A 125070-nucleotide genomic window follows, 5' to 3' on the forward strand; every position below is an offset into this window, starting at 1 on the left:
CAGTATAAAAGAGGTTGTAAATGCATGCTGAGTTAAGCATAACAAACAGAAAAGGGAATGGAAAGAATTTCCTCTAGGGTAAAATTCCTTGAAGTTGAAATAATCCTGATAGATACTGCTTGTTAGTTGGCAGAGAGGGTTACAACTTGGCTTCTGAACATTTTTTTATTTTTTTTTTGCTAAAGATGGGAGGATATGGAGAGGCTCAATCTTTTGAGTCTTTTCAACACAGGCAGTTAAAACATTAATTTTATTAAACTGATGGATCTCCATAATTCTTGGATTAAGACTCATGATAAGCACCTGTACGCTGGGAGCTCCTTTGCCCTGAACTGCACTACTTATTTGTTTTCTAATCCCGTTGCTCTAGAAAACTACATCACTGATCTCTTTGATAAGTCACTTGCACTCAGTTTTGGTTTACTGAGGGGTTACTGCTGTTTTCATTTTGGTTTATTTTCTCTCATCTCAGTGCTGAAGGCTGTTCAGGGACTGACTTCACTAAGAACCAGAATTTTCTGCTAACCTGTATGTGGAGCACATGCTGAGATTGAAGCTATTTTGTTTGATTTTCCTAATATCCTTGTTTAGCCTAAATACCTTTGTTTCCGTTCTGATACACATAGACAACTTGCTCTGTCAGACCTCATTTTTCTGATACTAATCCAGCCAGGTTTTAAACAAAATGAACATTTAGCTTCCTTTTGTACAGTACTGTGGCTGGGGAACAGAAGGCCTTTCTCTATACTTGATCTATTTATGTGTTTTTTGTTATGGCTAATAAGAATTTAAGCAGCGTTCTACACAATCTTGTCCATGGCAAATAAAATGGCATTAAAGCTTTGTCTCTACTGGAAATACAGGGCAGTTGTGCCTTCACGTTGACTATAGTATTGTGGCGATTCTCTTTCTGGTGTTTTCTGCAGATGAGCTACCAGACCAATCACAGTTTTATTCTGTGGTTCTTGAGGGAGTAACTCTAAGCATAAAAGCAGAATGAAATTGTTCTTCAGTGTTTATTCTTTCTAGGTTGTATTTTTAACATTCCTTTGCAGTGTCGGTACTGCACAATTTCGTGTTATTCAGGTTGAATTAGTTATTTCCACTTTGTATCAAGGTCATTAGTGAAAATATGAGGGGAAAACTGATGCTAAGGTTGATCTTAGGCTTCATCTAATAAATTTGCTTAGTTGTAAGGATGCTTTCTTAATTCCAGGTTGTACCAACAGCAGCGCTTTTTTCTTGTATGTCATTGATGAGTTGATCTGGGGAATCTTTCTATTAGGTAGATCTGTGGCTCTCCATGGTGCTTGTGGGAACCCAGCTGAAGAAATAGCTCCTGGTGAGTTCTTAAATAGGTCGAGTATGGCTTGTGTAGTGACTGTATAGTATATTAAAATACAGTGGTAGCAGTATGGAAGGCTGCCTCACATCAACGGTAGTTGTAGAAAGTAATCCATGAAAAAAGGCTTCAAAAATCAATGAGGAATTGTTAAGTCTTTTGAAAGATGTGATTTGACCCATCACTGTTTATTTAAAACATACTTTCAGCTTTGACATATAGATATATTCCAAATTAATGCCGTGTTGTTATGGTTTTGATGCAGAATACTCCTTTAAGTGCAAAGTGGTGTGGGCTTGGTTAGTGCAAGAATTAGGTTTTCATATGCAGTATAGCTTCCAGTATTGTGTAGGTCTTAGTATATTTGCATCATCTGATATTGAACCTGCAGAAAATGGCAATATTGAATCCTGATTTCTTATGATGCGTTTTGCAAACTACTCATTTTGTTTTACCTTTGCTGAACCTAATTCTACCAGCTGATAGCAGAATGGGTAACCATTTGTCTCTGTCTGATGTGTGCTCTGAAACCTTTACCTATTTAAAAAAAAATAAATGTTTGAAAGCTCTATAAGTACTTGCTCACTTTGCAGTGGTCTGCTTTTCCACATGTGAAAATACATCGGAATATGGAACCCAGTAACGTGTACTTGGCAAAGGGTATAAAGTGATGTTGTCAAACTGAAAAGCCATAAATCTGCAGCTTTTGAAAGGTGCTAGCTTTAGTCACAAAGTGTGTTTCACCTGAAAATTTAAACAGTCTGCCTAGAATTTCCATATCTGTGAAATGTGAGCTTCCTTCCTCTAAAGTGTGTTCTTTCGTGCAGTCCAACTCATCTTTTGATTGTGTCAAGGCTGGCATAATTGCTAATATCCAGGACAAAGCAGACTTCCTTGGAACCTAATGTCAAACCAAGTTCTGCAGGTGGCCAGCTCACAAATGAGACAGAGTTGCTGCTCTTTGTAAGTAAGTGTGTCTTATAAAACCTTCAAAACTAAAGTTATTCTGAACAAGTCAATGAAAGTCTATAGACATCTGGAAAGCCATAAATTATGCTGAAAGCTGTATTACAGGGAGCAACGAGTTTTATTTTCTTTTAAGGGTTTTGACTTCGATTCTTAAGTCTGTTACTTATGATTTCAATTCATAAGTAGGTTTAAAAAGTCTGTTTGTTGGCATTTTATTTTCAGAGCAGGACTGAGCTTTTGAAATTAATCTCCTGATCTTCCTGCTAACCGATATTTTGTTTGCACAATAGATTAGTTTCAGAGAATGTCAATTATATTCCTTTGTAATGAAACTAACCCAAGTGAAATGTTGACCTTAGCATAAACTGCATTTCTAATTCTGAATGCTTTACAGTGTGACCGAGTAATTGAGAAATGGAACTTAAAAACAACATGGCTGAAGGTGACATGCTTTACGAAAATTTAAGATGACAGTGTGAGAAGAAAACAAATCACAAAAAGAAACAAATTTTACAGAGTAAATACTTCTAAGTACTCATTCTCTAACTCTTCGTTTTGGCCAGCTCACTAAAACCAAGTTATCTAAGACATGGTTACTCAGTGGGAGAAGTACTTAAAATGCACCAAACCCCACACTACTAAGGAAGTGCGATTGAGAACTGTTGTACTGGAGACTTAAAAGCATTACATCAGCAGCACCTACTTTGCCCTTTAGGTTTTTTTTGAGTTTTCTAAGGTTCAGCTCGAGGTAGAAAAAAAACATGTATCACTTGGGCTGTCTCCCCATCTATTCTTCCTTTTCTTCTCATGAAAGCAATATGACTGTCGTTTAAGTTCTTAACGGAAAGATCACAGGTTACTATCTTGTAATGGTTACTTTTTTTCAGTGTTACATAGCTTTTACTTGCTGTAATAGTTTGACTCACAGATCCGATCAAATACCAGTGCTTTGGTTACATACACTAAAATAAACACTCAGCTTCCTATATTTGCTTTGTATTTTTCTGTCACTTTACTGATTTTTTAAAATTTTTTTGGTGAAGTTAAACTAGATTTCAGTAAAATTACAACTAATTGCATGTAGCCCAGCTGATTTATAGCAATAATATAAAAATTCTTGTAGTTGAGTTGACCACACTAAAAGTTTGCAGTTATGAGATGTTATGAAACCTAAAACCTGACCTTCTAATAAAATGCTTATGGCCTTCAACCTTTTTGGCAATAAATTAAAAAAAAAAATCTATTTAGAAGGCTTTTTTTTTTTCCCCTTGAACTGTAATAATGTAATTTCTGCTCTAATACTTTCCTCCTCCCACAGACAGTCTTTCATTTTACAGTAAAACTTCTCATGCTCTGTCTCCCACACTCCTCTACTGACTTGCTATTACCCACTTGTGGAACCGAAAAAATCACTTCTCTTCTTTGTTTAAAAAGCGTAGGCCTGTGGTACAACAGCGTAACTCCCTTAAGCCCTGGGTGTTTTACTGTGCCCACAGGGGCACAGCGTGGAGTTTGTCTCTCCGGAGGCTGGAGGCAGCACGTACCGCCTGGTGGCAGACAGCTGACTGACTGCCCGCCTGTACCTTCTGGCTCTTGGGAATTCATAGAATCATAGAATGGCCTAAGCTGGAAGGGACCTTAGAGATCATTTTAATCCAGCCTCCCTGCTGCCAGGGATGCCACCTCTTGACTAGATCAGGCAACACATGGGGACCAAACGGGAATCGAACCCGTGACCTTAGTGTTGTTTACGCTGTGCTCAACTGATTGAGCTAATGGGCCCCCTGGGAAGTGTGTGCCCAGATTTGCTTCCTGCCTGCAAGGTTTCACATTTGCTGCTGCCAAGAGGATATGCTCTCAGCCCCCAAATAGGCTAACAGCACAGGTTGCCCCTTGACTACTAGTAAATTTTGAAAATTACTTTTCCAGCTATGTGTATGGGGGCTTGTACGGTGTGTAATGATCTCAGTAGAGTGCGGAGTTTTTGTTTTAGTGTAAAATTCTTTTTCCTTTGGTAGGATATCCTTTTAATAAAGGAGTAGGTGGTAATATGATTTCTTTTTTTTTCCTAAATTTATGGATGATGTTCTGTCCTTTCAAGCTAGTCAGACTTTAAATGATTTTCTGTCTCATCAGTTAGAGGAAGTAAAACCACTGTAAGATGTTCCAATAATCAGAAAATCCATATATGGTTCACAATGATGATGGTGATTTTAAATGCCTAAATACTTTTCAGGGTACAGATCTAGTCTTTATTTTTTTTCTATTTGATGTCCATAGGATAAAGGGTGCTAATCACATGGATGAAATATTAAAATAAATAAATGGTCTGCGGTCTAGTCGAGAGGTGCCATCCCTGCCCATGACAGGGAGGTTGGATTAAATGATCTCTAAGGTCCCTTCCAATCTAGGCCGTTCTATGATTCTGTGATTCAGGTATGATGGTGATGAAAGTCTCAAGCTCTGTATGTCATCAATATTTTGAATAATTTGATCAAAGGGTTTTGTAGAATCAGGAGAGGAGTTAATTTTTTTTTTGTTAACATCTTGCTTGGTACGCACAGTTAATATGTATACTCTGAAGGTTATTCATAAGTTGAAGGATAACCCTGGTACCTTTGACAGTTTCCTTGTTCTCTCACTTTTTTTTTTCCCCCCACTCTCTCCTATGTGACTACTGTAGCCACTGGTATGTTTTAATTTTTTTATGATCAGAGATGAACAATTTGTAAAACTCACAAACTACTACCACATGGAGAAGGTAAGTTCGTAAAGATGCCTTTACCTTATTAGAAGAGTCGATAATCATGTTTAAGAGGTAACAAGCTGTATGGTTATGCTTTCTGGGAAGTTAATAAATTAACAGCAGTTTCTCTCCACAAACTGGTGGGCCGTAAAACAGGTCTTCATTTATTGAGCTCTCCATGTCTATATACATGATATAAAAAGTGGATATTTGTTGCCTTCAAGATGCCCTTAAATGGAGGGAGAGTGAGGAGACCAACTGAATGGAAACACATATGGAATATGAAAATATTTATTAAGAATAACCTCCATGTATATAAAATTCTCTGGATTTTTCTGTTAGATTAAAAAAATAGTTCATCTCTTAGAAAAATCACTTCAGGTTTCATTGTTAGATATTAAACGCTATGTCAGATGAGTCGAAATGATGCATTTTTTCTTATGTTGGAAGAATCCTTTAAACTCTTTCCTGACTGTTCATTGACTAGTACAGTTGGAAGGTGAGATAAAGTACATATTTTGTGATCAGTGATGTTTTGAGTAGAATATTTGAGAATTTGGGCTCTATATTAAGCAAAATTCAAGCTTGATTTGTATGTCTTTGCATATTTTTTCAAGACTTTTTTCATTATTTTATTGGGAGCCGTTTATGGTGAAGTGATGACCTATTTGTATAGTTCACAAGTGAATAACTAGTCTGAATGGCCTAACCTTATGGCCTTAAGAGAACAAAAAAGATGTGTCTGCAACTATCTTTTGTAATTGTGCGATACATGAGAAAAATTAAAAACTTGCCAAGTGAGCCTCTTTTTGTACAGAGCTATCACTGCTCTGCTTAGCTGCTACAGACTCTTTTCAGCTGTCACTTTCAGTACAAAAGAGACAAAGTCTGTGGCTGAATTTACTTTCACTATCCTAATCTGATTTTTATCTAAAGCCAAGTCTGATGTCTGCAAGGTTATCAACTGTTTGTCCCATCAGAGTGATAAGGTCTAGAATCCTGACTTTTCTGTGTTTTCTGAGTTCATTGTCAGTTTTTAAAGTATCTTTGTTTCACTATTTTTCTCTTGTGGTGGAGGATAAAACTATTGTCAAACACAAATATTCTGTTGTTCTTGTACTCCAAAATATATTAGATGGTCTTCTGTGTTTTTTTTCTTTTTGTCTATACATCCTAGAAGTATGCTACCTTGAAAATACTTCTGTTTCCAGCAAAAAGCAGTGGTGTACCTCTATTTTTCTTATAAGTATGAGCTGCTTAGAAATCCTACAGCTGATAATCATGACTGAAACAAAAGTACTAAACCATTTGTGGTAAGGGGTGAGAAGGGCTAGGTGACATTTAGGATATTTGTAATACTTGCAAATAGTGTATATTACAAGTGTATAGTTCTCAAGCATTTTTTTTTTTTTCAGTCCTACTCAGTTCTGATGTGTTGTTTTCTTGTCAAGACAGTCTCAGTGATAGGAATTTCTTGGCTAGAGTCTTCTAATAGAAAGAAAGAAAACAAAACAGTAATGCTCTTAAGTTGGGGAACAGGGAATTCTTTGCCAGATTGGAGAGGAGTGAGTGAATGGAGTATGTATCTGTGCATGCCTGTGCACACATCTGAAATGTAGAAAGAGAAATAAAATGTAACTGTGAATGTTTAATTATCTGTTCCACACATGCAAAAGCAGCAAAACTTTCTCAGATCTGAAGTAGAGCACTGGTTTGGTTTTGTTCTTTTGGTTATCTTGGTTTTATAAGTCAGTAGAAATAGGCTGTTCTTGGTCTATCCTTCCTGTTTATGGTTTAGAATTTTTTTTTTTTGATTGCTAGATGTTGATTCTTAGGGGAAACACTACACTGCTTCACTGCTGGGTTTCATTACTCTTTTATACCATTGCAGTTTTAAGGATGCTACCTACAGTATATTCCATTCTAAACGAGTTTAAGTTTTTATACTAGTGCATTATTGAGACAAAACTGTGGTGGCACACACAGGCGCAAAATGCCTTGTAAATCAGCATTCTACTTCAACCTTCTTCCTACTAGCAATTGAAGTTTTATAATAGACGGGTTTGTCTTCATTTAGTTTTACTTCAATGGTTGAGATAAAGAATGTGTTTCTAGAACTCTGGCAACCTTGATAGTTTGTTTCAGGTCAGGTTAAGTTCCTTTTCGCTAGTGAATGTTTTTAACAAGGCCAAAAGGCTCTGTTAGCAGCAACACTGAGGATCAAGGTTCTGAGTGAATGAGGGAGACTTACTTTTAAGGCAGAAGATGCATCGTGACATGGTGCCAAAATCATGGAGCTTGGCTCAACCTATGCTAGCTGGCAGAATGCACGAAGCTGGAGAGCCTTGCTGTCTTTTTCAAGTAGCACTTTCTATGAAATGTTTGAGTATAAAAAGTGGCAAGAATGTTGATGTCCTTTTAAGTCCCAGTTAAGGTAGATAACGCTCATTAATTTGTATTCTCTTCTATGTATGGACTAAGAGAATGAACCTTAAATTAGAGCTATTATTGGATTGGCAGGCCGGCACGTTTAGGCATGAACCACATGAACTATGCCATGTTTGGAGTAAGTTACTGAAGCTTCATCTGCAAGTATGAGTTAAAAAAATTAAACAAAAGATTTTGTACAATCAAAATTCCATGCTTTCTTTTTAAACAGAAGAGAAAGAATACATCTGTCAAACATAAATAAGAAAAGAAAAAGGAATCAAAATAAGGTAATCCTGACCAGAAACTAAGTTTTAGTTTTAAGCTTCTTCAGTATTCTTCTGTTTTGCCATTTGGTAAAAACAAAAGGCTGGGAAACATCAGCAGAGGTGCTAATTGTAATTGTCTGTATTAAAAATGCTTGTGAATGAGCCTTCTCTGCAGCTATTATCAGGGAGTTGGGTGTGGAAGTGGAGAGGAACAAAAACAAACAAACAAACCCAAACAGGCCAAACCAACAATTTCCCCTGCTCCTCCAACAGGTAACATCAATTATTTAGTCACAGTTCACAGAAACACTGGATGAGTGAAAGAGTAGTGAGCAAATCTTTCTTTTCTTAGGTTAGGCAAACAATAGACCCTACGCTGTAGTGTAAGTATGTAAATAGTGGGCTCTAGTTGCAATGCAAATACAAAAAGTACTAAAAATGTTTCCTTAGTCAAAGTAATTAAAGAATTTGTTTATCATTGTGTAAAATATATAAAGATCTATTATCTCATGCCAACCTTCAAAAGATGTTTATTCAAATAAAAAATACTGTGTAAAATTTACGCTTTCATGGGCTTACTTACATCCAGTGTAACAACCTGCATAATAGGTGAAATCATAGTGCTTTTTCTCTACTACAAACTCTCTTGGACTTCACTGAAACTAGAATCAACACGTACCCGAAATGTAACAGCAAATCCTGTTGATCTGTGTTTATGGATTAGTAGTGTTTGAGGTGCTGCAAGTTTTGGACTTGCACGTTTGTCCCTCTGGACCTGAAAGAGGGATAGTGTTCTTGTCACAGTGTGTTGTAGTGTACTTATCAGCTCAGATCTCTCACAATTATTTTCTATTGTGTATTTACCTTATGTATTCCTTTTTGCTTTGTGTTGTGTGGGTGTTTAATCTAGATTGTTCCCCTCTAGTACTGCAGCATGTAATTGAGTGCTGACTATAAAAAGCAATGGTAGTAAATTATGAGACTCATTCTTGGAATGAATTTAATGACCAATTATGCTATTTTTGTCTCTGTTGAAGGGAAATGGGAGACATTCAAATGCGATTGTGGGCATTGTCAGTCTTTCCAGTGTTTCAGAGTTAAGGTTGAAAAAGGACTGTACAGAATTTTGTGTAGTATTTTCAATCAAATGCATGAGTTCACTGTGTATGTAAAGCACTATGAGGTCCTAATTGTGTTGAATGAAGAGGTGGTCAAATTTCTAAATTTGGCAAACCAGTTTCTTTAAATTACTGGATATTCCAAAGTGAGCTGCATGGTACATTAAGTATCTTGATATATGTTCAATGTGCAATTTTATCCCCACAGTTCAAGAGGAATCGGGGAGTACCAGTACGATGGGCAGAAGGCCTGCTCCTTAGAGGAAATGACCTGCCAGAAGAGACAGGCAGAACTAGGCTTGTTGACTCTGACAAAGAAGCCGCTACTGGATGACCTAAGAGTATCCTATAGCTGCCTGAAGGGGTAGTTACAAATATGGTAGAGCAGAATTTTCTTCAGTGGCACCAGATTAGCCACGAGCTGTGATACTGTATGTTCAGGTTAGACATGAGGAAGAATGTTAGTGGAGACCATTACGGCCCTAGAACAGGCTGCCTGGAGAAGCTGTTGAATTTTCTATCTTTGGAGGGCTTGAAGACTCAGCATGACAGAGCCATTCCTGACCTTTTCTGGTGTTGATGACACCCCTGCATGACTTCTAAAAGTCTCTCTCAGCCACTCTAAAACTTAAAGGAGTTAGGTTTTTGCTCATCCTCTATCCCCATTTTCTTTTATTATCTCATTCTGACGTGACTGAGGCTCATGTTTATTTGAAAGAGCAAACAGTGCTATCCAAAGGTATATCCTATGCAGAGTGAGACATCTGCAAATGATATTCATAAAACTTTAGTCTTTTTGAGAGAAAATAATAGTATAAAATATCCCTTTCACTGACAGTGTTTGAAAACATCCTACTCTTCACTCTTGAAGAAAGCTGGGAAAAATGTTTGGGTTTTCCATAGTATGTAAAAACTTGCTTTCCAGTTGAAACAATAGCAGAAAGTATTTTTTCACCCCAGCGAAAAGGTAATGATGAAATATTATACAGGCCTATGGGGACAATATTTTAAAAAAATGGTCTTATTTCCATGAATAGCATTCACAACACTGTAATTTATTTGAGTTTATTTAATCCTTTTATGATCTGTGAACAAGAGAATCTTTGCTTGTTTTAAGCAGTTGCTCACAATCAGCTGCCACGTTCCTCTTACCTGCAGTTGGAAATTGTCAGGTGCTAGCTCATCCTCTTTTTGATTTCTGTATTTAGTACCTTCGTTCTGGGCTGGTAACTCATCTTTATCCTTAATATTTTCAGCATTTACACATTTACTGTTTAACAAGCTTTCTTTTTGTGTGTGTGTTTAGGCAGTATCAAAAGCACTGCAAATGAGTTATTTCTGTACTCTTTAAATGCAGGGAAATTTTTGTTTTAGGGTGTAGCATTCAACTTTGCTGTGGTTATACCAAGCCACTTTTAAGCTGTTTACCTCTTCATTTCTCCAATGAAGTGTGGCATAGATCAAAGTAAAAAAAATAGGAATGTGAGGACTAAATGCTGAGCTACTCCTGGCAGAGAACAGAAAAGCAGCAAAGTCAGAATAGATCTGAAGGTGACTACACTATCTCCTTTGTGTTATCTACTGTATTTTCTATAACTTGTGAACCATAAGTGGTATTTTGTAGTGCCAGAATTTCATGTTGTTTCTGTGGTCTTGATTATTACATGCTTTCGCTGTGTGGTCAAGATGAGGTGTTGCAAAGGGAGAAAAAAAATGCCTAGAGCTGAATGTTATTTCATAGAAGAAAAATAAAGAAAAGGGGGAAAGAAGGTGGCTCTCACATTATGTGCATGAATAGCAGTTTGTGAAGTGGCACACTGAAAATACAAATTATAAAGATTTAGCTTTTTTTTTTATTACCTTTTATTAAAAATAATTACATTCCATATTAATTACCAATTTACTGTAGGTAAAAAGACATCTAGCAAAACGGTGGGCAGTGTGGGGTGTTCTGTTTTCTGACAGAATCATTCTGGTCTTATGTGTGAACCCTTACCTGGTGGAAAAGGAAGTTCAAAAGGCAGAGCTATCTCTGGCTTACACTTTCTGTTTTCATAATGAAGATTCTTTACTTGAGGTGATACTCAAAATGTGGTTACACTCTTGCAAGTAACAGCAGGGTTAGTTGATTTTTCATATTCAGACTAATGATATAGTTACTTTTGAGTGTATATAAGAAAATTGTGGTGACCTAAGGATACACCTATTTGCACTGCCACTTACATTAGGGAGTGAACCAATAGTATATATTGCACTGTCCACCTTAGCAAGTGCCCTTCATTATCTCGGAGAGGATCATCCAGAGTTACAGATTGCTCAGTATGTTCCATAAACAGTTCTTCTCATCAGTAGACCTCAGACTTAAACAGACAAAAGCTGAATGGATATTGCTTTTCAGATTAGTACTGCTGTGTAATTAATTGCCCTTAATTAGCAAAGTTTCCTTTAAGTACCTAGACTGCAGTGATGTAATTTGTTTTCCCAGATAACTGATCACATAACAGGACAGTTCAGAGTGGCATGGAAAGCTGCTTTTAACAAACTCCAAGTAATTGCATATTTCATTGAAAGTGTTTTTACTGAAACAGTGGTGACCTGATGACCCTCAAATTTTCTTGGGCCCACCCAGTCCTTCCAGGTGGTTCCTTGTTGCTTTAAGACACGTGGTGGGTGTTTGGGCAGTGTGCTTTCTGGTAGTTGAGCACTGTTCCCTGTGCTACACTCAGCTGTGTTCAGAATTTGGACATGCATCCGCTGGGGAGGCACCTCTCCTTTGCTGCGTGCACAGGCACTGATGTGCAGAACTAGGAACACTGTTTACTGTGATGGTGAAGTATCTGCAAGCCGACCTGTAGCTGGTGATGTTAGTCCAGCCTGGATCAAGTAAGGTATCCCTTCCACAGAGAGGCAAATTTGACTTTGTGGTAGTATTTTTATATTTTATATAATTTTATGTTGTGACAGTTCTTGTGATAGATGTGCTCTGATATGTGATAGCGATAAAATTCTCAATTTCCTTGTAAAGCAAGTGGTATGTATAGCCTGCTGCATGATTAGTGCTCTCATCTGCTTGACTTCTAAAAGAAGTTGAATTTTCCACACATTGCCACTGGCCATGGGAGGATTATAGCTCTTAGAGAGATTAAGGTAATTCTCACTTTGGATGTTGCTATTTTTGAAACTCTCAAACGAACCTGCAAACTTAGGTGCCAGGAATCCTGAACCAATACAAATTATTTTTCTATGTACTTGTGGTTTGGTACAGCAGTTCAGAATACAGAGTCCAAAAAAAATCTGTAAATGTGGAATTCCAGTTTGAGTTTCAAATAGACATAGTAACATTGCAACCAGCATTTGTATTAAAAAACCCCGCCTTCTCAAGTAAGGGAGAACATTCACTGGGGTTTTTTTGTAGTCAAAGGTGGCTGGAACATTGATTTTTACGTATTTATCTTAAAATTAAAAAGGAGTTTATGGATTTAGAAGGAAAACTCAGTTCACAAGTCAGCACATAGAAGAACTGTGGTGTCCAAAGCCGGGGATTTTTCAAGTTTTAAAGCAAAGATACTGCCTTATATAGCTTGCATTCACGGCCTTGAAAAAAACACTTTTGAGTGTTAACAGCAGGAAGTGTACAGAAAAAGGAAAGAGAGCAGGTAGACTTCGGGGAGAACTGGAATGCAATACAAACCAAATGAATGCCTGATCTGGAATATCTGTTATTTTCTTGAGTCCAGGCTTTTATCACTTTCTAAATGTTGGTGCCTTTTGTTTTTCTGTTTCTCATTACACAGAGCTAAGGGGAAAAAAAAATACATTGTTGACCTTGTTTATGGCTTGTTTATTGTATATCTTTGTTTTGTGTCATACTGAAGTATGCTGCTACTTCCTTAACCTTATTGTTTTCTATTTCTCTATCTGTATTTCGAAAAGAAGCAGTATGTTTTCTCTCCAAAATGAAGAATTACGATAAATTTCATATATGAAACACCTGCACAGTAGGAAGAGAAACAGAACTTTTCAGCTCTCACTGTTTTATGGAAAAATTTCTGTTGCCTTTCCTTCCTGTAAACAAAAGGAGTTACTTAGTGGGAAATAGGCTGTTTACAGGATATTTTATGTATGAAAGGAAGGAAAAGTGCCTTTACAGAGATCAGCCTATTGTGTTGGCAATATTGGAAGTAATGTGGAGTTAAATTAAGTTTAGTGTCTGGAGGGGAAGTAAACAGCAAAATACATGTAACCCCTTCAGTCTTTGACCCTGGCAAGTGCTAGATGCCCCTCTAGTTTCTGAAATAAAAGCAGGAGTTAGGACATGGAGTGCTTTGTTGGTCCCAAATCCTGTATGTAGGTCATTGTCAGAACTTGATCAGATATAGGCTATGCTTCAAAATAAAAGCTAAGAGCTTACAGAATGTTGCTTTTAGTTTAAAACAAGCTCTTTTAATACTTGTACTTATGATTATTGGTTCAAGTTACTTTTGCACATCTGTCTTCCAGCTGGCTGTCTTTGAAATACAGTTGTCTTTGCTAGAGAAATGCCATAATTGGATTTTTCTTGAAAGTAATGTCTTCAAATGTACATGCAGAGTGTACATATTTTCAAAGTTCTACTTCATCTGTGAAATATTAGCTATAAATTTGGCGTGAATCAGGATATTTTATTCTTGCCTGTGTTATAAAATTAATCTCTGAATAGCTATTTGATTTTGATTTACCTTCACCAGCAAAAACTTGAGCACCAGTAAGAAATGTGGATTGGATATTTAACTGTAAATTTTGCTAAAACATTGTAGAATAATGTGGCTTTCTTGAAACATCAGGAATATACACATATACATACACACACACACATATATATATATACGTATATGCACACACACTGGTAGGACAGACAGTAGCTGTGCCAATAAAACTGAACAGGATAGAGAAAAATGTGTACAATATTACTTGTCACTAGCTGTATCTATTTCATCTGCAGTCCTTTCGCTGTAGTCACACTTTAAAATAGAAAGCTATTGTAGCAGTTTTTGTCATTTATTTTACTCCATGTATTACAAGCAGTTAATACTTGAATACTGAGAAAAGGTAGTTGAAAGCATTGAAATGAAAGTAAAAAAACTTGCTCACTTTATAGATACTGAACTCTACTTTTAATTTCAAAAGTATACTTAAATATAAAAAGCCTGAACATCAGTGTTCCCTGTTGCCAGAAATGATTAATTTTTTTTCCTCCATGATGGATCCAGTTCCTTACACAGAATTCCTCACGTCTGGATATTTCAGGCTAATTTGATAAAGAAGACTCAAGTGTGTGCATGTGTGTATGTAAATGGCAACTGCGAGTGGTCTATCTTTTGGCATGTCTTGGTGCTTAGAGCATGTGTCCTGTCTTTGTCCTTAGAGAAGAAACAGAAAGATTCCTTTGCTGCCTGCATTTGGTTTTGTGATCTTCTAGACCTGTCTGCTTTCTCTCTCTTTTTTTTAAAAATTCTTTCTTCATTCTAGGTAGAATGTTAGCAATGGGGCTAATGCAGTCATGAGTGAGACTTTATCCCTATAGGTGTAGAGGAAAGCATAAGGTTTCTTAGAAGTTTGGAGTCTTTAAGAAACAAATGTCAATCATATCCTACAATCCAGACCAAATGCCTCAAGAAGACATGAGCTAGTTCTTGTGGCGTACTGTGGAATTTATTTTGTGTGACATTGAACTTAACATTGAACACAGGTTTTGTTTTGTTTTTTTTTCAATGAGAATGGGATCTCAGATACAATTACGTTCTTGTCCTCAATATTTTTTACTAAAGAAACTGTTAGATTTGTATTTCATATGTAAGAAATTGTTTCCTTATATATCCTGTAAATGTAAGAAATCCAGCTTCTCTGCGTATGTATGAATCAGACTTGCTTAGTAGACTTGCTAGGTTTTTGTTTCCTTTCAGTGAAAGTTCTCCTATTTTCCCTCAGATAGCCCAGCAGGAATATGGCTCCTATACCACAAGTTCAGGGTATGTCAGGCTTACTTTTGTAGATTGACTGTGGCAAGTTGTTATTCTGGACACACTGAACTTGCTGTGAAGCTTATCTCTGCAGTGGCCATCTGTACGGTGCTTTGGAGCACTAGGAAGCCTGCTTGCAACTAGGCTCTCCTGGCTAGGATGCTGCCTGGCTGCCTGTTCTTTTTGGAATCAGTTTCTTCTGCATAGCCATAACATTTTGGGTTGATAAAGAAAACTTGCCTGGAGAAATATCAGATGTCTGGTACTGATATTATTATCTCTTTCCATTTTTCCTATGATAACAGGGTAGGAATAGAAAATACTAAAAGATTGGACTTAAGAAAAAACAAAGATTCATGCAGAAAATCCATGTTTTTGTAGGTAAAATGCAGTGTATGGCAGGCAGCAGTTATGAATTCCTGCCAGGCATTCAGACCAAACAGGAGTACTAAAGGATCGGCCTTCCTAATCAACTCTAGATATTATTTCAACTATGTTTCATATAACTTCTTATGTGAACTCTTTGCCTTGTTATTGGCCAAGCTGGCTTTCTCAGTGACGTTCCCTTGCAGAGGCAAGGCTCTAATTTTCCATTCCAGAGGATGTTTAGAAAGAGACAAGATTGACAAACAAGCAAACAAAATGCATGAGATGTCCAGGAAAAAGAGATGTATGATAATCTTCTTAAGCACAGGAGTCTTATGACGTCAAATGCTGTTTTAAAGTACATTTAAGAAAATAGGCGTAGTTAGTCCTGATTTCTAATTTAGAATTTGTTACTCCATGTGAATTTAAAGGAACATACATTAGTCTAAGTTTTGAGTATTTTTTTTTTCATTTGTAGATCTTCATGAATGTAGGGGCAAGATGTTATGAAGAAAATTCAGAATGCTGCTGAAATAATAAATTATGTTTAAATCAATCATTTTTTAAAATTCCTTTTTTTCCCCTCTTATTCTATATTCTACATAAGAACGTTGAATTAAAAATAAATAAATTAATAGGTAGCCAAAGCCTAATGTTTTGCCATTTGGCTGCCTCACAAAGGAGGTACATAATCCTTCAAATCCTACTTTACCCTGTGGATCAATTGATTCCACTTTCTACTCCCATAAATAGACAATCTGGAAATTGTCTTTGAAACAGATTTTGAAGCTTGCTCTTCTAGTGATTTGCAATATATGAAGACATATTAATTTATTTTTTTTGCTCCCAGCGATAATCTAGGTGAGAAAACAAATCTGTCCTGCTGGACTTCCTTGCAGTCTTCAGCTGTTCATTTTACTATATGCAAGGATTGTTTAGAATTTGGATGCTCTTCATTCTTATGGATATTCTTATTCTTTTAGATGTTATTCCTGTGTTCTCAAGTTCTTTCTTCCTGGAATTCATGAATAAAAAAGTTAAAATGTTCGTCTCTGACTTTAGTTTCAGCTTTTTCTTGAGTGAGGTTTGTGTTTGAAATTTGTGTTCATCAGATATAATTTTTAGGTGAGGAATGCGATTTTTCTTTTTAATATTAATTTTTAAATTTTGTCTTCTGTTGGCAAACATGTTAGTTATCTAATGATTTGGTCAACACTATGCTGATATAGTTTAGGTTTCTTTAGTTCTCATGTAAAAGCTGCACTGGTGAAAGTGTTTTATAAACTCTAGGTCCTAAATATTCCCAGAGGTTTTGCCTGCTGGGAGTATAGTGATAAAAGCAGACTTAAGTGACTACTTAGTTTTGGCTGGGCCTAAAGTGAGGATAATAGCAAACTGTTCTGCATTCCATCTCTACGGGCCTTTTGCTTATGTTACTGGTGTCTACAATACCTAGAGTTGCAGTTGATGTAGGATTTTGAGGCTTTGTTTTCTCTTCCATTGTATGCACAATTCTGTAAAATACTTAATAGAATTATTTTTATCCCTATGGTGGTGATTTAGTAGAGGAAATAACACTGGTTCCTGCTGTGTGTATTCTCTTTTTCCTTTCTTTCAGTATGAATATAACATTGTGTATTTTCAAGCTAGATTTTACTATCTCAGGCCATGCTAAAATGAACTTCCTTTAAAACTGTGTTAGTGCAGATATAATAGAGAAAGCCAAATCACCTTACTGGTTAATGATAGTTTTATGTTCTATATCTCTGTATGTTGATCACAGATCTATCCAAAATACTTCTACTTTACATATACTTTTATTTTATTTCTGAATGAAGTAAATGTAAAAATGTAAAATGTAAAGTTTGCAGTGAGTCATGCCACAGATTCTTATACAATGTTTCTAAACTTTTTTCGATGAACTGACTACTGTCTTCCCTTTAAGTGTTTTATGGAACTTAATTCGTTTTTCTCATACTTGTAACTGAAAATATAACAAAAAGCAATTAGCTTAATAATATGGTTCTAGGAATAGCTGTGGACCCTTTAAAGCAAAGTTGTAATGAAACAGTCTGATAGTTCAGCAGCTGCTGGTTCATGACCTCTTCCCCTAGCAAAGCTGCTTTTTCTAGTTATTTCCAGGAACTTACACAGATAACAGCTTTAAATTCTCTGTTGCAACACATACACTTGGTATGTGTTCCCCTATGCTGAATTTTAAAGCCATTGAGTCGTTCTTGATATTTTATTTGCATGTATAAATTAGTAGATTCTAATTTTATACAAATGTTCATTTAATGTTATTAGTTTTACTTATGCCGTAGTATCACAGGTGGACATTTTTGCTTAAAAATAACAAACCTCCAACCTTTTTCATTGGACTTGCAGGTATCTCAATTTTACTGATATCAGGAAAAAAAAGTGACTCCAGTTGACATCCTTTGGAGTTCTTCTAGCCAAAGGTAAGCATGATTGCTAACCAGGGACAAATGTATTTTTAGTGTGTTTGTAGTGTTGCTCTGCCTTTTAGATGAAATAGCAGCTGTGCTAATTTGTCTTGATGTTTGACATCTCAAAAACTGAATTTCTTTGCGATATCTGAAGCATTTTAACAAACTCCTAAGAGAATCATTTGTATGACCCAGCATACAAGTGAAGTTTAGTCGTTTTTGAAATCTGTAACTTGGCAGATTGCCTCTCATTAATATTGAAGCGTATGGTACAATCACTTTGAGGCAGTGCTTATACAGCTGTTGTACAGAAGGATGATTGCATTCTTTAATGCATTGGAAAAGCCAAAAGTAAAATCATAACTTTGGTGATTTGGAAATTCTTACCTTAGCGCTTTTCCAGAAGGAAGAATAATATGACCTGAAATAGACACTAGTATAAGACACTGAACGTCCTTTGTAAAGGCTTATTAGACTGTTTGTAGAAAATCCTGAATCTACAGTTGCCAAAAATCATGACGTCTTGATATTTTCTGCAACCGAATTAAGAGGTGCAGTCATCTTCTCGTAGCTCCTAATTCTGCAAACTCCTTTTTCTAGTCCAAGTGGATTGCTTTATAGTTCTAGCATATGGCACAGGTTTAGAAATGCTTCATGTTGGCTGCATACAATCTGTCCTCTAATGACAGTGTGCTCCCTGCAGCACAGTGAAGAACTGAATAATTTTTGGGGGGATGAGCACCTTCCTGTCTGTGTGTGTATGCATGCTTACCCTAAATAAAACATGCTTTTAGGGATTTATAGATAAATTGTTCACCTTCAACAACATGCAAATGTTTGAGAAGTATTTGAATACAAACTTGAAAAACTTGATTGGATTAGTTCACGCTATTTTCATGGCACGGGCTCACCAAGATTACTGTAATCTAGAGAGAAATCTGCCATATAAATAATTCTTCACTTAGTATACCTAGTAATCTGATATATGTGTATACTGTAAATATGTACTGTAACTGCTTTTGTTTGACGGCTAGAGAGTCGTATTGATAATGATAAAAAGTGGAAAATAAATAGTGTGAGACTTGAGTAAGAGTTTCATAATTCTGCTTAGTTGCTGTGGTCCAGATCAAAAACTTTCTTTTGCAAGCTGTTTGAAGAAAACCATCTTAAAAGAAAAGCAATGATATATTTGCAAAAATAGCAATATCTGTTTCGCATATTAGAAGGTGAGAGAGATAATAGCAAGAAGGAGAAGTAGTAGTGGGAAGTTCCTTTTACAGAGAAGAAACAGAATAGTACAGGGCCACATTATGTCTTCTGGCTCATTCGGTGTTCCTGGGACAGTCTTAATGTCAAACATTTGTACTAAAAATTAAAGGTAAGAGTTAATAAGTGTTTGTAGATATAAGGCTACACTTTGATATAACTCAGGGTTTCACAATTTTACAGCTGCTGTAGGAGAAAGTAGGAAAGGAAAATGCTGAAAACTTGTTTAAGAGAAGATCTCAAAATTTTCCCACTTTCATATTACCTCTGAAGTTACCCTTTTGTGAGTATCATAGGAAGAAGGGCCATACTCATGTTGCTTCTTTCAGAGTAGTTCGCAGATTTGGGGAGGGGTGTGTGGGAAAACCGAGTCCCTTCTACCTCCTCACTTTCTAGATTAATAATATGAGACTATGATCAATACAGAATCAAATAGTTAAAAGCAGACACAGAGAAATTTTAGATAATCTTCTAGGCTAGGCTGTTAATTTTTGTAGTAGTCACTTTTTCTCTTTTTCTACACAAAGCAGAAAAAGAAGGCATTATATACCTTTATACACAGAAAAATAATTAAGTGTTCTAAGAAACTAGTTTAGTTTTTTTCCCTGATTATCGTTATATGTGAAATGCTGAGGTTTGTAAGAGTAGACACATAATTTGTTTGTATAAAATGTATCATTATAAATAGTTTAGTTTTACAAGTTATGCTTCATATTCTTATTGTATTCACTCTAGATGCTTCATTTCTCGTCTTTTCAAGCACCATACTTATGCAGTGACTACAGTTCTTCACTAGTCTATATTCTTTTACACAGGAAGAGTGTAGAAGAATATATAGCAGTGAAGCTGATTAGAAACTTCTGTTCTCTGACAAAAAACTTTGCATGATCTTTTTCTTCTAAAATATTCCAATTTTAGGGCAGGGAAAAAAAACTAGAATCTCTTTTTCATATTTTTTTTTCACATGGAACTGTCTCAAAATACTGTTTATATGCTCAACACTGAGCTGTGTTTGCCTAGGAGACAAACTAAGTTTGTAAAAGCTGGTGTTCAAGCATCTAATGTCCCTGCTGGTCGCCTGCTTTTCTGACTAGGCTGCATCTGGTGTGAGGCAATAGTTTTTGGGGGTTGTTTTTTTTCCTGACTGAGACAGGTATAGTCATGCAGTTCCCATAACAGCTATTTACACCATAGGTGAAATATCTGACTAGGAAAGCCAGCCAAACGTGGGATATGGAGCAGAGAGAGGGCAGAATTTCTAACAACAGCTGCTGTCAAGTACCCATGCCTGTTGAAGATAGAGGACAGAGCTGTCCGTCCAGGGTATTCCAGATGCAGGCTTGAAGACAATTTGTGCTTTGTACTTTGTAATACTCACAGTGCAATTGCAGTTTGTACTTTTTGTTTTCCCTCCAGTGTACTAGTTTGTCTGTATCATATTGTGGGCACCAGTAAATCTTTAAACTTTTGTTTCCAACTGCAGAAAAGGAGCTGGAGATTTGGATCAACAGCAAGTTGAACGTGAGCCAGCAATGTGTCTGTGTGGCAAACAAGGAAAAGCATTGCCAGTAAATTGCGGGAGGTGGTCCTGCCCCTCAGTGCTGCTGAGGCCACACCTGGAATACTGGGTCCAGTTGTGGGTTTTCTAGTACAAGAGAGAGGTGGACATATTCAAGACCACCCAGTGTAGGCCACAAAGAAGGCTAAGGGACAAGAACATCGTTCAGATATGGAAAGACTGAGTGACCTGGGACTATTTGGCCTAGAGAAGGCTCGGGGCATCTCATCAATGTATATGTACTTGAAGGGAGGCTGTAAAGAGGCTGAACCAAGTTCTTTTCAGCGGTGCCAAGTGACAGGATTTGGCAAGGGGCATAATTTGAAAAACATGAGATTCCATTTGAACGAAAGAAAGGACTAATGTGAGAATGGTTGGGTACTGGAAGAGACTTCCAGGAGAGGTTGTGGTTTCTCCATCTTTGAAGATATTTATAATTTGACTGGATGTGATGATAAGCAGGCAATCTCTCTGATCCAGCTTGAGCAGGGGCGATTGGGCTAGATAATCTCCAATGGTCCCTTTCAGCCTCAGCTATTCAGCGATTCTGAGAAAATACATATGGAAAGGTGGGGAAATGGTGTGTATTTTCTAAGCAGAGAAAACCCAGAAAATATTGATAAGTTTCATGACTTAAAAAGATTAAGTCAAGGTGACTTGCAGCTCACTCTTGATAAAGTTGTAGGGGAAATACTCAGGTTGTTTTATTCCTTGATTATTCAGCTTAGGTGGCAGGGTAATAGACAGCAGATTTTTATTTTTTTTTTCCCAAGCTCAGTTCATCAGCCAGGAAAGGTTTAATGAGGTTTTGGAAGCATTTTTCAGGGTCAAAATGGATTGCCTTAAAAAGAACAATCTGTGCTTTGAATTTTGTCGAACTGGCTATGCTGTAGTATTTTTACCCTATTTATGGAATGCCTGAAGTTTTTGTTTTCAGTAAATTTAAGTCTTAAAATATAGATAATTTGATCTGGATGACCTCTTGTTATATTTGATCTTCTTTGTCACATTGACTCCTATCTAAAAAATGCAGACAGCTTAAAATAATCTCTTGCAGGCTGACCTGGTCTGGTTATTAACCCAGCACACTCTGAGCCCTGACTATTTACAGAGATGAGGGGGAGGGGACAGGAGGTAAGGAAGCATCTAGTTTCAAAAATAGAAATCTCTCAAGTTCTCTGTTTATCTTCATCAGTCCTCTAAAAATTTATTTGTTTGCTATGAACAGCACTTTGTAGTTCTTACCTGTTAGACAGGTTGCAGATTTTTCTTTGTCTTGCCATCTCACTCGTCATTTAGCTTGAATTGCTGCCTCATCAAATTCCTTATGAATGGAGCATGTGCTCTGTCACACACGGCAGCCTGGGCATGGTGGGGAGAAGGAGGAACACAAATTTTTTCCCAATTCTTCCACTTCATCTAGTGTCCACTGGTATGGATTTTCTGTTTCATCTTACTGCAAATGGGAGAAAGTGGTATGAATGGAAAGGAATCATACTCCTTTTTTTAAAAAAAAAAAATCAGATTTTTTCCCTGCAATTTTTTGATATTTCTGTCCTCTTCAAGATCAGTGACATTAACTGCTCTAGACAGCCTCAGGAAGGGCAGAGGTACATGCCAGCAAGTGCTGAGGATCAAAGTCCGCTGCAACAACAAAGTTTTCTCAAAAACATAATCTAAATTTATAAACATTTTTTGAAGTGGTTATTTCTAGGAGGGGCAGGAACACATGCTTCCATTTCACATGCTTTTTGTTAAGCATATATACTGACTGTCTTCTTAGAAGAAAGGGGGAGATCAGCCCTTTCTGTATGTGACATCCATTCTTTTGTCATTTGTCTCTTGGAGATTATAGAAAAGTGATCTTCATTATTGTTAATGATGATGACGATTATGTTTGGGTGACTGACAAATTAGATAGACTGTCTGCTTGTGCTTTGCCTTTCTTTATTTTTCAGTTAGCTCCAAAGCACCATTCACAGGTATTTACTTCTTAGTTAATGATGACTGCTCCTCTAAGATCATGTTTAGAAGCCAGGTACAAAGAATGTGACTTTGATTTTTTTTTTTTTTCTTGTCTCTTCTTTTCATCTTTCCCTGAAGTAAGATTTATTTATTTTTTTTTAAGAAGAGAACATTTAGAAATGTCTTCTTGCTCATTTTAAAATTTAGAGTACACCTTTGATTTCTTTGGTTTTTTTTTCCTGTTTTGCTCTCTTTGGCAAGTGTTTTTTTTAGAATTTTGAAGGTCAAACTGGGCTGTAGGTTCAAAACTATTTTCTAAGGAGCAGATAAACTGATGTCATAGTCTAGCCCTTTTGCTTTACATATGCTAATTACTAGATTACATTTGGCAGTTGTAGCTTTGTCTGAGGAGGAGGAAGAATGTGGATTATATGACAGCTGTATGCATTTCAGCCAACTTGGTCTCGCGGGCAGCCAGTATTTATGGTAGTTTTTAGATTTAGAGCAGTAATCTTGGGTCTCTCTTACTTTGCATTTGATATATTTCGACTCTGAAATAGTGTTCTTAAACTACACAGTAGAAATAAGTGTTTTAAATACTTTGTTTTTCTTGAATGGGTTAGATTTTAAGTTACTCAAGTGTGATGTTGCTGGATGAGATAGGAAGGAAAACTTGTTCTGTCATAAGTTTATTACCACTATAATGAATTGTTTGGATTGACATTTTGTATCAAGGTAATGAAGTGATGTTTCTAAAAAGTTTAAATGAAGGCAACTTTTTGATTTAAGCTTGCTTTTTTTTTTTTTTCCTTCTTTTTGGGGCTTAGCAGACTGTTTCTTTAAAGAACTGTGAAAATATAAAAACTGATAGATTGAAATTATATTGTAGTTGACAGTTCTGGTCTGTGAAATAAGGTGGATTTGTCTTGAACCTCCATGTTTATATTACTTTGCACTTGTATTTTGCTTTGTTATTAAGCTCACACAGGAAACTAAAATAGAATTCTCCATTGTGTGAGGTGTAGGTGTCTAATTATGAGGTGTTGTATGCGTGGCTTCTAGAACTGTGTACTAAAGTAATTATATCATTGTTGGAAGCTTCAGATTTCCTGGTTTGACAAAAATGAACTAAAGCACAATTTGAAACCAGATACATTTGTGACAGAGGAACAACATGACAGTTGCCAGTAGAACAGCTGCAAGTCTACAGAAAGTGTAGGGCCTATCAGAGTTATACCTGTGGCTGTATTGCTGAAGGAAAAATTAGAAACTTGGAGGGTATTTTGGTCACACTCTAATGAGGGATATATTTTATAACTCTTTGTGGAGATATAGTTTGTTGGTTTCTAAACTTTTGCCAGAAATATATCAGTCCCTCATACTAACCCCACTAGTGTTGGCCATAAGCTCGGTGGATGGGTGTTGAAGGGCTGGTGAATTCTATTGGGACATGCTTTCTACTGTGACATTGCCCACCTGCTTCCTTTTCTGGAGATTTCTCCTTGTCTTTCCTTCCCTTTGTTTCACCCACTAATGCAATATTCTTACCTGTCCTTTGCCCTTTCTCTAAAATAATGAAATAATTGTCCAACAGCTTTTTTTCCTTGTGCTTCAGCTAAGCTGCAATGCTTTGTCCACGTGCTGCATATAGTTGCAGAAGAGAACTGAGCTCAGCTGACGCATGCAAACCTCTTGGCCCTAATGGTGCGTGCATTTGTATGTATTTTAGGCATATCTGTTGATATGCTTCCTAACCTGAGGAATCAAGCAATCCAATCTCGCTCTGGTCGTGGAGAGAAGGAAGACTGCAAAACTGATTTGTTTTGGGTGTTTTATAGGCTTAGGGAGAAACACTGGTAAGGAAATCGTAGTTTTATGTAGAATTAATTGATAGTGCTTAATTTGTCTAGTCCATTTATAAATTGATTTCTCTATCAGTTCTATTTATAATTAATATACTTTGTTGTTCCTCTTTTTTGGATTCTTCTCCCAACTCCATGCTTGTAACTTAGGTTTTCTTACTGAGAAGTTTTTTGCTTGATTGGTTTTTTTTTTCCCTTTACTGACTTTTAGGTGTCAGCTTTGACTGGAATATACCTACTATCTTCTCTCAACCCCTCGTAACCTTGCTGATTTGTATGCAGACAGCAACCTCCTTTATTTTGACTATAGTGTTATCACCTTGGTTCTCTGTCCTTTTTATGTGGTACATTTCCTTTAAGGTGGGCATACAGCTTAGTGAAGATTTTACTAAAAGAGTTTTTTACGTGAGTATTCTTCTCTAAGTTAGCAGAATTAGATCTAAGCACAGTGTAAACAGATGTTTCTCTGTTTATATTTACATTATGGAATGTTGTAAACTGACCTTGTTTCATAGCATGGAAGGAGGCCTTACTAGTATCCCATGCCTCGTGTAAAGGCTATCTGTATAAGGGATTGGGGATGAGTGCTTTGTTGAATCACTTTTAATTCTTTTGCTCCCTTACAAAGGCAGAATAGAAGTGTCTGTATGTGCTCTATGGATGAATCTTTGCAGCCTATCATTTACGCTTAATTTATTCTGGAACATACTTGCTACCTTCTTTATTCAACTGTTGTGAAATCTGTTTATTAATAGAATCAGAAGACATTTGGTTTTGATACTGATTCATGTCTTAAAAAAAAAAAATCTTTCAGTTGACCACATATGTGGTCTGTCAAGTGGTATTCCTTTCTTCTCTGGAAGCAAACATTTCCAGTAAAGTACTGCCTACATGACCATTGCCCAGACCCAGCGTGTTCTTCCGTTATTAGATGTTGATGATAGCTAGAACTGGGAAGAATTTTTTTTTTTTCCTATTACATGAAAACTTTGGTTTCTATGTGTTTGTGTATTTGATGAGGATGAAGTGGAGATCTGCAAACTTCTCTCTAAATGCCTCCCCACTTTAGAGTAGCCAGTTGCTTGGTGCTTCTGGTATTTCACTGGGGTGTTGATTACTGAGGTTCTGTTGTGTAGACTTCTTGCAATAAGATTTAATTTACTTCTCTGTATTAAACAACGAAGTGAGAACTTATTTCCTACTGGAATCTGAATGATAGTAGGAATACATAGTTGTGACTATTACTGAGAAAAGAAGCTGTAGTACAGACAGACTGTACTCATTTGTTTAATTAATAAAATAATATTGTTTTTTTTCCTAAAAACAGAAGCCAAGGCCTTCACCACTCCTCCACCCCTACCAAAAAAAAAAATCTCAAGCAGTAAAACTCAACACAAATCCCACCACCAAAAAGCAAGCTCAAATTCAGTTCCTTCTCAGAGTATTTCAGTGTAGGAAGATGTTTACTGCGTTGTCCTTTGTAACTGCTCTAGATAATTTTTTCTGTATTTGTACTTCACTTCTACAGTTTTCCACAAAGCTGCTTTTCTCCACTAGATGCATAATGTATACTCTTGCCCTGGTCACTTCACACAGTCACTGGGGTTCTATAGAGTTCAATAGAAATAATGCCTGTCTTGTTTAGCTTAAGCACAATATGCTACTATAGCAGTTCTACACAACTTTTTTTTTATGTGCAAAGGAGATTGCATGGTGTATTGAATTCTGTCTCTTTTTACTGTAGAGTCATTGCGTGTAGGAACAGTTAGTTGTATATCAGTAAATTGCATTCAGTTTTTTGCGTGTTTGTTTAATAACATCCGTTTTTCTAACTTAGAAATGTTGATGCTGGTGCCTATTTTAAAAATTAGGTTTATTAACATTTATTAAAATATTTATTTATTTAGTATTTATTAAAATATTCATTCAAATTATACCTTGCCTGAGCACGAAATATGGAAAGAACTGTTGAATTAAGATGACTCATTTGGTTATTTTTTTCAGCTTTTAGTTGCTTTTATCTAACTAGAAAGAAAGTTCTAATAATGCTTTAAGACAATATTAGGCTACTGATGCATTTTTTAGAAGTTAACTAACTTATTCTATTTTCTTAAGTGGTTGGAAGAGAATTAGATGAACTCATTGCTTTACCTCTAGGTCATTTGAGAGATGGCTGACAAAGCACATGGCCTTACGGCAACCTCAATGTTAGCTGCTTGTACAGACTTGGGAGGAAACCATGCTTCTGGAGAAAACACAGCAGTAAAGAACTATTCCCTTCTAAAATTCTCCCTTGAGTGGTTCTTGCATACAAGATGATCACCTCTTCCATGCAGCTGCTACTAGGCTGAGTCCATTCAAACAGGAGAGATGCTTTTATATGAAATTAGGATGGTGAGATGCAAATGGGGAAGGGTCAGGGTTTTACCTAAGATATGTGACTATAGATTTGGTTTTAGTTTTCTGCAAATACTAACAAATTGGTCTGCTACCTCTTATTATGACTAATTCTGGGGCATTTGTCAGCATGGAATAATACATGACTTAGTTTCAAATATTCAATCCACGCTGATTATTAGAATGGAAGAACTGATTGACTCATGAGTTGATAGGACTTTCTATCTTTTCATGAAGAGTTATATTAGTAAGCAGAGAGATTCCCCACAGTCATTTAATTGGTGGAAGCCTTGTTTTGACTGGAACACTAGGTCTGTTTTTGAAGTGAAACACAAATTTCCAGGAAGATGTGACAAAATAATGTAATATTCCCATTTCAAGATGAGTTTCTGCATTCGTCAAGTACTTTGATCAAGAACAGTTATTTCAGTTGTTCTCTTGATACAGGTGTTAATTTTTTTCTTCATATATGTTACATTGGTTCTAATTATTTTATTGCTTTGGTGTACAACTTTATGGTTTTTAAATAGTAACCTTGGTGTGTAAAACTGAAAGATTCATCGAATGCTTTCAAGTAGCTTTAATCAGTTTCTGAAGTATTTAATTATTATTATTTTTTAAACAAATGTTAAATATTTATATTTCCTCTAAAAATAATAGCTGAAAAATGAAATAGATTAAAATAATAACGATTCTAGTTTAAACAATATATGGTATAGTACCATAGGACTACTGTGCAGTGTTTTCCACATTAATGTCTCAGTTTATCTATGCTAAAAATGTGTCATCTGTGATGTTTAAATGTGTCATCTGTGATGTTTAAGATGTTATTTGTGTCTACTCATTTTCTCACTAAGCATATCAGTTTTTGTAATTGAGAGAGGGCTGCAGACAAGAGTATTCTCTGAGGGGCTTTGTTCCTTGGAATTGTCTCTAGGCTACTGTTTGAAGTATATCTATTTACTGACTTTATGGACCCATTGCAGTATGTATTTGTTTTGCCTTGGTTTTGACTTTAGTGTAACGCATGGTATTAACTGTTGAGCATAGGTACAGAGTCTTCGTGTGCAAAGGAAAAGAGGTAACATTTTAATAGTCATACAGCATAGCAGACATAAAGTCTCATAGCTTCCTTAGTCTCTTGGAAAGAAGGATAAAAGAAAATAAGGTAACTAATAATGTTGTACAGCATCTCATCTGACAGTCTTGAATACCACAAGAATGCATCTTGCTAGAACAGAAAGGACTGATCAATGATACTTCAGGAAGATAGTAGCAAGAAGGAAAAAAATGTTGAGATAAAGGAAGCAGCAGTAGAGGAACAGTAATGACATCAAAGAGGACAAAGCATTCAGTGAGAAAATTAATAGTAAACCTGCAGAGTGAAATAGAATGTGAACTTAGTATTTTTAGATAAAAAGACTAAAACAGAGACATGCTTTTAAAGTCAGCTGAACTTAAATGCTCTATGGAAAAGCTGGACTTCTGTCAAGGTAGTAGACCTTGGAAAGGACAAAGGAAAAGATATTTATAAAAGAGAAAAGATATGGGCTTGAGGGAAGACAATGATATAGGATGTTTATTTTGGTTTCAGGATGTTACAGGAGTCTGAGCTTGCCAGGCTTTATCAAGATTACTTCTTGGTAACAGATGATTTTGAACAACGGTTTGGATTCTGATTTTTCCAGGGTGGTTTTAGGCATTAGTGAGCAGAAACCACTTGATTTGGGTGGAAGATAGAAAGAAGATAGTGTGGATATTAGGAAAAAACTTCTTCACTGAAAGGGTGGTGAAGCACTGGAATGGGTTGCCCAGGAAGGTGGTGGAGTCACAATCCCTGGACGTTTAGAAAACGGCTGGATGTGGTACTTCAGGACACGGTTTAGTGTTAGGGTGGTGTAGGGCTGTAGGTTGAACTTGATGATCTTAAGGTCCTTTCCAACCTTTATGATTCTATGGATGTGTAGGGGCTTTTGACTGGTGACTAGTAAAGCTGCTAGCTTTTGCCATCCCTGTAATTGTCTGCAAATTAAATAAATGCTTGTTGACAACCATTGCTATCATACCTTTGACTGGCATCTCAATCATTCCAAGTAGCTATGCCTGAATAACTGTTACCTGTGAACATTCTCATTCCGGACCAGGGTGTCATGGTCCTAACGTATGTAAACTATCTGATTTGTGCTCCTTGGAGGGAGTATAGTGTAAGTATGGATTGAAAAGGAAAGTATTGCATGAATTGGATGTGATTTGGTGAATACATGGTTCCTAGCATATGGAAATAGAGAAAAAACTTAAAGAATCACACACGATCCTCAATATGTGAGATAAAGATGAGAGGCTAAAAGACTCCTACGCTGAAAGGAAAACACTGGAATAATTACAGATAGGAGCTACATTGTAAGAGGCAAAGAATTCTGGTATATGTGGCAAACGTGGTATGCAGATGCACACCATCACGTTTACAGAACTTTAACAAATCCTTAGAATGGAAGAAAAAAAACTTATACGTGCTATTTGTTTTTTAAATATAAATTTGCATAATGAAATCTTCCTAGTGAAATGTGAACAACCTAGTTAATGATGTGATGAAAGGCAGTTATATGCTGAAACAGCGATTTGTGAGACTTTGACATTGTTTTTTTTTTTCGCTCAAGAGTTGGCAAGTAGAAAATATAAGTGGAGTAGAAAATATAAGTGGATTCTCCAGTAAGACTAATAAGGAAAGTAAGACTGAAACTGTGCTATTTTCTTTTAAGCAAAATGACGTGGTTTCTTACAACGTAGTTTTATCAAGTGTCTCCCACATCCCCATTCTCAGAGCAGCCTGCCATGATTTGCTTATTTAAATTTGTGTCACTGCCAATGCAGGCCTCATGCAGTCAAGCCTCTGAAGTGCTTGTAGCCTTATAAGTTTTCCGAGTATGGCTTTAGATGATTACTTAGGAAGTTTGCACCTCTCCATTGTAGCCCAGATTGCTGCCTAAGCTTTTTATTATTATTTTATTTTATTCTCTAGCTAAGGGGAAAAAAAAACAAGTCTCATGTAAAATCAAAACTGTTGACCAGAAATTTAGTATGCTTTTTCAGAAAGTTATTTATCCTCTAGGAAGAAGTGTTTTTCCTCCTAGATAGCAGAGTCTTAAATATGTTCTAGACTTCATAAAATCTCTGTTTGGTTCAATTTAAGCCTATAAAACAGTATTTAGAGTAGTTAAAGAACAAGATGAGAGGAAATTTGGGATTGTATTTAAAGATGGTACTGAAATTTTGCATATACTAATTTTGCTATACAATTATTAACATAGACTTACAGACTAATGAGAGTATGGATGTATTTGTAGCAAAAATGATTTTGTTTGCTTTATGCATGCACCATAATGTGTGTCCATATTGAAGAATGAAGCCTTGAACATGCAAAAAAATTTGCTCTGATGTGGTTTGACTGGAAGAAGTTCAAACAACAGAACCATACACTCGGATAGAAACAAAGGTTTTTAAATAAGAGTCTAGGTAAATTTGGGGTTGATTTTTTGTTTTGTTGTTTTAAACTGAAAAATAATTAATCAAAACTGATGGTTAGTAAGTCCCTGATTATTTTGATTTTTATCATCTTTTCCAATAGAAAGGACTGATCATACTTTATTCAAGCCACTAGAAATTCACATGAACTTTATTGTATGGATATTTTAGGGCATCTTTAACTTCCTTGGTTGCTTATTTGTTTTTTGTTTGATTATTTTTTTCTATTTTCATGTATGTTTATTTGTTTAAAAATGCAGAAAATCTAGCTGAGCAGATTGAATAGAAAATCCTTTAAAATCACACACATTATAAATTGCCCTAGATAAGGATACTTTTTTTTTTTTTAAAAGGGTCATACATGATGTTGACATCAATAACTGAGTCCTTATGTAAGGAATTTATAATTTGTTGACAAATATAGAGTTCAGTTTAGGGCAAAATGTTTCTCTAGATTTTAAAGAAAATAGGATTTATTTGATGATGTCCTTAATGAATCTTGGGGGAGAATGTGTAGATTTTACTCATAAAGTAGGTGAGTATGCATTGGAAAGGAGAAGGAATGCCAGTTACTTAGGTTATATGTCAGATGTATAGTTCCTCTTGTAATCAGAGCTTCCTAAGAGTTAGAAACTTAGCAGATGCAATTGTTCCTTTCTAAATTGAGATTTTGAAATAAATTTGTATTTTCTATAATGCAAATATACTGCAAAAAAAAAAGAGATGTACACTGACACCATGTTAAAACGAGTTCCAGAAATGTGCAGTCTGTATGAGTGATAAACAGTTTGTTGGCTGACCAGAAACTTTTGCTAAATCAAGACCAATAATGAAATTCAGAAGCAGATTCTTTACAATACCTGCCCTGCGTTGCTATGCCTGTGTGTGAACACTTTGGATCGGTTAATTATACCCTTCTATTTGAACGTTTTCATTTACATAAAGAGCAGAACTTGATAAATCAAATATAAAATTCAGTGTCTGAATTATTGGATGGGGTGTTATGTAATCAGAATTATAAAATCAGAAGTTAAAACAAAATTGGCCCTATAAAAGCAACCATTCCAGATGAATGTGAATTTATAATTAACATTCTCCATGCTTACCAACTGTGGACCACAGTTACATTTTTTTCATACTTCCTAATAGTATTATTTCTTATTAGCATGTTCAGAGAGTTATTGGAAAGTAAATTCGTATTTCAGTAAGTCATCTTAAAGCAAGACTTCTTTTTCCATTTTTGTTTTGCCTTTTAGGCCCTTATCATGAAATAGTAAAGTTGGGAAGATGATGGCACCTGTGTGATGCCTTGTAGGTATTGTCTCATGTGTCACCCCATACAAGACTTCTTTCAGCATCTGAAGGAGATAAGACTGAGAATTGAGAGGGGAAAGAGGCAAAGAAATAAGATTCCTGTATTATTAACATTTTTATGGTTGTAGCTTTTTTTTTAAGGCTAGTTCACTCCATAGTTGTCACTCTAAGAATTAAGAAAGGCTTATAGACATTTTATTTAATGTCTCTAACAGGAAGGAATACAACACTGAATCTGCATACCTTAACTGCAGTCGTGATATTGACTTGGGAAATGCATATATATGACAAGAAGTCTTCTTTTCAATTTTGGAAAATGAAGTCTTTCTGATCTGGCTCAGAATTTTTGAAAGATGTGTTTCCACACTGTAATTTTCAAGGCAGTTATTTTCTTTGTGTTTAAATTAAAATATATAGCATATTTTCTCAGCAGAACAATTCCAGAAAGTTCTCTGACATGTGCTTAGCAAACAAAATTATAGAGCAATGGCTTAGCTGTCTTATTGGGGTTTTTTGTTTGTTTTTTTTGGTGTTTTTTTAAGGGGGGGAGTGGAAGGAAGTGTTCCATGCAGTTCATATAAAACTTTAACCAAAATTATTTTCTGTTACAACTCTTTTAACTCTCATTGATAACAAATGTTTTAGATTAACAGCAATTTGATTCTACATAAGATATCGAATGATCACTGAACAGATGGCAGTGATTTTGTATTGCCATGAAGTCGTGCTGAGTTTGGGTGGACTACTGAAAAACGAAGAACGATATTCTGTTAGCAGCTCTCTCACTCCAGATACTGTTCTTCTGTTTATGCCTAGAATTCTGTGAAAACGTTTCATTCATCAAAAAAGTGTGACTCTACAAACATGTAGAAAAACTGCCCTATAGGTTGGCTGTCTTGGAGAGCTGCTTGTCTGCCTGGCCTGTATTGTGCAGTGCCAGGTGGTCCAGGCTCAATTGCATGTACTTGGAAATGCCATATTGGCACAAGTTACCAAGTTACTTGGTAACTACCAAGATATTTAATGTATTTTGCTAATATTATGAAATCTACCTTCCAAATTTACATTGTTAAAATTAAGAACAAAATTGGTTTTACGTAGTAAGACAGTACAGATTAAGTGTATTATAGTCACTGTAGATTTCAGCGTGTCTTCTTTCTCTGTGGAATTTTCGCTTTCTTGATTCTTAGGAAAAAAAGGCAGAAAAAAAGTGTATTGTCTGTTCTCAAAAAAAAAAAAAAACCAACAAAAAAGCTTCCTGAAAAGATCTTGGTATGCAGTCATGTGAAATAATACTTCAGAATTTTAAAGTGGTGCAGAAGTACATGACAAGTTGCTTGCTGACATCTGAAATTGCAGAACCTCATCAGTTTGAAACATTCAGAAAACTGGCCAGTGATATTATCAGATGATGCTTCCTCACAGTTCATGCTAGGAAGTAAAGAACCAAGGTCAAACTGAAACAGTTTCCACAAAAAATAATGAAGATAAGGGATAATGTTTCCTTTTTCTGTAAAACATTTTATCTTGATCAACCACTTCTTTCATTACTACTAAAAATAATCTAGGACTATGACATCAGAGCCATTCTACTGCCAAATGACATGGCATAAAACTTATTTCCTGTTTTACTTTCTTGAAAGCATAAGAAACAGAAGCAAAGCTAGTGCTTCTATTTTTCCATAAAATCTGCCTCTGTACTCCCTTTTTACTGAATAGTTTACATCTCTTCCATACTAGAATGTTGTGAGTCTTTTAATACTCCATCTGTTGTCATAGGCAATGTTCAGTATTTCTTTATTAATTAGTGGGAAAGCATATCCTTCAGGTTTTTTTTCATTATTGTTAACTTTTATGATGGGTGAGGTTATTCAAATTCTCCTTTGCTTTAACAATGAGGTGGATTTAACCTCTTTTTTTTTTTGTCCTAGAAATGAACTAACTTGAACTTCTAAAACTACATTTATCCACTTACTGTTCTCTTGTTGTCTAGAGATTACAAAGTTTCTTTAGAAACTGAACTGCAGCAGCTTCTGAAAGAATGTGAATGTGAATGAGCATTTGGTGGTTACAGACTATTTTCATCTATCCTGTAGGAATGTGACTGGTCAAGGTGGCACAAAACCAGGACTTTTAACAGAAGTCACACTCTGGAAAAAAAAATTGAGAAACACCGTGTTTGTTATTGTAAATACTTGCTTGGTGAGAACTAAGTAGTAGTGCTATGAAGCTGTAGACAACGTGGCCACCCGACTGGCTAGCTGAGGTGCTTTTAACTCAAACTGTGTTGTTCAGTGCCAGGTGGTGTTTGGAAATGTGAGGTGAATGCAATCAGTGTAGCAGAAGAAGGGAAGGGAATCAGCGCATTGCCATCAGTTCATTGGGAAACTGTACAATGTTGGAGGAGTCACTGGATGCTGCTGCATATATGCAGACTGGTTCTATAGTGCATTTGCAGTTCACCTAGTCACATGAGAGGGGATAGGAGCTGGAGGATGACCCTCTGGTGTTACAGGCCTACCTACCTATAGTTCTCTGGAGCATCACCAAAATAGTGTTTTTTCTGGAATAATATTTTTCCCCAAAGAAGCTGCAACGATTAACTTTGTATGAGCATTTCTGATGGATGCAGAAATTTGAGTTCTGTCATAGGCAAACGAGCATTAGATAGCGTTATTACAGAAAAATTCACAAAGAACAGGAATGTGTCTGCTGTTGGGTGAAAGATGAGGACATTGCTTAAAACATAGATTTCGTTTAGCGCAGTTTCTCAAATGTTTTTAATCATTGCTGTTTTCTCTCATATCAATGTACGACAGGAAATGGGATAAAATAGAATGTGTAATACAATAGTGTAATTTTGTATTACTGAGCACTAATGTTACATCCAGATGTTCTGTGGTACCCCAAGTTTTATGCAGTTGGAGGACCTTTGGGAGATTATCAGTAAAATAAATAGTGTACATATGCATTAAATACAAAAATATTGAGCCCACAAGGTGTGCTGCACATAAGTATATGGAGGCCTGAAAGATAACATACACATTTCTCATGAACATAAGCAGAACAAAAGTTCAACCCTATTTCTCAGTCATCCTTTACATCAATACAGTTTATTCTGTTGAATCTGCTTTGGAATGTCTATTTCCATTGAACACTACAGTCTTATTGATGGCAATTTGTCAAAACAGAAGACTTTTTGAAATGGAATAGGGAGGTTTTTTCCCCTCAAACTCAAGCTGTTGTGTCCCAATGGTTAAAATCCATGCACCCTCTTTGGTTATCTCTTTCACCAGCAGATGTGGTGGGTGTGCCCTTTACTTTGGGGAGGCTTCCTCTTTCTACTTCAAAAAATACAGTGCCCTTATGAGTCATACAGAGTATGTCCCATGATGCATTGGAGAGTATTTCTGGTGGAAGTAGCATTAATATCATCCTAGTGCTAAGTGTGTTGTTGTTTGGAGGAATTTGGTGATCTTTGGACATGAATGCCCACTCTATGGGTTTGTGAGCTCATACCATGGAATCATACCATGGACTACATAAAAGTAGTCTGATCTCTCCAGTGGGAACATGGCAGACTTAATCTCTGCTCCTGCCTGAAGCAATATTTTACTATGAAATACAGCTGTAATAGAAACATATAAAAACTTTCTTGTTCTGGCTAAAAATGGCTTCATACATTTCAAAAGCTCTCTTGAGTACTGTGTCAGAATTTGAAACCTGCTTTGTGGAACAGGCAGCCTTGGCTGTTTAATCGTTTTATTGCTTTAATTTTTCACTGAGTGGATGAAGAGCTTTATTTTGGGCCTCACTGTGGTAGACACAGAATTGTCCTTAGAAATTTTTGTGGCGTATTGATTCTGAAAAGTCAAAGCTTGCAGTCATCTCTCTTACTGAACAATTTCTCCTCTTCCAGTACTTGACTTCTTCAACTTTAGTGCAGCATCCAAATTTCTACCTGTGAATGTGAAATAACAGTCAAAATCTTAGCTTAGCTTTCCTATCAAACTTTAAATTTAAAAAAAGCATTTCTTCAGATACCCCGGGTGGCATCAACTCCAATACTCTTACAATTTTTCAGATTGATGAAAAACAATTGTGAGCAGTATGTGAAAACAGCCACACACCCATATTCCCAAGAAATTTTGTGATAATTTCTTTAGAAAGTACAATAATAACTCATTCAGTCGGAAATTTATCTAAACGTTTTTTTTCTGTTAAAAATCACCCTCTGTTCTTTTAAACATTTTAAATGTTTGTAGATTGGTAACTACAGATAATGATATTATTTAATTACTAATTTTTCTATCATATGGTTACATCTGTAGCAATTTTTTATATGTACTGTGAGGGTAAAAATTCTCACAGTGTTACTTTCTTTTAAAATGAAATGGACAAGACATTTCTTAATATTCTGTGGGTTTTTCTTCCCGTCATAGAATCATAGAATGGCCTAGGCTGGGAGGGACCCTAGAGATCATCTAGTCCAACCTCCCTGTCATGGGCAGGGATGCCTCGCAACTAGATCAGGCTACTCAAGGCTCCATCCAACTTGGCCTTGAACACCTCCAGGGAGGGGGCAGCCACAACATCTCTGGGCAATTTATTCCAAAGTCTTACCACCCTCGTACTGAAGAACTTCTTCCTAAGATCCAGTCTAAATCTCTTCTCCTTCAACTTAAACCCATTTCCCCTTGTCCTATCGCTGGACACTCTTGTTAAAAGTCCTTCCCCAGCTGTCCTGTAGGTTCCCTTCCCCCATTCTCTGTGCCTGCTTTTGGGTAGAGTATTTATTCCACTGGAATTTCAGTAACAATTTTTTGAACTGAGCTAAAATTATAACAAAAAAGATAAATTCTGATGTGACTAATTCTAAGAGAAGGCAGAATATGTTCTTCTCATTGTTTCAAAATAATGTAATACACTTCAATTTTTTCTTCTGCCTCGCCGAGTTACTTTTTCTTTCCACCAATTTTATAAGAACTACACAAAAAACTCATTAACAACTTGAAGATAAAAAGTTTGGTTTGAAATGAAATGCATGTAGTGTGTTCCTTTTTCAATATACACTGAATATTCTCCTTTCTATATAATCTCCTGCTAGTTGGTTTACAGATGCCAATTTCCTTTTTTGAATATTATCCCAGAGCACACAATTTGTTGTCAAAAGCTCATTTTCATGGGACAGGTTATTCAGCTACTACTGAGTTTCCTTTTGGATTATGCAAATGATTGCTTAGAGTTTGTACATGGTAGTCCTTTTGCCTGTGTTTAAATGATGTGAATGGGGTGCCCAAGTCCTGTCTTTATCGTTCTAAGCTTTGCCTCTGAAAGTGACTTGATACACTTGTTTACCAATTGGATTATCATTGTATTTAGCATCCCATGCAATGGGGTCATCATATATGGATCCTGGTAGAACAGGACAAAGAAGTAGTCCCTGCCTTGGGAATTATACAATTTAAATGAGAATACATGCCTTCAGGCAGGAAGAGGCAATCCAAGAGTCAGTGGATATATGAGAATTTCTCAGCCTGTACATAGTACTGTTTCTGCTGAGGGTTCAGAGATTGTCTGATTTGCTTGAGAAGACCATTGAAAGTGATATTTTTGTTGTTTTCAAGTGGAACTTGATTCAATGCAGTGTTTCAGTTAGTGTAAATGAAAATGAATCATCTTTACTGTTGCAGAATAATTCACTCTCTGTCTAATCTGAACTCTTACTGAATAAGTTCCGCTAGCTGAGGAAAGTACACATCATGCAATTGGATTTTTACTCCTTACTTTGTAAGCTCTTGAACTACCTGAATATTCAAAATATCATATGAAGTGAACTTGTGTTTATCTGCAGACCGATATTCTTGGTATGAGTCTTGTTTATGACATATTCCATGCTGAAGACTCTTCATTCTCAAAGATGAAACTGAAGTTTAAAGTCACTGTTATCAGTATTTTAAGGATAAATTTGTTTACAAGGAAACTGTAATTACTCTAAAATGTTGGAGGCACAGATATAAGTACACCTAAATACATTAAGGTAGGGAAATGTCTTAGAGTCATCCAGACTGCCAAGCTTCTTTCTCCCCTGGAGAGATAGTGTGCATGCATGTAAATTGTGTTCTAGATGGTGTTTTGGTCTCCGTGTAGAAAACAGATTATTTAATGCTCAATAAGTAGGGTTCTTTTTTGTTATCCTGCCCTCTGACACCTAGATTCATGAATAGAAAGAATGAAAGGATTCTCTTTATTCAAAATTTTCACTGATACAGGAACTTGACTCACAGGCACATACATTCTATTTGAAATTAGCACAGGCTGCTGAAAAAATGGTATTCATTAATAATAATCTGTGAGGAGTGTGGTGCCTTTTTTTTTTTTTTTGTTCTTCCCCCCTTCTCCTCTCTCTCTCATTGCATAATAAGTGGTTAGTGCTTGCAGATCTTTTTTCAACTTTTCCCTGGAAAAATTCCTTAGTGTAAGAATTTCATGTTAAGATGTTTACTTTCTACCTCATTAATTGCATTACATTGTAGTCTTTACTGTATTTTGTTAAGTTCTGTAATTTTACTTAAAAATAACTCAATTGGAGGCATAAAAATGGAAGATTCTCAGTGTATGTGTCAGTGGTAGTTTAGCTATTGAATTCGACATAATTGTGATTTCACTCTGCTGCTTTACATCATTCAACCTGAACAAGATATAACTTCAATTGCAGTTTCGTAGTTAAATTCCACATAGGCTTCATAATTGAACTTTTTATAATAGAGGTGTAAAAAATAGGAAGATAGCCAGTGTGTTCTGGAAATCTAATTAGCTTTAATGCATCTCTGTGTCAAAGCTTGTGCTAATGGAACAATAGAATATTGATAGTAATATTCTAACAAAATACAGTACTAAAACGCTCAGTCTCAAATTTATCTAAACATTTTTCAGTAACAGAAGGTGGTTTCTAACAAAGTTTAATATTAGTGACAGTAATTCTATAGTCAGTAATTGCTCTATATAAAACATTGATATCCTGTGAGAGAGAATCTAGATTGCCTGATGAGAAACTTAAGCAGGTTTTGGTTTTGTGGTGTTGTTTTTTTTTTAATGAAACAAAGCATTAATTGAGATACAATATGTAGAGGCAACTATTCAGGGAAAAGAATAGAATATATACTAAAGACAATGTGCTGGAACTTTGTGATAGATATTCTTTGATATAATGTTGTAGCAAAGAAAATATGTGTATTTTAGTTTTTTTTAATAAATGGCTGTAATATATTTAAAGAAAAAAAAATCATGACAAACAAAACCCAGCTAATACTAGTGAATTTAGTGTTTAATAGTTGGAAGGTGTGACTTATTAAGTTATTTTCTCTGAAAAAGCCAAGATGAAGGTTGGGCGATCTTCACTGTAACACAAAACCAAGTCTGACAGTTTTGAGGGATCTGGGTTTTTTTGTTAGATCTTACACAATTATTCTGGTAGATGATGATGATGTTTTTTGCAAATTGTGAATGAAAAGGGCAGTTATGATTGGAGATCTTTATTTCTAAAAAGTAAACTATCTTTCATTCAACAATACCAAACAGCTGTGGAATTCAAAGCTTTGTTCTAAAGATCCATTGCTTCAAAATTACACATCACATCTCCGTCTCGATTTTTACACGTATCTGCCATGTTGTTGATTAAGGGAACCACATTTGAAGAACAGAGTATGATTTTTAAAAAATATTTTATTATTTTTTTCTTACCTCAAATCTTGCACCTGTCCCAAATAGTGCAGTTCCACTATTTTGATAAGAAATATGATGGTTTTACACCAGCACTGAGATTCTTATAGGCTGTTGTCACAGCTTCTTTTCTCCAACTCCCAAATCAGCTAAATTTGTTGTGTGATTGTTGGTGTAGATTCTGTAGATATGTTTCTATAACTATAGCATTTGAACAAAGAATTATTTTCAGTTTCTACTCTTGCGTTTTTCTCACAAGGAAAGACTGCAAATGTGAAGAAATACAGCATGACTAAGGAAGTGCGCAGCAAATATTCACTGCACAGCAACTTATATGCGTTTTCATTAGTCAGATGAGGAGCTTCCCATCTTCTGCCTCTTGTCTGTGTCTGCATATTAATCAAGTATGTGAAATATGCATACGAGAAGTAACCATTTATACTCTAGCACTTACAGCTTTAATTGTAAATTTGATGTATAATAGTTCGAACCATTTTTTTTCATGAGCTGTGCTCATAATTTGTTCATTGTATTATTTCCAATCCATTTTCCACAGCTGCAATCTGAATAAGTGGCTCAATTATAGTTAGTTTTATTCTTTAATATCCACTGTGCGTCATGAAAAATTTTGAAAGAAATATTCTGTTTAAAGACAATTATGCTTAAATATCATGGCTTTCTAAAGATATTTGCATGAAAACAAATGCACGAAGAACTAATTTTCCTCTTCCATACTCTTATCTGGAGTAATAATTCTCCTGCTGACATCGTAATCAACTGTTGTATGATATGTCAGAACAGTTAAGGGTGACCAGAGTTTCCTGGCTTGAACACACAAATAAGTAGCATGGCCTGAAACCCAGCCATAGCCCTTGTTTTGCTTCTCAAAATTTGATAGTTCTGTTTTAGGAATCATTAAAAAAAAAAATTATGTGAATAGATATCCTGAAAATATGTAAATTGAAGAACACTTGCTGATATAGTCTGCTTTTAAAAATATCCATACTGAAACAAGTTCAGGCTTATATTAAAAAACTTATTTGTACAATTTTCTTTTTTTTTCCCAGAAATTTTTTTTTTTTTCCAGTGGCAATCTTGATCCTAGGAAATTATACCTTTTGACATATTTGTTCAGTAGGTCTTCTGGTTCAGAACTTGTCAAAATACAGACAGCTTACAAACCACGTTTATTTCTCCTTTGCACTGTTCTTTTCCATTGCACTTAGAAGTATGGTCCTGAAGGCAGAATTTTCTCGCAAACCTTAGATGCCCATAATGCTGCCATTGCGTAACTGCTGCTCTGCTGTACTGGTGAAACATATCACGCTACCACCCCACTACGTGCTTGTTTGAAGAGTGGAAACTTAACCAGAAAGAGCACACAGAAGTTGCTGTGTGGAATCAATTGAATGCAAATGAAATGTCTGATCTTCAGCTTTTGGCATATTATTCCTGTCTATACTCCTATTTTATCAAATTGCACTTCCCATTTTTTAAGATTAGCAGAGCTTGAAAGTCACAGTTTATAGAATTGTCATCCTGATAAATCGTAGAGATTAATGCTTTCATCCAAATTATGCATTCTTTTTAGGATGATAACATTACATAATAATAGGGGCAGATTTCCAAAGTCTTGATCAACAAAATGATCCCAGAAAGGCTTCTTAAATAATTCATTTCCGTCTATCAAGGCTGACACGAGGCAGCATTACTGAACAGCCTCCTTTTGACAGGATAGTCCAGTAGTACAGTTCTTATTCATTGCTTGGCTACTGGCACAGGAACATTTGTGGGCATGTATCCAGGTCCCCAGGAAACTTGGAATCATTCCATGTTAAAGAACTGTAACTGTGGCTAACAAACCAGCTGCTGTATTGAGCTCAGAAGCAAGTCTTTGTAGCTGTGTGGAAGGAACTTCAGTTATTTGCATAACATCCAGCAGCCTTAGTGGGAAGGGTTGGCAGGAGCACGACAGCAGGCTTGGCATCCACCTTTTCTTTCCTGACCATGTCTGTCAATGATTCCATTCTTAAAGGCTAAGATAAGATGAAAAGAGAGTGAAGAACTTTACCAAAAGGACTGTACAGGTCCGAAGAGACGGGTACTTGTGATTATATTGACAGCCTTCTTTGTGGAAGTAACAGTTTGTTAAATTCAGCAAACAAAATCAGTTTGTAATAAATAATACCAAAATCTATAGGGGAATGTTTGTGAAATTCTTGCTATGGAGAGAGAAAACTGGGTTGATAATAAATGGGGGTAGCATGCATTTGCTGTTCTTTTCTTCTGCCTCCCATCCCATTATCCCAAATTTAATTTCAGTTTGGTTTATGTTCCTTGTGCAGTTCACTACTTTTGCAAAAATGCTTATGACAGAAAAAAGGTTAACACGAGGGAAGAATGGAATGGAGTTTTTGCAGGATAGCCTTTAGTAACCTTGTATGGCTTTTCCTATTTTGTAAGAGATCCATTTTTTATTTTAAAAATGGATATAGTAACATTCTATGAATGAGTTTTATGCAGGAAAAGGTAATAAGGCTAGAAGATGTGATTGACCATAATTTCAAAGAAAATTTATTTAGTTTTCAATAAGAATATCTTGATATGTCAAATAAACCTTTCTGTATTCCCACTATTTTCTTGGCAGAAACAGAAAAGACTTCTGGAATAGTCTTGTTTTCCTTCAATATTTTTATCTGGCAATGTTTCTCACACTTCTGTGGTTTTATAAAGAATACTCTTAAGAGATGATAAAAAAGTTGTCATCTGTTCGTGTTAATGAGTATCCCACAAAAGTTTTCTTGTGTTTCACCTTTGTAATATTACTCGTGCCCCCAAAATACTAAGCATATTGATGTACCTGAGAGCAGCCCTGTGGAGAAGGACTTTGGGGTGTTGGTGGATGAAAATTTCAGCGTGAGCCACCAGTGCCCGCTTGTAGCCCAGAGGCCATTGGCATCAAAACAAGTGTGACCAGCAGATCGAGGGAAATGATTCTGCCTCTTGGCTCTGCTCTGGTGAGACCTCACATGGAGAACTGCATCCAGCTCTGGGGTCACCAACACAAGAAGGACATGAACCTGTTGGAGCAGGTCCAGAGGAGGGTCACAAATTATCAGAGGCTGGAGTGCCTCTTCTACCAAGACAGGCTGCGAGAACTGAAGTTACTCTCCCTGGAGAGGGGAACGCTCCGGAGAGACCGTCTTGCAGCCTTCCAGTACTTAAAGGGAGGGGGCTTATGAGAAAGATGGGAACAAACTTTTTAGTAGAGCTTGTTGCAATAGAACAAGGGGTAATGATTTCAAACTGAGAGTAGATTTAGATTGGATATTAGGCCGAAATTCTTTTCTGTAAGGAACCGAAAACTTTAAGTGGCACCATTGGCCATAAGAGAGGAATTCTGAGGAATTTGTATGTAGTGAAAGTATGCTGTACCAGTCATGTAGAAGCCGTGTCTAACTTGTGTTTATTATTATTAATCCATTATGGTGGAAGAGTCCTAAAGTTTGCTGTTTCAAACGCAACTTTGTGTTGATTTCTGACAAGCAGAAAAAGTAATTTGAGAGATTTTACTTTATAATATTCCTACCCCCAACTTTGGTGTTGTTGTTGAGTATTTTTATGGCATTAAGTGTAGAGAAAAAACACACTCGCCTGAGCATCTCTTAATAGCTCATATCTTCACTGAAGTAAGGGGAGAATTCATATTCCAGGCTAATTCAACCTGACATTTTTTTTAACTATTGTATATTCTGCTTATTTGTGACATTTTAAAAGATCATGTTGGCATTTTTTTTTGTTCAAGGAACAAATCTTAAAAGGAAGTACATAACGTTCTGTCTTTTTTCTTATTTTAGCCTAGTTTTATGCAGTGGTTTAAAGGATTGTCTCCACCTGCAAATGAATATTTACAGCATGAGGCATTTTCGTTCTTAAGGCCAGTAAAGCTACTGAAAAATATTTTTATATCCTAATAATTATAATTTTGCAATAAATGTAAGACTTACCAATAGGGCTACTATGTTTTCTTGTTTGTGCAAGAGAACAAATGTGTTCCTTAGTACAGTAACTGAGTTAACAGCCTAGGTTTCCAACCAGAGGAATACACTGTAAGAGAAACAACTATAACTGTTTTACTCCAGATAAAAGGCATGTAAGTAAATCTCGTGTTGGGGAGGAGAGAGAGGTCAACACAACAAAATACATTTATTCACTGAATTAATCGTAGTGGAGAGATTACTTACCTTTAAAGTGTTCTTTTAAATGGGACAAAACACTTTGTCTAAGATCCTATCTGTTTCATATATTTTACTTGCATTTTCTACCAGTCTTGACCTAGTAACTCCTGTGTGTATTAGGCAATTTCAAACAAATTTGAAAAAGGTGTCTCGGAGGTGGCTGTATTCATAGAATCATAGAACGATTTGGATTGGAAGGGACCTTAAAGATCATCCAGTTCCAACCTCCCTGCCATGGCAGAGACACCTCCCACTAGATCAGGTTGCTCAAGGCTCCATCCAGCCTGGCCTTGAACACTGCCATCGATGGAGCATCCACAACTTCCCTGGGCAACCTGTTCCAGTAGCTTGTCACACTCAGGGTAAAGAGCTTCTCCTTTATATCTAGTCTAAATCTATGCTCTTCCAGCTCCCACCCACTACCCTTTCTCCTATCACTACAGGCCTTTGTGAAAAGCCCCTTCCCAGCCTTCTTGTAAGCCCTCTTCAGGTTCTTTCATGTTATGTAAAAACACCCAGTGATTAGACAGAGAATAAGCATCCAAATTGCTGTCAGCATTGAAGGAAATGCAGAGAGAATTGTATGTGGCTATTCTGCTTGGCAGAACCTGGTCTGATGTGTAGTCTGTGTGTACTGGTTAGCCCATGAGAGAGATGCAGGTTCAGACTGCTCACAGCCTGTGGGCATTGTATGGGAAACTGGGATTTGTTGCATTTGTTGGATTTAAAGGAGGCAGAGTATAGGAAACCATAGAAAGCAACTCCCCTTAGTTCCAGTTTCATGGGGTGTTGTGAATGTACAAGCAACATTGGAACCTGACTGTTATTGACTATAAGCATTTTAATATACTTTTTTTTCCCCCTTTTTTTTTATGAACAGATAAAAGAAGTTTGTCTGGATTAATACTGAACGGAATGCATCTGAACTGAAGGAAATCTTTTCAGATTGTTCTTCTGACAGAAGTTGTACAGAAATGTTACACTGAAGTTTCTACTTGCCCTTCTGCGAAGACTTTAACTGTATTTTTATATTGCAGTTTATTAGCCTATAAAAGACAATGTAACAACAAAAGTAATAGCGATTTGATGCAATAGTAGCAGTTCCCCCTCCTACTGACTGGACATGAGTGATCAAAGGTCTTTGCAAGAAGATAAGCACAAAGCTGGCAGAACTTCCTCGAAGTTCAGGGAGGCTTCAAGAAGCATGCAATCTGATGATTATTTTGCTAGAAAACTTAAAGCTTTGAATGGTAGTATGGGTCCTCCTGTTTCTTCAAATGCATCTAGCAAAACTGAAAATAATCAAACAAATGGTACACCGGCTGTGCCTAAGATGGGTGTTCGAGCAAGGGTATCTGAATGGCCTCCTAAAAAGGATTGCTCTAAAGAGCTGAGTAAAGCTGCTTGGGAAAACAGACCTCCGACCGGTTATGAAAGCATTGGCTCAGTACTTCCAAATGGACAAAACGACCAAAGTGATGGACAGCAAGAAGAGCTAGAATTGGAATTTACAGAGGGAAAATATTCGATTGGAGATCTTTTTGTTCATTCCCCTCAAAGGGGCCTTCACCCCATAAGGCAAAGAAGCAACAGTGATGTGACAATAAGTGATATTGATGCTGAAGATGTGTTAGACCAGAATGCTGTTAACCCAAATACTGGCGCAGCTCTGCATAGAGAATATGGCAGTACCTCTTCAATTGACAGACAAGGCTTGTCTGGAGAAAATTTTTTTGCTATGCTAAGAGGATACAGAGTGGAAAATATTGAACATAAAACCCTCGCTCCTTTTGGATTTTCTGAGTTTTTCCACTGTGACCCTACAGTTTCTCCAAGTCTACATGCTGCTGCACAGATCTCTAGGGGAGAATTTGTCAGGATTTCTGGCTTGGATTATATGGATAGTGCCCTGCTTATTGGTCGAGATAGGGAGAAATCTTTCAAGAGGAGACTAAAATCAGAAGCAGTAGAAACATCTCTATTTAGAAAATTGCGAACAGTTAAAAGTGAGCATGAAACTTTTAAGTTTTCGTCTGAGCTGGATGATAGACTCGACAGAAATGTCCGTTCTTGGAACTGTCAGAAATGTTTTGCACATTATGATGTTCAGAGCGTTTTGTTTAACATAAATGAAGCAATGGCTACCAGAGTAAATGTAGGAAAAAGAAAAAATATAACCACTGGGGCTTCAGCTGCATCTCAAACTCAGATGCCAGCAGGCCAAACAGGAAACTGTGAGTCTCCTTTGGGAAGCAAAGAGGACCTCAATTCAAAAGAGAATTTAGATGCTGATGAGGGTGATGGGAAAAGCAATGATTTAGTATTGAGTTGCCCTTACTTCAGGAACGAAACTGGTGGGGAAGGAGATAGACGGATTGCACTTTCTAGGGCAAATTCAGCATCTTTTTCTTCGGGTGAAAGTTGTTCTTTTGAGTCCTCTCTGAGTTCCCATTGCACAAATGCTGGTGTTTCAGTACTGGAAGTACCGAGAGAAAACCAGTCCATTCACAGAGAGAAAGTGAAGCGTTACATCATAGAACACATTGATCTTGGAGCATATTATTACCGCAAGTTCTTCTATGGAAAAGGTAAATTCTTCTAATGCAAGTGTTCTGAGATATTCATGCTTTAGATTTAAGTTGCTTAGTAAAGCTTATTTTTTCCCTCCTTCTTCTTTATAGAGAGACGTAAGTATTATAGAGGATCCTGAAACTCTTTACTAAAATTAAGCCTGTTATTCTTGCTCTCTCTAAGGGATATTCAGCAACCTGTGGGCTATGCATAAAGTTATGCAGTAGTTCACCAAGTGTGGGATCAATTAAAGTAGTACATAAACTAACTTCTCTGAACCAAACTTTCTCAGTGGGCAGGAAGAAAGGATGGCATTTATATATAGAAAATGCATGGTAAATATTGATACCCATCATCTGTTCCTAAAAGGTACTTCTAAAAAAGATGGGTTTATTATTGAGGCTTCTGACTCCTTTCTAGGTTCTGCTGTCTTCAGCTGTCTCCTGGGGCCTTTCATGCTGTATGTACATATACATACTCCCTTAAACAGAGAGCTTCTGACGTTGTTTAGTTTTTTAGCTTAAAGACGGTTGTTTTATACCTTTCTCCTAGACTTTTATCCTCTTCTTTTAGTATATGTTCACACTCTGAGGTGACAGGATGCTCTTCTCAGCAGAGTAATTATCTTGGCTTGAATTGTTACTCAGATTAACTGTTTCCACTTAGTGATCTACTTTGGCTGTCTGTATTGGTTAATGCATTATGCAATGTGTGTGAAATCTCTGTTTTTGTGGGGAGACATCCAAAATACTTGTCTCTGACCATTCCGTATTATGAACTACAGCTCAATATTTTTGCTGTGATTAAAAGAAAAAAAATCTGTTTCTGTCCTCAAAAGACTATTTGTTGCTGCCCAAGTCTTCTTGCTGCCTTCTAACTTAATCTGAACATCAGGAAATAAGCACTATACTGTACTCCTTTGTCCCATAACCCTATACAAGGGACTCGAAAGAGAATACGGTACAGTGCTTGTTCACAATAGGCACCTAGAACATACTGACTGTGAAAGGTGAGGAAGAGAAGAATCTGGATCTGTCATGGAAGAGGAAGAAAAGAGACCTAAGCAAGGAATGGGCAGTAAATTCAGAGGTTCAAAATGGTTTTTAAGCTAGGCTGATTATAAAGGATAAAAAAATGTTGAGGGGAGTCAGACTGGAAGAGAATGAAGGGAAACTTGTGACAAAAGGTTAGGAGTTTTGAGAGGCAGAGAGGAGGAAGGACTGGCACAGCTGGAAACAAAAGGAAGGTTGTCAGTGGACAAAGGTGCTAGCAGGATAAGGAGAGGAGTGGAAAAAGGACAAAGATTAAGCCAAATGAGAGAAGACTTATTTGTGAGATGCTTTTACTGTGGATGAGTCATGTTTTTTGTGAAGAGAAATCTTGTCAGAGAAATTAAAAAAAGAAATGTAAGGAGTACTCAAAAGCACTTGAAATAATATACTATAAACAGACCTAATGACCCCTTTTTCAAAGTTGATGTGAATGCAATTAGTTTTAATTAACCTCTGTTGTGGTTTTGTGTATATATGATCTCTTGACCAAGAGTAAAGTATGTTTATATTGATACAGTATTGAAAAGTTAAGTAATTGTATCTGAGAGTTTTATCCCATGTAGTGTAAGACTAGGAAACTTGAATTGTTATTGTCCTTGTTACTAATTGTTTTGTAAGTAGTGTTCTTCAAAAGTAAATATAATGTGATGCATTTAATATCCAGTAATGAATTATTACCCTCTCACCTTTACAACAATAGATAAGCCATCCCCTGTTCCACATTGTGCTTCTATAGAGCTGTCACAGAAGCTACATGAGAGCAATCTATATTGGGTGGCTTTTATGAGACATATAGCAAGTCAGGGCAAACATGTTGATGGAGCTAAAAACTTGATTTTCAATACCTGTTATTTTAAGCGATCAAGCATGGAAGGATTTCTAGATTATTTCCATCTGGACACACCTGAGTTCTCACCTAAACAAAGTTTATTGTGGGCAGAGGAAATATAATAGACATTTTGCCTTAGGCAGCAAAATGTCTTGCTGCTGTGCTGATCTCCCATATAATAAAAAGTTACATTTATATGCATACTGAGTCTTGATGCTCTTCCATGACAGTGAGCTCTCCTAGCTGATTGTTCATTGAATTGTAGATTTAATAGCACAGTTGAATTTAGCAAAATGATTGTGGAAGGATGAAATAAAAATTTAGCAAACAATAGTCACTTTTATATAGAGACATATGTAATGCCACTGATTTTCTTTGCTTTTTAACAAGATATCTATGAAAAAGAAATAACTCTGAATATTTTATTTAGTTCACAGTTTTATAATTGGCACTTGTCAGCGTACAAGTTTTATTTCTGTTTTAAGATGCATGGAAGAAACACCCTGGCATGTGTAGCACTAATTATTCCATTCCCTTTCAAGAAACGAGAGATTTGGAATTCAGTGTCTTCTGAAATGAGCTGTGGTTTTATCCTGCATATTTATAAGCTTTGTAACTATTGTTAAAATCAAATCCAACACGACTGATGTGAAATATGTTAATGTTTGTGGAAAATATCATCTCAGTTTTCAGTTAAGATTTGTAAAAGCTAGAGTATCTTATTTTATCTCATGGTTTTGATTTATTAATGATGTCCTTTACTGAACTGTATTTTTATGGGATAAAAGAGGATGAGAAGGGAAAAAATGCAATGTTGATTTTTAATGAGAATAATTGAAATATCCTTTTGTTATCATTGATTTGTCCTTTTCCCCTTGTGCAATTATCCTCATAATACCTTGAGACTTGGCTATTATTACTATGTTTTTTATTGGAGGGATGCTTGCCACCATTTCTTTATGTGTTATTGTATCTGTCTGCTGATACGAAACTGAAAAAATGTCCTAGAAATGTACAGGCTTAGCAAGATTTTAGTATTAACTCGATTTTTTTTATAAATGACTTTTGTATTGGAAGAAAATTTGACAATTATTCCTCAAAATGAAAAAGTAAAAAATTATGACTATCTTAAAATCTCTTTCTAAACAGCTAGAAAATAACACTTATTCTTTCCAGCTGATACTTTTCAGTCAACAGAAATGCATTTAACTGAGCTTAATGAGTTTGTACTTTATGATTGATTGTAAAGTGCTTTGAATCAAAATTATTTTCCTCAAATCCCAGAATGTCAATACTGTGCTATTCTTTAAATTACTTCAGATTCTTTAATTCCCATTCTTGAAACTCTTTTACCTATTTTATTTTTAATGCACATAAATAACATCTTTGGTTTTGTCTTTCATGTTGTACAAACAATGAGCAGGTATCTGCCAAGCTTGCATTTTTCTGCTCAGTAATACTGCAGCCAAGAAATCTAATAACTATGTAATACCCCTTTTCTAGATTTACATCAAAATGGGAAGCTATAGAAACCCTAACTGAGAAGTTTACCTTTTGTTGAAGCTTGAATATGCACCTGTGGGGAGTTTTTCTGTTGATCCAAGTGTTTGGCCTCTGAACCTGTCTCTCCCCCTCCCATCCCTCTCTGTAAAATCCTCTTCGATTTGAAAAAAATTGCCCATTAAGGCTCAAAGCTTTAATTTAACACCGGGAAATCCATGAGGTATGCTTTATCCATGCAGGTAGAATGCTCAGGCTGGGGAAGGAATGTAGTTGGCAAGCATGAGCAAATAATTTAATGCTTGTGCCCCTTTGATCCCAGGTGTTGCTTTCCAAAGAAGAATGTTGTAATGTGCTGCTACTCATTTTCTCTCCACTGGGAGATGGACTGTAACCACCAGCATACTTTATAAATAGGTTTATTTGAAAGGCTACTGGAAACTCAATTTAAACTTGATTTGATTAATAAGACTGCCATTTATGGAGAGGGAACTTTTATCTTTTTGTATCAATTTTGAGAGTATGGATGACTTCTCAGTGAAAGACAATATGCAGAAACTTCCCAACACATTTCCCAACATTGCTAAAATAGAAAGGATCAAACTATCTCAGAAACACTAGCTAAGTGTTTTTTTTAATCCAAACAATCTACAAAGGAGAAATTACTCTATTACTTCATAGCTATTTAAAATATGGAATTATAGCATAAATTGGATTGGAAGACATTTCTGAAGGTCCTGCAATTATTTCCCCCTTAACCTGGTGTTCTTCGTGCTGCACAAGCCTATCTCCTTCAGCCTCTCCTCATCTGTTATATGCTCCGGTCTGTCTTGGTAATTGTCTGCTGGCCTTGTTCCACTCTGTCCAAAAGTGGGCCCTATTTCTTATGTGGCCTCAAAAGTGCCAAAAAGAGAGGCTTAAGGTCTTCTCCTGACCTGCTGGTGTGCTCTTGCTCGTGCAGCCCAGAGTGCGGTTAGCCTTCTTCTCTGCAGGGGGTTCTGCTGGCTGCTGTGCAGCCTCTTGCTCACCAGGGTCCCCAGGACTTTTCCACAGGGCAGCTCCTGAGGCTGTTGGTCCCTAAGTCTGTGCTGTTGTATGAACTTGTTCTGGTCTAGATGTCAGTCTGTGATTTTCATAAGATTTTCAAAAGTCTATTTGCTCAGATTGTCAAAAGGAGTGTTTGTTTTAATGTGTCAGGTTGAAAACGTCAGCGGATTAGGAGATGCTTCATGTGCAGCTCAGCAGAGAGTGGGCAGTAAAACACAGACACCCTATAGCAGCTCTAGGAGTCTACATGTGTGGATGAATTAACGTCCTTTGCCTGCTTTTGTAAAATACTGCAACGTGTATGCATTTCAGTATCTGCACTATGCACATATATTCATTTGGTAAAAGCCTGCCAGTTCTTCACCGTGGTCCATTGTACCTAACTACAGCCCTAACATCCAATACCGGAACTGTCCTCCTTGAGCTTGGTCACATACATGAACTTAATTGAGGATGCATTCCATTCTATCATTTAGATATTTAAAAAAAAATTATGAAACAATAACAGATTTTGATAAACCTTTTAGTAACTGGGGCCACTGATTGGAATTTTTGTTACTGATCACAGTCCTTTAAGGCCAGTGTTCCAGCCAGTTTCTTTCCATCTCGTAATTTGCACATCCAAACCATGTTTCAGTTTAGATGCACAGACGCTATGGAAGACTGTGTAAAAGGCATTGCTAAAGTACAAGTAGGTGACAGTGATTGCTCCTTCCTCATCTGTAAAGCCAGTCATTTCATTGTAGAAAGCAACTGGGTTGGTCATGCATGATTTGCATTTGGTAAATCTATGCAGGCTGTTTCCAAGCATCTTTTTGTCCTTCATGTGCCTGGAAATGTCTTCCATGAGAATTTGTTCCTTAATCTCCCTGGGAACTAAGGGTTATGGTGGCTAGTCTATAGCTTCCCAGACACACTTTTTAAAGATGAGTGTAACCCCTTGCTATGACCTTTCAAATATGATAAATGGCCTTACAGTGGTAGCAGCTAATTCCCTCAACATGTATCCTTTTTGGTCCCCTGGACTTGAGTGTGTCTAGTCTGCTTAAATGGTCTCATAATTTAGATCTTTCTCTTTTGCCAATAGTGTTTTATTCTCCTAGACTGCGCCAGTTGGCTTAAGGATGAATTTAATCATCAAAAACTGAAGAGTTCCTACCCTCAATTTTCACTTGTTAAAACTGAGATGCTACTTAAAGATGCTTTAAATAAGAATGAATGAAATGAAATGAAGGAAGCTAGGTAGCGCCTTTTTGTTTGAAGACTGTTAGCTTTTGTTAAAGACTTTATGTATAGTTTTTCCAAAGCAGTTTCTTACAGCGTCAAGCAAAATGATTCATTTTGTATTAACAAAAATGCAAAAAAAAAAAGTATTTCATAGTAGCAGTAGTTGCAGTAATTTGAGTTATGTGATATGAGTGACCATCAACTATGATACATCGTGCTCACAAAATTAGGAATTTTTGATTTATATACTAATTGTATCACAGCCAGTATGTTTACAAAACTCAAAGTTCAATTAAAACTTTTTTTTTTCTTGCTACAGAAATTTTTAATGAGATTTGATGAACATTTTATGGGAAACTCATATTTTATTGTTCTCTCTTTGTTCACTTTTGTGCAAAAGAGCATCAGAACTACTTTGGGATAGATGAAAATCTTGGACCCGTAGCAGTCAGCATCCGGAGGGAGAAGGTTGAAGATGCCAAGGAGAAAGAAGGATCTCAGTTCAACTATCGTATAGTTTTCAGGACAAGTGAGGTAACATTCTTTTAGTAATTTTGTGAGGGAGTTGAACAGTTAACTTAGAGCTTAGGGTACTAGTTGTTTGTCTGTGGATATGTTGCTAACTTTTAAAGTGAATCTGGTCGCAGGAAAGGGATGGTTCTTGTATTGTTACTAAATGCAGTTGCTCCTGGAACAAAGTTTTCTGTACTGCGTAAAATGTTTCTCTTCTTGAGCAGGCACCTAAAGGGTGGTGAGTTGGCTGAGGGGAACTGCTAGGACAGAGCAAACTTGCTTGTATGTTTGTATTTTGTTTCAAAATAGTTTCTTAGAAGCTTTCTTTTCTGAAATGTTTTTATGTACTTCTACATACATGATTTGTGGAAGGTATATTAATGTGTTGATAAAAATAGTCATCTCATTTGGAGGAGTAGCTCGCTTGTGATCATTGTGAAAGGACATGTATCATAACTTCCATTTCAAGTGAATTAGTATCTCTTGCAAACAAATTCCTTTATCACAGCAACTAGTTTTGATTTGTAGGAAAATGCACATTATTATTGCAGCAAGCAACTATAAATTTTCATAATCCTTATGCCTGTTGCTTTTTATGGTGATTAGAACATAAAGAAGCGTCAACTAGACCTCCTGATATATCTGGGCTTGTATGCTTATACAAACAAATACAGGAATAGATATATTAAATATATTTTTTAAACCAGTGTTTATTGGCAAAAAGGTGTCTTTGTATGTATGTGTAGAGAGGTTATTCAGCTGACTCATTTCTAAGAAATTACTCTCTTTTTGCCAAATCCAGTGAAGAAGGAGCAGCATGGTTTAAAAAACAAGTGGATGGTAAAATGAAGGTTCTGTAACTCTGGCTTATCTTACCTGACCAACCTCACATTCAACTACTGTGTCTGCTAGAGTAATATGGCATTAAAATTAACAATTTTTAATTTTCATTGTATTTTAAATTTTTTTTTAAAAAAAAAAGTAATAATCTTAGGAATTAGAAAGTTGATAAGATCATCAGTTAATTTCTTTAAACAAAAATATATTTGTCACTGAGACAATAAAAGTCTCTCGTTCTTCCATGCTTCTGCTAAAGCCTGAAGCTTGTATCTTTAAAATTCATTGTAGCATTAGAGCTAAAAACGTTTTATGTGGTTTACTTTTACTGCAGCTTACTACACTTAGAGGAGCAATTTTGGAAGATGCTATACCATCCACTGCTCGGCATGGCACGGCAAGAGGTCTACCTCTCAAAGAGGTACTGGAGTACGTTATACCAGAGCTGAGTATTCAGTGCCTGAGACAGGCTTCCAACTCACCCAAAGTACCTGAACAGCTGCTTAAACTCGATGAACAAGGGGTATGTAGCACATGACTATTAATTTAAAAAAAAAAACTTACATGGGCTAAAACTGTCTCTAAAATGACAGTAGAAGGTAGATGCAAATTGAATGGTTGAACTAGTTTGAGCAATTTTAGGCTGGACATTAGGAAGAAATTCTTCATGGAAAGAGTTCTCAGACACTGGAACAGACTGCCTAGGGAGGTGGTTGAGTCGCCATCCTTGGATGTGTTTAAGTGTCGTTTAGATGTGGTGTTGGGTGATATGGTTTAGGGGTGAACTTGTAGTGTAGGGTCAATGGTTGGACTCGATGATCCCAAGGGTCTTTTCCAACCTGAATTGTTCTATGATTCTATAAATAAAGAATCTGCATTTTCCCAGTTTATTCTGGCATATGATGATCAGCATTAGATTTGGCTGTAAATTTAAGAGAAAAGTCAACCTGGACAAGGATGTCTTTTGATGTTTTTTTTTTAACCTCTCTGTAATTCCCCCCTACTTCCGGCTCTCCATTTCTACTAATGGTTGTTTATTGTATATATGCTTTTTGGTTCCTCTCATGGCCCTCTGGGAATGTTCACTTCTCTCTAAAGCAAAGGCTGAAGTTTACAAAAAGCCCAAAGATATTAGGAGCTTTGATTGCAGTGATATATAGTGGCTATTAAGTGTCTAATCTCTTGAGATTCCTTGCCAGAAACGCTCTAAAATCTTCATGTGATGACAGTGAACAGGCTGTTGTTACATGATAAGGAATCTGTTCTGTACATGAAGATGACAAGATGCCAGGATTCAGTAGTGAGTGATTCTGAATAGTATATAGTAATTTTGAGTCAGGGTAGACTTTTATGCACCTTTAATTTGTATCATATACCCAAGTAGCTAAATGGGTTTAGAAATTATTTTCTGATGTCACATTATTAAAGTTCTTTACGTGTTATATTAAATGTAAAATTTCTAATTTAGAAATCATGAAATCAGAACCATGTCTGCAATTATTTATGCTTGAATTAGCATGCAATACCATTTCAAAACTGGCAGACTGTTTCACTTTTAGATATTCTGGCAGTTTTTCATGTCAGTTAAATGCGCCACATAAGAATATCCTGCCAAAGCTCATTTAATTATTTCTTTCTTAGGCATTGATATTCTAAAGGTATCTCAATTTCTACTTCTGCCCAGTCCACATGATCTTGCGTGAGAGTTCTTTTGCTTAATTTCATAGTGATGAGTGCTCCTAGCACACAGGTAGGAGGTTTATATTACTGCAAATGATCTTGCAGCTGGTGCCTTGTTTAGGAACAGTGATATTGGTAAAATTAAATTTGTAGATAACTGCCTAGTGTTTACAGAACTTGGCCATGAAGTGAAAACCCAGGATTAATTCCCTCCTCGGGCTGAAGAGTTTTGGATCCTCATCTTCAGTGTCTCCTAGGACAATGTTTAAACTGTGGGATGGGAAGTTGTTTTGGAAGATAGTATACTTCACTTCTGTTTGAAATTACATTGATATACGTGAACAAATTCAGGAATTACTGGTGCACTCAGAAATAATGAAGGAATGTGACTGCATATTGCTAGACTGAATATTTTGCCCAGGTGCTTCTTCACTGCTAGTTGTTGCCTCTCTTGTTGGTGGCTCAGTTAGCACTTAATTTTCCCACTCCTCAGTTCTAGTGGGAACTCAGAGAAATTTTCTAATGCCAATGTGGTTTAAGATAAACTATCTGGCACAGAGCTGGCATAGCAGCAGCAGTGTGCTCACAATCATTTTAGGTCTCTGCTGGGAAACGTCAGGTAACAGCACTGCTTCCTATAATCTAATGTTTGTATAACCAGTTCCCTTCCGGTTTCTTCCATGAAATGTTCATGTTAGCTTTCCACTGAATAAAATAGTCACGAGTGTGCAATCTGGAACCTTTTGTTAAATACCTTACCCTCTCCAGGCAGAGCTTCAAAATAAGGGATCAAGCAAGGAAGCACTCTGAATGGGTAGCGTCTAATGCCAGTCAAAAGAAAGTTACAAGAGCAAGCTGGTATCTTAACCCTGCCCTGCTCCAGAGTTCAGTGCTCTGACTCAAGCAGCTCTTACAGTGCATCTGTAACCCAGAACCTCCTTTTATTTCAGCTGGTCATTCTTCCCAGTCAGCATCAAACTTTGGCACAGCTCCTAGATCTTCAGTGTTCTGTGCTGCCTGAGTGAAACCTTATTGTAGCACCATTACTCATTCCTGTCCTTACTAAGCCTGTTCTTTGTTCCTAACTGCTCCCTGGTCAGTGGCCTCCTGCCAGAGTATGTTCCATAAGGGCTCCCCCATGCCTAAAGCGGGGATCAAAGGAGAGGATGGATTGGGACTCACCGCAGCTGCAGGGGGGCTACCACCACACACTCCTCTCAATCCTGCTGTGCTGCAAGTTTTCTACACCAGTAGACCAAATTCAGTAGTGTGCATTACCGTAAATATAGATCTGCAGAGATCACTGAGTTAGGCCTGTTTGTTAAAATGAGAAGAAATTGTCCCACTGGTAGGCTTCACTTAATAGTCAAAAAAAGAACTCCAGGCCCAATTGATGTTATTAATTGTTTTACTATTGACTTTAATAGTCTAGCATTTCCTTGTTACTGCATTTTCATACATTTACCTTTGGGACAGGAGATTATTAGTGTCAGTGATTTTGTCTATGGCCTTCAAAAATCTTCGTTAGCTTGGAAATCCTGGAGAGCTTTTCTGTATTGGTTGTGCATGAAAATAAAGTTAAATCTTGAATTGCATGCTTAAAAAAGCAGTAGGATCATGAAGATACAGAAGGCTACATTAGTAAAGGCATAGTGAAAGCTTTTATTTCTCCAGGAGTGATGAGGATTTGGGTAGAGTGTTTCTTTTTCTTTTTAATTTGTGGGATTTGCTGCTTTTTTGTGGAGGAGGTGGGGTTTATTTGGCTGTTGTAAACTGCCTTGTGTACAACTTTCCACTTACAATGGAGAAATGCAGCATTTATTGAAGAGGTAAGGTTAAGATGGTATTTTTGACACTTCCTCCCTTCATGTATGCATGTTTCTTGACCTTTTAGTATTCTCATCTTGTAGCTTTTCCTCAAAATTGCTGTGATAAAACATCAGTGCAGTAGCATGTTTATGGATTTGAGTTTTACAGTATACTTAACATGGCAGACCATATGATACATATGACTATGGTGAAGCAGACTGTTCTTGTCACCTTTGCTCTAGTAGGAATATGTACAGTCTTTGGATACCAGGTGTTTTAGACAGTAATCCTGAAAGTTGATTAAGAGAAGTCTACGGCTGCAGAGTTGAATTGAGTCATGAATCATAGATAAGTGTCTTAGGGGAATCTGGCGTGACCAATAGTCTCTCAGTTTGTGAAACTCTAAAAGTTGTCAGTTAATATTAGGACTAATCCATTCACATGGAGGTTTCCTGTTTTTCATCTTAGATATGGATAAAAGCTAAGAAAAGAAAGACAGTACTCTATATAACATGCAGTAGGGTGTGCATTTCTAGCTGATTAAGTCAAAAATCTTCATATACTGTTTTTATCTGTGTTTGGATAGTGACAAACCAGGTTTCTTTCATGGTAGTAGTCTGGGTTTTTTCTGTGGTGACTTAATTTCATAAATCAAAATAGTTACTTTTTTCACTTTCAGAAAACTTCTGCCAGAAGTTATAGCAGCGTTACTAATTTAATTGTTAATATTTGTTCTAGTACTGACTTTGCTTCTGTAATTTTTCCCTTCCTTCTCTTTTTTTATTTCAGCTGAGTTTTCAACATAAGATTGGTATCCTTTACTGCAAAGCAGGCCAAAGCACAGAAGAAGAAATGTATAACAATGAGATGGCAGGACCAGCGTTTGAAGAGTTCCTTGATCTGCTGGGCCAGAGAGTACGGCTAAAAGGATTTAGTAAATATAGGGCTCAGCTAGATAATAAAAGTAAGTTACGTTTCCAACCTATGGTAGAAACTATAATCATCCAGTTCATCTTTTGTAAATGCTGTTTTGTCTTTTGATGCTCTTAAATCTAGGTTTTGATTAGTAAGATTATATGGTAAATGAGGAAAATGAAGCATATGGTAAGAGCATGTGCTGCACCTTGTCTGAAAGGTTATTTACTTTCTCTGTGGCATTAGTGAACTGAAAATCAAGGCAACTTACTTAATTTCTTTGCATGTAGTTAAAATTGTACTATATGAGTGATATTGTTTAGCAAAGTACACATTTTAAAGCTATTAAATCCTGCTACTTGTGTGTGTACTATACTTACTCTTCAAATAAAATGGGAAAGTTCCTTGAACTGTTAAGAGATAAGCGGCCAAGAAGGAAGCTTAGAAAGATATACTTAGAGGAAATTAAGGGAAGATCTTCTTTTCTTGCAAAGAATATTTCGTCTTTCAGATAGTCAGAGATCTAGAACTTGATAAATCCTCTTATTTACTTCTCTCTTCTCCTGCCACTTATCCACCATATCTAGCCTGATTCTTAGGAATCTCTTGTGCGTTCTTGCTGCTTCAACATCAGTCTTTATTTAACTGGAGTACATCTGGATTTTTATGGTTGTTTTTATTTTTAAATAGTGAATATGGATCAGTGTCATAGTCGGAAAAGGATTTCTCTTCTGTTATCGAACTGGTAGTCCCCTGGTGGACTGTTATCTCCTGTACAGCATTAGGAGAGAGACTTACTGATTCATATTAGAAATTTTTGGAAATGTCTGGGGTGTATACATTGTGGTTAGTACTCAGTCAGGATAAACTGTCCATAGGCCAATCTCCGTCAGGAAATGAGCTGTTCGAAGTTGGTGATTAAAACCTTATGTGTTTGCAATGAAGAGAGACCAGCTGTGCAACTCAAAAATTCTTTCACATTCTCCATCTCTACTAGTGGTGGGAAATGGTGAAATAAGTGAGCTGAGTCCTATGAAAGATTCTAATTTATGACTTAAAAGGTGGGAAAGCTGCAGTTTCTTAGCCCTGTCAACCTGTGGAAGCATCACATTTATTTTTATTAACATTATTGCCTTTTTGCTTTAAATCCATGCTTGTTTCACTTAATAGTTTAGTCTTAATAGAGACTATTGCATTCTATTTCAGTACAGAATAATAACTCATTTTTCAAATTAATGTGTAGAAATATTTATTAAAACACTGTGGGTGTCAGATTTCTGGGATGAAAAATTCAAAGAAGTGATGTATATTTTGGATTTGCTTCCCCCTCCTCCAATCAGGGCATGACCAAGTAACACCTAGTAATTTTTATGTTTGAAAATATATACTGGTCTGTAAAGCAAATTCACTTTCTATATTTGCTGATGGACATTGTGTATATATCATTCAGTAATGTAATTTATGTGTTTTACTGATGCTGTGTATCATTAACAGTAGTGGTCTGTTGTAACATGTACTCACAAACAATGAAATTAAGAGAGTTCTCAAAGATATAGTCTTCAGGTTTATATTAAATGTAAAATACTGACTTGTCATCTTTTTTTGTGTTATACTTGCTCTTTTTTTCCCACTGGATAGTACACTGATCTGACTGCCTGCAGGTTCAAAATAGTGCAATAATTTCATGTCAAGCAGCTACATTTTTGGTAGCTATGATTTTTGGTAGACATAATGTTTCAGTAGCATTTCTTGCTCAGTTTTTGTAGGGTACACATTTAGTAAGTTTTTCTGTTCTCAAATGTTAGATTAGCTGTGAGTTTTTCTTAAAGAGTGTATTTTTTGATTTTGGTCTATTTAGTATTTTGAGAAGTAATTAGTTGGTCCATTTCTTATGGAATCTAAGATATTGTGATGGGTTGACCTGTCTGGCAGGTAAGCTCCCCACACGCTTGCTCACTCACTTCCCATCAGGTTTTGATGGGAGAAGGAAATGAGAAGGGCAAAAGCAAGAAAACCTTCTGAGTTGAGATTAAGGCAGTTCACTTAAGTGAAGTAAGGAATGGAAAAATCCAAACCCACCCCCCCCCAAAAAAGCACCACCAAGAAACCAACTCACAGCTACAACAATCCACCCACTGATCATCCAAAAATCCTACAGAAACAAGGAGTGCAAAGGCAAGCACTCGCCACCTCCCATGAGCAGACTGGTGCCCAGCCAGTCTCTGGGCAACAGCTACCCCGGAACAACTTCCCCCGCTCCGGTTTCGCTGCAGAGCACGGCGTTACGTGGTATGGGGTATGTCTTTGGTCAATTCGAGTCAGCTGTCCTGGCTGTGCTCCCTCCCAAAGTCTTGCCGACCCCCAGCATGCTCTCCAGGTGGGAAACCATGAGAAACAGAGAAAGCCCTGATGCTGTGTGAGCAGTGTTCAGCGTAACAGCTAAACCATTGGTGTGTTATCAACACAGTTTTGATCACATATAGGAAACCCAGCACCATATGGGCTGCTATGAAGAAAGTTAGCTCCATCCAAGCCAGACCTGGTACAAATATGGAGAACATGTGGAATATATTAACTACAAAGTCATTTCTGCCCTTTTTCAGTGCATTTTTAACAGCATGCAATTCTAAATCCCAAGATCAAGAAATAAGAAAATTAGAGGGAACTTTACCAATTCAACACTATATAATTTAGTCAGTATATGTTTTAAAGCATATCAATCTATGAGAATCAAGGAATTAAAATATTATTATTGGAACGTTAATGCTCTCATTTGTAATGCTTAGACTTATGGAATATAGTATGAATAAATTTGATTGTTGCATTTGATTTCTTATTACCTTTAAGGAGAAAAATGAAGGTAAAAGAAAATGAGGAAACATGACAAACTTATGTCAAACTTATGTATGTTTCATAATAGAAAGAAAAGTTTAGTCCATTGTTCTCAAACTTTTTGAAATAAAACTAGTGTTCAGAAGGACATGAGGTACAAAAATGTCAGCCTAGTTTTTTTTTTTTCCACTGAAGTTGTCAGCGGCTTAAAGTTTGTGTTAGCAGCTGTTGCATAAATTTAATCACAGTGGGCCTTAGTAGATGTTCAGTAAAGCTTATGTTGAGTTAGAAGATTTCAGCTTGCTTAGTGTCAGGGAAAAAATTTCAGAAGAAAACTTTCTAGCTTGTTTCCAAAGTCAAGATGCTAAATCAAAAGTAGTCAACTAAGTAGGATGTTATTAGGAAAGCATTGATTTAAGGGTTTCTGTAATAAGTATTTGAAGAGACTGTTTTGTGCAGGACCTGTTCAAGATAATTTGACTTTATTTAATGCCTAATTGCAGAAGGAGTCAGGGAGTAGGGTTGCTAAGATCAGTGTAGTTTAGACAGATATTTGTATTTCACAATATAATTTCTTTCATCTTTCTGTCTCTTTACAACTGTCTTTCTAAAATGCCACAGAAAGGATGTAATGGGATTATGTTTCAACAAATATTTTAAAATAGAGGAGTGCAATAATATTTGCATTTTAAGCAACATTTAAGTAAAACTTCGTTGGACATTATAATCCTTATTTCTTACGTAACTGTAATTTATTTGTATTACATCTATATGAATAAATGAGGGGGGTTTTTTTTATTCTGCAAACAGAGGTGATGAAGCCAGTTGTCATATGAATCATTTAAAATTAGACAGACGCACAAATATTTTCAGATTTAGGGCTGCGGACACAGTATGGTTATTGTTGAATTTTACACTTAGATGTATGTTTATATACTTCTAACTGGAGAAATAACATGACCAATCAATTGCTTTTTGGAATACAGTTACTATTTAAACTAAAACAAACTCCAGAATTTTAAGCAGTATGCAGAAGAGAGTGCTGGAGAATGTTTACTGGAGTGGATAGTATAAAATGAACATGTTCACATAAAGTGAACATGGAGAATGGAAGAAAAGAAATTGTCTTGACTTGATAGGGTGCTCCAGCTTCTTGCTTTCAAGTTAATTGTACTTATTAAATAATCCATATGTATTTAAGGTGGATAAAAGGGATTAAGTTAAGACTGCAGAGGAACTCACCTAATTTGCTGTAAACATGCTAAACTGATAACTCTATTAATAAAATTTCCAATATAAGAAATAAAAAATATTAAATAATATCATATATGAAATATAATTTAATGATTTTTAAATATCTGAAAATTCCCAATAATATTGCTATACATTGTACTACGATGTATTATGTTCATATTTTATGTTTTAAAACACATACTGCAGATCAGCCATTTTTAATGTCAGTTTTGAAGTGGCATTGTCAGTCTATTTTTGGTAAAGTATGTGATTAATCAAATATCCTCAGTAACTTTTTAAATAATTAAAATATATTATGTAAAACTGTATTCAAGTACCCAAGTGGGGTTTTTTTGCTTTGGATTTTTTTTTCACAAAATGGCAATATATGCAAAATTAGACCACTTAGGCCTTGTAGACAGCAAACTCTTTGGGCAATTTCTTGCAGGACCCCTCTGTGTCATAACATAACACTAAAGAGTAGGTCTTTAGCTGGTGCAAAATGGTTTTGTTCTGTTGAAAAAAGTTTTAAATTACGTTAATAGGTTTAAATCATAAGACAGAAAGAGTGGTATCATGGAAGTAGCGTGAATGTTCTGTTTTACTGAACTTTTTGTGCTTAAATTTGATTTCAGCTGATTCAACAGGAACTCATTCCCTCTATACTACCTATAAAGATTATGAGTTAATGTTTCATGTGTCAACAATGCTTCCATACATGCCCAGTAACAGGCAACAGGTATGTGTTTAAACTTCATTGTAATTTTACATTATAATTGTTTGACATGGAGGGCTTTTTTAAAAGTAATACCGATTTAAACCTGAATTGTTTTATATGACGTATGACTCAGTTGTAGGCTCTTTTGGTGTGATTTGTTTTCTTGAAATACTGTAAAGTCTTTTATACTATATAATTCAGGAACTTATCTCCCCATTTCACGATATTATTAAAAGGTAATGTTGCCTTTGGTGAATGAGGCTTTATTCAGTTTTGACTGGATTTATATCTTATGTATGTTTTAAATGTTGAATAGACTGAAGCTTCAAAATAGTCTTATGGTTAAAATACACATGCAATAAAATTTTTTTAAAAGATTTATTTAATCTGTGTATTGCAGATCTTGAAATATTTATTAATGTATCAGCTTAATAAATACTTAACTGTATCCTTCCAGATGTCTACTTGTGAAGACAGAAAGCTGCAGTGTACTTATTTTATTTTTGGAGAATTCCCTCTGCTTATGTAATAATTCAGAATATCTTTAAAGCATTAAGGATGGCTAAAAAGCAGCACAGCATCCAAAGTTTGAGGTGCACCAGTAAGGTTACTCTGTCTTGCCTGTTTCAAATATTTCTTGCAACTGAATTGAAAAAGTACAAGCACATTTGGTATAATATATCGATATTAACACTAAAAAAACCAAACCAGTAGAATTCCTCATAGATCAGACTGAGGATAGTTGATAATTTTCTGTGCGACTATTCTGAAATTTTCTAGGTCTACAGAAATAAGTGTTGGATTTATTTAGTTTTCGAATATTCTCCCATTGCCATGCAAGACATAAAAATTTCAGTCATTTTGGAGGGTTGTCACAAAAGAAAGATGCTATCTCACTTTCCTTTTGAACAGCAAACAGAAGATGGTTACTGATTGTTACAACATATGTGAGTTGTGTCTTTCAGGTCTACTGTATCAGTAGTTCTTGTGAGAAGAGAGATCTGTTAAAGCAGCAATAGAAAGATAAAACAATTACAATTCTTCAGAAAGCATAAATGAAAATCGAAGTGGAAGAAACTGCGTATAAAGTATTTATGTATTTTAAATTGTCAGTACGTAATGTTCTGAACTCTTCAAAGAACTGTTTCAACTGAACAGTTAAGACAACTGCAAATATTACTTCATTACACTTAGAAACTAAATTAGGAATCAAAAGACAGAAACTCTTCACCATATGAACATATGAATATTTAGATGACTCACATATTAAAACGTGTGGCTTTCAAAAGACAGATGTTCAACTAGGTCACACACTTAACTGTACTAATAAGTGGTAATAAAGGTATCGGATCATCTGCTTGAGGTTGCTCCACTTCTTTAAACTTTCACTTATATCTCATTAGAACACAGGATTAATTTAGTACACTCAATAGGAGTTGTTCTGCCTGTAATCAGTCGTAACAATTTTTGACTGAAAAAAATGTAAATGAGAAAAACTGTACACTATTAAGAAGATATAATACACTGAATGTGCTTGCCTCAGAAGGAAGAAATTAATATTTTCATTGCTAATCACAGGCACTGACAGTAAATATGGCCTTACTTGGAGTTTATTACTTTTGTTGTCTTTCATGATTTACCCTTTTCTGTGAGAACAGGATATCCTCTTGCCATGACCTGCTAATTTTCGTAATTGTTTGCTGTTTGTCAGCTTCACTGCTGTGTTGCTCAGTCACCCCCTCTTACTGTCCTTTCACTTCTTGTGCCTTGCTTTCATTCTCTTCATTTCCTTATGTGTCTTTCTTTGTAGTCAGAACCAATTCTTGTGTATAGCAAAATCTTCCAATTTTAAGTCCATGGTTTTCCCCAGCAACAAGCACTCCTTTCCACAGTGTTTTAGTAAGCTCTCATCATTGTCACTTGAACAAGTTTGATATTTAGTAGAAGTGCCATGTTGTTATTCGTGGCTTTCTTGGGATCAAAATAATGTGGCAGTTTTTCAAGTTGTAGTACTATGTCTGTCTGAAGACCTACCACATTATTTTTTTTTTTTAGGTGCTGGGATCTAGCACAGCATGGACACTGTCTTAATGAGATGTGACACATGCACACAAATGACCAGAATTTAGCCAGCCTTAATGTGCAAAAGGGATCTGTAATCATTGTTTGGTTTTCTTCTCTTACTATTTAGTTCCAAAATACGTACTGAAGCATGAAATGTATCAACAGTGTTATTTCTCACAAGCAAAGATAAAATTCGATTAGGTCTTTTTTCTTGAGACATTTTAGGTGCTGAAGAACACAGATGCAGTTGCATCAGTTGTGCTCAAGACAGAGAGAGACTTACAGGTGCTGTGGAATATGAATGTTGTTTGTCTCTTCAGGGTTTGGCTCCTTAACTTTACCTACCCAAGTAAAGGGAAGTTAGGGACCATGGGAGTTTTCCATGTAGGCTATTTGAGCAATAAAGACCCCCATTCAATAGTTATTTTTTGCTAGCTTATTGTGTATGTACAGGCAATGAGGCTGATGCATCCTATCCCTATGTCCTGTGTTTGGTAATGACTGGGAAAGGTATTGAGTCACTCTTCCTCATCTAGGACTATGACCTTCAATGAGCAAGCACTGAGCATTGCTTAGATTCCAAATGCCTGTGAGCCAAAACTAGGCCACACCAGAATTGTTTGTTGCTTCTTCCAGGACATAACTACGCCCTGCTTGGTCCCTGATCAGGACATCCCTCTAGTTTTAGAGCCAGCAGGAGATCCAAAGAGCAAGGTAATTTTCACTTTGGCTGCAACATAGGCTGGGAAGTTTCAAGTCAGCTGCTCCTTCCCTAGGACAGAAAAGACTACCAGCCCTGGTGTGGCCAGGTTCCTTTCCTTTACTGGCCTTTTTTTCAAATTGTAGTTCAAGGCTTTCCCCGTTAAACTTTACCTTTGCAACATCCCTTTCCAAATCATTCCCTTGCAAGTTTCCCATTCACGTTTGCAGTCTGCTCGTGTACACATGGTCAGACCTGATTAATCCAAATCAGTTCAAGGAATCAGTTTTCAGCTGGTTTAATGAAAACATACAGAGAAACAGATATGCAATAATGAGATAAACTTGTTGAATTTAAACTACTGTTTAAATGGATGGGATAACAAGACATCTGATTGTACCAAACAGTTTAACCAGGTCTAATGAAATATCTTTTGCCATTTATTTCTGGGTTTGGTACTGGTTGAGGACACAAATTAAAAATAAAACTGTTGAAACAGCTTATTTTAGAAATGTGCTAAAATAAGTTTGAAGACTTTCTTGTTTGGCTATTAACATTTCATCATTTAACTGAATGAAGAATATATTTCGCTGCTATTTCAACAAGAATTCCCTGTTGTTTTGCAGTGGGTGGACTTTTTATGACAGGGCATAACCTGTAAATATGCTAAGTTTTAAGACGGTGCTTTTCTTCAGAGATGCATATCTGAAAATTAAAAATTGACGAGGTGAAATGTCCAAATTAATATAGTAACTATTATGTGGCATAAATAATTTTAATCTAATGGATTCTGCCTTTCTAACATATTTTCCTTACCAGATTCCCCTATCTGTGTCTTGTATTCTTGCATAAAACTTCCTTGATTGTTTTTTTTGGCTGCCTGTCGTGCTTGATTTCAAATTCTTTTGATTGAAATTCATTTTCAAATTCTATTATGCCAATTTAGGCTGATACTTGAATGATGTCAAAATGTATTTAATGTCTCCTTACTGTAAGTAACACTATGTAATGTGTGCATCCAATTGAAAGTTCCTCTTGTGCTCTGCATTGGCATGAGACTCTTGAGAGTATGTTAGAAAGGCAGATTGAAAAAAAAGTTAATACTACAACCCCCAAACCTGAGCAGACCTCAAAATGGGAGAGGAAGGGGAAACTGAGAACCTGAAAAAAAATGTAGGAGGTAAAACTTGGGAGGAAGACCTAGATTTTAGAATGGGAACTAGAAAAGCGTTTCTTACGAATCTTCTTGCTTAGTTCCAGTTTCCTTCAATTCCTTTTTCATTTTCAGTGTGCCATCCTTATCTCACAGTTCCCAGGGAAGTATGTGTTCCCTCTCCCTTCTCCATTCAATGCTTTATTCTTTTCCTATTCCTTTATCCTCTCCAGAGCACTTCTTTCCATGTTCCAGATCACCCCAGTTTACTTCTCTCCCTTTCCAGAGTTCTTTGCGTTATAATACTCTACAGCCACAACTGTGCTTTGCTTTTGCAATTGTGTTGAAGTTCACTGACCACTTATGCATGACAGTGATTTATAACAGTGCTAAACTGATTTATTTTAAAATGTTCAAGAAGTCAATAAGATCTCTGCAAACTTGGTAAGGTTCTTAAAATGATGACCTGACTTCCTGTTTTCTGGGTTTGTGCCTCTTAGAGACTGAAGCTCTCGAAAAATAGTTTAAGGGTATGATATGGGAACTGCCATGATTTTGAAGACTATTTTTGCTAGTAAAATTTCAGACATTTCTAAAACTTACCTCTTATTGGCTGCTATTCTTTCTTAAGCAAGCAGAACCTCTTAAAGAGGTCTAGAAAAGCAGAAAATATTATTGAAAACATTGATTGTCTTAAGAAATAAGTATAATTTTAAACAGAATGCTGCTTTCTAATTTCTGAAATTTTGCTCTGTAGAAATATATAGGTACAGGCATGAACCTCTATAGCAAGAAATAATAATTGGGCAGTTAGTTATATAGCAAAGGCTGAAATGAATCACCTTGTACCTCATAATTGGAAGCTTTCTTACAAATTTAACTGTGGTGTAAATTCCAACCTGTGACATAATAATAACTTGTAAACATGAGCTTGTGCTGCAGTTCTATGATCTAATTGTATGAGTTACTAGTTTAGCAAATTAAAGTATACCCAACACACTTAGCTCTGTGATCAATTCCACATAGTGTACTTCTGCTGTAATTTCTATGCAACAGAATGTATATTGGAAACTGCTCAATTAGCCAGTTGTTTTGACTGTAGTCTTAAAAACTCCAAAACATGACTGAGACATGTGGATTATGCCAAATATTATTTTCAGTTCTTCTATCTGTTTTAAAGTTACATCAGAAGTCTTACTTCTTAAATCTACATTTTGGATTATGTTTAAAATAATATAGATATACCGAGTGCTTTGGAATGGTGGATTTGGTCCTTCTTACTACCTTTAGAATACCTTCTTTTGTGTTACTTTAGAAAATAAAATGAAATATACTTACAGGTCTTAGGCTTTGACATGCAATTTCACTTTTTTTTTTTTTTGGTAGCTGAATTGCAAACTTCTAATGGAACAAGCAAATGCTTTTTTATTAGGAAGATTATGTTCTGTAAAATAAGCTCAATAGGGAAATTTTTATTTATTCTGCCATAAAGTTTTCAGATATATTTGTTCTTGTACACTCCTTAGTTACACATGAGATAAGGTAAAGCTTTAAGTGTCTGTATGTTATTAGTTGACAAAGCAAGGTCTTTGACAGACTTTGAGTGGATACTTAAAATGTTGCACATGCTAGACTACTTCTTTCCCCTATTAATATACATAGATGTTTTATAAGCAAATGTATTAAAGAAAAAAGTGGAAAAAAATTGAGAAGTGCAATAGACTTCAATGAGGAGAGTGATCATCGTTTCACTGCATCGTTTTGTTGGGTTTTGGGGAGGAGAGAGAGAACTGGTCCCTTACTGATGGACAAGTTTAGGAGTTTTTGTTAAGCTTTAGCTTGTAACAATGATTTAGTACTTTGAATGACTCCTGAAATATGTTTTGATTATAAAAGCTACCAGTTACAAGAATAAATTTTTAATAATGAGTTTCTAATAGCCATTGTTTCTCCATAAGTCTCAGCTCTGTTTCTCAAGTATGCGGTTGTTACAATTTTTGATGTGTATTGATGATAATTTATTAAAAAATAAATAAAGATTGTAATATTAAGAACACTATTTAATAAAAATGCAACAGGGAAAAGGAAGGTTTATTAAGAAACAAAAGCAATACTATATCTTTCATATAGAAGCAAATATTACACTGTAAAGAGGGAACTGATACAGTTCTCTGGATAGTGAGAAAGATCAAGGAGTGTAACTTTTTTATTACTAAAGCGGTGCACTAAAGTAAGAGAAACATTTTTCTCATAAAGTAAGAGAGAAATGAGCAGAAGCTATGCAGAACAAGTGTGAGGATATGCGAGGTTCTTTCTTATTAGTCCAATTTCCTTTCTCTGTACTTTTGCATTTTGGTCCAATATCATTTAGTTGTCCAGGACATGATAAATTACAAGTTATTTCTGAAAAATCAGTCTTCGTTTATTTTGGTTTTGAGTGTTTTGTGGGGTTTTTTTTTTTTGCTAAAATGAAGAAATTGTGATTTATTTTTTTTAATAACTAATTTTTCAATGCATGTTTCTTGTCTAGCTGCTAAGGAAAAGGCATATAGGAAATGACATAGTTACCATTGTCTTCCAAGAGCCAGGAGCACTTCCTTTTACTCCAAAAAATATTCGTTCCCACTTTCAACATGTATTTGTCATAGTCAAAGTGCATAATCCTTGCACTGAAAATGTATGCTATAGGTGAGTAGAGCCTTATAACTATTTAATTTTTTTTTATTAAGACTACAATGAAACTGCATCGTATAACAGTTTTATATTTCCTGGAGATGATTTATATGCAGTTTTAAAAATTCTGCTATATTTTCTGTGAGTTTGAAACCCCTCACACACATCTAGAGTAATGAGGCACAGTTTGTAGACTTAAATGGATATATGTGGAACTCTCTGTTGCTGGTTTATGGGCACAAAATGGGAATGTAACAAGTTAAGTGAACATAAGATTTGCAGACATAGCAATAGTAATTAATTTAAAATTTGTATCGCACATTTCGTTTTCCTGAGAAAGATGTTTTAAGTACTTCAGAAGGCTATTGACATGTATAAATAAGGTTATTTACTTGTATAAATCCCTGAATATGATGATATGACGCCTAGATGAGTCCTGACTTTTAAGCACATGAATGAGGACTTTTGGGGAGTATAACAGCATCTCACATTTCAGATGACTCTCACACTTAAGTTACTGCATCATGAATTCTAGCAAGGTAACTGGAGTGGAAGCATGGTTCTAAACTGCTTGGGAATTGTGCAAATAATGATAAGGTCTTGAAGCATAATGGTGGTGTTTAGCATGTATAAATGTTATTTATTAATTGTTTAGAATTAAATTGAAGTACATCATGAGGCTGGGTCATTTTACTGTCTTTTAGCTGTCTTTTCAAGCTTAAGCTATCTTTTAGAACTCCATTTTGTTTCAATAGCTCATGTTTCATAATACATCACGTTTCGTAAGTTGTATTTTTTGACTACTAAATGATATCTTGTCTATCACCCCAAATATGACTGCATTTCAGTCAAACTTGCAGTTTTATGTAGTTTGCAAGGTATTTTGGAATCCTTTTAAAGCTGAAATTCTTTATGTTGATGCAATTGTAGGTGTGATTGTATCAATGAGAAATTACTCCTATTTCTTTTGCAACTTGCTGTGAACTGTCTATATTAAGAATTGCAGGTATTTTGAAATTTTGTGAACATAGAGTAGGCAACTTAATGTGAGCATTCTGCATCTGTTTATAGACACATATGACACCAATACCTTTGTCCTCACACTTCATTGTAGCAAAATACTCAAGGATTAAAATGAATTCTGTTTCTAGTTGTGTATTTCTTAGTTTTAAGATCATGCAACTGATTGACAGCTGACATTGATAGTAAGCTTATATAAAAAATAATTTGTAAAAATACTTCTCTCATTTATTTCTCAGAAAACATTTTTATATTTATTCCATTTAAAAAAGGAGACAGTGACACCCTGAGAAGTCATCCTTGATGTTTCTGTGTTAGTAAGATATATCCAGAATATCTTTTACGTATTTAAAAGAAAAAAGTAATTTTAAACCAGACAACCGAATCAGTTTTCTTTGATATGTCTAAAATATCTGAAAATTGACATGTTAAATCCAAACCCGGTTATGTAAATGGACTGCAGAGATCACAGTTATGCTTATCATCTCCTCTTTTTTTTAGAAATTAACCATTGTTTTTTTTCTTTCTGTTTCCAGTGTTGGCGTTTCACGATCAAAAGATGTACCTCCATTCGGTCCACCCATTCCCAAAGGAGTAACGTTCCCCAAATCAGCAGTCTTTAGGGACTTCCTTTTAGCCAAAGTTATCAATGCTGAAAACGCAGCACATAAGTCAGAAAAATTTCGAGCCATGGCCACAAGGACACGTCAAGAATACTTGAAAGATCTGGCAGAAAATTTTGTTACCACAGCTACAGTGGATACTTCTGCAAAGTTCAGCTTTATTACTTTAGGGGCAAAAAAAAAGGAAAAAGTGAAACCAAGGAAAGATGCACATCTATTCAGTATTGGAGCAATTATGTGGAATGTCGTTGCACGAGATTTTGGCCAGTCTGCTGACATCGAATGTCTCCTTGGAATCTCCAATGAGTTTATCATGTTGATTGAGAAGGAATCAAAAAATGTTGTGTTTAACTGCTCCTGCAGAGATGTTATTGGATGGACATCTGGATTAATGAGCATCAAAATATTTTATGAAAGAGGAGAATGTATTCTTCTGTCTGCAGCAGATAATTGTACTGAAGACCTCAGAGAAATTGTTCAAAGACTTGAAGTAAGTTTTTTAACTCGAATTCCAAATTTTTCATGAAGAGTTACTTGTTTTACACCTCCTTTGAGATATAATTTAAAATATCCTACATTTATACTTTTGAGAGTCTTTTCCGTCTTTGGACTGAAATAATCCTTTAGACAAATAATAATCCTCACAACAGCATATGAGAAGTGTTGTCAACCCATTTTCAGGGGTGAGGAATCTTGTGATAATAATCTGATAGAGTTGCCCAAGGCCATGGATGATTTCAGTGTTGAAATCAGGATTGAAAAGCTAAGCTCTTGTCTTCTCTTGATGTAGCCTGTTCTCAAATCACACCTTTGTAGCTAGAAATGTACCTTAATTTAAAAGTATACAAAAATCTTACTGTGTAAAATATACTCACTTCGGTCTTTTATAGTAAGCCCCGTGAATATTAGCAGAAAAATGCGTGTAAGTGCTGATTACTTCCTCTGTTGTGAGCAAGTGCAGAAAGTAAAGAAAACTAGACCAATTAATGTTAGTTTTTACAGCTGACTGGATAAAGTTTTTCAGATGCTTAATGACCCTGTTAGCACAATTGTCCTGTAACTGTTTCAGTCAGTACAAATGATCTGACAGGAACTCCAGGGTAAAAGTGCTGATACATCTCTTCATGTGGTTACACTTCACCCATTGTTCTTAATTTAAGTGATCTATTTCATTCCATATATGTCATATTCAGTATAAAACTGAGGAATCATGGGGGTTAAGCCCTCTTCAGCTGTGGCCAGCATTTGAGGAGGACTCTGTCCATTCTTCTACCTTTGATCTTGATCCTGAGTTCCCAAATCCAGCTTCTGTATCTAGTTCTCTCCTACTGCTGAGCCTGGGTCTTCCCAGGTGCTGCCTACTCTGCAGCATCAGTGGGGGTTGCTACTGAGGGCAGTGGAGTTTGATACTGGTTTCGTTTGTATTTCATTATTTTCATTATTTCCTTATTAGTACTTTTAATGTTTATTAAAGCTATTTTAGTTTTCTTTTCCAGTCTTTAAAGCTCTCCATGTTATTCTCCTTCCTTCCTGTTTGGACAGGGAGAGGGGTTAGAGAGCATCTGTCATTCCTTTAGTGGCCAGCCCAGCCCTGACGACACTCACTAACGTACCAAACCCTCTGACTTTGGGTCACTGACCAAGTTACAGGCATAAGTTACACAACCGTTCCAAAGTTTTTTTGCAGTCAGCCATTGGATTGAGAAGTGAGTAGAAGTTAAGCCTCTCATCTCAGACTCTGTAACAGACTTGGACAAAAGTTGTTTTTTTTTTAAACTGGAAATGTAAAAAGGATGCTAGAAAAGTAACTTACAGCTTAATATTTGCTATATGTTAAGTTCCCTTGTCAGTGATGGAGATGTACTGTCATAATAGTTGCCAGTGAAGGAGACAGTCCCATCCATTCCCTGCCTGCCACCACTTTGGAATGCTATTTTTAAAAGCACCCTGTTTTTCAGCTGTGTCTTATCTCTGATCTGTCTGCATGGCTGCGTGAGTTCTAATGAAATATAAGGATAATAATGTATAGTGCTAGTAGAGTCTTAGATCGGTTTAAACCTCCCATGAAACTGCACCTAGTAAACTGCATCTGACCCAGGTAATGAAAGGAGGGATTTTGTGACTGCTTTACCCAGTGACAATGCCAACATCTCACTAGATGCACAGTCCCAGTCCCTCACCCTGCATCCCTGAATTAGGTTGGGTCATGCTTCTGTGCGAAGCACGCCCTAAACCGGTGAGCTAGCCTGCCCAGATTGTAGCTCATGTAGACAATGAAGGGGGAGAACAACTCTTCCAAAATAGCCTGAATTAGACTCAAGTTATAAAACAACCTTCACAAAAACCTATCCTATACAACTGAATTATGAACAAATATTTTTTATACTGTTGTTTCACAGTGTTTAAGTTTTTTTTCTAGTTGTGCTAATGGAGATAAAATATGTTCTGGTTTTGTGACACTGAGAGAAGGAAATGTTAGAGTAACACACAAACTTGCCTTGTAACGTGGACTAGATTTTGGTCTTCCAAGTCTGGTGTAGTATCCCAGCGTTTACACTCTTGTGTGATTATTTTTTACTGGGAAAACTATTGAGGACTTGTTACGCAGCATGTAGAAGTCAACCTGCTTAGCAAAGTCTGTACATGGAGGATTTTGGCAACTCTATGTAATGACAGAATTATTTTACGTTGACTTTGAAGAAAGTAATTTTTTTTGTTGCTCAGTTTCACGGCGACATGAAAATTTTTGTTGCATTTTAGTGATGTCCACATCTGGAGAGGGTGGTATTTATAAATCTGACTACAAGGCAAAATAAATCAAAATTATCTTCAGTACTGTGTTCTTGAGGAAGAACTAAAGCATTTCAATCAATTTGGCTCATGTTATATCTTCAGTTTAGTACTGTCTAATAGTGAAGAAAAGATGCCAACACACCTGCAGTAAGACAGCCAACAAAAACTAAGTAAACTGACAGCAGAGCATTTCGCTTGCTTTATGTTTTGAAACTAAAGCGGTTGTGTAAGTTTTCAATAAGATATAAATGATACTGTGTTGATATTGGGCAAGGGAGAAGGAACTTGCCATGGGTCAGCTGGTTCCTCTGGGAATGTAATTTTTTTAGTATTGTGCAATGTTTTTTTTGTTTTGTGCAGAAACCTTCATTCAACCACAAATGTTAAAGTAATTATTAGTATCATATATTAAAGATACTTAACATCAAGAGATACTTGTCCTTATAGTTTAAAACGGATTGTGTGTCCAAAGAAATGAGTGTCCTGACTATAACTTAACGATCTGGTGCTTCTTTAGATAGTGACCAGAGGATGTGAGACCACAGAAATGACTCTTCGGAGGAATGGGTTGGGCCAGCTTGGATTCCACGTGAACTTTGAAGGGATTGTGGCAGACGTGGAGCCCTTTGGTTTTGCATGGAAGGCAGGTCTACGGCAAGGCAGCCGCCTGGTTGAGATCTGTAAAGTGGCTGTGGCGACTTTAACTCATGAACAAATGATTGACCTTTTACGTACATCAGTGACAGTAAAAGTGGTGATTATTCAACCACACGAGGATGGAGCTCCTAGAAGGTAATGAGCAACAATTCTCAATGTCAGAGTTGTGTCTGTTTGTTAAAGGTTTTCTCTCTACTACTGCTTAAACAACGGCTCTTTTATTGGGAGACCCTCAGGAAAGGGATATTGTCTCTCATGTTTGGTGATAATAATATTGAAGCTTTGAAGCAGTTTTTTCCCTCAAACCTCTATTGGATTGTAATAAAAGACAAAATGGGATCCTGTAAGAAATTTAATAGGAAGTTTATTTTTATATGGCTTTGAAAGAATAAGAAGTAAACTTTAATGCATCATGACTGAGCTCTTAGGAAGACTGATGTGATTTCTTTACTTCCACAGAGAATTTTATATTTTATTACTAAATTTGAAAATTGGGAATCCTTCTCTGAAAACTATACCATGTCCGTCTTTGACATCTCCTTGACTCCTGACTATTGAAAAGGATGTGTTTTATTTTTAAGTACGTTTTATTTTTAAGTTATGTTGGTTTCTCTGAGAAGTAGTGAAATTCTGGGTTCTGGACATGTATGGTACAAAGTCTTGGAGTCTTCCTCGCTTTCTACAGATATCTAATTTAGTCATATTAAATACTGAATTAAGTCAATGAAATCATCAGTTAAAGCAAAAAAAAATCATGCTGCAACATGAAATAAATGCTCACACAGTCAGGAAGAGACTGTAATAAAGTTTATTATAGTGACTGTACTGCTGTTTTCAGCAAGAAATGCAGTTTTTATTCATCAGTGTTCTTTTTAGTGACCAAAAGATTTTTTTTGTATTCTCTCTGTTTTTGAGTATTGCAAGGTGAAAAAGAAGTAGGGAAGATTAGAACTTTATAATAATATGACTTCGTTTCTCACATACCTTGTCTAGGCACTGCTAATTTGGCTCATTCTAAATGAGAACTGTACCAGAGTAAATTGAATTACTTGTCTTCTTGTAGAAGGCCAACTTTAAATCTCTTGTTGATATTTAATTTAACAGAAAAAACATTAGATGTGTTGCTTTTGGCAAGACAACAAGCCATAAAATTTTACGTAGCATGCAATACTATGAAGTTGGTGCCAACTGTACACGAATATTCTTTAATTGGTGGCAATTCTCCAAGTAGTCATTGGCTTGATGAATGACACAGAAGTGCCCTCCCCTGCCTCAACCTGCATGTCGATGTGTTGGGTTCCTTTCTGAAGAAAATGCCTGTGAATATAGCATACCAACCGTTTTGCTTAGTTGGATAGAATTTGCAGTTAAGCCTCTCTTTGCTTAGCTTTGCTATTCTCACCATCTGCTTCTGGGTATGAATTTTCACTGACTTGTTTGGTATACGTTTCCAAGCTGTTTACAGAATATGAGCCTAATGAGCTGATCCTATTATATTGAAGGTAAAAACCTGTGTTTTATAGGCCCTGATGGAAAATTACATACTGAATGTTTTATACCTTCTCTGATACATTTTTAGAAATAAAATGTTAACATCCCAAATCAGTATGATACATGGCACTAAGTCCATGTGTAGGAGGAGTTTTAACTGAGTGCCACCAAACTGTGAAAAAACCTGCAAAAGCTGTTCTTGTTTATATTTTTTTTCAATTTTAAAACTGTTTGACTATAATTACTAAGGAAAATGATTTTTTTAAAACTATATTTCTGTTCTAAACCACAAAAAAGCACCAAAATGTTTCAGATATTTTCAGCCTCATCTTTCTAGTGTAAAAAAGGAATATTCATTAATGCCTCTTTGTCAAATACAAATTTCTTATTGAAACAGAAAGCTCCTTATTTTCCCCTTCATATCCCCAAAATATTAATGATTTTGATTACCCGTCCTGAAGGGGATCTGATACCCACAGTGTTTTGAGCTTGCATTTTCTCAGTGTTAATCTAAACAGAGCAGACAGAAAGCGATATATATATTAGGTGACAAAACTGAGCTTCAACTGACAAACAACACTCAGAACAGACATACAGATATTTCCTTCGAAGTTGAGAGTCCATAAATCCCTGATTTACACACTGCACATGTCTAGAAGAATAATGGTTTAAAGGCAGGAGAAAGCTCTGCGTGTATGCTCCAATAATTATTGCTGTCAATCACAGCTGGTTTTAAGATATTTTCTTCTAAGAAATGATACATTGGTCTATCTGACATATCTAGAATAGTAACTTTGGAGGCTGAAGTCAGTACCTTGAAAGTTTGAAACATCCTACAGAGCATATGATCTGGCAGTTGTTCCCCCCCCCTTCCATATTTTAGCCTTATTTCTCATGTTAGATACTGATCTTTTATTAAAAAAAAATTACATTAAATGCTATATATAATCTGGAGATTAAAGTTCAGCCACTAAGTTTTTGTCCACAAGGCATAGATAGAAAAATACACCCATCTTTGTTACTACACGAAGCAGTTGAGTTTAAAGTTGTCATACATTTACAAGAATAAAATTTTAGCAAAAATAATAATTCATAGTTTCTTGAAAAATCCCCATGTATTATTTTATTAATGCCTGTCTTTCATTTACTGAGATAATCAGCTGATTTTCTCTGCTGGATTTTAGGAATATGAAGCAATATTTAGGTTGCTTATTAGCACTGGTTCCTTGCTGGGATCAAATTCTGAAGTGAGTTTACATAGATTGGACATGAGTGCCATGAAATGTCTTGGGAAATTATTTCGAAGTGTGCAAGGGTGTTTCCAAAGGGGTCCCAGTCCCTTGGAAAAATATCAGCTGAAATGGAGATCTTTAATCAGGTTATTACCTTGATTTTTTTTCTCTTTTAGCTTACCCACAAATCATCCTCAGTCCATCAGCCCTTTTTATTTTCGAAGAAAATCAACAAAGCGTACATGTGCATACACTGAGGATATTAGTAGTGAACAACTACTGTAGTAGTGAACAATTAATTTATTTTTTGCTGCAGACTGTCTGGTATTAATTTATTTCAGTGTGAAAATAAATTATTTGGAATGTTGAAGGTGCTCACAAAGGAATGTTACAGAGAGATTAGGAAATTACAGAGGAAAATTCTGCTTAATAATTGGATTCCATCAGTTAGTGTATAACTTCTAACGACAGCAGTAGCAGTATATGCAAAAGCAATCATGGAATAAGACCTTTCATTTACTATCCTGTAAAATTAATGAACTTGAGATGAAACTTCTGTTGTTTTCAATTTGCTCCAGCAATTAACTAATCATGCACAAATTGAAAAATCATAATTATTTGCAGGGCACAAGTCTGATATTTAGATAGAGAGAAGAAATTGCTATTTAAAACATAAATTCTTTAAATTAGAAGACAGTATTAGAATAAACGTGCTGGTCATTGTGTTCACATCTGAATAAGCATCCTCGTGTCATTTTTATTTCTATGCCAGGTCTTTACCTTCAGAATTGTTGATTTGTTCTTCTGTTGTCCATATTACCTAGTAGTGCAGTGCAATAGCTAGAATTACACATTTTAACAGGAGAATAGTGATGTTCATTCTAATTTGCCCTCATTGATGGTGTCACAGTAATGCTCCAGGACACTATATCCTTAATCAGTCAAATCCAATCAAGGAATTCAAGTACTTCTAAACATTTTAAACTGTAGATTCTACTAAAATCTTACTTACTACATTGAAACTTATGTGTCTGTTTTAGTTCAACTACCATTATACATAAAAAGGAACTGCGTAAGCAGTTCTTAAGAAACAATGTCTAGAAAGCGTACAAAAAGTACAAAACGTAAGGCAAAATTTGCAGGCAAACAGAAGCTCAAGTACAATCACTGTAAGACGTAGCAAGCGGTAGTTTCCACCTGTTGGTCTGAACAAGTAATAGACTTTTATCCTGCTATTGGAGCTAATTTTGAAAATTGAAGTGTTTTAGTAACTATGACTGTAACTGCCCGTGGGCTGTTATTAAGTACTAATGTATTTCTTTTGAGGTTGCTTTATTCTCTTGAACTTTACAAACCCTTTCTTACAAATAAAATAGATGTAATGACTTTCTGTATTTTCCAGTCCTGATGCTTGTTCCTCTTGAATGGCTGTGATCTGATTATACAGTTGTGTTTCTAGGGCTTTTTTAAACTAACAGATAACCAGCAGAGTGCAGAATGTTTGGAAAAAAGTTTTTAGGAAGCTGAAGGGTTTAATGTGTGGTTTAACGTGTTCAGATCTTATCCCAAGTGTGTTTGCCATAAGCTGGTGGGATAGTTCATAGGGCCTTCGGGTTTTTAAGTTTTTACTTTTAATTAAACCTTCTGAGCTAGAAAGAAGCCAGGTCTAGGATTGCTAGCAGGATACTGCCAAATGAGCAAACCTTTAGGTGGTTTAAAGCAGAAAAACCTGAAACTGGGATTTTGGTTGAAGTAAAATTTGGATGTACCAGAGCTTTGCATTACCACCCCTGATACTAACCTAAGAAGGCTGCAAGATTAAATGTTTTGAATTGAAATGGTGATAATAAGGGATAAGTTATCGATGTAATACAACTGATGAACACCAACGATTAGTTCTCTATCTCTACATCCCTATGTCTGCTTAGTGGTTAACTAAAGTTGAATTGTAACCAGTTATTTTAGTTTTGTTATTATCCTATCAAATTGTTCATGATGCATGAAATCTGTAGAGAGCTGGGATCCAAATACTGAAGTCGTAGCCAGTAGTTAATAGTAATAGGATGTGACAGAAAAGAAGGCTTTTGTGTAGTTGGTTATCAGGTGGCAAACGGCTGATCATAGTATGTGAAAGCTTCTAACTTTTCCTTTGAACATTTTCCTTTTTAACTAGCATCCTTGCCTAATGTAGACCTTTTGCAGAGCCTTTTAAAGCCTTTGTATGGAATTTTAAATTAATATTGAAAGATTTAGTTAACATAGTTTGATAAATTTAATGGACTTCTTGATAATTGTTTCAGCAGGTAACACTCCTTGCAGTAATTTTTAACTATCGCAGGTTTTTATAGTGAACTCGTAATTTTTAATATGTAGTTGTGACCTACTGGCTGTAACATAGAGTCATGCTCTGTGTAATTGCAGAGTGGGTTTTATTAACCAGATTTTTATAGGATAATATGGCTCTTAAACAAAAGATATTAGTAGGAGTCTGTGCTTTATGTTGAAGGATTGATGTAATTAAAACCAAGCAATAGTGAAGGACAGGAAGTGCTATCGTTTCTGGTGTGTGGTTAAGGCTTGATCACACGTGATTGATAAATAACGAGTCTGATTTTCAAAACATTATACTGAATATAATTGGAAAGGGTGTATATAGACTTGTCTAAACTAAAACATTAAAATTAAGAAGTGAATTAAAAGCTATCATTGAATACCACTGCCAATGTGTATTCTTCATCCAGTAGAATAAGTAACAACATTATAAATAGAGGTTAGATAATGATCAAATTAAATATTTAATAGGAAATTGCATCTATAATTTTGTGGTTTTTTTCAGGCAGGATAACTTGTAGTTTGATCCATGGGTGGGGATCCCTACTGGATTGCAGGCATGAAGAAGTTGATTCTCTTTGGTTTTGGTATAGGAGGTAGCTAAAATTATGACTTGATATATCTCAGTTATACTGCAGTATCTCTTCTTTAGGCAGTGCTTGTGAAGCAATGAAGAATAATTTTTCTTATAAATGTTTTACCAATTGGTTTGGCACTTGAAAATTAAAAAGTCTATGTAACAAAGGAAGCTGTATCACGTAGTTCGGTTTTAACCATGGAAATTCTGGGAAGGCCAGTTACAGTAGTCATGTTGGGACTTCATTTTGAATATAGAAGTAACATTATTACATTTTTACAGCGAATTGAAACAGCATTGTTTAATGAGCTTTTTTTTCAAGAACTGTCCCCTGAATAATTTTTTCATATGTCAGAGGAATAAATTTTCATGATGTAAACAATCACCAAATTTGAAATTCTTATTCTTTGCAAGAAAACTTGTTGTTTGCTATTTTTATGTCATGGATTAGTTATTCAGCTAACAAGCTGAGTCAAACTAAGTAGTTTTAACAATCCCTTTTCCCTTCAAAACCCATGGCTATTTTTACAACACTTGAAGTACTTCCTGGGGGATATCTGCTAGGGGATACAATGACAATTGTGTGCTATTACCAAGACAAACTGAAAAATTGATAGCTTAATAATAAAAGTTAGGGAGGAGACAGTTTGTTTCTAACACTATAGGAATGAAGAAGGAGGTGAAAGGATGCTAAGAAATGAGCAGAAGGATGATTGAAATTGTACCTTACATAATTGTTAAACTTCATAGTCAAATAATGACAAACTGTGTATGTATGACCACCTTGTTATGTTGTCTGTGCCGCCTTTGTTTTGTTTTTGTATATAAAGCATTATGAAAGTCTTCAGTTAAATAATCAATCTTAGGTTATTTTTTTCCTTTAAGAACTCTCCGCTTTCATGTAACATGGACCTGCTCTGGAAATGAATGGATGTTGCATTGCTGGAGGCTGTTGTCTCCTACAGCTTGGTCTTACTTGTTGCAGACAGAGAACTTTATGAAGAGAAGGATGGTCTTGGGATATATAAGCAGTTGAATATTGCAGTGGAGAAATGTATTTTATGTACACTTCAGGAGTAGAAGTGTTTGCACAATTCTATGCACTTTTCTTAACTCAGCCTTTCTGTGGTGTTCATCATTCTAAGAGCCCAACATGTGGCTTGCGATTTTCAGAAGAGTGAAACAATTTTAAAAAATAGATACATGAACTGAGCTAGTTTGAAGTGGTGGTCTTGAATAACTGCAGCATTTTTAGGACAGAAGGAAGGCTAGAGATATCAATTAATTTCAGAAAGTCAATTTAATATGATTTTTTTTATGTTGGTTTCTCTGCAGAACTATTCCTTGTCTGTAGGAGAAGTCTATTGGGGTGGTCTTTCCTCTGTGGGGAAGATGAAACAAGAAAATCATTATTGTGAAATTCTATGATGCTTCCAGCATGTCCAGTTATGATTTTTCAGCAGAGTTACATGTGTCAGATTTTACTGATGTGTTTAATACTGTTATTTCTGATCAAAAAATAACCTTGTAGAAAACAGAAATTTGGAGTTCTGTTTTGGAGCATTCTAGTGACCCCTCTTTGGTTCATTTTCATCCCAGTGTCTTCTGCCCTACATTGGCTAATAAACTCCACTCTCAATACTTTATCCTCTATATTTTACAGTTCTTTCTTCACTTTTTCTGAGTACCAGCAGGGACTGAGATTTAATGCTACAGGATAAATGGTTTGGCTATTTAGTACCACAAAACTCTGCAAGCTGAAGCAATTGGCTGGATCACACTGGGCATATATACAGTATCTAGAACGTAACTGCTACAGTGCATCTCTTCTCTTCAACAGCACTGAATACCGTAGTTGACATTTTTATAACATCTTTTCTTTTTTTAATCTGCTTACCAGAACACTGAAAATGAAAATGATTTTTTGGGAGGTTGGTTCAGAAGTTTTGAAGCACAGTAGTTTGATGTGTGAGAATCTATTTATGTGAACTGCACATTTGTGTTAAGTTATTTGTGCCAAAACATTTTCAGGATAAGAGTGTAAACATTTTACACACACCCTATTACGCTTTCTCTGGGTGATTTTAATTTAGTCAGAAATGGTGAATATTGAATTTTCGGCAAAAGCAAAGCTCGATCAAAACTCAGCTCAAGGGATAAAGCAGAATTGTAATTGAGACTGAGAAGCAAATTTTCACTATTTCTTACTTAAACTCAATGCATTGCTTCAGAATTAGATCAAGTCTTTTCTTTATAGGTGTTAATTTAGTACACACTCTACCTATCAGACAAATAATGGAGACAATATGTGAGAATATAAAATATCTGCAGTGATAATCAGTGTTGGCTTAAAGCGAGTGAGAAGCTTTGATTAAGTAATTTCTGAAACAGTGACCCTTAAGTCCAGCCTGAGTCTATAGCAAGTATTGCACAGGCAGACTGATCTTTTGGGGAACGCTGTCACTACTTTCACCTGAGTTTACACTTTCTGGGAATACTGTTAGTATTTAACCACAGTGTAAGCTTCAAGCAGAGGTTGTAAGTCAGACTGTTTCTGATTTGTCTCTTCCTTCCACTTCCCTGTTTTTCTTCCAGTCATAGAGGCTCTCAGGAAGAGAGGCATTGGAAAGTACACTCTGAAATCAAATAGAAAAACATTTAGATGCCACTTAAGCATTTGTGTTGCAGTGTATATTCTCTATCATTCAGTGGGGACAAGGTGGGATTCTAAAGGAAAGTTCTTACTACTAAGAAAGGTTTAGTTTACTGCAAAGCAACGAACATTTTCTAATATTCAGATGCGCAAGTTTTTACATTAAGAAATTATTTATATTTATGAAATGTAAACAAACTAAAGCTGTTACAGAACATGATGTTTTTTGTCTTCTGAATACTTTGCTTCTTTTAGTTTTCATTCTGTAAAATTCAAGCTGCAGATTAATTCTTAAATGCTTCATGTTTTCTCTTTTTCTGAAGGGCAAGTAAAGAGTTCAAAAACGTTTGAGCCCGTGAAAGCAAATCCTTTATTTTGAAATGTTTCCTACCTGGTTGGCATGATAGTTTTGAAGCCTTTGAAAGGTTGTACAATGCTATATGAACATGTTTGGCACCCAGAAGGAAAAACACGCATATGCGTCTGACTGTAGAATGCAAGATTTCTTTTTCTCTTCCCTCCAGTGAGACTGATCAGCATTTTTATTTCTCCCACAGGGGTTGTTCAGAACTTTGTCGTATACCCATGGTGGAATACAAACTTGACAGTGAAGGCACCCCATGTGAGTATAAAACCCCTTTCAGAAGGAATACCACTTGGCATCGGGTGCCGACTCCCGCTGGGCAGCCTCTCTCTCGTGCCTCTCCAATCCTAGGAACATCTGACAGACTGCAGTGCCAGCAGCTGCTCCAGCAGGCTCAGACAGCCATTCCTCGCAGCACTTCCTTCGACAGAAAACTGCCAGATGGTGCAAGGTAATACACTCTCGGTTTAATGCCTGTCGTTTTCCTAATGGGCCTTCCTTCAGCTATCTCAGCCTTCTAGAACTTTGGTACACTTGATTTTTAAACTGTGTCTTGTGGAGTTTTGACAGTAATTTTAATTCTGAGGTTATAATAAAGAGCATTCACTAAGCCCAGCTCCCTCGACTTGGAACAAGTGACTACTGTTGTTTGTGATGGAAGTGGGCTGTACTGAGGATCCTACTGCTGAGAACAGATGACCTTTCCCTTTAGTCCCAGATTAATAAAGTAGGAAGCTGCCTTGTGACTTTTTGATCTAAACAGTATCCTGTCCTGCACCTTTTGGGAGCCTATTTAAACAAATAATGAGTGTAAATAGAATGAACTCATCCCTTTAAAAATGAATTATTTAATCTTGTTACAAATCTATTGGCATAGTTTCAAAGGGTTCTGTAACTCATTACCAGTCCCTTATGCTTTGCTTTGCTTTTAATTAAACAAAGCAGAGCTTGTGATTTGAATATGTGACACCTCTTAGGTGATGGGATGGTATCCTTAAATGTTAGTTCTGTTCTAATTTAGTCATAATTCTTCATAAGATAAACATTTATTCTTAACATTAAAAATTTGAAACTACATTTGACCTTTGAACTATTTAGGAAAACCGTATGTCATGATCAGAACTCTCTGTCCTTTTTTCTGCTTATGCCCTTTTTCCATGGGGTGATGTAGTTCTAAATTTCCAAGGAAGAAAATACCGCATGTTGAAAACATCTAATTGATATGAAAATCCAAAATACTAATCTTAAATAGCTTTAAAATATTCTGTATGAAATAATGAAATATTGCTATTGTTACACTGTCTTATTTAGTAGAAAAGAATTAGTGACTTTTTACATTGTTTGCAATATATACAGGTAATAGTAGGACATATTTGAAAATACATCTATATCATGGTCTGAGGAAAGCAGACTTCTGGTTATGACCATTTGATCATTCATATTCTCCTTCTCCTCGTCCCTCTCCTCATCCTCTGAAAAAAGGAGACATGCATTTCTGTATGCATATATTTAACTTTGTAGGGCTTGAGCTTTTCCTAATGTCTTGTTACTGAAATTCTCAGTAACTTCTATCATAAGGAGACAATGTATCAAATGTCTAGAAATATTCAGGATTTATGGGTCTGTATTAAGCATACTGTATGTCTATACAGAGGTAAAAAAATATGAAAGCTTTTTGACATGCCACTCATTTCCAAAAAAGCTTCACAATCATAAGTTGCACTTCTAACACACAGTGAAGCATGTGAAAAAGTGCTAATACAGAGGCTATCTCTTGCCATGAAGAAATTCCTTTATCACTTAAACAAAACAAGTACAAAGAAGCAGTGCTGTTCTGGGGAAGACATGGTACAGAGTATAAATAATGAAAAGAGAGGAAGATGATGAACTGTGACATGTGGGTCTGGAATCACAAAAAGAAAAGTACCTAATTAGCAACCTCTTTCCACATGGGAAGAAGCATAGTTGATGGCCTAGCAGAGAGAAGGGCTTAAACCAAAAGAGTTTGAAGTAAGGTTGATGAGTAGTTATAAGAAGTCTTGCAAGGGTGAAAATGTGTACTCAGGATAGGAAAATGATGAAGGGATTTTAGAGGGTCAGAGACCCAATATCAATTTAGACAAATTGAAGAGTGCAGGCAGAGAGAAGCAGGTTGATAAACCAGGGAAGTTATAGCAACTGATCTGAAAATGAGCAATCACATTGAAGTCTGTGATAAAATGGTTGAGTTTAGAGATAAAAAGAGGAGGAAGCCACAAAAATATGAGCTAGATATAGTAAAAGACTTAATAACCAACAGTTCAGCTATTGTGGCAGGTAATGGCTAGGTGCTCAGTCCTTGGCATGAAATTAAAAACTGGAAGGTGAACACTGATGTTCCTAGTGCAGTTCTCTCCTGAGGAGAGTTAAGTGCTTTGAGAAGGCAACCCAAATGTTTTTGTGTTGATCAAGGAGTTTGTCTAATTAGTCACTAAGAAATACAAGGACATCCTTGAGCTCTACTCCTCTTTTTACAAAATACTTAATTTTTTGACAGCTACTCATAGCAAGTGACTGAAAGTGAAGCTTCAGACTCACTCTTCTGCCTTTTCACACCAAGAAGCCTCCATGTACTTTAGTCTTTGAGTCACACTTGTAGGCAAATGTGTCCTTTCACCTGGAGGACATCCATTCTCAGGAATCCATTCCTGAGAACAGTCAACTGCAGCTCTTCTGTAAAGGAACTTTGAGGCATTCACTAACTAGATTTTTGTGGTTCTTCTTTTGTAGTAGCCACGTTTAGTTTAGTAGGCAAATGGCTAGATATTTGTCAGGAGGCTTGAGATGTAGATATTCTTCAGCCTCAGATAATACAAACTAATGTCCTGGTTTAGAGTACATTATCCTAAACATCAGTCTGGAGACTTGAAACGCATGGGATCATAACTTACCTCTTCCATCATGCTGATTCACTTAAGCTGTGCAAAAATTGCAAAGTTATTAGTGGAAAGAGGCAAGGACATGCAGTTAAATTCAACTGCAGCCTATAGGCTATTGCACTTGGTTGAGAGTGACTCAGTCCTGTCAATACTTATCAGAGACGTGCTGAAAAATCAGGCACTACACTGCCTGCTGATTTTATAGGCGTTTGACTGTTAGACAAAATATAATAGCAAATGTCTTTATAATTTTCAAACTGAACAGTAAGGTTGCTTATTGAATGTCGTGTCCTTGGGAAAGTGTGCATAAGACCCAAACTACCTCTTTTCACCTCTTTCCTGAGTACATACATTCACTTCTGTATATAGCTTTAAAAAATATGAAAAAAAGAAGGCAGATACAGGAAATTCAAGGTAATGTCACCGAGCAAAATTATATTGTAGTTACATACTAATAAGCACAGAAGGGCATATATATAGGATGTTGATCAAAACAAATTTGAACATTGGAAGAGTAGTCAAAGTCACTGTTAAGATATGAGGCTCAAAAAATTAAATAATAAGTAAAAAAATAATACTATTCATGAAAATGTTTTCTTGCTGCTCTTCCATGTCAAATAATCAATAAAATAAAATATAAAAGTATTGGTATTACCTCTTCTAAATTATTATGTTGAAAATTGGAATACATGCAAAGCATGTATTCCATTTCTGATCCATCATGACACCTTCCCGCACACAAATTTAGAGACCTAACTGAGCTGCTCTGACTCCTGAGTAACCTCACTTATGCAGAAGTAGAACTAGATATAAGAAAAATAGGATTTGGCACTTAGTCTTTCTTTTTTTTGTGCCTTATTTATATGTCCAGTTCAAAATATTTTACTAGTGATAAAATAAACAGTATGCTTTAAAGTATTTGTTTAAGTTTTATGAAACTAAGATGAAACTGTAAATGTCCAAAATGAGTATACCTAGGTGTTCATAATGCATTATTCGTAAAACTGAATGTATTTTATAAAAGAAGCACAGCCCAGCTGAAATTTAAAACCCCCACAAATATGTCAGTGCTCTGTTAATGACTCTAGTCAACATTGCAGAAGTTCTCCGAGCAACCAGTCTTCCTCCAGTGACCCAGGACCCAGCGGGAGCAGCCAATGGAGACAGCAAGTGGGATATGACGGGTATCGGTGAATTTTTAGTTTTTATGTTAAATCTTGATATAGCTCCCATGCATCTCCCATGCATCTTCTTTCCGACGCAAAATTTATGTGGATGTTCTGTATCATAGATTTATTTGCAAACTCTGTCAATATATTTTAAGGTGTACAGGTTCATCATTTCTTACTGTAATACATATATCATTACAATTTCAAAGCCCTACTGCTTTAACTCTTTAGGATCACATTGTTATTTCACAATTCTGGTAGAAAAGCAAACAGTTCTTATGTTTGGTTTCCCAGAAGCAAGACAGAAATCAACTAGTATCTCAGAACTGGAGTAAAATAGTAATATCTCCTTCTTTTGCTTCAGTAAAAGTGTATTTGTTTAAAAAAATACCTTTATGGTTTTCAAAGGTTTTATCTTCTACTGTGCTTTTTCCAGTGGCATCCATTCCCTAACACCTCACCTCAAAAAGCAGCAGTCTTTCAGAGACCTCTTCTCCCTAAAAGGCTATTGTGCTATATAGATTGTCCTTTCACATCCCTGTTAGTCCCTTGGTGCTGAAGTTTAAGAAGTTAGCTATCTCTGTGTGAAAGACCACCTCAATATACTGTCCATGTTATAAGAATGTTATGAGACATCTGTTCTAAATTACTTTAAAATTATTGCCTTGTTGCATAAATACAGCTGCTGAAAACACTCCTGTTCTAAAATGTTCAGCTATGGCAGTATCTACGTAGCATAATATAAAAGCCTTTCAGGCTTGCCACGTGGCTTTCAGAAGCTACTTTTCGGAAAAAAAAAAAAAAGTAGATATTGAAAACATCAGGTTGACTCCTTGTCTCTAAGTTTAATATTGCTTTGGCATAACTGTGACTAAGATATTCCATGTAGCAGATATATATGCAGTATCTTGGAGACTCCTCAAGGAATTTGAAAATAGTCACTGAGATCTCTGGCAGCTAAATAGATGCTAATAATTTAAATAAAACTATAGCTATTTTTTTGACAGTAAACACGCAAAAATGCATCATGTGTCATTTTCCCAGCACAGTTATTTCTAACAGCAACCTTGGTTTTAGCGTGTGCTTTGTGAAATAATTTAATTTTTGCAATACAATACAAAGCGATGGATCTGGTACTAGCTTATGTATTCTGAGTTCTGCAGATGAAAACCTGCAAAACTACAGAATTATATTCTGTGGGCCTTAGTTCATAAAGCAGTTAAACATATATAACTATAGTTCTCTATTGCAAAAACCTTTGAATATATAGCCCCAAGAGTAAAAAGTGGTGTTGTTTATTATGTAACTATTTTCTAGGACAAAAACTACAACAGCTTAATTTTCTGTTTATGTTAAAAGGTGTCAGTCCCCTTTGCTCCATGAACACCATCAAGGTTCAGGCTCACTGGAGTGTGAAGGAGGCAGAGAGCGAGAGGAAACTTTGGAAGGAACTAGACATTCTGGTAATAAGAATTACTGCATTTTAAAAATAAGTGTTCTTTGCGATGGAGGGCCAGTTGAAATGCATCCACCCTCTGATGTTGAGGTTTGATACACAAAGAGCATGTAATATGACAGTGAAAGATGGGACTGTTACAGGCAGTCTAACAGAATATGATGTGGGATATTTCGGTAATACTTTCAAAAAACTACTCCTGAACTTCAGAAAGCCTTATGAATATTGAAGAGCAGGTTGAACTTCGTTTAATTATCATTGAAAATCTAGATCTTGGTAAATTCTGCAAAGATATATGTCTTTGATTCCGGATAGTGTGCACATTTGAAACCTGGTGCTAAGCCATATGCCTTTTTTCTTTGTACAGTGTACTCACTTTTTTAGCATTCAGAAATTAAAATACAATTATTTATGGCAGAAACCAAGTGGCATGCACCATCGACCAAAGTCCTGAGCTCCTACAAAGACCGGGCTTTACAGAAAGAAGGCAGTGGCAAGGAGTCACCAAACAAGCTTTCACATGTAAGTCTTTTACTTGGATGTCATTCAAAACTCTAAAAAAACCCCAACCCAAAACTCACACTCAACTTAAAGGAGTACATCTTAAAAATACCTTTTGACAAAGAGTATGTTCACCAGTGTGTGGAATGAATTGAGTGTGCTTAATCTGTGTTTATAAACTAAAAGCTCCAAGAGGGCTTGAGTCTGGGGCTTTGAGGTGATAAAGCTAGTATAGTTTACACTCACCTGTGTATTTACAGCTTCATTTATACTGGCTTGCTTAATCTAGGAAGTATTTCATATCCTTTTAAAAATAAATAAATTTGTATTCACCGTATCAGTTGCCATGTTGCGTGAAATACCCATGTAGTATAATTATCAATAAGTACTATAAAAATGTAGCTTCTGTGTGGGAACAGATTTCTTGTTAGTGGCTTGTCTTCAGTAATGGCAAAATCCTCAGTGACTTAGTGATGGAAAGTACACTAATGATATGCACAGTCTTTTTCTATTTTTTTTGGTGTTTGTTACATGGAAAAACTTGCTGTATGTAGTAGGAATCTGTACACAATTTGTAGATTTACATTGGTAAGAATATGAGGCCATTTTCTTATTTTGTCTAAATTGATGCCTTATGAGAATCTAGCTCCATACTTCTCAAAAAAAAGTACTATCATAAACAGAAGCATGTTGTAGAATTATGCATGTGAAGAAAAAAATAGGGTTTTTTACTTTAAACCAAAGCTGACAGACAGCTAGAATCAGTATATGAAACAATCAGTATTAAACAGAGCACCAATACCAAAGTTAAATAATGAATTTGCTTAGCTTCAATCAGAGTTCTATGCTAGCGGAAGCTCTTTTGGTTTTTGGATGTTGAGAATCTGAACGGAAAATTTCGTAATTGGATTATGTTTGTGTTTGCATACGTGTAGTGCAGGTGCAAAATAACTATGTTATACAGAGTAAGAACCAGCTTTATTATAAAGACAATACTAATAAAATGAGGCTATTTTGTTGTTAGCTACTGTAAAGCAAAAAAAAAAAAAGGTCATCACCTTGTAATGTTCTCTTGTACATCACCTTTTTGTTCAGCTCAACTTGCCACATGAATGTCTGCCAGCCAGTAAAATTCACACTGAAGGCCACAGCAGATATACAAGAACTCTGTAAAATATTTGAGCATTAGAAGAAAAGTCTAGGCTGTCTTGGGGACATGCTGAACTTTCATACAAAATTCCTCTTGGCACAGGGAAATGCATAAAATGATTTAAGCTATTGCCATAGTGAACTTCAAGCAGTTCAAGATGTCTGTATCAATAGCTGTTGTCCAGATTCTCTGCTGCCTGCAGGATCAGGAAGGAGGCTAAGCATGTACGTTCAGCAACATAGAAGAAATTTTTTGAGAGGTTCATACATGCACCGCATCTTTTGAGTCTAATTTTATGCCTTTGAGCTTCCCATCCTTGTTTCTTTCCATTTTGGTTCCCTTCTACGTATACAGTAAGAAGTGACGTGTCTTTTCTCCAGATACCTTTCTCCAAGTCCCTCTCCTTGGAAAATCTTCTTATTGTATTTTTTTCGATAGTTCAGTTGTTTTTAAGGTGACAGCCATCTTGTAAAGGCTAAAAAGAATGTAAATGTAACATCTCCTTTATTTTCTAAAATAAATTCCACAAATTTTGAGGCCTCTTAATTTCCATATGGAGTAGAGGTATCATTTCTGGAAAGGCTGCCCTGTCTAACTGCTTTAATGTGTGAGCAACAGTTATGTTTATATGTGTCTGCTAGGAGGGCGATCTTGTAAGAAAGTTAGTCACTCTTCCCACTTCTATTACCTAATAGAAGTCCATCTGCACTTATTCTGGCTACTCTGTGACGTAGATAGATTGGTCCAACTCTCTATAAAATTTCTTCTAATAACAAACAAACAAAAAACCCACAAACCCAAACTTTGTTGACACAAGTGCCTGACATAATTATTCCACTTTAATAGCCATGCTTAGCTTAGAGCCCTCTGACTTGATTTACTTTCAGCTGGTACACATATATTGCAATTGGCTTCAATTTAACTAGCCACACATCCAATTGGATTTGATCCAATTAGCTGCATATTTCGCCAACACTGAGAAAAAGCCGATGATAATTCAGTCATCGGTATTTTTCAGATTTGCAGTAGAGCTTGTTTAAACAAGTAATTACCAATGCTTCTAGCTTTAACAAATCCTTATTTTAAGTGTTCAGAAATGCAATTTTATGGATGTTAAGCAGGTTCTATAATCAGAAAACTCAAGTGTGATCTTAAGATTTGCCATAGAGGATGGAACTAGACCCTTTTTATTTGCAGTGACATCAGCCTTTAATGTGTCTAGCCAGCTGTGCAATTCACTTCACAGAAACTGGTGGTATAATTAGGTTTTTTCATACTCTGCAGTTCTATTATACTGTACTGTAAAAAAGAATAAAATGGTCTTTGAATGGCGTAAATTCAGTAATTTATATGAAAATAAATATTTTAATATTTAACTTGAGGGCGATCTTTTTTGTTTGTTTTCTTGTTCCTAAGATTGGAGACAAAAGCTGTTCAAGCCACTCAAGCAGCAACACCTTATCCAGTAATACATCCAGCAACAGTGATGAAAAACACTTTGGTTCTGGAGATCTGATGGATCCTGAGCTGCTTGGATTAACATATATAAAGGGAGCTTCTACTGACAGTGGAATTGATACAGCTCCCTGCATGCCTGCTCCTCTTCTGGCCCCTTTGCACCTTGCTGGCAGCAGGTCTGGAGTACATTGTCGTGCTGAGCAGTGGACCGAGTCTTCTGAAACTCCTGGGCCAGATGATGATCCAGCAAAAATCTATGCTGTTCATAGCTACGCCTCTGCCGTTTCTACCAGTCATACAGCTGAAGGTAGCATGGGAGACCTAAGTGAAATCTCCTCTCATTCCAGGTATGTGTTTCTGACAAATTAGGGGTTGGGGTTATAGATTAGCATACAGAGAACTTGTTTTCTTTGTGGTTATTCTGTTTACCTTTCTTTGAAAGTGCACTTAACGGAGTTTGATTTCTTGTTGTGCTTAAATGCCGATATTAGCAATTTTCAGGCAGTTTTTGATAACTCTGCCTAATCAGAGATCTGATGGAGGTTTTATATGTGACCTTGTGTACATTGCTTAGGTTTTCTTAAGTTGGGAAACATCCCTGAGTAAAAGTGAAGCTTGCACCTAGAACTTAATTCCACATACTTTTCGTTTCATTGGTTGAGTTTTAGTACAGTGCAGCAAACTACCAGAGAGTTAGTGCTGAGGGAAATAAGAAAAATTGCAGTGGACAATTTGTACATATAGCAGTGGACAATTTGTACACATAGTATGCATTGCATACCAACCCCCCTCCCCCAGATTTACATTTTTGTGATGTGTGCTTCACAGTTTTGTTTGTTGGATTGAATTTCTGGTTGATTTTCAGCTCTTCTTTTTGTTACCAATGGAATGTGTAGATAGTACATATGTTGTACAGCAAACTTTGAAAGTACACTTTTACAACTGCTTGCCTTAGTCTCTCAGTTCCCATTTTAGAGTGGCTTTGAAGTTGAAGCTTTAGTCTATGTCTCAAGGTGTCTGCTCAGCAAATGATGGAAGGAAATTGTTCTTCTTTCCCTCTGATTTTCCCATTTTCAATGTCAAGCAGTATAGGAAAATAACCAAATAATATTTTGCATCCTCATTTTTTTAATATACTTGACATAGTATATAAACTTGACTGAATTAGTACTGTATACTTACTCTGAATTCTAGATTTTTTTTCCCCCCGAGTTGTAGAAGATAGTATAGACTATTGTATAGAGTGTTGTGAAAACTAGGTACATACTTTTGCATTAAGCTTTCTCTACCCCCATGATAATGCAGAAGCTCCAGATTTACTCTTGCTTTGTGTGTGGTGAGATTCAATTTTACATATTGAGGCTTATAAAGTGCTAGAAATAAACTCTGTGTTTGTAGGACTTAATCATAATGAGTTAAAATAGATTGTTAATGGCTAGAATATGTATTCTCAGCACTTGTGTGGCAGCTGTCGTATTTAAAGTGCCAGGCAGCCACTTCAATGGGGAAAAAAAAAAAAAGCATGTAGGTTTTAAGTGAGTTTAACTAGGCATTTGCAAAGTAGTAATTATTGTTGAGTTGATATGTCACATTGAGATTGCTATTGCCAATGTGGAATTGGGCAATCTTTTGAAATTATCACCTTCTAATTTCTGTGCCAAATCCTTTTGCTATAGGAAAATATCTGACTTGTGACTTAAATTTAGACTTTGCTTACATATCCTTCAGATTACTTTGGAGTGATAAATAACTTTTCAGCTGAGTTTACAAGTTGGTATCACTCTATAGCACCCACAGGCATATATTATTAAAATATCTCATTTTATACTTATGATGCTGCAATACTAATATGTTCAAATAGACGCAAGTGAGTTAACATATAAATGCGTGATAATTGCTGCTGATTCCTTTATATATTTTGCAGCCAGACACTGGGATTGTGTTTCTTCATAGTCTATAATGATTAAATTCTAACACTATTGGTGATTAAATTGTAACACTGTTGAGGCATTCATTCACAATTATTTTATGAATGTTTAGTAGTAAACTTGTTCTGCAGTAGCTTAACAGTGTTAAACTCCCAAGAAAGAAGCCCACAGACTGGTGAACTGTCATTGATCTATTAATCCAACATTTCTTTATTGAAATTGTATTGTGTGTACTGAATAGATGAAGTGGTACGCGGGGCAGATGTTGGTTGGTTTAAAGATACTGGCCTGATTCTCTAATGTCATCAGATAAAGAACACCCAGAATAAAGTAATACTATAGTGTCTAAGTAAGATTTGCAGAATTAAACCTGCCGTGGGAAGCAGTATCTCAAACTACAAGACTGACTTGAGCTATGCACAGTATTGTCTCACAGCTCTGATATTAATGGCTTTATTGCTACTGTTTTATATTCATTATGCATGTGAATTATCAAGTATCTTCACATTACTGTAGCTGAAGCAATTTAACTTCACTGCCTTAAGTTTTGCTTTGTTTCTCACCCAGAACATCTTTTTGGATCCTAAGAATATATACTGCTTGTTCCAATCACTGCATTGAACTCATTATCTAAAACTAGGCTTTTATGGGAATTTTATTTCCTCACTTCAAAAATATTGCCTTATTTAAAAACTACAGAATGAGGTCGGATGCTCAATTTTTCTTAAATTTATTTACAAATAGAAGACTAAAATCTTCTGGGTGATATCCTTGCTGTTAATCTAGCATGTATTTTACATTGTACTTCAATATTTGCTTCATCTTTAGATTTCAATTTTTCATAATGGAATTAGTTTCTTCACCACTTCTTTACAAAACTGATTTGCATATTTGCAAAAGCACAAAACCTTTTAATGTCACTGGCATTATTTTTCTTCCCTAAATGTCATCATCTTGTTTCTACTTTTTGAGGAGAAAGAGGGAGGATAGGAGAGAAAGTAAATTGCTTTGAGGGTTAAATGCACATACTAGCTGTCATCAAAATTATTAATCCATTGCCTTAATGATTCAACTTTCTTCCACCGTAGGCATTTTAATTTGATCTAGCAAAATGTGTACCTGTGCATTGCTTGTAGTGGACTGTGCACAGACAGCAAAGTAGCTTTGTCTGTTACACTTTCAGCAACACTGAAACATTCCTCTGTGAATGAATCCAATGCTGTTGGGATTGCATTAAGAGATAGCACCGTGTTCAGTATCCGTAAACCAGCAAGGAAAGTTAGGAGATGCTGTTTCATGTTTGAGCCTCTAATTGTAGGCAAGGCACTTGGTTTCTAAATGTTTGCTTGCTTCACCTCCAAGATGCAAAGACAAAATTTATTCTTAAAGGAAATGTTTGCTTCAGTTAGTTTTATATAATTTTGAGAGTCTTCAGTAAAAGGTTTCATTAGTGCCTATTAGTGCTATTATTCATAATAAAAGAGGCTATTAAAATTATACAGGGGACTGTTATTGAACTGGAATTTACCTCTGTTAATATTAAATTCTCAGTGGTACTGAATGAAAGACACAGCTTAAAGTGGTGTGAACTGTCAAAATTAACATGAAATGGAAAAGCACCTAGGTTTTATAATTAGAAATATATTTGGAGTAATTTCTCATGTAGTTCTTGATGTAAATGGACTTATACCATTAATAACGTGTGTGTACATGTTTAGTTAAAATCGCATGCACAAACTCTATACATATGTCTTTAACTTAGTCTTTTAATTTTAATTCATATGGGTTTGCATTTCAGGAAATTGAATTATATACGCTGCTTGTGCTAGAAGCACATCACAATTCTGTTCTCAAATTGCTTTGAGGGTGGTGAGACACTGGCACAGGTTGCCCAGGGAAGTGTCTGTCCCCTCCCTGGCAGTGTCCAAGGCCAGGCTGGGTGGGGCTTTGAGCAACCTGGTCTAGTGGGAGGTGTCCCTGCCCATGGCAGAGGGGTTGGAACTAGATGATCTTTAAGGTCCCTTCCAATCCAAACCATCCTTTGATTCTATACACTGCTGATGTGTAGAAAATTGCCAATATTGCTACCTAGATTTAAACCTTGAGAAAAACTTAATATGAAGACTTATAGCTGCATACTAGGCTAAGCTTTTCTGATTTTTTGTTATATAGCAGATTTCATTTTGCTTTTGTGTGTTTTCTTCACTTTTCCAGTGGGTCACATCATTCAGGAAGCCCATCAACACATTGCTCTAAAAAGAGTGGCTCCCTAGATACCTCCAAAGTCTACATAGTGTCACAGAACAGTAGTCAACAGATTTCTGGATCAGTTTCAAAACCATACCACAGACAAGGAGCAGTTAGTAAATATGTTATTGGATGGAAAAAGTCAGAAGGAAGTCCTACGCCTGAAGAATCTGAAGTTTCTGAATGCCATGAGTAAGAACTCTGTTTAATTTTGTTGGGGGAAGAAGGGTAATGACAAAAAATTTTAAAATAGGATAGAAAAACGAAAGATTAAATTCCATTTTACTTTTAAATGGTTGGAGGGGGAGTTCTGTACCTTTATATATCAAAGGTAATGGGTTTTTTTAAAAAAAAAAAGAAAAATAGACAGCAGCAGCACAGGATACTGTTTTCGCCACTGTTCTATCCAGTTATAGCTTTTCCCCATGTGTATAAAGGAAGCCCACAGAAATTTTGGAAAGTGTGTAGACAAAAACGTATGCCTGGCAGACATTCTGAATTTCCATTTTGAATCTCTAGGGAACAACTGGGAAGGAACAATTTTGTTAATGTCTTAAAGACGTTTTCTACAAATCTTCAGGAACTTTAGCAGGGAAAAAAGCTTACTTCCTGATATTTCTGTATTAAGCTGTGCTGCCTTGCTTGCCTATTACATTAGCTAATACATTACAGTTGAGAGAGTTGACCGTAAGTGTATTGGTGATGTCTGGTAGATAATTTAAGAACATTAGTGCCAGGTGCTGGCATTTTAGTTAGTATTTGGTATCTTTTTATGACATTGTTTTTGATAAGCATGTATACACCATGGTTAGGACCCCACAAGAGAAAAAATCAGTTGATTAATGAATATATCTGACCCTCTCTTCACAAGACTCTACAATGCAGCCTTCAGTAAAACTACGTGTTCTTCCAGCAAGTGACATTTAGATGAAAATATTCAGACCAGGTCTAACGACCAGCTATATATACAGCTTAACACAGGAGTAGCTCATGAGAAATATGTTTATCTTAATTGAAAGAAAAAGGCTTGCAGTCAAAGATGCAGTATCTCAAACAGAGAAATGATACTTTTTCCAGTGCTGCAGCAGTAATAAGTAATGTTTGAATCTGCAGTTTAAAACTAACCATTAAATTCCCATTATCTTCAAAATCATCTTCTCTACATAACCTCCCTGCTTTCTTTCTATGCAGAAGCTATTCACTTCTATCTCTCAATAAATCATGATTAGCCCTGTATATCTTCATAAATTGACAAGCTGACATGTAGTACTCAATTTTAAGATGCATTATATGGGATTACTCTTTGTTTAATGGGAATGGGTTATTTGCATCTGATATCTCACATTGCATATGTGTGCATATTTATGGCAAGATTCAAATTTAAAAATATAAACTACAATATATGTGCTATGAAATACGAGCTTGAAGTTAAACTCTTAAATTCTTTATTTTCAAAAGTAGATGTTACTACCTTCCTGTCCTGCTTATTTGTGTTTCTTTGTGTTATAGTACTGGTGATTTCATTTTTTTTTCCACTGCAATGGTTTATTTGCTTAAATTGTTCAGTCATAGTAGCATTTTCACTTAGAAAGAGGTAACTTCATTGATTCCCACTGGTTTTTGCATTTTGAAGTTTATGAACTCTGTAACAATTTCTCTTTATTTTGGATGGAACCATAGAACAAAATTTCTTAATGAATCATTGTATTTAGACTGAAACCACAGCAATTTAGAAAACTTTCTTCAAGAATTAACTCCATTTAAGAAATACTAATTGAATATGGCACTATTTCATACATCAGAAAATATTTTAGGGGGTTTTTTTTCTGTGGCATACAGCATTGCTTCACCTCTTTCTTTCTAGGAAAACTTTTTATACATCACAGAGAGGAAATATCTCTCTTAGGGTAATTATGTTGAAATAAAATAACATCTCTAATTAGCACTGATGATGAAAATCAGATCAATTGCTGAATGTTGTGCCACTATAGGATATAATTCACTGAGAATTACACTTCACCGTAGCACAGCTTGTTTCCTTTGTGCTGAAGACAGTCACTGATTATCCTGCACTTTGCAGTAAGAAATGGCTTCAAATGTGTGTATTTGGGAATTTCTAGTACCTTCAGTTGCATTTCCAAAGTAACCCTGTTGAAGTTTTTCCTTGCCTTTCTCACTGGAAGGAAGCTGAAAGGTAGTAGTTCAGTTTAACAGTCTTCAAATGACTATAAATACTTTTTATATGCTGATAATTAAGGAAGACAGCTGTTTTATTTATCTAAAGAGCTTTATGAAATTGCTGATAAGAAAACACACTTTGCATGTGGCACAATTGATCATCAATACACTTCAAACATTGCCATTGATAACCATAGTAATTTTGCCATACTGTGAAGCTGAATACGCTATCACACTATGAAATAATAATTTTCTTATTTACTAGGGAAGTAAAATTAAAATTATTTGTGATGAACTATTGGAAATGTTGATGTAAATAGAGCTTTAACAGTAGAGGAGTGTGGTGTGTAAAAAGGAGAGAGGCAAGCTAGGAGAAACAAGCATTATGGTTTTTAAAATCGTTCTTTAGAATTCCTAAATTTTATTTTTCAGTGGTTTAAGAACTTAATTTTGGACCCACAAGCAATTTGATAAATATAAAATGATTGAAAAAGAATTCTAAATAAGTCTACACTGTGTCAGGAGAGAGTTCTAACAATTTTTATGTTATGACAGAAAATGAATGCAGTCTTTCAAATTCGAGAGCATTATTGCTTCTCATGCTAAACCACTAATTGTCTCAACAGAGTGTATGATGATATTGATGCTGTGTCTGCATCGAGTCCACTCCAGACTTCTGTGAGGAGTGCCATTGTTGAAAGCCAGCAAGTCTTGTCCAAAGAAGATTTTCTGAAGATGATGTTGCCAGACAGCCTCTCTATGGAGGAGGGGAGAAGAAAGGTTAGCTGCTCTCTTTTGACTCTGTGTGTCTCAGACAGAGTTACACTAGAAATGAATTTCTGGTATTCCCAAAATTGCTATAGAGAGGACAATATCATTTTGTATAAGCTAAGTATATTCCATGGGGATGCTATAAACACTGACCATAAGTCCCAAAATATGGTTTGCCACAATATGAAAATTACATCTAGTGTGATGCTTATGAATGAAATACAGTATTTGTTTAAGTATGTCTTTGTTTAGCGTGAGCCAATACAGGTACAGGCTGAGCAACTTAATTACAATTTCAGAGATTAAATGTAACATTTGCTAGGTTGGATGCCTAGATTTATACACTTCACATCATATTAAGGCATATATATAACCTGCCCTGTGATACGCAATACTAAAAATTCTGTTTGAAGTCTGAACCACAATTTCATGTAGGTATCAGCAGCAACTGCTCCAAAAGTCAATGCTAGCGTAGAGCATGCATCTAATATTTATAGTATGAAGGCAACTGGTAATATTTAAAAGTTCACAAAAAGTGGGTAGAGAACTTAAAATTTACTGCTTCTCAAAGTGTATATGATTCGGAATCCCGTTCTTAATGTGGAATACAGTATGAAGCAATTAAATTACTTGAGACAGTTGTCACACTTCGATGTTAACTCCGTGTTCTCTTAACCCACTGTGTTTCTACAATGTGCTGAACAGCATAATCATCATGTCTGAACTGAAGTAACACAGGGGAATCCTCTAAGTGTGGAGTTGAATTTAAAAGTCAGATCATATGTATTTTTTAATGTGCAGTATGTTAAGTATGTACTTGTAAGTGTCTGAATTCTCATGAATAATGTCCTAAGGTTTATATGATTTATGATTGACACAATAATTGGTTTTCTGTGATTGTTTCAAGAACTGCTAATGTTTCTAACGACCTAAATAAGAAACAAGGAGTGAGAGGGTGTGGCCATCCTGAGATAAATTACTACTGTCCTCCTCCCCTCCCAAGACACCCAAACAAAAGCTCGCTAAGCAAGAGAGAACATGAGCTGTGACTGGCGAGGGATCCCCCAGCTGTAGGACTTGGCAGCATCCAGTCTTTGATTATGCCTGCATAGAGAGTAGTAATCTTGGTACAGGTGGGTCAGTTGTCTATGACAGCGGAGCCACGAGGGAGTCTTCTGGATATGTAAGATTCTACGAAATCAAGTCATATTTTTGGCTTGGTTTTACCTTGTTCTTTAGGGGGCTGGTTAGCTCAGTGGTTTGAGCGCGGTGCTGACAACAATGACCGACACCAAGGTAGCGGGTTCGATTCCCACTCGGTCCCCATGTGTTGCCGGGCCTAGTTGAGAGGTGGCATCCCTGCCCACAACAGGGAGGTTGGACTAGATGATCTCTAAAGTCCCTTCCAGCCTAGGCCATTCTATGATTCTATGATTCTTCATAGATCAGATAATGTTTATTTTTTTGTCACACCCTGAAAGGATATAAAGCTCCAACAGTCAACATATTTGGATAGCTGGTGAGCAGTCTTTAAAGACTTTATAGAATTGCAGCAGGTTGCTTGCTGGAAATCTCGAGTGCAGGAAAGAGGATCAGAGCCCCTTCAATTCAGAGGTTGAAGACTTTTAAACCCTTTGCCTAGTGTGGTCTCTAGTGAGGCTCAGGGTCTTTTAATATTCTTTAACCACTGCCGGTACAAGGATTCTGTATATCCATTCATTTAAGGATGCTGTGTTTGTCCTCTATCTGTACATTTAGGGGTGCTGCTTGTGTCTATTGTTGTGATCATTTTACATGTGTGTTAAAATAAAGTTTTGGATACTGTTTATTCCTGTGGCCCATATCTCCTTCAGGCAGATATCTAGAACCAATGTAGTATTTTGGTGCTTTCCTAGATTAGAATCTGAATATCTCTCTCCATTTTCTCTGAGACACAGTTAAGCATTTTAACAATTGAGCATCTTCCATAGGATCATTAAGATAGATACTTTCCTGAACTAGCACTCTGAAGTGTCCTTAAGAATTTTTTAAAGATTGTCTTGTGGCATGGATGGTGTTTCTGTGTATTCCTGTTAGAAGAATTCATCAATGAGCAAGTTTTGAGAGAAATAAAACAATGTAGATATCTTTAATTCTGTGCTATACTCACTGTTTTAAAAGCTACTGCTCTTAGACATACACGCCGCATAGCGGGCGTGCAACTCATCGTTGTGGAGAAAACAGGACAAGACATTAAATTGTTATATGCAGGACAAAGCAGTTAAAATAATTAAGGCAATAACTGACACTTGTAAATGTGAAGAGTAACTGGATTTGCAATTCTGAAGAATGGCTTATGAAGTGGAATGGCCCAGTTTTACAATACAGTAACATAGTTTTATTGTCGATAACTGGGTTGTGGTTCAAGTAACTTTTTGAAATGCGTAAACAGGTCTCACTGAACTCTATTATCCTCTTTTCTAAACCTATTTCATGATATCTGGAGAGATGCAGTGTCTCAAGTCACTTTTATTGTCCACTGAATTATACTTCACCGTATATGGTTCAGAATGTTTAGCATTAAAGCGTAGTCATGTCAAATTAAAATCAAAGTTCTATATATTGTCTTGAATAAATGTTGCAAGAGTTGGTAATGTTGTATGTATTTCTGGAAGACATTTCTGTCATAAGGCTATGGAGGTTTCATTTAACATTTCAGAACTAATGCAACAATAGAGTATCTGATAAATACGTGATGATGTGTTCCAAAATATCAACAGGAGGCATGGAAGTCCTGTTCTGTAACTCTTTTGAGGCCCCAGTAGATCTGATATGGTGGAACAAATCTCTGATCTTCTGTATTAGCTTGGGAATTCCAAAGTGCCTGCCCAGAAAAATGCTACAAAAAACTGATGATGAGATATGATTGTGTCATTTTAGCTAGTAATACATGTTCTTATGTCTTTGTATTTTTATGTTTAGTTTTCATTTTATGGAAACCTTTCTCCACGGAGGACACTTTACCGTACCCTATCTGATGAGAGTATATGTAGCAATCGAAGAGGATCTTCATATGCCAGCTCTCGAAGTTCCATGCTAGACCAGGCCCTGCCAAACGATATCTTATTCAGCACTACTCCACCATATCACAGCACGTTGCCTCCCAGAATGAGCCTCACTCCTGGAATGGGAAATCTGAGAAGTAAGTGATTACCACCGTCAGTGCTGAGTTTGGAGTATTTGCAATAAACAAATCACCAAATACTAAGTGAGGTTTTACTTTTAAGGTAGAATTATGAAATGTCAAATCAGTGTGCTAGATATACTAGTAAAAGCATATTTGGTCAGTGGTGCAAGCTTATGCTTGCCTTAATATCAGTTCAGATTTATCATGTTTGGAGATAGCATCCACTTCCAAAAAAATTTTCATCAGACTGGTGACAGGCAACAAATATTTGACCGAAGATATTTCTTGCTACCATTTTATTTTCCAGTGGTGACTTAATTAAGCCAAGCTGGCCTGTTCTGTTTTAATATTTCTATTTGTTTATTTTTTGTGTGCATTCAAATTACTGAAATATTCATGAATATATTCAAAATAATAGCTAAACAAGGACAGCTTCTATTTAGGTGATACTTTTCGTAACATCTTAAAAGGAAATATGTAATAGTTGTCATTTGCAATTTCAAAACTGGATTAGCTCATACTTTTTTTAAAATATGTTAGTAAAACCTTTGCAAATAACACTTTGTTTTTAATGACATAAAAAAAGAGTAGTCTGGGGTATGAAATTATTATTTTATGAAGATATCTGTTTACTTATGAGGTCTTCATAAGTAAGATCTTTATTATATGCTCATCTTGCAATAATTCCAATATGGAGTGATGAATTATAAAGTCTGTAGTAATTCTATGGAACAAATCAAATGAAAATTATGAAAGTTACAGAAAAAAAACCAAAGAAAATTGTGAAAAATGTATATGCTTGTATACCACAACCCAAATCTACACAGTCCGATACATATCTTTAGGCTGCATATCCATATTCGTATTTATATATTTAATGAGAGTGAATTGTTTTTTAAAAAATTGCTAAATCACTTCTCAGTTACTTTAGGCTGACCTATAAGGGACATGAAATCTATAAAGAAAAAAAGAACCTTTTAGTTAGATACTTCAATATTACGTCACAGCTGACTGTATTTAAAAAAAAAAAATAGTAGAGCAATTGGAAACTCTGAAGTCCATGGTTAAGAAGCTGTGGGTGGATTTATTGAAAACATTAAACACTTGTAGGCACATGTGTCCAGAGAGAATGCAGAAAGATTATTTAAAAGAAATAGTATTCAAAAGGGCTCTGTCATTCACCGTGTCCTTCAGGAACTAACAGTCACTTGCTATCTTTCAGAAGTAAGCCTTACATACAAAACACTCTTCTAGTTGTAACGGCTTCAGCAACGAGGCTGAGTTTTAGTCATTACCCACTGGTTAATTTTAAACTGGTATCACAAATGACTGTTAAATTCCTGCTTCAGAGGGGAATGCATGCGTAGTGTACCTTTTACCGTTCTAAAAATATTCTTCTATCAGAGTGAAACTACTATAAATTTAATATGAAAATATTCTTTGCTTTTACTGACAGAGAATGAAGGCCCATTTTGTTCATTAGACTATTTCAGTAGATTTTATAGTCTATGAAGGAGCTACGTATATAACCAGGCATTCTGATTGTATTTTTTTTTTTCTTTCTCTATGTTAAGGCTGTGTTTTTAGAGCCATTTCTTGTAAAAGTAAATGTGCAGTGGGATCAAACCTTCAGTGTGCTTCTCGTCTGGAGATTGGCACCAGGAAATTAATGGTGTGCACTCAAGCTGCGCACTGCTTCTCCGCCAGCAAAATTTTAGTATTTTGTGTATTAGTTCTATCTTAAACACCTTATTTGCCATTCTTCCTGCTGTTTAGATACAGAAAGTTATTTATACACATAGCTGGGAAAAAACCATGAAACTAGTATCCTGTCAGTCAAAATGAAGCTAATTGTTGATATCCAAGGTAGTTTCTGCTATTTTCATATACAAGCTCTATTTTTGACTTCTGATTTTAGTGTTATAAAAGTGCCATTCAATGCCAGCAATATAAGTTCTTTTATAATGGCTGTTTCAAGGAAGATTTAATTGGTTATCTGTAATTACACTCTGAAAACTAACACGTTATAACTTGTCCATCTTTGTTTTCAAAGTAAGGCTAGTCAGCATTTCTATGTAAGAAACTAATTTTGACTCTTATTAGAAAGTTTTTTGTAATAAGTGCATGGTAGTTATTTACATTCTATAGCAGTGGTTACGTGAGCTTTCTTTTTCATTTATAAATATAGCTTGAGGTTGTAGTTTCAGGTATCAAGATTCTTAGTTGTCATAGTAATGTCTTTTGTAAAATACGTATGTTTGTGATTTTAAGACATTTTAATTTTATTGATATGTAATGTTTACAGGAATCAGTGGAAATAATGTGGTTTTGGCTGGAATTCATTTTAGAAAGATACGTTCTTGCATGTTATTACGCAGCATGTAGTATGTGAAATACTGTGGCAGTACCAAGTCTTGTAAGATCCCACTAGCAAAGAAGAGTGTGATTAATAGGCAAGCAAGGCAGCACCAAAACCAAAGCATAATAGGCAACCTAAAAGGTTTCAATTTACTGGGAACTCAGAATTATCAGACAGACCATGCAAATATGGAAACAGAAATGTCAGCTGTGTGCAATGTTCACTGTGGGAAGGAGACAAGAAAACGAAGCTATAGGATTTTTTTATTATTATTATTTTATCACTGGGGCAAGTGATAGAAAGAAGAAAGCCTGAAATGCCAGTTGTGTGCTGTTGATTGTACACAGTAAATAAATGTAGAAAGATTTCCTCTATTTTATCTTATTTTTAACTTAAACCAGAAAGCAGAACTCATGTAGCTGAGAACTCAGGAATTTTACCTTAGGGACATTAAAGATTCCCTGAGACAGGTGCTGTTCATGTTGAGTGATTTTAGCATGCCATACATGGTTGCAGGTACAAATCTACCCCCGTCTTGCAAATTTGTGGCAGTTGAACTAGCAAGGAAAGAATGAAAACACTGAGAACCACTGATACAGAACTAGCATACTAACACAACTGGGAAACCCACGAGGACACATGGAAGCAGTCTGACTGGCATTGAGGGCACTGTGATCCACTCCTTTTATGAGGCACAAAAAGAAAGGGGAAAGAAAAATGCCTTAAGTGATGCACTGGCATGGCATTGCTGTGCTGGGGCAAAAGGAGCAAGGTGCAGGATACTTTCAGTGAAGAAGGTCATAAAGAAGGGAATATTTTGCAATGATACACTAACAAACTCAGAAATGCTCACCTTATACCTGCCGTAGGGAGAATGCTGCCAAAAGTGCCGCTGTACTGCAACAATGCTATTAGATCAAAGTCTACCTTAAAATCGGCTTACTTCCAGTGTTAGCTTCAATCCAAAACTAAACCTCACTGATAAGAAGCTGTGTACTGATGATGTATAACATGAACAATTGGGAAATTAGTTTTTCAGTAAGCAAATAAAGGCTTTCGATTAAATAATTTCTACAACCACATGTTGTCTGTTACAGAATCTCATACAGTGAATAATCCACCATACCAGAACATAAGACTATTTTTAATAACAAAAAGGAAGGGAAAAGTAGTTTTTAGGAGTGCGTGTCTGCCGTAAGAACAGTAATGTGAGCATCTGTCCATGAGAAAGCCTACTAGTAGGCTGACATCTTTGAAGGGAGACTCTGGACAACCTTAGGTAATGCTGAAGAAGGGAAGGGTTCAGAAGGCAGTTCAGATGGCCATGGGGGTATGATCAGTGACTGCAGGAGAGAACAGGAAGCAGACAGTAGGGTTTATGTCTGCATGTGGCTCAGTATGTTCCTTCAGGTACAACAGCATCTTTTGAGATAAATCTGTATGTTAAATGACATGCCAAGTTTGAGTACTACTTAACAGATACTTTTTCATAATCTATAATCTCTGCATAAAAGTGGTGATTCCAGCTGAAGTAGGATGCTTGTCTTGAAGTAGGAAAGAATACATCAGGTTAATCTTTCTCCTTTCTGTGTAACTAGTTACTCTTTTAATATGGAGGTTTGTGGGATCAATTAGAGTCCATTTGAGAAGGTTTGTTGAAACCTGATCATATAATTTGGATGAAAATAAGGACTCTTCTAGATCCTTTAAACTTTTATGTATCAACAATAAAAAATTTTTAAGTGTAGGAAGAGAGTGACATACCTGAAAGGATTGGCAACCACAAGATCAGTGATTTTGTGCCAAAAGGAGTACAGCAAATAAAAATAACCTTTAAAACTGAAAGGTAACACTTATATTGTTATCTCAAAGGAAATATGGGCTAAATCTGTGTTGTTTCAAAACCAGTCTTGTGGGCAATGAAGGTAGTGGCCCGTGAGATCAGACATATCCTCCTGGGCACAGAGGTGGGCATGCTGAAGCACAATTTGCCACCTTTGCACAAACCAAAAAGGAAGACAACAGACAGCCTGCAGTGCGTTATTTTTTGGGAGCACATGTCCTCCACAGCAACAGTAATGTGAGCATGTGTCCATGAGAAAGTCTGCTAATAGGCTGGCAGTCAGCTAATGCAGCAGTCATACAGAGAAAAAGTGGAAGTAGCAGTGAGGTAAGAGGAGCAGTGAGGAAGTGCAAATACAAGAGGCAAGAAATAATTCATCTAACCCAGAGCATTCCTTAAATACAAACAGTATTCCCTGAAATGCAAAAGTACAGAGATATATATCGTTAGAGATCCTCCTTTTTTTTTTCTTTTTATTCTCCTCCCCACTCAGCAGCACCCTCACTCATCCTCCCTTCACATAATTTATAGCTTGCAATTGAATTATTCTGTGGTGGCATACTCATGCCTGTTCAGTTATTCCACTTATAATTTAAGCCATCAGCATGAGCAGTTGCATTTTCGGAGCTATCAATATTCAAATCTCTATTCTGTCAGGCTTTCTGCAGTTGAATTGCTCTGTCAGTTTTTATGCAGGGCTGAGCAGGATCCACCCTAAGGTGAACTAGGTTCTCACAAAGACAATGCATAATGAAGGATGACTACTGGTGAATATATCACTCCTACACTTCAATTTGGAGAGCCAGCAGAATCGCACTGGGAACAGGCATCTTCCTGACAGGTTTCACAGTTAGCCTCTGCAGGCTGATCACACAAAAGCAAGAACTGTCCCTTAGGGCCTGCCTGCTGGTCGAGAACCAGAAGCTGGCTTGCCAGCCTTTCAAATAAGGCATTCTGTTTATTTTCCACAACAGAGGTGTATAAAACATTTGCACTTACATGAATAAGCTCCTTATAATTCCCAGGTCATATACAAAAGTTCAGAGACTGCTCTGATGTTGATCTTCCAGAGTATTTGCACCCCAATGTAAACTTAGATAAGATTTAATGTATGTTTATAAGGAGCTGAAAATGAAATCTTTGTACAGATATGTATACAGGTAGAATATACTTGTATGTTACAAGTATAACATCCGCTTTTGCATACTGAAAGTGAATATTGAGAAACGTATTTCTGCAGAAGCTTGTCAAGCCACTTCCAATTGTAATATAACAATACTATGTCTTTCAGATAGGTTATAGAACAAGGTAAATTCTACAGAAAAAAAAAATGTCTACCTCTTCTGCATTGTTTTTGCTTTGTGGGATTCCTAATTTTTGACAGAGGTTTGTAGAGCTCCTTCACTTTCCTGTTCCTTTTTTTTTTTTTTTTTTTCCTGGAACAAACTGCCTGGAAAGAATATGATATGCTCTAATCATTGTTCTGTGCAATAGAATGCTCTATAACAGACTATTGGGTTTCGATTTTTAGGTCAGAAAACTAATTCAAATGGAATTTGGTATTCTTTTTTTTCATTGGTATTGGGACAATGCTGTTTCCTTAAACTATAGTGTATCTTCCTCTCGTATATGTGCATTTTTTCCTTCATTGACTTTCGTGTTCGATGTTTTCCTGGACAAAATATTCCTCATAAATATTATAGTCTGAATCACTGGACTAACTAGATGGAAATTTCCTTCTGAAATATTTGAGGAAAAATTACTATTTTATCCTTTTTATTTAATAGAAGCTGATATATCTGAAGCAAAATTTCTTTTTCCTGACTGTACAATGTAATTAAAGTACAAGAGTATCACAAGCATTGTGGTTAACATGAAATGTGATTATAAACAATGTATTTGGATTATGTTCAGTTTCAAGAACCTCTGTGTACCTGTTCTGCAACATTTATTTTAATGTGTTCACACTGATGAAAGTGAAGATTGCTATGCATAGATAAGGAAAATGTAAATAAGATAATTATAAAATTAACATCTCCTCTCCTAAGGAGAGGTACCTTTATGAAAGACTGTGTAACTGAAAGCTCTGTTTGAACTAACTCTATAGTATATACATTTTAAATAATATACAATCTATCTACAGTTACAGCTCACTCTGAAACGTAGAGGTTGACACATGAGTCTTATATCCTCAGATACACAGCTACAAATATTAAACTAATAGCATAGTATTTTTAATGTGGAAGCGAGCTTTGAATATAGGCTAGAATTTAAAATTCCATTAAAAGAAAAGCAGGTGATGTTTTTTAAATGCTTCTCGAACTGAAATATATACGTTTCAGAACAAAACTCTGTAAATATCTCATGTTTCACAGCCTTCTTAAAAATATAATTTTGTGCATCTAGCAACTTTTCTGCTCAGTGCTCAGGTTTAATATGGTATGCTTTAAGAATGGATGCTGCCTACTCACACAGCATTCACATGCAAATATGAAGAACACATCATGTGCAAAGTGGCACAAAAAATCCTTTAGAAACCCTTCCCATCTTATTCTGGCAAAGTTTAAAAATTGTTCCACCCATACTGAGTATTGAACAGGAAAAGACAGAAGTCAAGATAAGCACTTTTTGCTTATACTTTTTTTTATTATAATAGCTTCAAAATTAATTGTACATTATTGTTATAGGAAGACTAATTATTGTGTTTATTGTTTAGATGAATTCTGGTTCTCAGATGGGTCCTTATCTGATAAAGCCAAATTCAATGATCCTGGCCTGATGCCCCTGCCAGACACTGCCACAGGGCTAGACTGGTCCCACCTGGTAGATGCTGCACGAGCGTTTGAAGGTAACAGGAAAATTTGAATAAAGATCAATGTTCAGTACACAAACTTTTTTTTAAAAAAATATATATTGTATAGCCACATTTTGATTTACAAAAAATCCCGTGTTTGCCTCTGTAGCCCTTCAGTTATTTTGGCAATATCTCTTCTCAGTGCAGAGAAAATTTAAGGTATTCATGATACTACCAGTATCTATCTTAGACACAATTCATCCACTTAGGGTCTTAAGTTCCTTCTGTAATCAACTGGAAAAAGCACATGCTTTGAAGGAGAGATTCAAAGCATTTTTAAGGTAGATGTTTAAAATGAAACTGGAAGTAACACTTCCCTGAGTTTGTGTTGTGTTTATAAACTCTGTATGTGTAGTCCAGATGGGTTTACATTCCCTCTCAGTTTTCATAATAAGCCTTGAAAAACAGGATATAGGCCAGATTTGTATTATTAAATTCTAAGACTGAGTTAAGTAAGAAGAAAACCTAATTTGCCTCTTTGAGAGCTAAACCTATACCTGATGTATAAACACGGAAAGGTAGATACTGGTTTGAGTGTACATATTCATATATACAGTTGATGGCTTGTGTTTAGTGGTTCCTGAGGGGTGTTTTGGTTAGGTTACTGTGCTGTCCTAAAATATCAACACTTCTTAACTGATGTTATTCTCATTAATGAATGTATGGGAAGTCAGAGGTATCTGTGAATAAGGATGACATCACCACAGTCATCATTATATAAGATACAGGTCTTAACTTTATGAGGAGAACTGGTTGTGAAGTTAGTCATGAGACATTCTTCTGGGGTTTTTTTTAGGTAAAAGCAGCCATGGGAATCAGTTTTTCTGGTGCCTGGTTCCTTCCCTATATATGAAGTGATCAAATTTCAATTTGATCAAAAGCTCTTCAGAACTACTTACTATACTAATTTAAATGGCGTTGTTAAAAACCCAAACCAATAGCAATCTGAAGCACTGTACTGTTCCTTAACCTGATTAACTGTATGTGCACTGGGTGCTATGCAGCGCTAAACGCGCCTGTTGTAGTGGCAGGCAGCAGCACTGTGATGCTGAGAGTCTGACGACTGTTTCTGTGCATTTCTATGCTTGATTGCTCAGGGAACATCCTGCTATTTGTTAATGACATCTTTAACAACTGAAAATAGGTTTGGATCCATAAACGACTAACTCTTTTCTGCTTTGGGCTCTGCAATAGAGATATCTGTTTATATGTTAGATGATTTATAAAATGTTTTGACTGCAATTGGAAATTTTTACAAGGAGTGGAATTTTTAAGCCCTTGATCTACTTTCTCTGTCCTAGGTCTTACAATTTGAACGTCATTTGAACAAGAATAACTGATAGGCATGTCATAAAATATCTCTGGGAGGGAATGTGTTGGATATGAATTAGCAGATGCAGTTTATGTATTTTAATGTCATTGACAATATTCCTTCAACTTACTCTTGAAAAGAGCTTGAAACTACTTTTCAGCATTCTATCAATGCAAAAAAGAAAGTGGATTATTCTGTTTGCTTTGGAATATAAAAATGCTTTGATCATTTTATTAAACTGGGTGGAAATGTGGTCACATTGTATACAGGACTGTCTCAAGAAAAAAAACACAAACCAAACAAAACCCCACTCCCCACCCCAAACCTTCAGTGAAAAAGATCACAAAATGGATAGGACTTGTCTAATACTGATTTAGGAAATTAATGTTAGAATTGTTTTTCAATTTGGCTTTGCCAACCCAATATTTCCAAGTTGTATTCTGCTCTAGAACCTAGATTTAAGACTTAATTTTAGTTTTTCCTTTGCACAAGGTCTTTTCTTAATACTGGTTTATTAAAATTACCAATCTGATTTCAAGGTCTGGGGTTTTCCCCTGTGATCTCTCTAGATTGTATATTGACAACTTACTGATGAGTTCAACATTCATAATGCAGGCCTCATAATCCTTCATCTGTCTGTCTTAAAATGAACATGCAGTTGTATCTCAATTAATGTTAAATATAGCCTTTTTAGGTGCTTATAATGTTAGCATTAACTGGATTAAGAATTAAATATCATAGCAAAAATTTTTGCCACCATCATTTGTACCCCGAGTTTACTCATGGCTGTAACAAGGACAGCAGTCTCACTTTTAGCTTCCCCTCATCTCCTCAAATGAACATTTGGCTAGGTTGGTTATTTATATTAGTATGGTTTTATCCAGGTGGTCCTGTGTAGAACAGCAGCTTTTAAACTGTGATCCCTGAGGGTAGAGCAAATCATTACTTTTTTTGTCTAATTGAAACTATGATCATAATACTTTTCACTTTGTGAGGATTTAATTTTCACTGCTTTTACTTGGAAAGAGCTTTTGTGGGAAGCTGAATACTTCCTTCAAACTTTTCCTGAAAATCCTCTGTTATTCCTAAGACACATCTTGACAGTGCAATAAGAGCTGTGCAGATGGGAACTCCACGGGCTCCACAAACTGCATCAGTAAGGGGATTTGCCTGAGCTGTGTCTCTTGAGGGTCAGTGTCCGTAAGCTGGAGCACAGTGCAACATTATTTTAAGTCTTCACGGTGCCTGGCTTTGCAGGGCATAGTTTTGAGTCTGGTATTTATCCAGAGATCATCTTCAGCATGCATGCAGTCAGTAGCAAGAGGTATCCTTCCATTTCTTTTATACATGGGTAAGCTGCTTTCAGTGCCCTTCTCTTATTTTGGTGGGAGAGACAGTAGTCAGGGAGCAGCTGACACACTTAGAAGTACAATGTTGTGATATTTTTGTATCCATCCCTGAAGCAAACAGTAAAAAAGTAGTTAGAACTGGTTGTACAACAAAAGAGGCTGGAGTTTTGGGGAGGGCAGCTGGGATGAAAGAGAAGTTAAAGAAGCAAAAAGAAAGTAAGCATGTTGAACTGAGTAAAGATACAGATAGAGAAATTTATAGTATAAATGGGAGAGCCAAATTAGAAAAAAAGAGAGCAAAGAATCTCAGAAAAGAGTAAGAGAAGAGGAGATAAGGGTTTTTTAAATGCTTTTTGTATTCTCCTTCCAGCAAATCTCCAAATTAGGAAAGAAGGACTGGCTTTCTATACATGTATTATGTTGCTGATGTCTGATTGTATCTTTTTGGTGTTCTGGGGAACAAAAGGAGAAGCCTTTTTAGATGTCCATATCTGTTATTATCATTATAGAAGAAAATTGACACCAACATAAATGTTGTTTATTATTATTATTAATAAAACTTGACACTATTTGTACTACTTTAAACTGGGGTTAGTGTGCTTAAAAACAACAAAAAAAAGCTGTTTAGTGTTTGGTGAATCATGGTGTGGGCATTAACAGCCTAAGAAAGTCCCTCTGATGTGGTTCATTAAAATAGGTGTTTTCAACTTCTGATTATTTTTTTTCCAGGTTATTTTTATGAACAACTACTAGTGCCAGTCAGAATGTAGTGTTTCTTAATGTCAATTTATCTTTGCAGAAACATCTGTGCTACTATAATTAATATTATTTTAATACTTCCATTTAAAATCTTTATAGCTTAATGCTGCACGTAACATAATGAGAAAGAAGTGAAGCATTCAGCATGAGAGATAATTATTTAAACCAAATTAGTATGTTAAACTGTTGAAAAAGAAAAAATGAAAATATTTAGTTAACACTTGGTCATTTCTAACGCATGTATGTGTAACTGTTTTTGCTTCAGTGCATAAGTCAGTGAGTAGACTCCGCCTTAATAACGAGAGAGCGGCTTCATCCCTTACACTCATTTTAACCTTTTGTGCTCTCCAGTACATCAAAATTGTCTCGAGTTTTTTCTGGCCTCTGTTAATGGTCTCAAACAATCTAGATTCAAATTCTTAGTGATTCAAATGTAAAATTCTATTACTTTAAAGTGAGACATGAATTTTGTCTTGCAAAGTCAACTGTTGCTTAAACTTTTGACATAAAAACCAGTTAATGTTTGCAAATAGTTTTCTATGCTTGGATCCTATGTGAGATTTGACGAGGATGTCCCACGTAAAAGTAAGAACTCTGAGATTTACATGTATTTTCTTTTTGTTTTATTTCACTTGAATCAAATAAGAGGTGTCCCTGTAGTTTGGAGGAAGCAGAACTTATGTCTGCAGCACCATAGTCAGAAATACACTTGATTTTTCTTTCAGAAAATTAACTGTCAGTGGAGGTGACACAGTGAAGGTGATTTCATTTTTGTGAATGTAGAGTCAAGGCAATTCTGTTGAAAACAAATAAACGAAAAATCAGTAGGAGGATTTTGCTCTTTGAAGCACAAGTTCAGCCTTAGCCACAGTTCAGGTTTAAAAACAGTTCTTATTGAAATAGAACATTTGTGAAACTATTGCTAAGCATGAATACTTCTAGGGAGATCAATGAGATTTGATATAGTTACTGAAAATAAAAATGGACTTGGAAACTGCTCAAAGGTAAAACTTTGTGCTAGTCCAGGATCTTGCTGATGTACTAGTTATTACAAAAATCTGTTGTGTTACTAACTTGTTCAGAGAATGATTTTGACACTAACCTGGCTTTTAAAAGTTAATCAATTCCTCTTTGAAGAGCAACACAGGAATTTACATAGTACATTATATGATTGGAAACTTCCGGTTATTAATGGCCATGTAGTGACTTTATTCTTCACCTGATGAATGTGAGAATATGGTTTCATGTTTATAAAGAACTGAGTATTGGAAGGAAATGTTTACGTTATTCTAGGAAAGTAGAAAAGATTTAACAATTAATTTTCTACCTATGTTGAAATTATTTTTAAATTCTGTGGAGTTGAAATTCATAAAGTATTACACAAGGAAAAACATTTATCCTCACATTATACTTCATTGCAAGCACCCCATGTTTTTGTATTTTCTTGTGTGTTGAAATAATATGAAAGTATTTTAAAATATTGAGTTTATAAATGGCATCATGTGATTTAATTAACAGCTGCATATACCTGGTTTTGCACCTGCTTTTATCCTTCAGGAAAAAGATGCTTTCAGATAGTGCTGGAGAGATCAAATTGACAAAACATTTTCTCAACTAACAAAATAAACCAGACAAGTGGCCATTCTCTTTAATTAAGATTGCTTGACAGAGGAAGAAAAATGCAGAATTTATGTTTTCTTTATATTACAATAGAATTGCCTCTAAGACCCAGTATCATATATTGTTGACCATAGAAGAAAATAGCAACATAATAACATTTGGTTCTGTCTTTGTTTTCTTCCATCAAGTGGTAAAGAAAATGTGAAAAGTCTAAAGGTGAAATCAATAATTAGATATATACTTCAAGCTACTTGTTTACGCAGTCTTGTTTCTAGCCTACATACTGTGTTTTGTCTGGGAGACTAGTCTTCGTTTATCTGTACTAATTAAATTAACTCAGTAAGTTTCAAATCTGTAAGTGCTGTCATTGATTATATGTTTAAAATTATATTCTTTCTTTATTGTCAGCACACATGAAAAAGTCATGTTTGTATTTCCTGAGACCCATGACCAATCAGAAATAAAAGAAAGGGAAATGAGCTGTGGTATTTAAAATTGAGCAAAAAATGAAATGCAACTTCCCTTCATTATACTAGAGAATGAATGTCGATCTTTGCTATTCCTTAAAACTATTCTTTTAAAAGAACCCTTTAAACAGCTTTTGAGTGATTTTGTATTTTTGTTTGGTAAAACTTTTAAACCAAAATTTCCATCCTAGTTAAAATGCTCTGGCCTGTATTCACCATTTGGGTGCTTAGAGCTTGGAGGGTTATCTTTTTTAATGTATGATGTCAAGCTGTCATGCTGTGTCGCGGTACCAGGTGTTGCTATTGGAGACACGGGGCCATGATGCCTCATGCTTTTATTTATGGCTGATGTGGTGTACAAATGGGGCTGTCAGGGAAAGCCAGCGTGAGTTGCACGGGAAGCGTCCCGCTGCGTGCGCCGCATGTGAGGGCCACGGCTGCTCCCATGGAGATGGACTGTCTTGTTCATAGGAACATTCTAAATCTTATTCCAGGTTTTGACTCAGATGAAGAATTTGGGCCGTTCTGTCATCACACGCCGTTTCTAGGTGATGGTCTGGGATTGATGACTTTTGCCTTTTGTAAACTTTCTTTAATATTTCCTATGTTTGCACGTTTGCATGATAATGCAAGCTTTGTGCCTGTGGGGTGGTAGAGCAAAGGGAGAAAGGGTAAGGCAGGCATGTTGTCGCCAGAATTTATACAAGCCTACAGACATGGATTTTGTTTGACGGAAATAAGCTAAATTAATCTCCACAGAATATGGATTTATATTTTTTTTTAAAGAAGATAAATTAAATCCTAATGAATGCATCATCTACTCCTGTTCTGTGCAAAAATGATCTGCATGGCAAACTTCTATTATGTGGCGACTGATGTATTTTGGCAACCACACTGTATATCCAAGGTAATTACATCTGTGCTTGTTAGATTATGTTCTAGTGGAATCCAACGTAGATAACAGCATACCTTAGTAACGTATATAACAAAAACTTTATTGATAAAAATAGTAAGAATTTATTGTTTCTCAAGTATGCAGATTACCATTAGGTTCTGCAAATGCTTGAGACAGTAAAACAGTACAAAATGAACAGTGCAGATTTCTGAGGAATTTGATTGCTTTAAGACCACGGAAAATGCAAACCTTATCACTGAATTACTGTTGTTACTGGTTGTGGCCCTGAATTCTCAAATGGATTTGTGCAGATTTCATCAAGACCAATTTACTGTTCATATCAGCGTTAACTGGTCCAAACAAATCTTATTTTGCTGATAGACACAAAAAATTGCTTTGGGGTTGCCTTTGGATGCAGATGTGGGGAAGCCAACTAGTTGGAATATACTTTACATCTGATGATATCTTCAAAGCTGTGATGTAGAAACCTACATGCATTTCACTAAATGAACCAGGATAGTAGCTGGATTATAGCCTTTTATTTTGTGTATATGCCCAGCTTTAAATGTATCCTTACGTTACTTTTTTACAGATCAGAGGGTAGCATCTTTTTGCACCTTGAATGATATGCAGCAAGCTCAGGGCTTGGAAGGAGCACAAGAGTTACCTTTGGATGAGAGTCCCACAGATGGCAAAGATTTCCTTGAGGCTGCTGGGTACGTCAGAAATAAAGTGTATTTCTTACAATACTATTTTAAAAAATATTTTCTCTTAAAGTTGCGTATCAAATTGCCTGTATGCATGTTTCACAGCTGTTTAGTGGCAGACCTGTTACCTTTAATTTTGAAAAATTTGACTTCAAACTAGAATTTTTTAAAAAACTTTTTTTTTAATTCTCTGCTACAAGTCTCCTGTTGTCATTGTGCCTTTAAACTACTACAGACTCTTATTTTTAGGGAAAAATAAGCTTAATGATGCAGAACTTACTTGTTCTTTGGAATCAACCCCTGAGCCATCTAAAAAATTTTTAGTATAGTAAGATAAAGCTGTCTTACTAGAACAGGCTTCTTATGCAGAGCAGTTAGATGTAGAGTTTCAGCTAATCAAATATTTCACTGTATTCCTGTAACATAACTATAACGATTTGTGTGACATGTATTTCTATTCTCATTTGAATAGAACCAATAACAGGAACTCAGCTCTGTAGTATGCAATAACCTTATCTGCAGCAGATATCTCAGACCTTGGAACAGGTGTTCCTACCTGTCTTTTGCAACTATTTGCCACGTGCAAATGCATAATATTTCACTTATACAAAGGTAAATTAATCAAGAGAACCTGTAACTGAGGACTGTAGGAAACTTCTATGACAAACTGCCCAATTCTTCAAATTCTTCCCATTGATCTAGAAGAGATTATTTTCTTTTTTCTTTCTTCTCCCCTGTCTTCCCCTGCTATGGGGAGTATACTTGTTAAGAACACAGATTCAGCAGTATAATCTGTCCACTAGCATGCTTTAAAAGGAAAACACATGTCGATTAGTTTTGCTCTTCAGCTGCAGGAATGGAAGAACAGCAAATGGAGGGAAAAGTCTTGTTGCTTGTTAAACTATCCCATTTTAATTCGAACCAATTTTACACAAATTAACTTTCTTACGTGGTAAAGTGCATTTATTGTAATGACTTCAAGGTCCACATCTTTCCCCACCCTAGTGATCTGTAAGGATTGCAAAAGACTGCTGAAGATGTTTCACTTTTAGCATCGGCAGATCTGTCAGATTTGTGCACTTGCCTGAAGCAGCTGATTCAGCTTTGTGTATAAAGCTTCTCTCTTCTAGACAAAATGATTCATATTATGGCTAATTTCATCTGTAACATATATGAAACTGTCTCCCACAGTGCTCATTGTCATACAGGAAACAGAGGCTATTCTCAGTGGTTTCCTTCAGTCATACATTTGATTAACCTGTGGCAATATTTCATATGTTTTGACCTTTAAACACAATATTTGTCTCTATAAAGCCATAGCTTTATCCTTTACTGGAAATTACGTAACTGCAGACCAGACAAAAGAAATGTTAACGGCTCTTTCAGTTTACAGTAATTGCTGCTGCAGCTTGCTTCAGAAGGCAGCTTGTTAACAAATGTGCTCAGCAAATTTGACTTGCATTGTGAGGGTGTATGCAAATAATTCCTAAAATATTCCCTCTTAAAATCATTGTAATTTTTGCCCAATCTGCACAAGAGACAGCGTCATGTTTCAGATATTCCAGCGATGAGTTTATGTTCCAGTAATAGTCTTTTGCTAGTGCTGGTTTTGCCAGTTTTTCTAACTGTGCCTGAACACTGATGTGTTTGCTATCACTGAAAGTGATATTCTGCAAAAGCTGGAGGAGAAAATGATTTTAACTAGCCCCGAGTGAAGGTAGTGGTTTACTTTACAGGGAACATGCTCCAAGTACTCTGACTGGGAAAGTAAACCAGCTAGAAGTCATCCTCCGGCAACTACAAACTGACCTGAGAAAGGTAAGAGATCGTTAGCAATATTATCACTCTCCAGTTTCAATAGTTACATTTTTATCCAGAGTTCACTGAGGGCTTGAAAAAAAAGCCCATCAGTTTAAGTAGATGGTGTACTTAATGAATGGTGGAGCCCAGTGGTTGATCAGAGGTGCAGGAAGTCCTGTGGGAATGGTTGTGTGAACAAGCTGACCTAAAACTGACTAGGCAGTAGGGCTTTACTCCAGAATAACTGTCCTACATATGGTCATACCTCAAAAAGGATGAAGCCCTTCATTTCCGTTTGTGGTACCTTGGATTTAACAAAGGATAGGGTTGTGGACAAAGACACTATTGCTAGGTAGTCAGCACTCTAGATTTGTCATCCTTGTTGCCTTGTGGTATCTTGATCATGTAACAGTGACTTGCTTTGTGCCTCGTTTGCTAATTTCTGAGCTGAAGACAATGCCAGGACTGGTAGGAATGAGACTGCTTTTAGTAAGAAAATAATCATGTAAGGAAAACTTAGAAATTACTTGGGCTCTCACATAAGATTTGTAATAGCTAAAAGCTTCTTGTTCTTTTAGTGCTTGAATATTTTTTTTTGTTAAATGGAGCAAATTTTTGCATTAAAGTAGCATCTAGTTTTCTTTTTAGTTTAAGGTATATTCTCAGAATGAATGAGGTACTTGGAGCACATTTGGAAATTAACTTACAGTTGTCAGAACTGTTTACAGAGCTCAACAAAATATAGCTGTATGTCTTGGACAGAAAAGTTAACAACGAAAATAAATGCTGTCCTCACAACTACTCGCTTTACTCAACTTGTGTCTTTGTTAAACAGGAAAAACAGGACAAGGCAGTTCTCCAAGCAGAGGTACAGCATCTGAGACAAGATAACATGAGACTTCAGGAGGAGTCTCAAACAGCAGCTGCTCAACTGAGGAAATTTACAGAATGGTTTTTCAATACGATAGACAAAAAATCCTAATGACTGGGCCCCTGGAAAATACTCCTTTGAACAATGTAACAGCTGTATTTTTTTGAAGTTGCGGGGTAATAATTTCACTGTGTTCACGATCCATGTTAGGTGTTTCTGCTACATTCTCTGTCTGGCTTTATTCATTCGTACGAAGAAAGCACAGAGTAGCAGATATTTGTTTGTGTGCAGATGAATGTAAAAAATCCTTAGTGTCATTTTAGACATTTTTAGAAGACGCTCTGGCTGGGGCATGCCTGAAGAGGAATATTTGGGGTTTTAGTTCCTGCATTTCAGGTGCGCTGGTGAAGATGTTAAAGCAATTTACATTAGCTTGGGCTTCAGTATTGTAAGATAAAAAGAATAACCAGACATATACTTTAATGTTTAAAAGGTGCTCTATTTTTTTGTATGTACAGTAGTTTATTCCCACAGTCCACATTGTCATAGCAATAAGAATGGAGGTATAGTGAATAGTCACAAAGCTGTGTTTATAAAATGTTAGCACTGATGTGTTTAACACTAGTTTGGATGCAGATACCTTAGAGATTATTTATTTGCAGGAACAAACGGTGCCTGAATATAAACAGTGTTCTGATTTTCTAAAACTACACATGCCTTGTAAATGGCTCACTGGGTTAGCCCACTCCCAACTTCAGTTACTTTTGTATAGTTGATGTTCGGCTAAACAGTTATACCGCTTAACTATTGAAATCATGTATGGTGTGAGCCAGCCAATCAATTGTACAATGCCAAATTTGTTTATCTTTGTACAGAAGCTTTGATCAAGTGTCTTGTATTTAACACCTTTATTTAAGCTTATTTAACCTTAAATTGTTGTTTTTATAGAGTTTGGTTTATCTGCACTATGATGAGGTCAGTTGGTTGCAAGTTGTAATATTTTTAGCTTGCCAAGACTGTACTGAGGAGTTCTAGAAAATTCTTAACAATTGGATGCTGCTAGTACACAATTGATTTGTTTGTATGCTTTAACATTTTTAACTGTTTAATTTGAAATGAACATACATCCTGCTTTTTTAATAAATGTTAAAAATCTAAACCTGAATTATTTTACCGTGTAATAGCTGTAATCATTGTCATCAGCAGTAGCTCAGGTTTCTGTTTTGAGGCTCACGCTCCAGAGACAGTCCAAACCCCCAGAGCTCTCATGGTCCCTTGTTACCAGCGAGGGATTGTCAGCATTATCACAGTTAATTTCTTTGATGTGTCCTGTCCTGCAACTGAGGAGGTAGCTTCATGGGTCAAGGAACAGCAGCTGTTTTGGCTGTTCATGGACATAGATTAGTGACCTAGGAGAAAAAAAAAAAAAAACAAACAAACTGCTTTACCCAAAAATACGTGCTGTGGGAACAGGTTTTCTCATACTACTTTGCATTAGTTGTAGCAGCTTGTAGCTTGCCATCTTCTTGTGCCTACAGTTGACGATTTGATTACAGTGTTAGCATATATGAGATATTTTGTGTATAGTCCTGAATTTAACATCTACAACAAAAAAGTACAGTTTTGCAAAATTAAATTAAGCTAATGAGAACACTGGAGTTATCCTTCTGGGAAAATAAACAAAACAAAAAACACAACAAAACAAAACTAGTTCAAGATCATGGTTGTATCTCAGTTTCCTTTCAGCAGCTGATTGCATTCAGGCAAGGCTACACAAGGCTACAGTTTAAAAATATATTCATCTGATGCAATTAAAATTGCGTCCAGTGTTAGTACACGTTGGCTAAGAAATGGTTTGTAAGTTGAACAAATGTCTGCCTCTGCTTTAACAACTGATCTAAATGACTGTGCTTAGGAAAGGTTATTCATGGGCAGATAATCAATGCTTTGGTATGCTTACTTTCAAACAAAGAAGTCTGTTTGTATTTTTCATTAAAAATTCTGACTTTTACATACCAAATAATATCCATTAAGCTGTATTAACAGAGTAATTAAACATGGCAGTCATGTGTTACAGTAGATTCCTATTTAAGCACCTGATTTACAAGAGTCATTAGCAAACCCATCTGGCTGGAGACCTTGCCAGATTAAGAGTTCTGAACAACAACTTGGGCAATTTGTCTGTGAATGTGTTTCTATGAGGATTGGTTTGCCCACTTGGAAAAGCCATGCTGACCGAAATGGGCTTGGGAATAAGCTTGTTCTGAAGGGTTGCTCTTAGGTTTGTATAAGAGTTTACAGTCCAATATTCATTTTAGCTCTATATCTCTCAGTTATTGAAAACAAGCATTATCATAACTACGTGCACGAAAAGGATTTTCAGTAGTCATCTGTCTTATTTTCCCTTCCAGTGAAAAAATGTTTTGTTTCTGTAAGTGACAGAAAACTTTATGTACAAAATTCTTATTCCCCATGCTGACAAAAGCAGTTGTGTCAGGGGCATATAGGTCTTCCTTAAGTAACTTTCACCTTGGGAAAAGTTTTTTTTTTTATTTTTTTGTTTTGTTATTGTTTTGGCATAGGTAAAGGACATTTAATTGGACATTTTAATTACCTGATTTTTAAGAATAATCTTCTGAGATGTTTTGCTAACAAAAATGCCATTGTAAACACACAGAGACACAGGCTGAGTCTACATAAGCAACTAGTGTGGAGCAGTAGGAAAATTTAGAATGTTGCTAGTCCAGGTTTTGGGAGTGGGAGGAGTTCTTTCAGGCTCTTTCTTGTTCGTGACTGGACACCTCTTAGTATCTGAAATCATGTTAGATGTGCTCTGGCTTATCTTCTTCTTGAAACTCTGTGCTCCGTATGAACCAATCTAGAGTAAGTAGGGATGAGTGGGTAGTTCACTTGAAAGATATGTTTGTGATTTGAATTAAAACAGTAATGTGGAAGTGTTTTAAATGTCAACAAACTCTTCCCAGCACAACAGGCCATGCTGTGGAATACTGAGATGCAGAAATCAAACATTGGATCCACTGTGGGTGTTTACTTCTGTAAAAGGGACAAGCACAAATCATGGCAAAATTACAAAATGCAGTGCTTCTGTCTTAAAGGTGGCAACCTAATTTATATGTAGATCTTTATTATGGGGATCCTTACCGAAACATTTCTCACAGATTTAATGTCTAAGCAATACAGCTTGGTTATACTGAACCCAAATTTAAGGTATTAGAAGCTCACTCCTTTTCTTCTTTGATTCCTATTTTGAAACTGATGAAAATGTGTGACTATTTGAGTGACCAAAGCTGTTACTAACAGAGTAGCTAAGTGACCCTAGGGTTGTCCAGTAGTAAATCTTAGTCTAGCCATCTGATGTTCTTGTTACTACTAGCACTAGTCTCACTTTCAGCTTGGACGTAACTTTGATAGATAATATTTTCTGAAGATTTTTTTTCTGTGGAAACCTGAGATATCTGCCTTCTAATACCTGTCTTTTCTGCCTCATACATAGACATTTTATCCATGATGATGAAGGTTCCTTTCACAAACCCAAGACATAGTGTTTCTTTTCAACAAGAAATGTTTCTCGTGTGTGTAAGAGCAGTGCTTCAGGAAGTATTCTAGCAGCACTAGTGCAACTTTAAGCTGCTTGTGCTCAAGGTTGACAATCTTCTGCCACACAGCTCACAGGTTCTTGGTCTTCCCTTCCTTTGCTAAGAGCTGAGTTTCTGAGTAGGGTTTTTCGTAAAAATAAGCACAAAACAAAAAGCTCCCAGTTTGGGGTTTTTTTTAAAGGTACAAATGTCCGATTTTGTTCTTTTCTTCTGTCAGGAAGCTTGCAAAGGAACTTCAGGGTGGCTCAGCACTTGAACAATTCAAAGCCTATTTGCTGAAATGCTTGTGTATGACATGGGGATCTTAAATGTAAGCACTACTGAATATAAAAACTTGTTCAGCATGTCAGTCTGCATACAGGCCAGAGGCAACCTTGCTTCCAATGAGAGAAATGCCGTTCCATCAATTCCAGTCCACGCTGGCTTGGTCAATGAGGAATGCCATTCAAAGGAGAACAATAGGCTCGTTCCTGTGTGTTTTAATGTCACATCGCCAACAGAAGCGGTGTATCATGTAGCAGGGAAAGCTCCAAATGGTACCATTAAATTGGAATGTGCTTTGTGGGCTTGGTGGCTAATTTCTTTGAAAATATCAGCAAATGTATTCAATTCCTCCAGTGTAAATCAGGTTTAATATAATTGAAATTACTGAAGAGAGTAAAACTGGGAAAACTAATCAGTCTCTGTGTGGAATGGTAAATTACATCCAGACCATATTTAAAAATGAGGTCAAGTGATTAGACCAAAAACAGGATATGAAAATAAAATTCAAGTCTGTCTTTATTAACCATGACCTCAGTAGTTCACAGTTTTTTGGCTCATTGATTTCTAATGTTAATGTGGTTTAAACTTCTTACTAAGCTCTGAAGAATGTTCTTTCAATAGAACCATATCTGTTAAATGAGTCATTTGCTCTTTAAAACCAGATAGCTTCACAGCACAGCATGCAGTAAGCCCTCTCATGTCTCATCAATTGTCCAGCAAGATTGTTGATATTTATAGAGAGAAACTTTAAAGGGATGCTGACAGGAGAGTTTCATCATCTGTAAGTAGCCTTATTAACGTTCATGCATAAAATCCTCTTCGATTCTTGAAGTGTGGGTTCTTGCTAAGACTGTGTGTTGGTACCTTCCCTCTTAGTCTGTCCTAGTTTGATTTTGCAGAGCAACAGAATTGTTCAGCTGCTGTGGGGGTTTTTTTTATTATTATTTTAGAAACCAAACATGAAATACAAGAGACTCTGAAAGAAACCTAAGGAGAGGAAGTGAAATCAATCTTCAGACCAGCATGGATGAGCATCCTTTTAAATTGTCATAGAGATGTTTTAGTAATCCTCTTAGAGAGAAAAAGAGAGAAATAACCAGGCTTGCATATTTAACAGACCAGTGTATAATTCCTGAATGCACCACAGGTTCTCTGTCAAGCCATGCAGACAGCAAACCACATTGCAATGAATGGCTAACAATGTGGTAGCAATGATTTGTCCATGTTTTACAAGAAGTGTAACAAATTCCCTCCGTAAAAATCACTATTTTTCATGTCTAGGAAAGGTCTCAGAAATACCCAAGATGCCTTTTTTTTTAAGTGATGTGGAAATGCTCTCTTATTGTTAATGATATGAAGCCCTTAGTCAGTGTTCTGAATGCTGGGCTGACAGGAAACTGAGATGCTCAGAGGCCCAGATATGCCTGCACTTTTTCCTTGAAGCGAATATGCCTGATATTTCAACAAGAAAAGTGCAGTCTCTAATGCTTGATTTGATGAGAATACAGGTGACAGCAAGGTATTTGCTGACCCTTCTGATGGAGACAAATGTTCCTTTCCTAATATTGACAACCAAATCTTTGGTCTCTGCCTATGAGCGATGGTTTTTACTCTTGCTCATACAGCTTTGAGCAGCTTCCCAAATTGCATGATCCCGTCTGACACCCGAGGAAAGTGTCATTTTCCCTGGCAGCCTTCAAGTTATTGATCTGAAGCCTGCTTGTTCTGGAGACTGCTTGTTCCTTTCAGGAATCTCCAGTCAGCCTGCAGGCTCCCTGAACTCTGTCCCCTTCCTCCAGTCACCTTCACCTGCACCACGTGCTGCAGCAATCTTCTTGCTTGCAGGACAGAACAAAGGTGCCTGCCTTTCTGCTGCCCTCCCAAAGCCTCTTAAACTGTCCATAACACCCAACATTTATGCAGTGAACGGTAAACAAACCCTGAGTGCTGGCCCATTTTGTCTAGACTGTGCTTTTGCCAAGACACGTTGGACCAGATGATCCCTGAGGTCCCCTTCCAACCTGGTACTCTATGATTCTATGAAATGCTAGAGATAGTATCCTTCCCACTTACCTAAGTGGGTTTTTTTGAAACATTTGCTTGTGGTCGTGTAACAATAACTCTGGGCAATCTGATACTACCAGTACTGAGCACAAACTGTGGATTGCAGCTGGAAATGCAAGAAAGAAAGTGGGTTTGAAAAAATATAAACAGCTTAGTCTCATGAAAGTCATCTACAGGGAGAAGAAGCACAAGAAACTTCAGTTATTTTGAGGAAAACTATATTCCTCAGACAGCTGGTCCTTACTGGCTGAATAGGATTCTTTCTTTATGCCATCTTATTTTTTAACAAACTATCACAGAAGCCATGAGATGATTCCAAACTCAATGGTAGTACCTAGTACCAGACAAATAAATTCAGGGTTCCTTGCTTATTTTGGAAGTAATAGGAGTTATATTCAGTGTACACTGAAGTGTCTTTTCTGGTGTCCAAAGCAGTCAACTGTACAGCTGAAGAACTATCCCTTTGAAAGTCTGTTTAACCTCCAATATATGTAAGAGAGTGGTGGTGACTGGTGCTGCATCCAGTTGGCATCTGGTGACCAGTGGTGTCTCCCAGGGATCAGTACTGGGCCCAGTCCTACTCAATATCTTCATTAATGACCTGGGTAAGGGAATTGAGTCTACCCTCAGTAAATCTGCGGATGACACCAAGCTGGAGGGGGGGAGTGCCGATCTGCTGGAGGGTAGGAAAACACTGCAGAGGGACCTGGACAGTCTGGGTCA

At 36.1% G+C, this 125070-nt stretch overlaps 1 protein-coding gene across 1 annotated transcript; it reads left to right on the forward strand.

Annotated features, from left to right (window-relative positions):
- Positions 1-44495: 44495 nt before the first annotated feature.
- SIPA1L2 (signal-induced proliferation-associated 1 like 2) lies at positions 44496-118649 on the forward strand. The gene is made up of 21 exons (XM_009878167.1): positions 44496-46118; positions 52157-52290; positions 53441-53629; positions 57385-57559; positions 62211-62314; positions 68741-68898; positions 70440-71016; positions 73837-74111; positions 82818-83075; positions 86643-86726; positions 88071-88174; positions 88586-88689; positions 91235-91623; positions 95419-95643; positions 98256-98409; positions 101362-101581; positions 108485-108616; positions 114624-114677; positions 115617-115740; positions 117468-117549; positions 118367-118649. Exons 1-21 carry the CDS (start codon positions 44654-44656, stop codon positions 118511-118513), a joined length of 5154 nt encoding a protein of 1717 aa, XP_009876469.1. The 5' UTR covers positions 44496-44653; the 3' UTR covers positions 118514-118649.
- Positions 118650-125070: the final 6421 nt, after the last annotated feature.

The sequence above is a fragment of the Apaloderma vittatum genome, unplaced genomic scaffold (assembly GCF_000703405.1).
Source record: "Apaloderma vittatum isolate BGI_N311 unplaced genomic scaffold, ASM70340v1 scaffold20361, whole genome shotgun sequence".
NCBI lineage: Eukaryota > Metazoa > Chordata > Aves > Trogoniformes > Trogonidae > Apaloderma > Apaloderma vittatum.

What these genes read in the sequence shown, in the direction of transcription:
- SIPA1L2 (XM_009878167.1), top strand. Translation starts at nt 44,654, where the DNA reads ATGAGTGATCAAAGGTCTTTGCAAGAAGATAAGCACAAAGCTGGCAGA. An exon ending in AAACTGCCAGATGGTGCAAG is followed by an intron (nt 83,076 to 86,642) that starts GTAATACACTCT and finishes TCAACATTGCAG; the next exon opens with AAGTTCTCCGAGCAACCAGT. An exon ending in CACCAAACAAGCTTTCACAT is followed by an intron (nt 88,690 to 91,234) that starts GTAAGTCTTTTA and finishes CTTGTTCCTAAG; the next exon opens with ATTGGAGACAAAAGCTGTTC.